The sequence below is a fragment of the Augochlora pura genome, chromosome 2, assembly GCF_028453695.1.
Source record: "Augochlora pura isolate Apur16 chromosome 2, APUR_v2.2.1, whole genome shotgun sequence".
Taxonomy (NCBI): Eukaryota; Metazoa; Arthropoda; class Insecta; order Hymenoptera; family Halictidae; genus Augochlora; species Augochlora pura.
Genome location: NC_135773.1, coordinates 10,296,104 through 10,437,373, shown reverse-complemented (window position 1 = coordinate 10,437,373; position 141,270 = coordinate 10,296,104). Strand labels below are relative to the sequence as shown.

The 141,270-nt window shown below is 36.6% G+C and overlaps 15 protein-coding genes across 31 annotated transcripts in view; 8 read left to right on the top strand and 7 right to left on the bottom strand.

The window, feature by feature from the left end:
* Positions 1-32,763: 32,763 nt before the first annotated feature.
* LOC144478481 (uncharacterized) lies at positions 32,764-33,991 on the bottom strand. Its single transcript, XM_078196401.1, has 2 exons — positions 33,579-33,991; positions 32,764-33,048 (listed from the first exon to the last, which is right to left on the bottom strand). Exons 1-2 carry the CDS (start codon positions 33,942-33,944, stop codon positions 32,764-32,766), a joined length of 651 nt encoding a protein of 216 aa, XP_078052527.1. The 5' UTR covers positions 33,945-33,991.
* Positions 33,992-43,505: 9,514 nt separating this feature from the next.
* LOC144477352 (EF-hand calcium-binding domain-containing protein 11) lies at positions 43,506-44,608 on the top strand. The gene is made up of 4 exons (XM_078195059.1): positions 43,506-43,628; positions 43,696-43,791; positions 44,148-44,283; positions 44,347-44,608. Exons 1-4 carry the CDS (start codon positions 43,593-43,595, stop codon positions 44,505-44,507), a joined length of 429 nt encoding a protein of 142 aa, XP_078051185.1. The 5' UTR covers positions 43,506-43,592; the 3' UTR covers positions 44,508-44,608.
* On the bottom strand, positions 44,473-51,588 carry LOC144477334 (ATP-binding cassette sub-family C member 10). 4 transcript variants are annotated; one of them, XM_078195024.1, is made up of 17 exons: positions 51,414-51,588; positions 50,995-51,146; positions 50,143-50,901; positions 49,672-49,929; positions 49,310-49,583; positions 48,992-49,215; positions 48,617-48,854; positions 48,271-48,539; positions 47,957-48,187; positions 47,688-47,899; positions 46,767-47,622; positions 46,474-46,700; positions 45,902-46,408; positions 45,632-45,823; positions 45,257-45,500; positions 45,021-45,160; positions 44,473-44,962 (listed from the first exon to the last, which is right to left on the bottom strand). In XM_078195024.1, exons 2-17 carry the CDS (start codon positions 51,136-51,138, stop codon positions 44,845-44,847), a joined length of 4,893 nt encoding a protein of 1,630 aa, XP_078051150.1. In that variant the 5' UTR covers positions 51,139-51,146; positions 51,414-51,588; the 3' UTR covers positions 44,473-44,844. The 4 variants fall into 4 exon arrangements, 3 of the variants coding, with proteins under 3 accessions (XP_078051150.1, XP_078051169.1, XP_078051159.1); XM_078195043.1 differs by having other exon boundaries at positions 48,271-48,353; XM_078195033.1 differs by having other exon boundaries at positions 50,995-51,102.
* Positions 51,589-52,088: 500 nt separating this feature from the next.
* LOC144476805 (coiled-coil domain-containing protein 97-like) lies at positions 52,089-53,994 on the top strand. 2 transcript variants are annotated; one of them, XM_078194046.1, is made up of 4 exons: positions 52,089-52,351; positions 52,523-53,417; positions 53,498-53,660; positions 53,738-53,994. In XM_078194046.1, exons 1-4 carry the CDS (start codon positions 52,336-52,338, stop codon positions 53,801-53,803), a joined length of 1,140 nt encoding a protein of 379 aa, XP_078050172.1. In that variant the 5' UTR covers positions 52,089-52,335; the 3' UTR covers positions 53,804-53,994. The 2 variants fall into 2 exon arrangements, with proteins under 2 accessions (XP_078050172.1, XP_078050183.1); XM_078194057.1 differs by having other exon boundaries at positions 52,090-52,401; positions 53,738-53,993.
* A 113-nt stretch (positions 53,995-54,107) lies between these two features.
* LOC144476788 (vacuolar protein sorting-associated protein 35-like) lies at positions 54,108-58,454 on the top strand. 3 transcript variants are annotated; one of them, XM_078194018.1, is made up of 12 exons: positions 54,108-54,190; positions 54,901-55,120; positions 55,205-55,328; positions 55,415-55,610; positions 55,671-55,865; positions 55,936-56,019; positions 56,096-56,332; positions 56,539-56,687; positions 56,767-57,253; positions 57,333-57,752; positions 57,816-57,959; positions 58,032-58,454. In XM_078194018.1, exons 1-12 carry the CDS (start codon positions 54,188-54,190, stop codon positions 58,209-58,211), a joined length of 2,439 nt encoding a protein of 812 aa, XP_078050144.1. In that variant the 5' UTR covers positions 54,108-54,187; the 3' UTR covers positions 58,212-58,454. The 3 variants fall into 3 exon arrangements, with proteins under 3 accessions (XP_078050144.1, XP_078050151.1, XP_078050159.1); XM_078194025.1 differs by having other exon boundaries at positions 54,115-54,190; positions 54,922-55,120; XM_078194033.1 differs by lacking the exon at positions 54,108-54,190 and adding an exon at positions 54,213-54,801.
* Positions 58,455-60,033: 1,579 nt separating this feature from the next.
* On the top strand, positions 60,034-63,498 carry Mcm6 (minichromosome maintenance 6). The gene is made up of 11 exons (XM_078196035.1): positions 60,034-60,186; positions 60,298-60,441; positions 60,576-60,840; positions 60,912-61,114; positions 61,190-61,391; positions 61,469-61,999; positions 62,070-62,375; positions 62,449-62,782; positions 62,946-63,065; positions 63,148-63,287; positions 63,361-63,498. The coding sequence occupies exons 1-11, from the start codon at positions 60,095-60,097 to the stop codon at positions 63,472-63,474; spliced, it is 2,451 nt and encodes an 816-aa protein (XP_078052161.1). The 5' UTR covers positions 60,034-60,094; the 3' UTR covers positions 63,475-63,498.
* A 3,590-nt stretch (positions 63,499-67,088) lies between these two features.
* On the top strand, positions 67,089-71,089 carry LOC144475523 (transmembrane protein 53). Of its 2 annotated transcripts, XM_078191507.1 has the most exons (6): positions 67,089-67,439; positions 67,510-67,912; positions 68,394-68,601; positions 68,689-68,841; positions 69,264-69,389; positions 69,622-71,089. In XM_078191507.1, the coding sequence occupies exons 2-6, from the start codon at positions 67,698-67,700 to the stop codon at positions 69,886-69,888; spliced, it is 969 nt and encodes a 322-aa protein (XP_078047633.1). In that variant the 5' UTR covers positions 67,089-67,439; positions 67,510-67,697; the 3' UTR covers positions 69,889-71,089. The 2 variants fall into 2 exon arrangements, with proteins under 2 accessions (XP_078047633.1, XP_078047623.1); XM_078191497.1 differs by having other exon boundaries at positions 67,089-67,912.
* Positions 71,090-71,210: 121 nt separating this feature from the next.
* Slx1 (structure-specific endonuclease subunit SLX1) lies at positions 71,211-73,396 on the bottom strand. The gene is made up of 3 exons (XM_078191522.1): positions 72,604-73,396; positions 72,483-72,534; positions 71,211-72,404 (listed from the first exon to the last, which is right to left on the bottom strand). Exons 1-3 carry the CDS (start codon positions 72,780-72,782, stop codon positions 71,766-71,768), a joined length of 870 nt encoding a protein of 289 aa, XP_078047648.1. The 5' UTR covers positions 72,783-73,396; the 3' UTR covers positions 71,211-71,765.
* A 181-nt stretch (positions 73,397-73,577) lies between these two features.
* On the top strand, positions 73,578-75,435 carry Nipsnap (protein nipsnap). Its single transcript, XM_078191534.1, has 6 exons — positions 73,578-73,699; positions 73,831-74,000; positions 74,126-74,299; positions 74,480-74,645; positions 74,721-74,988; positions 75,085-75,435. Exons 2-6 carry the CDS (start codon positions 73,918-73,920, stop codon positions 75,231-75,233), a joined length of 840 nt encoding a protein of 279 aa, XP_078047660.1. The 5' UTR covers positions 73,578-73,699; positions 73,831-73,917; the 3' UTR covers positions 75,234-75,435.
* Positions 75,436-80,202: 4,767 nt separating this feature from the next.
* Tao (Serine/threonine-protein kinase Tao) lies at positions 80,203-89,603 on the bottom strand. Of its 5 annotated transcripts, none has more exons than XM_078189318.1 (13): positions 89,287-89,603; positions 88,442-88,483; positions 87,920-88,363; positions 87,488-87,836; positions 87,226-87,401; positions 86,942-87,104; positions 86,485-86,834; positions 86,148-86,393; positions 85,808-86,035; positions 85,489-85,728; positions 85,104-85,361; positions 84,759-85,015; positions 80,203-84,540 (listed from the first exon to the last, which is right to left on the bottom strand). In XM_078189318.1, exons 3-13 carry the CDS (start codon positions 88,223-88,225, stop codon positions 84,420-84,422), a joined length of 2,694 nt encoding a protein of 897 aa, XP_078045444.1. In that variant the 5' UTR covers positions 88,226-88,363; positions 88,442-88,483; positions 89,287-89,603; the 3' UTR covers positions 80,203-84,419. The 5 variants fall into 5 exon arrangements, with proteins under 5 accessions (XP_078045444.1, XP_078045454.1, XP_078045439.1 ...); XM_078189328.1 differs by lacking the exon at positions 89,287-89,603 and adding an exon at positions 88,672-89,271; XM_078189313.1 differs by lacking the exon at positions 88,442-88,483.
* Positions 89,604-89,871: 268 nt separating this feature from the next.
* On the bottom strand, positions 89,872-93,359 carry Car (vacuolar protein sorting-associated protein 33A). Of its 3 annotated transcripts, none has more exons than XM_078196183.1 (9): positions 92,754-93,359; positions 92,498-92,682; positions 92,158-92,354; positions 91,606-92,075; positions 91,405-91,525; positions 91,184-91,344; positions 90,566-91,111; positions 90,371-90,493; positions 89,872-90,285 (listed from the first exon to the last, which is right to left on the bottom strand). In XM_078196183.1, exons 2-9 carry the CDS (start codon positions 92,600-92,602, stop codon positions 90,197-90,199), a joined length of 1,812 nt encoding a protein of 603 aa, XP_078052309.1. In that variant the 5' UTR covers positions 92,603-92,682; positions 92,754-93,359; the 3' UTR covers positions 89,872-90,196. The 3 variants fall into 3 exon arrangements, with proteins under 3 accessions (XP_078052309.1, XP_078052310.1, XP_078052311.1); XM_078196184.1 differs by having other exon boundaries at positions 92,498-92,647; XM_078196185.1 differs by having other exon boundaries at positions 92,498-92,637.
* Positions 93,360-96,554: 3,195 nt separating this feature from the next.
* Par-6 (partitioning defective protein 6) lies at positions 96,555-100,909 on the top strand. The gene is made up of 5 exons (XM_078196019.1): positions 96,555-97,195; positions 97,338-97,566; positions 97,710-97,837; positions 97,922-98,200; positions 98,305-100,909. The coding sequence occupies exons 1-5, from the start codon at positions 97,136-97,138 to the stop codon at positions 98,611-98,613; spliced, it is 1,005 nt and encodes a 334-aa protein (XP_078052145.1). The 5' UTR covers positions 96,555-97,135; the 3' UTR covers positions 98,614-100,909.
* A 216-nt stretch (positions 100,910-101,125) lies between these two features.
* Positions 101,126-107,138, top strand: LOC144478242 (uncharacterized). Its single transcript, XM_078195994.1, has 23 exons — positions 101,126-101,335; positions 101,401-101,553; positions 101,620-101,902; positions 101,991-102,043; positions 102,123-102,200; positions 102,264-102,506; positions 102,570-102,674; positions 102,770-102,838; positions 102,902-103,051; positions 103,130-103,273; positions 103,336-103,738; positions 103,820-103,944; positions 104,034-104,253; positions 104,318-104,584; positions 104,684-105,092; positions 105,166-105,733; positions 105,804-105,876; positions 105,948-106,105; positions 106,197-106,364; positions 106,430-106,610; positions 106,691-106,844; positions 106,910-106,985; positions 107,073-107,138. Exons 1-23 carry the CDS (start codon positions 101,126-101,128, stop codon positions 107,136-107,138), a joined length of 4,356 nt encoding a protein of 1,451 aa, XP_078052120.1.
* Positions 106,742-112,267, bottom strand: Haspin (haspin). Of its 3 annotated transcripts, none has more exons than XM_078194190.1 (10): positions 111,837-112,267; positions 111,541-111,775; positions 109,846-111,418; positions 109,204-109,422; positions 108,940-109,096; positions 108,697-108,870; positions 108,354-108,621; positions 108,096-108,248; positions 107,871-108,013; positions 106,742-107,804 (listed from the first exon to the last, which is right to left on the bottom strand). In XM_078194190.1, exons 1-10 carry the CDS (start codon positions 112,055-112,057, stop codon positions 107,534-107,536), a joined length of 3,414 nt encoding a protein of 1,137 aa, XP_078050316.1. In that variant the 5' UTR covers positions 112,058-112,267; the 3' UTR covers positions 106,742-107,533. The 3 variants fall into 3 exon arrangements, with proteins under 3 accessions (XP_078050316.1, XP_078050306.1, XP_078050322.1); XM_078194180.1 differs by having other exon boundaries at positions 106,743-107,804; positions 109,162-109,422; XM_078194196.1 differs by lacking the exons at positions 106,742-107,804; positions 107,871-108,013 and having other exon boundaries at positions 108,144-108,275; positions 109,162-109,422.
* Positions 112,268-122,461: 10,194 nt separating this feature from the next.
* Eip78c (Ecdysone-induced protein 78C) overlaps positions 122,462-141,270 on the bottom strand; it is a 167,852-nt gene continuing 149,043 nt past the window's right edge. For both annotated transcript variants that reach the window (XM_078194661.1, XM_078194656.1), the window contains 5 exons: positions 133,513-133,654; positions 129,233-129,618; positions 127,394-127,693; positions 126,188-126,584; positions 122,462-124,251 (listed from right to left, as the gene is read on the bottom strand). In XM_078194661.1, coding sequence (XP_078050787.1) covers positions 126,192-126,584; positions 127,394-127,693; positions 129,233-129,618; positions 133,513-133,654 — 1,221 coding nt within the window. In that variant the 3' untranslated portion in view covers positions 122,462-124,251; positions 126,188-126,191. The remainder of the gene's footprint in view (positions 124,252-126,187; positions 126,585-127,393; positions 127,694-129,232; positions 129,619-133,512; positions 133,655-141,270) is intronic.

Genomic DNA, 141,270 nt, shown 5'->3' with positions numbered 1-141,270 from the left:
ACATGTACCGCAAATAATATGTACATAAATGTGTAACTGTAAAAGTATGTATAATTAAAACTAAACTTCGACCGAATGAATGTTCGCATTGTTTATCAATTTTCAAGTGAAACACCGTGGAAATAAATTAATTTCCGTGCAAGACTTCTAAAGACACCCCGTATGTATCGTTCCCCGGTAGGACACGGATCAATATTTAAACGTCAGTAAATTGGAATGGAGATGAATATACAATAAAAGCCGGAGTGAGTGCCCGGAGTGAGGGTAAACGGTGTTCGCGATCATGCACACGTACGCGCGCGCCAACACAGGCAACCTGTTTTTCCTTCGCGATCGCGGAAACGTGCATACGAGAGAGAGAAAATGGAGGAAAAGGTGCGTGCACCAGGATCGGGGAAAAGAAAATATCTGCCCGGCAGTTGCACGACCAAATAATAGAACCGGGGATCCGGGATCGGGATCTGAATCGAGATTCACGGGTCCGATTCTCCCTTAGCGTGAAATAAATTACAGGGGAAGGAAAGTTACGAAAATCCCCGAACGATACCATCGAAAGAGCCGCGGTGTTAAACCGAGCATGATACTTTAGAAAAACGGAGAGGGTTTCCAGAGCGGGCGCGGAGATGGTTGAAGGAAAAACTGCAGTCGTCGTGGACGCGTAAATAACTACGACGAAACCGTAGAATGATAATGACGATGACGGGGATCACCGTCGATGATAAAACTCGCGATTTCGCGCGCGCATTCCATTCAGACGCTGAATGAAACGACTGTCTTATTCATACGTCGCGCTATAGAAAGTAGCAAACTTCGAATCCAATCCTGGAGTCTCCCCTCTGTCCTTCGTTCATCTCTCTCCCTTTCGCTCTCCTTCTCTCTCTCTCTCTCTCTCTCTCTCTCTCTCTCTGCGCGATTTACATTTACCCGATGAATTTATTCCGAGGATCATCGGCTAAACCGAAGTTTGTGAACCTCTCACGTGGTGATCGCGTATAATTAGGTATTGTCTGCACAGGTTGCACCAGGCCAGACCAAATACAAATTCTTGCTGAATGTGGTCGCAAGCGTGCCGTAGAAGCAGCCATAAAGGGCCAGTGTTCGCGATAACGAACGCGAGTCTATTCAGTGTCTCTCCCTACCTGCCCGGGGGATTATCTTTTTCTTCCGTGTCCTTTTAAGGCAGTCCCGAGGACGATATTGTAGGATTAGAAAATGGAAGAGATCCAGTTCATCCTCTCGCGATACCGCGGCTCCGCGAGGGTGCGCGAAATAATGATTTGAACTGCACGGATGGTAACATGATGCATTCGAAGGTACAGCTGCCCCCCTTCTACTGAATCCACCACCGGCTGTGTGTTAGGGAACGCGCACGTGTCGTCGGTGGAGTAAGTTTTAAACAATATCAGTTGTTTAATAAAACTTTCGCCGTAGACAGAGAACATTGTAAACAATTGAAATCATCCGAATCAGTTTTAGAAAAATTATTTTGTGCTGAAACGAATCGAACGACTTTTACGTTTGCTGTATTATACTGCATTATATTTTGGATCTTTATACGTTCATGATGTTTACATATTTTTAAAGTACGAGAAGACTAATATTAAGTGACATCTTCTATTTTACTATTGGCAAAAGAAAATTTTCGAAATTCTAAAAGATGAATTGGATTTATTCTCATCCTGGTTTCATAAAATGCGTTATAATCAGATATTTGTGTAAAGTAAAAATTATGTAAAGTAAAATTATAAATGTTCTCATATTCTTGCTACCATTTTACTGATACTGATACCATAATACTGATTAATGTCACAGGTGCATGAAATCCACAGTCAGGTTAACTTTTACCACCTGCAACGTCGAAAACATTTCCTCGATGCCATAACTTGGCAGTATTGTTTGTCATTGATATTTCATAGGATTCAGCTCGAATCGGTGTCACAACACGATAAATCCATCGAGCAAAATTTCGGAAAGCATTCAATATTGACCCAGTAAATGGTATAGCCCATAGACATTGTCTGGTTTCGGATACACGAGCAGGTATCGTCTTGCCGGGCGCGGGTGCATTAGGGAGAATCTCAAATTGGCATCATTTCTATTCTATTATTAACGGAAATATCGAACGAGAGCGTGCAAATTCGCGATTCGGTTTTCAATCGAGGGGTGGCACAAAAGCATCATTACGGCAACAGGCGTTCATCGGTTTAGCGCATAATTGCTTCTCTCTCTCTCTCTCGCTCTCTCTCTCTCTCTCTCTCTCTCTTTCTCCGTGCCGATCGAGTAACCGAATCCTTCATTTTCCTATCTATACTCCAATTACGTTCAATTCGATACGCCCCATCAGAAAAACACTCTTAACGAATTTCGTCTCTCTTCATTCGACTAATAAATTCCCCATTCGTACCGACATTTAAACCCCACAGATTAAATTACTTTTTATGTTCAAGTACGGCGAGTTCCCGCGAACAAAATATTCGATATACAGTGTGTACGCTCCGTTCGTATAATACATGCTTGCTTTGGCTCGTTCTATGAATTCCTAAATCCAGACGTACAGTCCGATGCAAAACTCCATTCGTACCTGTCATATTCAATGGATCGAGGGAATTAGAGACTTTTTGAACATTGCTGTATGTATTGACTAGAAGTAGAGTCTGAAAAGATAACATTGATTTTTACATTTTTTTAGCTCACAGCATAAATAAATGAGAAACAAAATATTATTAACGCTGCTATAAAATAGATTTATTCGTCCAGAATGTCTAACGACAAGTGACACATATATTTGAAGAAAAAGAAAAATACAATATAGAGAGTTTAGGTCATTTTCATAAATTTTGGTCATTTTGAATTTACATTAATATTAGTTTCTTTATAACATTCAGATTTTTTTTATCGATAATTATTTATTCATTATTTTTAAGGAAAATGCGGTATTTTAAAGAGTGTTAAAAAATGTAGATTTTAGATGAATTTCATTTGTCAATAAAAACATTCGTTATCATCGAAAAATGACTGCGTTCATTTACTGGCAACATGGAAATACTTCTTGTTCAGTAATTGAAAATCCACATTTCTTGCCCAATGATTGAAAAATTGATAATTTATTTGAATTACCCTATACACTATGTTTAATTTTTTATATATTCATAAATCAAATTAGTTTTCCATAAACATACATTATGTTAAATTAATCAGAACCTGCTGTATATGAAAACATAATTATATAGCATAAGTACACTTCACAAACAGATGTTAAGGCCGTTCTTAATTTTCCGGGTCAGTTTCGTTCGACTGAGCAGACGAGGATCCGTGAGACGTCGACATCGGAAACGCTTGAAATTTTGCATGAGATTGTACGCGAGTGCATGCACGTATAGCGAAACAAATGGGAAACGATTAGAGCAGCTTACTCGCTTCGAACATCAACGTTTCAATTCGAAACGAACGACCGCTCGCCACAAGTTTATTAACATTCATTTACCTTGTCCTCGTCGATCGCGTTCGAAATCATTATCGGCGAGGAGAAAAACACTTTCCTCCTTCGAAAAAAGGATTCCTTTGATCTCGGCGAGACCGGGACGCGCACGCGCGTTGGCGATTGTTCCCACTCTCGCTTCCCAGCCAAACTCGACGAGATCGTTTGATCGCATTAGACCGAGATTTAACGAGCGGAACGAATCATCGATCGACCGGTAATCCAAAGTCGCGCGGAATTCGCACGATTCGACGGGGTGTCTCGGCGCGAGCGCGTGTCCGCATCAATCTATCGGTTCCACAGAATGATTTCCTGGTGCACGCGTGCACGATTCTACGGTTATACGGTTCCTAGGGCCCTCTGCCGACCGGCGCGAACCAGTCTAAGGGACACGTCCCTTAGGAGCTGGGGCCACGTGGCCGTCTAAAGCGTGCGAATGAAATTCGAACGGGGAATGCCGGCCACCCCTCGACATGCTCCAAAACACAGTCTACGTCTTCCGGGGGTTCAGCCAATGGATCCTGTAGTCGACAAAGCTCCAGTGACCTTGAAACTGTCCATTGATTCGAGCGAAATCAAGAGTACACGAAGGCAGAGTCCCGCTCTCAATGAATCGTCTCTTCTACCCTTTCTACTGAATGGTCGAACCCGGTCAAAGAAAATGTTTATGTGTTCTTATCGGTATTTGTTATAACAATATGGCATTTTTCGCCAGGCGAATATATCCCTCTTTATGGACCCAGTTCGGAGAAAATGTTGGAGGAAGGAAAACGATTGGTTTAATCTAGACTGTGTTTCCAAGACAATGCTCTTCTTGCAAATATTTTAATATCTGATCTACCGAGTAATAATAATGTCTAGTTGAGAATTCATTTAAACTGTTTAAAGTTTGTATTACAAACGTACCCTGACAACGTAATCCGTTCAAACATTGGGACCGTGATGGTCTAGCGTTAATGGGAGACCCTGATTTTAGTTGCCGGCGCTTGAATTCGCTCGTTATTCTACGCAAAATCGCGTTAGACTATTATGGTTGACAAATGAATAATTTGAACGACATTTGAACTTCAATTTTACTCGATCCGTTAACTTTGATGTACAGCGTCACTATTAGCAAGCAAACCAACAGAGTGAAATAACGTTTCAGCGGTAATAAACTTTGAAATATTCCCTGAAATGTTAACGTTTCTGACAGTACTTTTTTTATTTAGCCCGACACGAAGGATAAAATAATGGAAAAATAGTTGCAGCATTCCGTTTTTCCCAAAAAAAAAAAAAGGGGACACAATTGCATTTTGCAACTGCGCCGATGCGCTTCTGTAAAAAAAACGAACTGCTCGACGATAGGAAGCTTGATGAACAGCGCGAAATTGCCCTCTGCAATTTTTTTCTATCTGCGATAGAAACAGAGTTAAACCCCGCCCAATCGCTAGATTTCACCCTGTACAGTCAGTAGACTGTTGATCTTTTTGGGAAAAGCGCGTACGAATATGAAGCTAAATATTCATAGACGTGGCAAGCTGTTAGCATATGCGTAAAAGATTCATTAAGGTTTCAGGTAGATTAAATTTTAGAAAACTCTGCGCGCAGCTGACCGCCGTTCGCTATTGGTTAATTGGTTTTAATTTTTCAGCGTTCTAGAGCGAAATGTTGTCGTAATAGATGATTGAAGTTTGCGTTTTCAAAATTGCGTTTTCATTGCGGGCTATTTATCGTGCCGACGCGACAGATAAATTACAACGCCAAAGAAATTAATATCATTACTAAATTGGTCTTCCCAAATTGGATAACCTGATAACAACATGAGTTTGTTCAAATCGCGTGGTGAATAATAGAAATTTGATCACGAGGCAATGCGTGCTATTATTTACCTACACTGATATCGCTTTTCGTGAATAATATGGACGTAAATGTAGTTTTTAATGAAAAAATATTCAAATATCTAGCATATGTATACAGTGTGTAGCCCTTAGGATAAGAGTATGTCATAGTAAATATGGGTTTGGAAACTGTTTGTTTTCAAGATAAATGCTTTCTATTTGCGAGATTAGATTTTAAAGAATTGTAACTTAAAGAAATTGTTGAAAATGGCATCCTTGTACAATGATACACGATTCGCATCTACGTTTTATAGACTGTTGAATGTGTCCAAAAATTCTTGGTATTTTTCAAATTTTATTTGTTATATAAATATAATAATAGTATTATTTGTTGACACTATTGACAACCTGACTGTAATTTGCTATTATCTCGAAATCGAAAAGTTTCCGGAACTATTTTCTCATTTTTAGGGGATGCAGAATACGATACTATTTATTTACTCAGATAGAAATCTTTACAGATATCCATGCGTATTGATTTAAGCGAATGTAATGGTTGTAAATGACGAAAGAGGCGTGAAAAGTGTCGTCTCCGAATTATCGTCGACGTTTACGTGTTCCAGCCGAATTGACATCGGATTGCACAGGTGGGCACGTAGCTGCGTAAATAATGAGACCGGTTCACGCGTGAACTATGTTTTATTCATCTCTGGCCGGTGCAGACTACACAGGCGGGATGAAAAATTGTTAATTCTCCATAAAATCCGGCGATCGTCCGGAAGCAATAGCGTTCCGCAAGCTTGACCGACCGCTCGATATTCGGTCCGTCTTTCCGGGAGGCTCGCTCGTTATACAACAGGATGCTATTCGAAGCAAGATGGCAGCTCTCAAACGAGAAACCCCTTTTTCCCCCTTTATGAAACGAAGACGAAAGAGAGAGGTTCGACCTCTCTCCTCGACCGGAGCTTGCAATACCGATTGTAATATCCGTCGTCTAGTTTGCAAGCTGTTGCCTCGCGAATGACCAATAATTTATTACCCGGCTTAACAATCTAAAACCATCGGGATTCTTTTCTCGCTTACTGTCCGCCTCCTCGACCTCAGGATCGTGTAATATCGGAGCGGCTTTGCGACTCTTCGCGAGAACAGGCGATCAGAACCCGGGCGAAATGGCTCGGCGATTGACAATATTTTGCAGTGATTGATATCGCACACGGGGAGTCGCCCCGTACCTCCCTTCGGAAATACCTGGCACCGGCTCGTTTCGAATATTGCTTGCGAGTCGAAATCGAATCCAGTCACTTTATGTTTTAAATACAATTTGATCTCGTTTGGCAGACTTCGATACTAGGTTCACGGAACGTGTCACTTTCGCGCGTCAGAAATCCTTTAAATCTACGATTATTGAAATTTGAAAGATACATTTGATCCTTCAATTTTGTTTTATCCGACATACGTTCTAATGAAAATTGCCAGAAATCAAAATAGAAAAGTACTGATTATTTTTATGAGACAACATAAAATAACTGTGTTTGTCCACGACCACGCTAAATTAACAAATAATAGTTTTCTTTTTTAGAAGAAAGAGCTTCTATCATGTGAGATTCGAATGATGCAAGGTTTCTTTTATCGGGTGGAAATAAGTTTAAAGATTGATTTATAATTCTGAAATGGTGCGCATTGATGAAAATATTCGTGCGTTTAGGGTTCAACTTGCCTTTATTGCAGGTGGAAAATGATGCAGCGTCAGAATTATAGCAGTTCCTTTATACAGTATCGAGAAAATGTCCGCCGAATGATTTTTCGAAAATGGACAATTTGTCCGAGTTAAGAGACTTTGAATGTCTTGGGACCGTGTCCAGCGCAGAAATGAGAAAAACTTTAAATGCGTCTTTCTCGAAACTTAGTTTTCCAACATTGTCTTCTCGGAGACTGCTGGACCCGTTCGAGTTTCCCTCTACATGTACCGCAAAGTATATGTCGCTTAAATATTTCCAAGCTTTGACTTATTATTCGAATACATTTCGATTTAGAGCAATTCGAATAGTAAACGATTTACTCTATTGCATTATGTCTCTGCTCTATTGTTTGACATTAAAACTCTTAACATCGAAACACATTTATAATTTCATGATGGATGACCGACGTTTCATTGAATTTGCCCTAATCGATGAGTTAAGAAGAACGTTTTCATAAGAAAACAGACGTCATAAGCATTTCAACCGTACGCAGATACTGAGAAACGAATGAAACAGCAAACAGAATAGTACATTCCGACTTCTTCCACGAACCGGCTGAAAAATCACGAAATCAAAAGCCGGAATTGTCACGCGTGTCCAACAAAGGCGGTATCGAGAGCGTCGGATGCACGAAACTTGTCGGAGATCTGCGACTGCTATCGAAAGTCTCGAAGGAAGTTGGTGCTCGCTCGCGTTTCCGCTATCTCTGGCTCGTCTCTTTCCGTCGAGGCGAGCAACGATTCGGGTAGCGTGACAAACGCGAGAACAGCATAAAACCGGGCAAGCGTTCGCTTTGCCTAACAAATCGCTTGCTCGATCGAACCGTAGCTGCGCGACCCTCTTTCGCCGAGCGTTCCGCTCGTACACGCGCCTGAAAACATTTCCAGCCACGTGACCAATTTTACAAGCGAATAGAGAGGCTCGTGCCTTCCCTCTGTCCGTAGGAGGTCCTGGAACAACGGCGATGCTTGTTTTGTTACGCGGGCCCCGGCATTCGGCGCAATTAGCGGGCCGAAGGAACAACGGCGGAAAAGAGTTGGCGCAATCGAATCTCGTGCGGAAAGATCACGGCTGTGCGGCCCTATGTACATATATCCGTGCGTGTTCCGCCCTCCGCGGAGGGCAGCGAAAAAATCCGAGTGATATTATTCTTCGGGTAAATCAAACGAGATCAAAGGGATCGCAACGGCGCGGTAATTGAACAGCAATTTAAATTTAAATCAGGGAGCTGACCCCCGAGGAGCCGGGGACCTTTGTCCGGCTGCTGGATCCGTGTTATTGAATTTTTTTCTTCTCTCCTACGGTGCTGAACGGATATCGTGCTCTCTCGAAGGATGTAACTCCGAGAGGCGAAGCGGCACAGCGCGGCGCGGCGCGGCACGGCACGGCGCTGCGCGGCGCGTTAGAGGATAATATATCGAGGGTGAAAGTCGGCTATGTCCTCGGGGCTGTAGAATCCCAACTACAACTCGACGTACGATGCACCGAGTGGTAATGATTCCCTCACGGCTCGTAACGGTTTGCCCAACCCGGGCCCGACTCGACCCGACTCGGCTCCACTCGGCCCGACTCGACTCGACTCGACCAGGCCGGGGCTTGCATTTCCTGCTTGTTCCGCGAAACGATCCAGACGCATAACTTCCGTTCGCCCGTCCGACCGCAAGGTCAGAGGTGAGCGCCGTGTATAACGTCGACGTCGCTCGCCCCGAACTAACTTTCGACATTATTCGCGTTACTAGCCACGACTCTGTACGCCAGACCATTATTATCCCTCCGGCCGTCTGCCTGCGCATTTCTCGGTAATCTAGCGTGCCTATTTTTGCCCGACCGCCGAACAAATCGCCCCGAGTACGACGAAGGGATTCGATATTCCAAACTAACGTTAATCCCGACGTTTCGAACACCGCTGATGGTGGCCTGGTTTCTTCCAGCTACCCGATGGAATTAAACCGGAAGACGGATGCGCGTTCGATGCCGCGCCGCGCCGCGCCCGGTGTTCCAGAGAGATTTTCTTGCCGGCTTGCCAGAGATAAATCGCTTCGGGATCGCCGCCTTCCGTGCGGCTCGCGTTTCCCCGACACATCGATACAAGGGAGCGAGAGGGAGTCGCGGATAGCAACCCTTTTCCGCGGAAAGAATCGCCGGCGAGTTTCATTGGCGGCCGGTGAGCGGAAAGTGGCTCTTAAGGAGCCTACGGAGGAATGGAGAGGTCGCACGCTTCCATTCGTCGTGAGTGGGAACCTCCATCAAGAAGGATCGTCGCCCATTGGTTTCCTGGCGTCGGGGAGCTAGTCTGGGCATCGACTTCATGGATTTCTTGACGGAAGCCGGGGAACGTGAGCCACGGGTAACGTGTACAGCGCGGCCGAGCAAGTTAGGCCGGTGAACCGAAGGAATACGAACTTATGACGGGGAAACCGGGAGAAGGGGGAGAAGAGGACCCAACGCCCGGGAAAAAAGACGGGGGATAGGGACCGGTTGTGAAAGACCGGCCAAGACGCGTAGCACCTTGAACCAACGATGAACGGCTCGTTGACCAACACTTGATCCATCGTCGAGAGGTCCATAATGCACGTAACACCCTCTTCAGAAACGCCAAGCGCCTTATTCACCTGGAGTCCCATGAAAGCTCATAATATCCAGGAGCCCGCAAGAGAACGCTAGCGCGAGCGCTACCACGAGACGTCCAGACTTTTGTCTCTCTTTTTCTCTCACTCTCTCTCTCCCCCTCTCTATCGCTCTCTCTCTCTCTCTCTCTCTCCTACTCTCCTCTTCCGTGGTCATAATTACGAGACGTTAATTACGCGATGAATGCACCCGCGGCATAGGAGAGCCGCGTCACTCGAAAGCGGTGAGCTTTCAAGGGTAATGCAGCAGCCACTCAGGTACACCAGATGGTGTCGATTTGTTCGAGTCCGCTCTTTTATCCTCGGCGCGACTGTTATTGCGCCCCGTGTTCGAGTAACAGTAAAAAAAACCGCATCTGCCTAATCGGTGCGTTACCAAGTTGCGGCAAGCAGTCTACTGCTAGGCTAGCACCGGCGGTGACGCGGCGATGGCGCAGGATGCTGTCTCCGGCAACAGGCGACGGAGAGACTTCAGAAACAAACGCCAGCCAACGAGGACTGCGAAGTGGTGGAGCGGCAACCATTGCCAACGAGTCATCCACCGGGCCCGCACGCTCTCGTAATTAGCAGCGAATCTACTCGCGCCGGCTTTTTTTCCAAACCGCGAATCAATGAATCGCAAAGCAGCCTCGTCGAGGTCGACGGCCTGGCGGCGCAGCGCTCTCTCCCACAGATTCGAAGGAAGAAATTCCTCTCGACGACGCTCGATCGAACACCACCAGCCGATATTACGCGCCGCTGGTGGCCGTGTCTTCGGCTACCTCCAGAATCCCAGGGAGTTCCTCTCTTTCTCTAAACCCGCGTTGCTCGCCCGAAGCTCTAGTTACCATTTTCCATCCGACTAAACGATTGCTTAGAGCGCTTGCGGAACGCTCGTCCATTGCGAAGGAACAGTGCGAGGTGTTCGGGAATGCCAGGATCGTGGGAGGAGCATTCAACCCTTGCAAAGTAATCAAAATATACAACCGAGGCTTATCCGAATAGATCGGACAATCCTCGGAGTTTTCAGGCTTCTCCGAGGATACCAGCGCACGAACTACAGTGGATACGTTTTATTGATTTTCGAAATCTAAGCAGCCAAGGATTTCTTCGCGATACTTTCGGTAACAGCGGCTGATTCAAGCATGAACCAACGAGTCGTTCTCACCCATGCGTAACGAAACCAAATTTGACAACTTTAATTATGCATAGTACAAGATCATTTGAGACAGTCACTCCGCTTTCACATAGAAGAAAGTGTTAGATCTCTTATTATTTTCATTTAAAGCATACTTTTCTATAAACGAATATGTTTACGATTGCTCTAGCACAAATTTATATTATTATCCTCTTACATACGGATTCTCATCTATGTAAATCGACATTCCCAAAGCATAATTAGAGCATAGATTTTTAAAAAATTCTTTTTCTGTTGCTTTTGCCTGCATTCGAATAATGATTATTGCTCCCGAATTCTTGCAACAAAAATGTATCACAATTATGTTTGAAGCACTAGTGTTTAAGATATAAATCGGTGCAACAGTGTCCAAAGAACGTCTATCGGAAGCGTTGGACTGTACTTTCCCAAGATCGCAAAAAATTGTTAAAGAAAACGGAGGAATGTGTTCCCGGTTATCCAACAAGGTATAATCGCTGGAAACCCGATGGATGTAAACGATGATGGGGAAAGCAGATGCAGAAACAGCTTAGAACAGGTATAGGCAATAAGCGGTTTTTGCTCCGGAACGATCTGGATTGGGCCCCGCGAGCGACGCCCCGGGCAAATGGCGCCATAGAAACGGATTGAAGACTATCCGTCTTGCTTGCTATGCACAGCAAGCATTTCGTTGCTCTCGATTTCAACGAGGCAAAGGCAATGCCCTACAGGACCATCTGTGCCGGTGATCATCATAGAAGCAACACGCTCGAAGATCGAAATGAATCCCGACCGCGCGGAACACAAGCAACGGCAATAGCGGTGTGTCTGCGAAGTTATCGACAGGCGGCGGATGAAATTTAATGATGCGGGAGAAGCGTATGCGACTCGATAATTACACTGGGCGTTGAATAACAGCGGGATTCGTGGGAACCAAGGATTTAGAATTGAATGAGAGCTCGCCGCGGCGTCGGGATGACGGGCCGAATCGTCGTGATCCGCTCCGATACCGTTCGCTTTCGAAAATTCCATCGGCCATTTTGCCAACGCCGGATTTATGCGGTGAAAACGCTCGATAGCGTGTCGCCTGGCGGCACCAGTTGTTCACCCTTTCACCGATAAGATTCGATTACTTTCGAGTGTTATCGAGAACTCCGTGGGCGACAGACCTTCCTTGGAAATTTATAGCCGATGCATGATTTATCGGACCGGCTCGGCAATTAAATCGCCGTTTATATTAAGCCAGTCTGCGAAATCCATAAAGGGTTATTACCGTCCGAGATAAACCAACGGGGTTGCGGAGGAGTGGTGCGGGGACGGGAGGGGTAGGAGGGCCAGAAGCAGGGGTGCCGGAGGTCTCTCCGCAAATGCATCGAACGAATCGTCGTTTGCAATTAAATTAAGCCAAATTACGCGCAGGAAAATGAATAATTATCGGGCCTGGAAATATGAGGGACATTGAGCCCGTCTACCCTCCGCGGGCTGCGCCACATATTGCGTGTGATGCCCGGCTGGCTTAAACTGGAAATTGCGCGATCACGCTGAATCCGGTTCTCTCGTTTGCGAAAAACCGCCGACCGGATTTTTGGAAGCGTCTGAACGATCACCGGTCTATTTGTCAATGGCTCCATTGTGACGGCGGAGAAGCGACCTAGACCGGGAATGCCTTTTCACGAGTCATCGCCCAGCCAAGTGTACACGAAGCAGATTTACACTCGACTTATCGTTCCCAGATCTAACAACGAACGCTGAATACAGCTTATTGCCAATAAGGGGATCCATAGATCTATCGCGGTTGACTCGTTCGATATGGGCCCTCTGTGCGAGCCAGTATTCCCCAATTAGTAACGCTCAAAGCTGATCTTCTAGCTGTTCAGTACTCACTCATCCAGCCAATTTAATACGTTTTTCACTGCTTCCGAACTTCCAGTACGGAGGATACGAACGATCTTATCTGAATTATGCCGGGGCTGTGTGTGGAACTATTGTTTCTTCGGGCAGTTATTCCAGACAAAGCTTCTAGTATCATGATTATCAACCCTCGATCAATCACGTGTCGTCCGTATAAGACTATTTCATTTACCGCAGTTGTTTCTATTTTTATAAGAAATTCTGAGAACAGCCAGGGCTCGCTCGTTCAGTCGGCAGTCTAGTTTCAATGAAGGAGTTTCGTCGTTCGTTTACCTATCATTTCGCAATATTTTTGCATCGGCATTGAATGCAAAGGTGGCAAGAAGAAAAAACTCCTTGTGTTTCGCGACCGTAGAACGACCGGTATCGCCCATATTCTCGATCTTGTCTGTGCGTCGTCTAAATAAATAAATAGAGGTGTGCAGCGGTGATTTTATCGAAATCTTTTCTGCGATACGAGCACAGCCATCGCCGGGGGAGCGAGACACGCTCGATGAATACGAAACTCCAGGACAAAAGTCCGTTCGGAAGGAAACTTCCATTTATACCAGATGCCATTCGAAAGAGACAAACTGCTAGGAGCAAGAGCATGAAAACGCATACGCGCACCTACCCACGACGCCAAGTTTTACGAGCGTCCGTGAACCCCAACGGGAAGCTTTGTGGATAGGTCACGAACATCGTTGGAGCTGCGCACGGATCGTGAACCCGAGACAGGTCGACAGCTGTAGCGCGACGATCCTGACGCCAAATCGCGTCTCGGAGGGGGAGAGAGGACGCGGCGAACGCCTGCGGGCGAGAAAAGAGTAGGTGTCGGGCCCTGGTCCGCGTCTGTGCACCCGCCTTTTATTTACCGGGAAATTAGCGGAGTTTGGCCCGGTTGTAACGACCAATCGCTGGCATTCGGTCGAGACGGGATCGAAATCCCCAGTACAGAACGGTCCGGCACCGACGCCATCACTTAGCCCGACCATCGACAAACCCCATGAGCCAAAGTCAATAGCTAATATTGCCCGTTTAGATCGAGCCCGGACGAGCGCAGAGAATACTCCTCGTTCAAAATGAAACTGCCTGCCACCCTCCCGTCATCTAATTCGCCGTCTCTATCGCACATTCCTCCCTCTGTCCATCTACCTGTACCCCTGTCGAATGTTATTCGAGCATCGCCTATCTTCCTCTCTCTCTCTCTCTCTCTCTCTCTCTTCCTCCCTCTCTCTCTCTCCCTCCCTCCCTCTCTCTCTCTCTCTCTCCCTCCCTCTCTCTCTCTCTCTCTCTCTCCCCAGCAGGCCCGCGCCAGTTTTACTCTCTCCGGCACCCTCTCGCGGCGCCGGTAATTATTTATAAACACCGTTGCCATTGACGCGACCGAACTAATATTGTTTTATACGTAATGGAGTTCGGAGACGAGAGACCGAAGGACACCGTTTGATTAAACGGTCACGCAGTCGCTGTGTCTGAACTCGACCATTCATCCGACCAATCGCCAAACATATCGGTATCGATCACTGTGTTTCGAGCGCGATTATTTTGGAACCTGCAGCATCAACTCTCTCTCTACTAGCAGTATCATTTCCCCCGATACTTTGTCAATCTTTGAACGAACAACCGGGTACCCATTTTCGTTGCTTCATTTAACAGGTTTTTATGTTATGTAAACCATCAGTTTTTTACGTGGATGTTTTTTCGAGGAAAAATTGAATGTCACAGCTTCGGGCTTGTTTATGCATTTCCATCGCCTATCTCGGGGCTTAGAGAAAATTGATATCGAATATAATATCGATATCGAATAGGTAGCGAAATATGTTCGTACAGCATGCTGGCGCTCCCCCAAAGAAAGACATTATGATTGTCATATATTTTTTCATCGAAAAAGTAACATTTTTCATGCTTTTCATGCATTTTCAACGTGCCGATACAAATTGAAAATTTAAATTGACATTTTTAAATTGGTAATAAACTGTTGTTCGTTTGTTGCTACGGATAATTCGTAATTTAAGAAACATTTACGTCCACGCAATCGAAACTGTTATTTACACGAAATAACGTTGAACGTCATTTTCATTATTGGATGTTAACTGTATGTGTCGGGACGAATCAAAATCAACAATTACACATTTATTGGAAAACTCCCATTGAAATGACAGAACATGTTGTATTTGCTAGAGAAGTAATTAATGTCCATACATTTGTGAAACAATAGCTTGTATATTCGAAATGAATTTTCTACTTATTGCAAAAACAGCACAACAGCGATAATATTAGTTGTTGTCAGGCGATCCTTAGTTTATCGATATCTATTGACCATCCCTATTATACACGAAATATATACCATCCACGAAACTTTACAATTGTCTTCTGACTATCCCTATTGTCTTACTTGAGGAGCACAGCAGGATTATGCAGGTTCAAAACTTGTAGGAGGATAGTTCAAAATTCGATTTACTGTAGAACGCAAATTTGGTAATACAGTATTAATCTCTTCAGGGACCAATTGCTTAGAATTGGATCAGACGATTTTAATTACTTTGCTACTATGTTTCACGTGATTTAAAAATGTAAGCACCGAAAGCAATTGCGTATGCGTTTAAAAACAACGTCCGAGCGTCTTATAAAACCAATAACTAAAACGAACAGATGAAGATGTTAAATGCAGTGAGACACCTTCGTAACATCTACAAAGATGATTTTCTAAATGAATGTTTCGCGGCAGCCATTCGAAAGCCGTGCGACAACGTTGATTAAAACCTACGTAAAACGAGTTCCACGCTAATCCAACGTAATAATGAATTCACGAGAAAAATGTGACTTCATTTGCTAAAATCTCGCGAATAACCGCCACGTTTCCCGACAAGGAATAATGGTGCCGAACTTTTTTCGGCGCCTAGTAATTTCAAAGCATCTGACTGATGTTCTTTTGAAAATTCACCAAGATGTCGTGAAGAGGATACTAGTTTTTTGCCCCCTCATCTCTCATGCACTTATTTCCCGTCGCGTCTGAGGAAAAGGATACTAGAGGACAAGCGATTCGTCTCTGCTTCGCCTTGGCTCTCTTTCCATTAGAGGCCACACGTACTCGCGCACGTAGCGGGGAGAGGGGCCGGGTCGTTTCTCTCTTTGCGAGACCGTTCCTCTATCCGAGAGACGCTGGCGAGCACCGCGAATACGGGACGAGATAGACGACACAGGAGGCCGCACCTCGCTGAAATTAGAGTAAGATTCTCCCCGAGGGAGGCGTTCGGCGCGGCGCGCGAACCGTCGCCATCGACATCTATCCACGACCGGATTTCCCTTAAGTGTTTTTGTTCGTTTGCGGGTTCCCAGAGAGCCACGGGTGTTCGGCCTATTAATCTCTAACGTCGAATAATTACATGCTCGGATATTAACCGTCGTCGCCCTGCCCGGCATTGTTCCCGGCGCGTGTATCTCTCCGCAAAAATCGCGGTTCGAGATACGGAGGCGTATCTCGCCGCGGCGAGGGGACACTGAACAACCGGCGGACCGACAATAGCGGAAATAGCTACTGCTTCGAAATCCCTTAAGCACTCGACATTAATTCTCGCTACTCGTGGAGTCCCTCCTCAGGAGAAAAAACAACGACCGATCAGGATGAAGGAGAGAGAGAGAGTCCCGACTAACATACGACGCGAGGGCAAACGAACGAATACACCACTCGCAGATTCCGTCCGATCGACTATGCTTCCAAAGATCGTGTTAGCATGTTTGGCAAGACTCGCAAGATCGAGCTTTGTGCCGATACGCCCAACGAGAGAAAACCGGGGAAGTTTGAAAAGATCATGTTTTAGAAGATATTTAATATTTTCAAAACTAATAATAAGATTTTGATAACAAGTATGTAACGAGGCTTTTCTAGGATATTTAGGGAAGATATTTAGAAAAAGAATTTATTATAAAGTCTTTCTAAACTGGTTCCTCAACTGGTAAAAAAATGGACAATTTGAGAATAATCGTATCTCCTCTTCCCAAATAGTTTATTTTTGTTAATAAATTGATGGGCGATTGAAAAGAATTTACTGTAAGAAATTTTTAGAAAGGTATTATGATCTGCCTGCCCCGCATATGTGTTAACCCTTTGCACTCAAGTGGTGACTCTGAGGCTCCTCTAAAATTGCTCTAGCCTGTTACAAATCATTTTTATACTAAAAAAGTTTGCATTTAAAAAATTCTTAAAGCTACCTCACGTTAGTTTAAATCACAAAAATCAATTACATAAGCATAAAATGCTCTTTGTTATATAAAATGAAAATACTGTAAACCAAAGAAATGACTTTAGGTTTATCGTTAAAATTGTTTCGAGTGTAAAGGAATAACACTAGACCTGTCAAGAAGTAGCAATGTGTATTGCTTCATAAAAGTCAGAAGATCGAATCCATTTTGATTTTGAAAGGATTTTGTCATAAACATTTTGCAAGCATCTCCTACAACGCTGTCTCTAAAATTAGTAACATTGTGAAATAAGAAACCTGTTACTTCGACCGTGGGGTGTTTAGTGTTCACGTCTATCAGAGTTCTTTCGCCTATCTCACTCTTTGTCTCGTGTTTAGATCAATGGACCCGATAATGTCCTCCGTCAACTAAGCCTGATCGGACATTATCCCCTGAGATAGACTACATTGTTGCTCGGATGTATTTGGACAGCTGTGATTTTTATGCACGGTATTAATTGACAGTTTACCTGTATACGTTTTACGCTACTCGTGTACGTGACTGTTTCACGCTGATGCTTCTTCAGTGGATAACAATTTTTTAAAAGCTCTGGCCAAATTTATGCAACACCGTCAAATATAACTACTCTCGCACATATAGGTGTTCTCTCAATAACGTTGTTTGAGCGGGGCAATCAAGTTTGATCGTCTATTAGTTTTAAAGATAAAATCGTATGAACTCACTTGAATTCAAAATACTAATGTTTCTTTATTAAATTATTTTACAACTGAGCCTTCCGTTTAATTATGCAAACTCTTGAATGCACCAGAGTGGTCTGCAATTACTAATATTTTAAAATGTGCGGGTAGTTTCTAAGGTTTCTTTGTTTAATGACTGTATCAATGTTAACTGAATATAAAAACGTAATAATTTATAACAATAGATAGAAAATGATTTATAATCTAACTAATGATGTTTTATCATTACTCGTGAAATATTCGATTTAATAAGTATTACAGTGCAACCACTAATAAAGTAAAAGTGTTATGCAGAAAGTAACTTTCATTATCAATTTTATAACGATTTTTAGGTAATCGCAATTAAAAGTGTCTACATTCCCTTGAGCAGCAGTGTATACATATACATACAAGAGCTTGTGGATAGACCAATAGAATTACTGGTGATTATTAATAACCTCAAACTTTTTATGTTGTAATTATTAATACTTCGATCATCGGAAATGCAGTATTTAAAATAGTTTTCTAGAAAATCTGTGAAAATGATCAAAGCGGAAGAAACTTCCAAGAAGGTATTCCTATCGCCACAGTTGAAAAATACATGAAAATTTTATTACGGGTAAAATACCGAAAGGGTAAAAAGAAGATGGCGCCAAACGCGAAGCTGAAGACGCATCGTCGACAAACCCTGTTTCGCTCGAACTTAAGTACCCAGGTGCAGAATAAAGATCGTTTGAAGTAGAATACCTGTCAGACGCAGGCGAACAATCTATTGGTCCTGAAGGAACACCACTCTAGGCCGCGCCATGGTCCCCGTAGTCAAACGCACCTGTTCCTCGGTCACTTGATCGTCACACTTCAATCACAATCTTTCGAATTCCTGTTGCGTCCTGATACCGCGTCATCTCCTCGTCGCGAACCGGCCCGGCGATCCTCGAAAACGTCGAGGGTTAATATTTACTCGTTGATCTCTCCCTTTCCGGGGGCCCGGCGGCCCTCCGCCGCGGCACGGTCCCACGATATAACCGGTTCCGTCAGCGTATCCTGCGATTCGCGATCGTCAATTCTGCGAAACCCTTTTCGGCCGACTTTCTAACCGACGACAGTCCTATTCGACGGGATCGCCACCTAACACTCGCGATTATTCACTCGGCAGGATCTCGTGTGCCCGAAATAACGCGTGAATCCGAGAGCCCGTTGGTGTAACGACACGCACGTGGCCAGCGACGATACTGTCGGCGGCGAACAACAGACCGACCCGTCCTTCGGAAGAATGCGCCGCGCCGTCTTCTGTTTACCTTTCGAGGAGGCAAACGGAATCAATCGACGGGGTGCAAACAACCCTGCACCAATTGGCTCCCAACGGTTAGGGTGCTGGTATCATACGCGACTTCCGGTCCCGCACGAACGTCCTCGAGGCCCCCGAGACCCTTCGATCGCCGACTCACCTCCCGCAAACTTTGTCTATTATTCATCTAAACTGTAATCCGCAAGGTGTCCTACGCGTTTCCCGGAAATTGACTAGGTCCGATCATCGACCACGAACCCACGCAGATTGTTTTACGATCTCTGCCGATTTGTTCCCCACGAAGTCACTGATTTCAACACTAAGCCGCTGATCACTATTCGAGACGACAAAGGGTGTCTTTTCAGTTGACCTTGTAGGACAGTCTCCGGACCATTTTAAACGGTGACACCGGCGAGTCAGGAACGATTTCGCGGCGGTAAATCCCAGAACGGCATATCGGTCGTGATCACGGTCGCGAGGCACGTTGCACAGTGCCGCGTTAATCGAGATTTCGCGGGCTCCTCTTGCGGCGTTGAAGAGCGCGAATGCACACGGGATGCGCGCGTCCCGGCGGCTGCGCGTGCACTGCCCGCGCGGTTCCCGTTCCGATGGCCCCCCACCCTCTCTAAGGTTCTGCAGAAACGAACGTGCACGGGACCCCATGTCCCTTTCTCGGTCTCGCTTCTGCTGTTTGCTTTCTCCCTTCCCCTTAGGGCCTCGTCCTTTTCCTCTCTTTTCGGCCGACTCAAAATTGCCTGAGCTCCAGCCGAGACCATGTTTCCGAAATAAGGAACCGCAGCCACCTTGCGGTTCTAAAAAAGCGGTATCCGTTGCACCTTTCTAAAAGATCCCTAAGCAGATCCCTCTGGTAGCAGACCTTTTACTATAACTAGAATTTGGTACGTCGACAGCAAAAAGACAATTGCCAAGACGTGGAAAGGATTTGATAATGTTCGCCATGTTCCTAGAATGTACCACATTCCATATTACTTGATGAAACTAACAACATTACGTTCGTTAAGATTTTTAGTAATTGATCAGAATATTTACAACCTTGGTAATCGTAAATGAAATAATTTTGAAGCCATCATTTTGACGAGTGACGTAAGTTAGCGATAATTTCTGTTTTTTACAAATGTCTCGCAACAGTTTTATTTTGAAACAACAAACAGCGGTCTACTCGTAACCATGCAGTTGACATAAGTTAGTATCATTTTCAACTTTATTTATCAATTCTTTTAAACATTTCTAAAATACCTCTGAAATACTTCTTACTGTGGTAAATACGTATTCAATTGTCGAGATCGAAATTGTGTATTTTGCGCAAGCGTAGAAACAGTGAACTTAAAATCACAACAGACAAACGTTGCTTCGTTACATTAACTCGTTGATTAATGAAACGTTGATACACAAAGTCATACATGGTCCACCGACTAAATCGTACGCTCGACAGGATCTGCCTGCACGCAAGAATAAATAAAAATGTGGAACGAAAGTGCTCGGTGCTGCAATTTTAAAACGAAATTCTGCCCCGAATACACGGAAACACTTTTATAAAAAGTTCTCGAGAATTTTCGTGCGTAAAATAGTCTATAACCTGTAACCTCTCCTTGTATGCATAACCACCCCCATACTGATTCTGTTATAATTTCGTATATCTACATTCTGTTGTTAATTTTGCTTGAATGTATATTTACATCGTATCTAATTGGCATGCAACCAATAAGAAACAAAATAAACAAAATTATAGACTACAAAGTGCACGAGATTGTCGCTCGTTACTTCTAACCTCAATTTCGAAGATAATTCGTTTATTCACGAATTGAATTAGCACCTATTCCATTCGACGCGAACACCATAACGAGAATTGGTACGTACCTGGGTATTGTCCTTGAAGACGCTGATATTCCTATAAACAGGAGAGAGATTTCGTTCTTTTGCCTCGTTTATTATTAGCTTGATTACCGCGGCGCCCCGGTGGAATTGCACTGCTGTTCGGTGTTTCCCGCCGTGGCTCGTGTTCGCAGAACCATCTTGATTGTAATTTTTCCGCTTATTAAATGGCTACACACGGGACTTTGTGCGGAGGTCGTGCGTGCTGCCGGGTAAAAGTGTTTGACTTTTAATCGTGAAAACGATTACCACGAGCATCTACCGATCGAATGTTTGATAAAAGAACGAACGATGAACGAAAACGATTTGCTCGATTAAATAAATTGAAGGTGAACGAACTTTCTCGTAATAAAAGTATCGTTGCGTTCGCGATTTCTTAATTGCCTTAAATATGTTCTCAAAATAACTTCTACAAAATTTGTATAAGTATTAAAATTCTAGATCCGCACCAGTCAACATTTTCATTTATCTAACTTTTCCCAAATTGGAAAAGATAATTTAACATTTTTTGGGATGATAAAATAGCTATTTTGCTAGACATACACTTTTTGCAAAGATTGCAATAAATAATATAATAGAATAAATCGCGTTTTTCCTTTTTCTTGATCAGAACACGTAATGTTAAAACGTCTAGATATGCAATTTATAAACGACCGTGCATTGCATAGTAATTAGAAAAACTGCCAGAATATCAATTATGGTTAATATGCACTCGAATATGGATCTCGACAGAGATCCAGGAACGCAAATATGAACAAAAGCTTCTCATTTTTGAGAGCATAGTGTTCTTAAATCTGTCCGAATTTTACGGTTCATCAGCATATTCCCGCATTAATATTAATTACCTTATTTCGGGTCCCTGGCAGCCAACCCTCAAAGTCCCTCTCTTAATGTCGTCGACTCTCTGTCTCCTGTGTCGTCCCGACCCAGACAACTCGACACGCGTTCTTACACGCACATTCCCGCATAAAAGGGAATACGTGTGGGATAAGAGGAGGATTCAGCTTTACCGAGTGTATAATGCGTCTTCAAGCTTAACGTCTTTCCGTTGCAACCATCTGCGAATTGAAAATTCATTTTTATATCAACCATCTCCTGTAGACGGCGCTCGAAATCTACTGGAACCGATTATTTCCGAACGCTACCTCCTATTAGACTACTCCCGAAACTGACTACACATCACTGTAGACCGGGTTACCTGTCTCCAGGCGATGGACGCTTCACCCTCGTATGCTTCGCAGAAATAACTACACAAAATATTCTGCAGTTTCCATCAACTCTTGTTTCACGTTTCCGTTTTATCAATTATGTTTCATCCGTGATCTTACGACTGAAACAATTACATCGAAATATTAAAAAAATTACATAGAAATAATCAATTTTATAGCATCTAAAACGGAATATTTTCAGTTGAACTTTTCTATAGAAATTTCATTTCGCATTAAATTTAAAAGAGGTTTGCGTTAATGTAAAATGTAAATACTCGTAAATAAATCCGAAGCAATTAAGGTTGAGGGACGCTTCCCCTTCCATGTGATATAAATATGTTCGTAGCTATATTTCACTTTCGAATTTCTTTACAACAACCAGGCCCTCAGTCACTTAACGAAGTTTACACGCGCGTTCATAACTCTGAGAGCGAGTCGATCGTTAACCGATCGATTCATCGATCATTTATCCGGGGCGCAAGGGTTCGCAAAGGCCTTTAAATCGACGCAGAGGCGCATGCAGAAGACTTCTCGCGTAGGAGGCGAGGAGATAAATCTCTATGATCGAGAATGCGGTGTGAATGAGACTTTAAGGAGTCAACGATTCGCGATACGCGTATATATTATACGGTGCACGACCAGGTAGTACGAGAGTAGCTCGGATGTACTTAAGTATATATCGAGTATCGAACCTGCCCTTGGGGCATACTACACGGCCGGTCGGGGAGAAAGAGAAACCAGCAGAAACGGAAAGAACAGACAGACACGGGAGAACAGAGAAGAAAACGATTGAGATTGAATTATGGCTCGCGGCTTAAACGCCGGATTCAAATCGATCCCATATATCACATTACCTGGCACCTTTATTCTGCTTTCTACAGTCGCCTCTCGCCCCTCCCTTCCCCGCGACTATTGTTTTATCCTCTTCCTTTCTCTGTCCCCGTGTTGGTACCGGTGCGTGCAACATTGCAAGACATGCACACGATCAGTTGCACCACTCTCCGGAACCCGCAATCTTGTTCCACGCCCACGAGATCGATTTTCAGGTGATCTACGATTGCACCCTTCCGGCCGATTCCCGATTGAAGTTCGCAACACATTTTTGGATCCACTGTTTTAACACTGCTATGATCGAATAATTGTTTTTGACGAAGTCACTTGTGCTCTTACGAAAGATATTTTTTTGTTTAACCCCTTGGGTAAATTTCACGTCTGAGACACGTCATTCACTTTTTTCCCCTAGGAGCGGATGACATGTATAAAACGTTTATTTTTGTTTTGCAATTCTAATTATTTGAAGACATCTTAGTACTACATATGTCACCAATATTTTAGAAATAAATAAATTCTTACGTAAAATGTACTGCTTTTACATACTACTCCGAGCAACCGAAAATTATATCCGTTCCACATGCAAATATTTTCTCAAATAAATCCGTACCCAAGGGGTTAAGAAAACCATGCGCAGGTTGCTGAGCGAAGCCTGGTTTGAAATACAAAGAGGACTATGTGTGCAATAGTTACCACCAAGGGTAAGATATGAACGACGAAGAGAATATATTTAGTCTTGAGCGCGGGGTGCTTACGTGCTTCGAGACGGCTGTAGTAAAAAGTGTACTTGAGGAGGGACGTAACACTAGTAGATGATGACTTTTGCACTTTGAGTATCGTTTACCAATTGATATCATCGCGAAAGTATCTTTAATTTCATTCTAGATGAACTCGGATACGAGTGATGATTCCAAATTGTTTATTATAATTTTGTCATTCGCGATGAATCGTCGGGTGCGACGATAGTTTAACTGAACTGGAACTGTCGAGAGTTGACCGCTGAAAAAAATGCAGCGAATAAAAACGCCTGATGATGTAAAAGCTTCGTTAACACGCGAACGAAAACTTGTGTCGTTATCGAACGAAGAAAGTGACTTAAAATTTTCTATGCCACTAACGAACAGACGACGCTACTTTATGTTGCTGTTGTTCCTCCACCCAACCGTTCGTGCCGCGGTACGGGCGGAGGCATAAACAACGAGAAGTCTGGCATTACATTGCCGCCGCCACCTTTTACCCAAGCTTACGATAATTTTCTCGTGTTTACGACCACGCGGTGTATCGCGCAGCTTTTTCCACGCTGCGAGGTGAAAAAAAACGTAGTTGGGATGGCGCTCGGCTAAGATCAGGATTGGAAATTCACGTTGTACATTTGTAATTCTCCTCGTGGCTCGCGACCCTCTGGGATCGCGATCGTGCAAAATCATTTGCGAAACAATTAAAGGGACTTTTCGCTAATTACGTCGAAAGATACGGCAGTATTTAGCATTTTGTTGCTAATTGTACGCGAACACACAATACAAGCATTTGAAACTGACCATATTTTATCCAAGTAAATTTGAACTGCCCCAAGGATAATATCTTGGGGGGTTGTCATTTATTTTAGCCACGTAAATTAAAGTCACATAAATGCTATTAGTGAAACAATTATAATTTTTCATGTTGAGGTTCGTTTATAACTGGACGAATACATTCCTTCTACATTTTGTCAAGGAATAATTCCCATTTTGTTTGATAAATCTTATCGTCTCATAAGATATATTCAGTTCAGTGAAAGATATAACGCAAGAAATTGAATCCTTTCGAGTAGGATATCGACAGCAATTAAAACGGAAGATAAAAAATGGATGAAGTATGTACATGGAGAACGAATGAAGCTGAAGTGACTAATTCAATATGGGATCGTCGCAACTAGTTGAGAAATCTCGATAGGTTCTCGGTCCCTGCGCCTAGTACATTGTTCCTACGAGTGTGCACAATGTATTCGTTGAGCTGGCTGAGCATTGGTCCAGTTACCACACTGTCTGTCTGCATATAGGCCGAGTTCCCGGGAAACTCGGAGAAAAGCAAAGTGGTTTCGCCAACAATAAGCAGGACAAGAAGAGTCGTTGGAAAATCCTGCGGTCCCCTTTCAGTTCCGAACAATAAGGCTCGCATTAACCCAATTAGGAGTCGATCAAAAAACGTCGGCCTATCGAGAGTCCTTAGTCGAACGGGGCCACGCTGCGCTATTGATACGACAATTTAAACTGCGCTGAAAGAGAAGAAGGCAGTGAACGGGAACAGGCTAGATTCCCCCGTTTGTGTCGCTAAAATTACGCCTCAGTTCGTTCCCTCGGGTTTTGCGTATAATAAACACGACGGAAGCAGCCGTGTCACGATTTCTTGGTATTTTCACAGCGCGATCGTCGTGCGAGAGAGGGGTTGCGGATCGCGACTTCCGTCCGTCGTTAACGACAATCATTTCCATTTCGCCCGTTATATAAACTCGGGCGAATTTGCGCGCGGCGCGGATCTCGACGCGGATTCCTCGAACGCGGCGCGGTAATCACGGCGCCTTCTCGCCGTTTTGCCCCGAGAACAACCCCCGTTTAACAGGGGTTCGAAGAAAATCCGCCGGCGAACGTCTTTGTCCTGGCCGGCATAATGACGCGGAAGGAAAAAATGTAGCGCGAGCTGCGAGGGCGGTGACTGCCGTTGTGAGCGCGAGCGCGAGCGCGAGCCCACTCATCGCATTATTTGAGGTGCAAACGATGCGTCGAGGCGTCTGTCCGCGAGATTCCCCGCGAAAGAAGAAAGCGTTCCGCGTTTGTATCCAGCGCAGACGACTGAAAAAGAGCGTCGCCGCCGCGCCGCGAGACGCGAGACAAGGGTTGCGACTTCGACATTATGAACTCCCCGTCGACTTGCTCGCTGACTTGACGGCCCGTTTCGTTCGTGGAATCACGCCGAAGAAACGGTAAACATTGAATATCAAACATTCATCCGGCGAACCTACAATTTCCTTGGAACGCCGCGCCGCGTTTCTAAGGTCCGGGAAAAAGCGCGGAACTTGCGGAGGCTCGCCCAAGCTGGGGACCAGATGTACATACAAGTGTAATCGCCTTTAAAGGGGATTCTTCTGCTGTATGGAAGCAAAGCTCTTTTTTATCTATTTGTAACTCTTATCGTCCCAAAATATCTACCTATATGGAACGGTTCTCATAGATTCTTAGTATTAATTCAGTTGTATCGGAGACGATCCAGAGTTGAACAAAATTTTAATCGGATTATGTATAAAAGATATAGAGTTACGAATAAAATTTTATTCGAACAAGATTTCATTCAAAGAAGATTTTACTCGAATAAGACTTCATTCGAATCACATTTTATATGAATAAGAAATTAATCGTATAGTAATTCATATGGAAAATAACTGATTTCAATAATACTGTTAGATTATAAAGTGTTTTCCTTCGATTATAGATTTATTTCTTCCATACTACTTCTTCGAACTATTCAAGTACAAAATTATTGGAATTAAGAATTAGTTAAGTAAATAGAATAATGTAGGCGACTAATGAATTATTCGAATAAAATATTCAACTAACAGGAATTCACCCAGGTAATCATCTTAGAATAAATATTTATTCAAAGCAATTCGAGTAGAATTAAACTCGGATACACTGCGCAGCATTGAAAAGCAATAAAATTGTACAATCCTTTTGTAAATACAATTTCCTTGCAGTGCCTATTTTTCAACATAATCACTATTAACACAGTCACAACCGCGATTTCATATTTCACGTAAAAAATATAATTATTAGACAGAATATAATTATTTAAAATTATAACACATGGCATAATATGTGGAGAATTTATAGCTTCTCTTTGACGACATTGATCTCATATTGTATTATGATGTATTTAATTCGATAAACACAATAAATAGAACAATGTACGACAATATAACAATTGTCGAAAAGTTTCGCCAATCTATTTCCGATAAAGGAAGTCACAGCTGCTACGACTTCGTTCTTCCACTCGAAACAGACACTCCATAGTGTATTCTACGATCTAAATAATCAGCGAATGGCAAGAAATTTCGTAAGATTTAACTTTCGCCACTGCTGATTCCTCAATCAGGCAATGTTGCCTGAACATAGATGACGTTACATCTGCATCGGTTCTAAATAAACGAGGGCGTGCAAGGCAGGTTCGAAAATAGCGGGTCTCCGAAATAGGAATACTCTAACGGAATTCAGCGACCGCTCTTAATTACGTTTCCGTCGACCGGCTCGCGACGGTCGACATGCGAAGAAAATGGAATATAGTTCGTTTCACTAATTTCCTCGGAGTTCAGCCCGGGGGTTGCGTGTTCGCAGGACCGCGTATGCTTGATCAATCTGGTATAGGTAGACATAAGTCGGTGTATTACGTAAGAGCAGCACAAAGCTGCCAGATGAGGATGGAAAGGGGTAAGGGTGGCACAGGTCGCCTTTGTTTGGTTGGAGTGCACGCGTTTCACTGGTAGCAGCGGCGGTAGCGAAGGTGGCGTTAGCGAGAGCGAGATAAAATAGAGTCAGGGTGACTGGGATCTACACGTGTTGGTACGTCTCTCGGCACAGGGTATACCGTCCACGTACCTCCTAACGCACCCCAGGCGAAAAGCAGGGGGTTCAAGTGTAGGTACATGTACACGCACAGAGGCAGACACGCACCTTTAATAAGAATACGCGCCAGAGCAGACAGTCGGTGCGACGGTGCAGCGCTAACATTTTATTTATCAGCGCTGATGGCTTTTCCGTTCTTCCAAGGGTCGACGCTTTTCTTTTTCTTTTTTTTTTTTTTCGTTCTTTTCTGTCTTTTTCCTTTTTCGCGGGCGTGTTCGCGAGCGCGCGGGCGCGCGTGCGAAGCCTGAAAGAAAGATCCCCTCGCGCCTCGCACAATCGAGGACACCGGTATGACGTTTCCTGCGTCTCCGTCACGTTGATTCATACGCGTGTCTGCGATACAGCTCGTATCCGCGCGATTGCGGCTTCACCCACGTTCACGTGTCTAAAATCCTTTAATCGGAGTCGCGCGTTACCACGGGGGCGATCATTAAAAACCAGCGCCACGTAAATACCAATTCCCGCGTTACATTGTTACCGAGGGCCGACGCACGCCATCCCGTTCCGATCGTTACCGTGAATCGGCCGGCGACGTGTTTATAATGGATCTGTGATTTTGATTCTCTAATGAGACGGGAAACGAGCCAGTGCTCGATGTAATAACAGACGCCGGTGCCGCGATTTTTCCTGCTTCGAAGCCTCTCGCTCTGGGATTGAACGAGAGCTGAACGTGGCCGCGCGGGCGACGCTATCGCGATCTTCCAGCCATCGTGTCAGACCGCCGCATATAAGGCTCCAGTCATCCGCTGATATTTCCAGCTCTGGCGATATAACCCGCCCCGCCGTGTGCCGGGAACGGCAAAAAAAATGTTGTCAAGGCGGCGTTGAAATATTACACCGTGTCAGGCCGCAAGAATTGCTACACCGTCGACGGTAATCTACCGCTGGTCGAGCGCGCAGGCGACAATTCGCATTGCTCGCACGAGGGAAACGCGCGAGCTGGATAACAATAAAGTCCGCGACAGGTGGAATACCTCTCGGTACTAAGGAGAACGATTATCGCCCGCGTTTAGAAACCGACCGATCGGGGGAAAGCGCGGTCGAACAATGCTTTGCTCGCGCAACGTTTGTTGTTCCGAGGACAGGACATTCCTGAACGTTTCTAGTCATCGTTCGCCTCTGTTTAACCCACTTGTACATCTGACGTCACTGCTACCATGTTTGCCTACAAAACTTTATTGGAATATTTCAAGCAAAGCGTAGCCGAGTAATTTAGCGATTTATTGTAGATTTAGCACACACACACACACACACGTCATACTTTAACACTTTAATAAATGATAATATCAGAACAACTTGTAGCAACGTCTCTAAACAATTTGTTACATTACAAATGTGATTCGATGTATAAAGAATTATTAGAAAAATGCAGGTATATAAAGCAATTAAAGTCTAGTTGACATAATTGTAGATTGAAGACAGCCTACTAAAAATGAAACATTGCCCTGAAACTTTCTAATGCATTCGAATCTGTCATTGTTCCAAAAATCGTAAAAACCAAGCTAGTAATATAAAGGGTTGTCCAGGGAATATAATTGTCGAGTAGAACGAAGATACAGCCGTTTTATAGTTCGTTACTGCCACGTAAATCACATGCTAATGACACTTTCGGGTCCGCGAGGATTCAAAATAGACGACAGCGTACGGTTCGAAGAATCCCCTTTAATTGGATGTAAAATCTGTTAGCATGGCCGGCGTCGTTGGCTCGAAAAATTATAGTCCTGCCATTGGGAAAGAACCGTGAAGGTTAATCGTCCGGCTGATGTTTTAATTTGTTCTCGCTGCGAATGTTTCTTGTCCACGGTGATCGGGATCGATTCTTTGATTGGCCGACAGGATTCGTCGGTCCGTGCCAGGCTACACGGATCGCGCGAATACGGTGCGACAAGAAGAACAGCTGCGGAGAACAAAAGTTTCGGTGTTTCGCTGTGGAGTGAAAGAGCAGAGAGAAAACGAGCGAGACCGCTTAATTAACTCGGCCGGCACGGTGTTTAGCGGATAGGGAAATGTTGACCGCGTTAGGGCCACGATACCCGAATGTACAGCTGTAACCGGCTGGCAAAGGTCCAACAGGCGTGTCTGAGACATTATACCCTCATAAACACGAATTTGTCATTCGGTCTCAACTGTCCGGCGCAGGGCACGCGTTCGAAATGACTGTTCGAATAAATTATCCCGTGACGCCACTCTACTCGCGACATAAATCCGTCCAGGCACCGGCAATTTATCCGAAGAGTATAGCCGGCGCTACGGATACGCGTGGATCGCGATACCAAGAAAGAAAGTTAACTAATTATCCGCCGTTTCAACGTCCGATATTATTTATCAGATCGGACGGCTATCTTTTGTCTCGGCCTCAATCAGTCCCGTTCCCCTCGTCTGGCTCTTTTATTTTAATAATCAACTATTAGCAGACTACGCCTCGCTTTGCTTCCCCCTCGAAGCATCGTCGATCGCGGAGTCTTTCTACCCTTGTACTTTCTCCTTCGCTTTGAAGCGGCCGATCATAAAACTTTTACCTCGTCGGAGAGGCCAAGAATCACTGTTACAAGTCCGTTCTATCCCCGTCATGTGATTTCCATCGGAGATTATCATTATTCTCGCGATGTGTTGCCGATAGGATCCGACCGTATCACTTCCGGCTTCAACCTCGCCGGAAAATGTTCAATCGTTAACGAGAAACCGATTCCCGCGTCGCGTTCGAGGAATCGTTTGACGTTTTCCACGGGGGCAAGTTTTTGATCGTCATTAACGCCCGTTTATCACGCTACGCGTTAATAGACACGGACGCGCGCGCGCGCGCGCGCGCATAGGCAGGGGCCGGCTCAACGTGGCCGCCTTTGATGAGCAACTGGAATTCATGGCATTTGATCTGAATTAGAGAGCCTTCCGGCACAGTGCCGTCCAATTTCTGTTGCAATCATTCATCGAGCTTTGAAACGTGTGTGTTGCCCTCTCGCAGGGACAAAGACGCTGGCGATAAACTTCAATTTGCGATATCACCGCGGCGATCGCTGCTAATTTATCGCGACAGACGACACGCTTCTCATTCGTGTTCCGTCCGCCGCATTCGCAAACGAACTTCGCCAGCGACCGCCTGAACAGCCACGGAGAAAAAAAATGGGCAAACGGCAAGGAACGATGTCTCCTATCTCTTGAGAGCTCTCTCTCTCTCTCTCTCTCTTTCTCTCTCTCTCTCTCTCTGTACGTCACGATTGAAAAACTAGCCGAGATATAAGTAACAACCCTTTTAACTCGTAGAACGCGTCCGTCCACGTCCGCGGCTTCATACGGCAGATCTCGAGAAGCGCTTTATCTCAAAGACGACATCGCTCACTAGTCACGGGAAATGGCTCGCGCAATCTTTTCCCTGAATGCCGGTTGTGAGTCTGCTCGACATTCACAGGATATTAAATGAAAACATTGGACAGTCTACCAGTCCGACGGAACCACCTAATATTTGCCAAGAACGATATCGCAAAGGAACCATCAGCAGACACGCGCTTCTTCTTTCTTTCTTGCTTGCTTGCTTGCTTGCCTGCGCCTTACCTTGCCTCGCCTTACCTTGCCTTTCCTTGCCTCGCCTGTTTGCCCGGTCGGTTGCTCGCTGCGCCGGAGTACCTGTTTCCACGAGGGCCTAACTTATATCCCCAGTAAACGTGAAAATCCCCGGGTCGCCGAGAAGGACGCGGGGCTCGGGGGGGGGGGGGGGGGGGGGCAGCAGAAGGCAAGCGAAATCGCCTTAAAATAATCTTGCCATTTCGCTGGTGCGCGCTGCATAATGCCGCGAGCCGGCGCGACGGCGCGGCGTGCTCGCCTTGCCTCGCCTCGCCGAATAAACCGGGAGATGAGTAGATTTTATCGCTATCAATTTACAATACAGCCCTCCGCGGCCAGCCCGGCGCTGGTCAACTAACACAAAACGGGTCTTATCGATCCCAGCCCCGATTGTTTGCTCAAATAGAGAGGCAATTTTATGGTTTATACACTCCGGCAAAAGTCATTGTTCCCCGCCTCCCGAGTACAAATGTTTCCATTTCCCGCGAATTAAACATCAGATACATTTTTTTCCCCCTACTAACTTTCCCGTATCTTTTATTCGGAGATGAACGCGATTAACACGATCACTGCCGTGTCGGATTTATGATTCGTCGACTATCTTTCAGAATATTTCTTCTAAATAATTGCATAAATCAAATTTCACTGGAATACGTAGGATCTCGAAAGATTAAGGAAGCGATGATTTTTGACTATGCAATTTCGTTTGTAGTATGGCAGTCAACGTGTGAACAAATCGATGAAGAAGTTCACGGTTGTTATTCTTTGATTATTAAGCCACTATATCATCACCGATAAACCAAGCGTCAATCGATACAAAATTGTTAACGAAACGGTTGATCTTATAGGTTCGAGTAACCATAGCCTTTCGATAAAAGAAGCATGCAAGCGATAATCCCGACTATTCGTCATCGCGCTCGCCGATTAAATATCAATCTATTGACAAATACGATCCCGTCGCGTCGCACGAGATAAACAATCAGCGATTGCCTGCGTGTCATGAGCCCTGTATAAAGTTTCATTATTGTTCCGTGGTGATATTATTAGCCCGACATAATTGTGCAATGAAAATCCTCTGTTAAAATCAATGAGAGCCCTCTGCATTGTTCGAGTACGCGGACACGAATGACATCGATGCCCGATTAACGAGGAATCACTGCCGGAACCGCTGGCTTCGATTATAAATGGAATGCTTCTTTGCCGCGAAAATCGTGACGTTAATTATTTTCACACCTGCCGGCGCGTTTTCCGCGCTGTGTTTCCGGTAAGTCAAGTGGCTCAGACTCGGTTCAAAGAAGGATTATCAGTGTTAACGATGCCATTTTGATGGAGCGTAGCTCCGTGCACGCGAAAATCCAACGCGAGTAGAGCACGCACGCCAGCTAGAATACCCGCGCCGGTGTTACGTGTAATTAAATCGACGCTGAGAGTCCACCCGTCGCTCTTACCCCCGTTTATTAATTAACGCGTTACGTAGGAAATTATTACTATGCGATAAAGCTGTCTGGAGGCCGAAAACAGTGTTTGCGACTTCGTGTTTTATTTATCGGTTATTTACCAGTTCATTCTGCCCGGAAGAATACGCAGCAATTAATTACAATCAAACATCGAATATATATATATCGTGTTCGGTTGCCGTTAACGCGTACGCGAGTCGGTTTGTTCGCTCTGAAATGAAATTATTTGGGACCCGTTCCGATTCTGGTTTCACTCGAAACACTTCTAATTGGCGCAGGACGACTCGCAGACATAAGATTCCTTCGGGAGTTTACTTCCGCACGGCTGGTTCTCAGATTTCCTTCCGCAGCACGTGACCGAGCCGGACGTCGACACGGAAGACGCATTGCTCTCGCAACTGTCCAAAAGTTTTTCAATCGATTCCGGAACGATCGGTTTAAATCTTCCGCCGAGTGCACGCGCGCCCCGCAGAATCGCCCTTTGCACCGCTTTCTCCGCCGCCTTCCGATCGTGCTTCATCCCTTCGATCTCCCTCCGCAGCTGGTACACCTACGCACACGTATTCTTTAACTCGGTTCAAACTCCACCTCGAATGGTATTGGTGCGCAATCGAGCTGAAACTTGGTAAAACTCGGACTTCGAGAGCGTAAATATTTACAAAACTAGAGCCGCTCCCAATGTTTTAATATTTTGAAAGCCCCATCTCCGTCTCCATACTGTCACTTCAAAGGAATCCAATCTAAACCCGTACCCATTTCTGATCTAGTGCCATTTAGATTTAAATCATTAAAGACGAATAATTGAACTAGCAAATTGAATTGAACACACGGCACTTCGTTCATTCATCTTCGCGACACCAATTAACTACTTGATAGAGTGTATTCATTCGTATTGGAATTCAAAGATACTAAACAAATTATTTCCAATAAAACACTGAACAGTATCCCAGAAAAATATTCCTGCAAAATCCACTGTTTGGCGCGCAAGGATAGACACGCAGTTTCATTATTATTTAGGCACCGACACCATTCGCGAGAGTAACCCGAAATTATTAAAAATTAAATAATTCGACACTCTACTTCGCATTCCAATTTCTCGATCCGATTGTTCTCGCATTTCGGACATCCTTTGAACTTTTTTTCTTTCACCACGCAGGACACCTTCTTCATGCACTTCGCAGACTTCTCGTTTCCGTTTCCGTTTCCGTTTCCATTTCCATTTCCGTTTCCATTTCCCGAACATACCGAGCCCTGGCCCGATTTCGGTTTCTTAGGTTCGCCGTTGCATAACATTATGTCGTCACTGCATTTCGATATCCTCCTGCTCTGCGTCGACGGACATCTTACGTCTTGCTTCTTTCTAGGCCTCCCGCTCGGACAGGGCACGCCCTGGACGAATTTTTTTATTATTTGCTTCGTCGGGCATGGCGTATCTTCCACTGGCATAGCCTCGTCGCTCGGTAACTGGGAATTTGTTCCGGCTAATATTGATACATGGTTGCGAAGATTAATGGCCGAAAGCTTGTCGCCTGAATCTGCCCCCTTTCGAGAGTCGAGCTCGACGCGATCGTCTCGATCGCGTGAACGCGGAGCACAGGTGTTTGCCCACGGGGAACAAGAGACACCGTACGTTCCTCACTTCCTCGTGTCTCGCTTTTTGAATGTCAACGTTTTCATGCGCAGCTTCTTCTTCGGCGGTTGGTCGATTCCACGAGCGTCGTCCGAGCGAATCGCGTTCGCGGAACTCTTGTCCAACTTGGACACGGTCGCAACGTCCGCGGAAGGTGTCAGGATACGATTAAACGTCGGAATTGGTGTAAAACGCGCCGAACCGGCCAACGTGGCCAGTTTGTTCTGAAACTCGATGCTGTCACGTTTCAATTTATTATTCTCTTCTTCGAGCCTCTCGATCTCTTTCTCGAGCTGTGCCATGCGTTTGTCCTTCTCGCTGACACGCTTGATTTTTCTTAACAGCTTCTTATTCCCCGTGGACATCTCTCGAAAGGGTTATGGTCGAAGAGCGAGGTAAATCGTGGTTGAGGAGCCCGGTCACGAAGCGATTACATTTTCTCGGCGCCACCTAGCAACTGCGAAACACGTGAAATAATCGCGCCGCTTTGCGTCTTCTTTGTTTCTTCGGTTTCATGTTTTCTTCCCCGCGAAGACGCAGACGGCGGTCACCGCGAGCAAACGGGGAACGCGAAAAAGGCAAGACGGCCAAACTTTCCACTCCGCGAAATGAATCCGTTATTATATGATATATATTAAACGATCGCGTGCGCGAGCCCACGCACCCCGCCGGCTTTTCCGCGATATTGCTGCCGCGCATTTTCCGACCTCCCTGCAGTGCATATTGCTTTTTATAAATGCAGACGCCGGCATGCAATGGGTCGGGTGAAATTCCGCGATTGAAGATGAACAAAGACAGGCGGAGGGCGACCTTTGCTCGCTAGGGCCGAAACATCCCTCTTTTTCTGAATCGGCGAACTAAACGGAACGTCCTCCGCCGTCGCTGCGAGATAGTCGCAATATTTTAACGCGACGTCGTAATAATATCGTTTACAAGGGGGTCCCCGGGGGGGGAGGGGGGGGGGGGGAGCAGTACTTTCTCGTGATCTTTATTCCATTAAAACGGGGAGTCCTTGGTACCGAGAGGAAACTTCGCCAACCAGAGAGACGAGGTCGCCCGACACGAACGCCTCCGCTATCCACCCCCGCGCTTACCTCTTTTTCAATCCGAATCCTTGCTGCAGTCGATATTAAGGAAATTTTAATGGGAACTCGTCGCATTAACGGATATTGGAACGTTCCGGTGCAGTCGATTTCTGAATTGCCACGGCACTTTTGGGCACTGGCGGACAAAATTGTAAGACGAACCATCGAGATTACGGTTTGATACTTTATCCGATTGTAATCGAGAAACCGAAAGTTTTCATAGCTAAATATCTGTTAAGTGAGCAAATTCGTCGCACAGAATTCCCTCAACCGTTTGCACTACGACAGCGTGCCAGACTCGTGAGATCGCCTGTCGAATGACCGATTTCACATTTATGATTTCATAATTATCGCGGTCGTAGAGCTGTTAACCGTGGAATATATCTCTTTACGCGGGCACGCGTTATTATAGAAATTGCGCGATACTTGTTAGTCGATTTTAGACTTCGATAATTTTAACGTTAGATACGAATGTTATTCGTTACTTCCAAATCGAAACTAAATTAAGTCATTCTATTATTAAATTCTAGGAATTAAAGTAAATGGGGGCATAGAAAACAGAAAAATTGCCTCGTTTTATCAAGGAAATGATTAAGGACGAAAAAATTGTATTGCAAAGGCTTGATTTATGAAAATAGTTCTTTCCATTGATTCAATAAGAGATCGATATTGATGCCTAAAACTTCGAACGCATCTAGGCCCTGGCATATTTGCCAGGAAACGGACAAGAATGCTAAACAAACGTAATCGATTACTGCGGGTCCCCGTTTGCCAAACAGTGTCCAGGTCTGGATTAGGTAAATAAATTCTGTAGTTCGTTTATCGAATTCCTGTACGGCGGGTCCTACGTCCAATTTCAACCCTTTGAAACAACATGTACACGCACCCCACGTCTCGTCTTGCCGTGGCGAACTGCAAACGCTTGTCGTCGGGGTCTTTGTACGTATTCACACGACGACGACGACGACGACGACGACGACGACGGCGGCGAAGTCCCGCTCGCACGGCGCACACATGGTATCCAACCGAATTTATTTAACCCAATTAAGGGACCCCGTCCAGAATCTTCGAGCGAGTGCGCAGCCAATTGAAAGTTACACGTGTTTTTGTCAGCCCTCATTTAACACCAGAGTTTGCTGGGAAACAAAGTGAAACCGGATACCAGAAACGGGCAGGAGAGATTAACAAGAGGAGAGAGATCGGGGAGAGAATATTCTGTAAATGAACAAGTGTTCGTTCCAAAAGGAAGCCCCTTTAGCTAGTAGACACGAAGGCAGGTAGGAGAAGCAGAGGAAACGGATACACTGCAGCTCAAAAGTTTCAAATCAGTACAATATTCCCAAAGTGTTCATAAAGGAGAAAATAATATAGTTCACTCTGATTTATTCAGCCACTGATTCATCCTATTTACCAATTTCATTTCGGCAGGCACTAGATTTTTTAACTAACAATTATTTTAACTTTATCATATTGTAATAATATGTCATCTTGATCTTGGATAAACCTCCTTAGAAGAAGGATAGCGATCTCGACGAAAGGAACGAAAAATTAAAAAAAAATTTTTTGAATCCAAGCTTCCCTCTCTTCGAATAGAAGCGTGCTAAACTTTTAAGTGGTAGTATACGTAAAACCATCTTCCTGCAGGTTTACACAACGATCCTAATGACTAGGTTCGATAACTAGGCACCAATAATGAATTTCCAAACGCTCGAACGATCATCTAACAGTCCGAAAGCCACATAAGTGGCTTCTGCGAATCATGAAAGTTATTCTAGGCAGTACTAAAAAGTTTGGAAACCCTGTAACTGCTGCTGACAGGTTGGGTCAGACCCTAACCCCTTGAAGCATCAACCGAGGTCCCTTCGAGGATATAGGTATTATATGAAAATGACCTGGCAAATCTTTGTGAGACTCCAACGTTCGAAACACAGACGATTTCAGTGGGACTGATAATGATCGGTCTCGCACATCCACCTGTGCCAAATAATTATAATCCTGTTAAATCGTAGCTTGTTCTAGTATTGATTTCATTGTGACAACTTAGCAAAATATTGATTCTCGTAGGAAAGCAATAAGCATGTAGAATAATTTAACAGGCATTTGTCCATTCTTTAGTATTAATTCGATGTTTAAATCAAATTGTCACATTAACAAATGGTGTTTGTTACGCGTTACGATATGCAATTAAACCATATCCGATACAATAACTAGAATTTTCAGACGCTGAGATAAACGTTAAAGCGAATGCACATGGTCCGTTCCATTAGAATTTTTATACAGGAACTTGTTTCCTTTCTGCATTTCATTTACCACGAGATGGACACTTTAATCAAGAAGCCAATTGAATTTCAAAGTGCTTATCATTCCGCTAACCAACTTTCCCAAATCCACTCGCGTTCCCCGCGTATCCGAAACTTCTTTGCATCCACGGACCACGAGAAACCACGTTAAGTTCCTTTCTCTATCGCGGGCAATACGTTTATGTTCTTTTTATAACCGACCATATATGTAACTATCCTTTGGAGAGAGAGAAATCCAATTACCAACCGCGCCGCATTTGGCGCGATACGAACGGACTCCATCCACTCGGACTTGCATCTATTTCGCATCAGGTGGAAGCCAATTGTGCTGCCCGGGTCAGGCCAATCGGGAGTCCCGCTCAATAGAGGTAGGCTAAATTATTATAATGTCGAACGAACAATGCATAGCTACGCGGAAATGCTATGCTAATGAATTGCGAAATTAAATCTGATTCTCGTTCTACATCGCAACGCTAAATACTTTGACATTTTTCACGAAGTCGGCGGACCACAATTTTTAAAGGCTGCTTGTATCACCTACGCGCGTGAACATAAGTGCTCTCATCAATTGATACGCTGATAATAGTTGGCGTTGAGGCAATCGTACTCCAATCACAGCAGATTTCGCCTGACTGTAATACTAAAGACTAACCGTGAAACAGCAATTCTATCGTGTTTTTAGAACTGTTTGAAAAGTGCAGGGATAAATATCACATATGTCTAGGTAGTAATAAACCAAGGACTTTATTGTTCTTCAATAAATCAGCTTGACAACTATGAATTCCTTCTTGCATATAAGATTTAAGTCATAGGTTGGAGCAAGTCGTTGTTATTAACCAATAAACAGCAGATTTTATGGATTCGAGAGAGAAATGAGTAGAAGGAGTATTCGAACAGTAAAAAGATTAAAGGAACGTAAGATCCGCAGTTTACAAATTAGTTACGAAGTCAGATCCGATTCCCGCCGACTCCGACATCGGCACGCTAACTGGTCGGAAATTTTTCGCTCGCTCCGCCCGAACGGATAACTCCGATTTGCAACGATAAACTCGAAAAAGAGAAAAGGAGAAGAAAGAGGAAGATATTGCTGCAGGCGGATAGTATCTCGACGAAAAAGAGAGCGTTGTTGATACAGCCAGGCATCCTCCGGCGTACAACTCGTCAATTACGAGACGCATAATGAATGAGCGCCTTCATAATTCGCGAAAAAAAAAAAACTTATCTCCTCGCCCCTTTAACGCGTCAACGGTTGCCGTCAACAGGCGCCGGTACGCTTCGCTTAGCCCGGGACGTAGTAATGATTCTACGGAACAGAAAGTAAATGTAGAAGACCCACCACCTTCGTATCTCCGCTATTTCTCGTCGCGACAGACCGTATAATGCGGCCGGGCCGTCTCGCGACAGCGAGCCGCGCCCGTATAGAATGTTCACCGAAACCTCGCGTCGACGATCCTCGACGGAAATTCAGAAGTTGCGTTTCCTTTTTCTTTTCCCAGATTTTTTTTTTTTTGCCCCCGGAGGGCATAATAGTGCTTACGCGACAGGCGATAAGGGTTTTACGCGTGAAAAACGGGTTCGAGGAGACGCGGGGGACACGGTCTTGGGCACGTTTTCCACCCCCGCAACAGACCCATTGAAACGCACGAACGTTATTAACAGCATTCGTAACCGAACCTCAACTTAATGGACTCAACGTCGAAGGATTTCATTTATCCGACCCGTGTTTTCTTTTTTCTGTTCCCTTTCTCTCTTTTTCGATGACGGCGACGACGACGACGACGACGACGACGAACGAACGGAAGAAGAAGCGGAGAGCAAGAGGTCCGAAAAAGGAGAAGACATTTGAGCGAGGCGTAAAGGTCTCTCCCTCGGGGGATGTATCCCGAATGCGAACGAACTAGAGTTCGGAACAACCCTGGCCGTGTAGTCGTGTAATATCGCAAACGCATTTATACTATATGCGTGCAATGTGGAAGAAATGTTCGCCATGCAGCCGTTCGCACACCATACGAGCCTTCCCATTGCATCGTGCACTAATCACGGTAAAAGCTGTAGCTCGTTCGCGTTATATCCGCTATCCGCCTGTGTCTTGCCTTACTTAATGGAAATATGAGAGGCGTTACACTCGTCTGGTGACACGTCTATCCCGTTTCTGTTTTATTTCTAGTAATACCGCGGGGACATTGTTCCACAAACACGGCCGCTGTTGTGTCAACACGCTGTGTCGACGTCTCGTCTCCTGGGCGACCGCGCGCGGCTCGCCCTCCCCACCATCCATGTTCGAAAATACGATCACGGAAAGGAACGCGGGGGTGTAATCGACGCCAGGCTAACTGGATGAACCACTTGCCGACACGGCGCTGTCTGTCGATCGTCGGATCTCGCGAAACTAGATCCAGTTTCGCAGAGGCTGCGCGATCCGCGACGCGGCGGTCGATGACGCTCGATGAGGACTCGAGGCGAAATCGATCGTTATCTTGGTCTCGCAATTAGCCGACGACGTCAGAGTCAATTAAATACGACTCGCTCTATCATCTCGATTCCGCGCGACCCCCTGTTTTCAGGACATACCGGCAGAGACGGCTGGTCTTGTCCACCTGCGCGCACTAGGGCAAATTGTGATTTATGCAGCCGACACGTTCGTCCGGCTGACGAAAGAGAATTGTGGACGTAATGAGTTATGGCGACTCCGTGGCCTAATGCAAATATATGGTCCGCGGGCGTGTAATCAGCCCGCTCGGTTGACGGTCCTTGTCGCCCGCGTGCTATCGCGATCACGTATTTCTCCAGAGGACGTGCGATCGCTAGTTAACGTTTTTTCCGTGGTGTTCGCGCTGGCAATCATGTACCGCCGCCTGTCTCCTTTATCCACCCCGGAACCCCTCATTCAAACAACATTGGCATATTTTCTGCGTAACTTCAAGGGTGAACGAAGGCCTAGACACCCTTCACCGACACAGACACAGAGAAAGAGAGAGAGGGAGAGAGAGAGAGAGAGAGAGAGCGCGCATGGGGTGGGGTGCGCGGCGATGCAGGGACAGAGCAGAATCGCTGCGAATGAATCTAACATGATAGCGAGCGCGCACGAGGTCTTGAATTTACAACCTTTCCCGCGTGCTTCTCTAATTTCAATATTTTTTAATTGAACTCGATGAGACGCGTAGACGCGGAACGCTTTAGCGACGCGTTCGAACGAGAGACGACGGAAGTCGCGGCGAATAAATCTCGCATTAATGCCCGAAGCTGTATATTTTCCGGTGGCAGTCGATTTAATTCGCAGCCGGGTCCCAATAAAATCGCGTCCGAGTTCAATAATAAACCGGAGCTAGTTTTGAAAGAGCGGCGCGCAGTCTCCGCGATAGCAAGGGTCTCTAGAGCTGTATGCTCGTTGAACCAACCCTTGATAGGTGCACTTTTGGGGTAGCCGGCAAGCCCCCTACGGTAGTGACTGTGCTTCAAGCCTCGAGTGCCCACCGAGACGCGCAAGAGCGAAGGGCTGCTGCGTACCGCCTATGTCACGAGACGAGCTACATCCAAGATGAAGTTTGAAATATTCCACGGCGCGCGTTTAATACGGCTTTTTTAAGAAAATATTTCTGCGCGAGCCGCGACCCCGACGCTTGAGGAATTCCGCTCGTTGGCACCGCACGATTACGCTCGAGCGTATTTCGAAATAGTTTTATCGAGCAATCATCGTCCAACTCGGCCTGCCTCTTTACACTCTTCAGGTTCGATCCTGGCGACGTTTATTACGCCCTCGCGTTCCCACAACAGTTTATCGCCATCTAAAAACACTGGGCTAATAATAATATGGTTAACAGTAAACCTTTCGTGACCGGTGAGAATGACCAGCTTCACATATTTCTTTCTTTTAAGATTGTTCAAATTATAAAGACATTTGTATAAGAAATTATTGAACGAATTTCTTAACTCTAGTCCACATTATAATAAAAGGCACGAAAAATCTACATAACTTCAGTCTTTGCATTCTTATAAAATAACCAACGATTTTAAAATGTCACATACTATCGCCGACAGAAAATATTCGATCGAAATCGTGAATATTATCGCGGACTAAATTATTTACAACATATAACACTGTAATCATTAGGAGGCTCCTTATTATCTATACTGTATTTTAAAGCACAACTAATAATTTTCTTTGAGCAGTTTTCGAACCTATTGGAATTATTATGCGATATAAATGGACTTTAATACCGCAAGGGAAACTTAATTTCTATCTACAAATATGTTGCGTTTTTCCATTCTGTAAGACCACTAACTAATTGAAAGATCTTTGTCTTTCCATTTAATGTTGAAGATTAACGTTCATGCTGCTCTTCGAGTTCCCTGCAAAATCTGAACAAAAAGCAATCGGGAATGCTGATATTTGAAAAAATCCCAACCTTAGCTGAGTAACGACGCGTATTTTTCATACACGGCAACCTAATAAAACAGGAATGCCGGGCAATAATGCCACGTCCCGTTTCGTACCGAAGAGAGTAAGGATACGTTCAACGCACCGGCCATTACGACGCAAACGGTCATTGGCTCATTTTTCTAGCATTGTGCGGCACGCATCAGGGATCTAGATGTCCGCTGTCGCAAACTACCGGTGCAAACTTATTCTTCGCGGTGGGATTCGAACGCTATCTTAGCAGTAAGTTATATGGGCTATCATAGAGTATCGGCCGATGACATAACGTCACCCGTAAGTCATGCTATTCAACCGAGATTGCCTGTACTTTGCGCCGGAAGCGCACATGTTTCAAAGGCGGCTTCTCGCCGCTTCTACAAAGGAAAAAAAAGCGGGAGCCGCGCCGTGCCGTCGCTAGATTCTCATCTGGTCTGCCGCGCGTCGTCCTGAGAATCGCGACGAGAAGGGTGATTACGAAAATTACTTAATTTATTCATGAAACCGTGATAGAGGAAGATGTTTGAAAGAACCGTCACAGTACCGAGGTAACTAGTGCTGGTGTAAATAAAAGGAAGTGCACACGTATCAGTAAAAGGGCAGCTTCGATTCACGTTATCTTCGGAATAACAATCATTTAAAAAATAGAATTTTTGTTAAAACAATTATATGCCATTCGTATAATGCAGGCGGAGCAACCAGTTGCTTGCAATTCATAGAATTTTATATTTTACTAAGGATTATCTTTTCAAACGGTAAAAGTAATTTTTCAATATTAAGTTTTCACATTATGTATTATTTTAATGGGCGATTCAATAGGAGGCAGCATAAACGCGATAACAACTGAACAACGATGATCTGATGCTGTGCTGTTCGACGGGCGACAATTTAAAATCGCGAGTCTGACGTCTAGTTTTCCTAGGACGCATTAGCACAGTTCTTCGTCGCTGCCTAGGCGGTACTGAACCAATGGGATTCCGAAGCCACAGTGATCGATACGAAACTGTCTGGACAGCCACACAGGTGCGAATTCGATCTCGAACCGATCCTGAACACGCGCACGAAGGTCTCGTTGAATTGTCGGGATAATGGATCGCGCGACGGACGATCACACAAGATGAACATCATTAGCGATATGAAATGTCGTCGGATGCGGTTCTATCGCCGGAAGGATACGCGCGAGAAATAATATCGCTTCTCCTCCGGCGCACGGGAAGGAAAAAAAGGAAGGCTTCAACGGCAGGGGAGAGGGCGGCTTAAATGGCGGGTAATTAAAAAACGGAACGCAAAATCAGCCGGGGTTTCAGCTCATTAGTTTTCAGCGGCAAAGAACGATGACAGAGAGCCGGCGAGAAATGCGACGACTGAATGCCGGATATAGCAGACATTATGTCATCGCGTGCATACAGTCGCGAGAAGGCACGCGTGTGCGTGTCCCGCGGCGGCGTTAATTGGCTCCACGATGAATATTACAAAATACCGGGCTGTTTGAAAGGGGGTTCCCGCTTTAATTACGATATAATGCGTGTCGGTCGAGTTCCCCTGCTGAAAGCCCGATACACACGCGACTCGCGACGAGCAACACCTCGCTTTCATCGGATCGCTTAATATGGAAGTCGCTCAAGGAAGTTTCGTTCCAGCTCAATTCACGCCCTGAAGGAAGATATGACGTCAAACGTCTACAAGGAACGCGCTAGGAAGGTAAAACACGAAGTAGGAAAAGAACGAATCACGAGAGCAGCGACTGTACGGTTCACGAACCCCGCAGGCTTTCGATTATGCTGATGTGGAGTCCGCTGGATCGCTGACTAAACAACAATACAAAATCGCCATGACCGCTGTTTTCGGATATTGCCCGGATAAAGTGATATTTTCAAACCAGTATTCATATGAAATGCCTCCACAAAGTATCCAACCATGTACTGACGAAGAGAGCAGTGCCTTTGAAAAACACAATTTTCTTAATGTGACTCTCCCACTTATAGAAACGCTCCTCAATGTGAACTTCCAGAATAGTCAGTAGCTGCCTCGACGTATTTCATATTATTTTTGAGAATATTGCTCATTGCGAAATGCGACGCTTAGTTATTTAACTTTATAGAACATGAAGCATGTTATTTGTCAGAGACACCACATAATAGTGTTGGATACTTTCCATACACACCTCATATTTGTCCAATGGACATAGTTGTTGTACTTTTCTTACTTCCTTGGTTTTAGATAGAAGTTGGACATATTTTTCGAATCAGGGATAGAATTTCCTATAACGAGTTCGAGCACCGGGTACTTGAGAAGAGTTCTGCAAATCATACACATGTCAATCCGGATATGTTATTCACTCTACTGGATAAGAATTGTATAACTCACTTATCTGGATAATTAACAGAAATACATAATTCGGTGAAAATTGTTTTTCTAGATAAAGGATATTTGGTAGTGGATGATTTCTGTTTGGCAAGCTCGTCTGTCGAACTAAATATTTTACCATCAGTATGGGAAATGGTATTCAAGGAATTGGATCGTCGTAAAAAAGGATACCTCGATGTCGATGAGTTTTCAAATGTATTGCCAGCAATATAAAAACTTACACCGAAGTAATCTAATTTGCAATGCAGTATAAATATAAATAAAATAAAAGATGAAACAATTAGTCTTATCACAAATAAAAAATGATTGCACAACCGTAGCACTAGTCGCTTCTTTATAAACTATTTAATTACAGTCCTTGGAAAATTGTACAAAAATAACAGTACGTTATAGATTATAATACAATCCATTCAATTATGACGTTTAAATCACGTAGTATCCTTGCAGACGATAATCTTAGTATTCTAGCACATTCTCTGAATACATGGCAAAGTTCGCCTCGAAGACAAAAATAAATATGCTTATGCAAACTTACGCTACGGGGAAATGCTCATTCTTCATGGGAAAACTCTTGACTGGCTAAACGATAAAAATGGGAGTCGATGTTTTGAATCAACAGATTTGGTTCGTCAAACTCTAATATTTCCCCTTCCGCCATCACGATAACCCTGAAACGAGCATTTTAAATAAGGACCACTGTGTTAGTTGTTGGTGCAATTATCGTACCTATCACAGTGCATAATTGTTCTTATCCTATGCGCCACAGTAATCACTGTGGCACTCTGGAAGAAAGACTTTATTGTCCCTTGAAGAAACTTATCCGTTTCTTGGTCAACGTTTGCAGTAGCTTCGTCAATACAGACAATCTATAGAAAATGATAGAGAAATTGGTATTATATAAAGTAATTAATAGAAATAAAAAATTTAAATGTTTGTATCTATAAAAATATTAATAAAAATACCTTGGCATTGTGCAAAACTGCTCTGGCCAAACAAAACAATTGCCTCTGCCCTGCGCTTAAATTACTGCCACACTCATTTAAAGTAGCGCCGAGACCTCCTAAACGGTATACTAGCGAATGAATTTTACATTTCTCCAATGCTTTGTATATGTGCAGATCTGGATACTGATTTAAAGGATCTAGATTCTCTCTTATTGTACCCGAGAAAATAAATGGATCCTGAGGTATAATAGCCAAACGTGATCTGAGATAATGACAAATATACTATATTCGAGTTCGTAAACTAGAAATACGGAGAACTGAATACTATTGTCCTCTATTACATGTGATTTGACTATCACTCTAAATCACTATCTAGTTAATATAAAAGAATACCTTAATGCAGTTAATTGCAATGTCTGTATGTTAATACCATCTATCAATATAGTTCCGGACGTGATTTCCGTTAATCTAAATAACGAAGCAAATAATGAACTTTTTCCAGCACCCGTTCGGCCGACGACTCCTATCTTCTCTGCTGGTCGAGTAATGAACGATATACCGTTCAACGATGGCGTCAAATGCTCTCTGTAAGATATACCTACAGTTTACATGTATATACATCAGTTATCTGAATAGCTGTTTTGAATTAATGGCTTATATTACCTATATCTTAATACAACTTCTCTGAATTCAACTACACCCTGACTTGGCCATGCATACGGTGGACTATCGCCGTTGTTAGGTTCAATAGCGATTTTCTCCAAATACTGTTTCACGCGTTCCACTGCGATCATCTCCCTCTCCGTCTCAGTAAATGCATTTACCACACCAGATAACAACCCAGTTATGGACAAAATGTAAGTAATAACAAGACCTATTAAGCCAGGGTCTGCAATGCTATACTGATGCTGTAGAACCGCAATATTGCTCACTCCAGCTAAGAGAACCACTGCCATGAGTTGCAGTCTTAATCCAAGCCATTGGCTGGCTGCAATCGACGCAAAATTTGTTTTTTGACTGACTTCCAATAATAGTTCGTTTTCTTGGCTAAAACGTGGCACAGTACGAAAAGCTCTTATAGTGGAGAGTCCGTTTAAAGTTTCATTGAAGTGAGCATACAAAGGTGAAAGAGCTGCACTTGATAAGCGCTTCAATTCTCTTGATGTTAATCTGAAAATTATTAATCGACCGATATTCTCTTAAGTTCAAAATACGTATAAGCAGAATCAATGTACCTGTAATGATTTTGAATCCAGTGATACACTGGGAAGAGTGGAATTAATATGAGCAGTATCCATGGTAAGCCGTAAGTGGCAACAATCATTGTAGCCAATAAACTAAATAATTGTGCGAGTAAGATATTAGCAATAAAAGGTAGGCTATCGTCAATTGTGTATGTATCAGATGAAAATCGATTGATAATCCTACCAAGTGGTTGAATATCGAAAAATATAGCTTTAGCCTAAAAGTATATTCTATATTAGCATGTAATATGAAATACCGGTTAGCTTTTGCTATAATTCCGTACCCGAATAACAATTTTTAAAAGTTGCTTGTGTATTGCAGTAGCTGCTTGAATCCCTCCATATGCAAACATAAATGCTCTCATCAAGGTAAATAGCGAATTTAATACAACTAATATGCCATAAACTATTAAATAATACTTTGTGCTCATATTATGATCTTCAAGGAAATATTCCGGCTGTAAACGATTTGACGACTCTGTAGTATTAATAGCTGATGTATTAGTATGAGTCACCCAATAAGAAAGCCACAAGTCCGTTATATTTTTAGAACTTTGCATTAAAAATATAGAGATAAATATCGAAACTGCCAAGTAGCCATTCATAGCCTTAACATAGCATGAATATACTCCAAGCCGTACAGTTCCTTTCTCTGTAAAATCTTCATCAGGCAAACATTCTTTACCATTTCTGTCAAACTGATTCGTCTCTCTTGGCAAATCATTTACAGAGGTGACATCTAAATCTGGCTCATAGGAGTCTGAAGATAATAAATAATCATCTATGTCAGGCAAAACCTCGCTAGGTTTACCTTGATTAACTATCCTGCCTTTAGACATATCGACTACCACATCTGCATGAATTAAATACTGAGTCTGATGAGTACACAGTAATCTTGTTTTGTTCTTGAGTAAACCTATAATAACATGTTCAAATATGTAGTTAGCGACTTTCGGATCTAAAGTCGCTAAAACATCATCCAACAAATAAATTTCTTTGTTTGCATAAATTGCACGTGCCAAAGAAATTCGTGTCTTTTGTCCTCCACTCAAAGTATTTCCTGCGTCACCAATAACTGTTAGATCCTTCTTAGGTAGGGAATTCAAGTCAGTGGTAAGAGCACATGCTTTTAAAATGGCCCTATTAAAAGAGATTTTCTAAATATTACAGTACACAAGTATACATTTGTATATTCTACTACTTACTTATATTTATTATAATCATAAGACTTCCCAAAAAGAATGTTATCTCGAATAGTACCATGTTGCAGCCAAGGATTTTGTTTAACGTATGCAAAACCCTGTGCAATATCACTTACTGCTATCATACCACGAACTTTGGTAATTTCGCTCAAAATACCATCTAAGAATAGTGACTTACCACTGCCCACTTTTCCCATTATCCCAATTAAATTCCCCTAGAACAAACCCAATTCAGTACATAGAACTATAAGTAATCAAGTGTATTTTACTACCTTGGGAATTGTAATATTAATCTCGTGTAGATTGAAAGTATTATTATCTTCAAATGTTACTGTTTTCCTAGAATCGGAAGAAGAAGATGGTGTTGCAACATTTCTAGGTAAATTTGAATCACTTTCTTCCTCATTCTGCTTGGTAGTTACACTGAACGTTACATTCTGAAGCATTAAATCTACTCCAGGTGGGCATTCTGAATAGTATGATGAGAGATCAGCATCTGGTAACTGAATTTAATAAAATTGAAATAACCTAAGTGTACATTGTTCTTTGATTTCAATTTCATCAATAGATGTCAATTTCCACTTACATCTAACATTCTCTGTATTCTTTTAAGTGACACCCAAGCTTCAGTAAGACCATTCAACACCCAGGGAAAAGCATTTAATGGACCTATGAGCATGTTCATCAGTGCCATACTAGTAAAAACTGTTTTTGCATCAAGTTTATTTCCAAGAAAAACATATGTTGAGAATGTTAATATAGAAATCAATACAGGTGTAGTGGCCCAAAAATAAACACACAGTGCATCTAAATATTTCCTCTCACTTAAATATTTGATTTCTTTTTCTCGTAATTCTAGCAAAAAATATAGTAAAAAATTATATATGAAGATAAACACCTAAGAATAGTGAAATATATTAAGATATACTAACTATTAATATTCCACATGAAATGATCTTCCCATACATTCAATTTAATCGCAGTTATTCCACGTATTGCTTCACCTACATATTTGACCCTTTGATCTTTGTACTCCATTAGTTTCGCGCTAAGCTTCCCAACTTTATTTGTTATTACTTTGTTTATTGGTATAAGAACTATTGCAAAAGTAACCCCAGCTAAGAACGAAATCCCTATTTGCTCATGCAAAAGATATAATGCCACAACCAACTGGAAAATGTGAATAAAAATATTTTACATAACTGATGACTACAAAAACTAAGATACTAATTATCAAATATTAACAATAAAAAGTTCTACATTTGTAGAAATAAAAACAAAACTATGAAACTATACTAAGAAATTACCTGCAATGGAATGCTCCAAAATGCGTGGAAACTTGGACAACTGTTAACTAATCTATCAGTATCCGTACTCATAAAATTGACAATCTCACCAAAATTAAATTGTTGCTTTAATTGAATGCTAGGCGATTGCAAAGTCTTCCTATATACCAAAGTAATGATCGTTGATCGAATTTTTAAACCAACAATAGACATCCAGAATGTAAAATGAGCATTGCAGAAAGCTCCTAAAATAATAATAGTAATTTAATATTTTTTACTCGTATAATAGACTGTAAATTTTATGATAATGTGCTTAAATGAGCATAAATTAATGCCTACCTATTAAAGCACTAATAACTATTAATGTTGCATATAGATATCCATATGAGACAGATTCATTTTTGTCTTCAACAAAACCAATTAATTTGTTTAATAATATTGGACCCACAAATAAACTACAGTCATTGATAAATTTTAATATTCCAACCGAATAAAATTCCCATCCGAAACACTTGTGTAATAAATGTAACAAAGTTACTTTCTTTGTAACAGTTTGTACATCTGTCTCCATCATTAATTCATGATTTTCCATTCTGTTATTCACATTGCTGGGCTATAATATATTGTTAAAAACATTCATGTCAGTATAAATAATTACGAATGTAAATAAAACATTGCAAATAAAGAAATATTAAATTTACCGTATTTTGCAAATGATAATCCAGTTTCTGACTGATCACGTTAGTGCTGATATATTCTGGTAGATCAAATAAATCATCTGAATGGTTCAACAAGCCATGAACGCCCTTCTTCATTAAGGGGTTTACCCAGTGAAATAAAATTTTAGAAGTAATTGTTACATTCTCCATAGCAGTCCCAAGGTAAGTTGGGTCTTGTTCCTCTGGGAATCTTACGTAAGAAGAATTAGGAGTATTCAACAGTGCAGTCTGTTCTCCTATCTATAAACATATTTTTTACTGATCTATAATATCTGTATTTACTTAATAACTCATAGTTTTAGATATCATAGCCATTTTGGTAACAACACACATATTCTACAACATATGTTTGAAATCTCTTAACTGATAAGCATGTAGAACACTATTTACTGATAATACTATGGACCAGCGTTATGGATCTATTGTAATGAAACAAGTTATATGATGACTTACTTCGTTAAACCTAGATGATCTTGCATCTTGTAAACTATTTTGATCTGGTATCAATGTTATTGCATAGAGTATTAGTAAAGTGACTACACTAATACTAAATCCCAATGACAAATTTGGTAAAACATCATTTTGTGAATTATATTTGACATGACTCCTTAATAATAGTATAGAGACAACAATTAGCAGAAATACCAAGGTTCGAATAGATACAGGCCCACGTGGGTTAAAATTTCTGCCACTTCTCAAACTTAATACAAAACAAAAATGAATAACCCATGCTAATCCTTCAGTACCTGCCACTAGATAATCAATAGGATTGGCAGATGTTACACTATTATTAACAGCATCTAACTCTGGACTGTAATCTTGCGTAATAGAGGTAACAAAAGATTTGGTTGCATTTTGGATATTACTCTTTGGAAAAAGTATTGATTTTGTATAATCAATAGTATAATTTAGTCCATCTTTTATGTGATCTATTATGCTTGGCGCATTTAAGACTGATTCTGAATTATTATTTGATATCATGACTGATTCTTGTGGCATTAAATTATTATCAGGTGGAACATGGTTTGATGAAGAACTTGTAGTACTAGTAAGTATAACGTATGCTCTAATTATAGGAAGAACCACAAGGCACAATACTATAAAAATTCTCAAGTTAATGATAGCATTAGAACCATGATAACCATTAAACTGTGAATGTCTCTTTCCACAATGATATGCGGATACCATTGCAATACAGACTAAAACTGGGATCTGAAAGTTATAAGAAAAATATTGAATAAATATAAAATTACCAAAATCTGTGAAACATATGTATTATATATTAAACTGCTAATGTTAAATCACCTGAAGGAATAGTTGTTGAAAGCATACATCAAGATCATGTGTTTCTGGATTCAATGGCTTAATGCCTCCATTATAACCACATAATTCTGTCCAATTCCAGTGCCATGACTGTTCCATATCATCAGATAACCAATTACTATCCATATCTTAAGCTACAAAAAATGTAAGCTGGAAATAGGACTGTGCACGTTTGTAAATACATAAGGATTTTTAAAGTGAAATTCACTTTATACTTGAACTATATAGAATGTTTTGTATATTTACTTTGATAATAAAAATGATAATTATTACGCTAGAATCTTTGTCATTTCAAGTATCATTCTAATTTAGATAACAATTTAAATAAACGTATGTAACTCTTTCTAAAATATTTTATGTACATTACATAGTTCCAAAAACTATTACAGAAGCTAACTCACCCGTTATATTACATATATCCTACTATGTGTACATAATACAATATATTTAATTTGATACACATTTCGCGGAGTTCATCTACAACAAGCTAAGTGGCATACAGTAACAACCACAACTCTTCAACGTCTGCGTTTGTTTTCCTCCCTAATTGCAAGTTGCTGAGCAGCGCGCGCATCCCACATCCCAATGTAAGAGAAAAAAAGAAAGAGAACGAGAATGTCCAAACGAATAAGAAACCTACTGGTCACATTCTATCGTACTCATAGTGTCACTCTCTTTACGCATTCGTTTTTGGGCGCTATATTTGAGACACGCGACGATAAAATTCAATTTGTAAAAGAACTTCAAATAATAAAATCTTTTACCTCGTAGGATTCTTGATTACATCATTTAATGTATTTACGAATGATGCTTAATGTGTATGCACGTTAAATAATATGGACAAGAATCCTACAAGGCAATAAGTTTCATTATTCGAAGCTCTTTTACAAATTGAATTTCGCTCCGTGTGCTCAGATGCGCGAAAAGAATGGAACCATAAGACAGAAATGTGAGATAAGCTACATCATTCGTCGACGTTATCATTGCTGTATAAGTAATTTTGGTTTGATTGCGAGTGCAGCACTAGTACTGTTCAACAGTAAACTGTTAGCCAATAAAAGCAAGGTAATTTCTACTCCCTATTCTCCGCAACTGTCCGCAACTGAGCAAGCTGCGGCCTAAGAGATATGTAGGAGTTAAAGTATTATTACTTTACTATGTTTTAAATTATTCATAGACCTTTATATAAATACATTGATATTACGATTTATAATTAGTACAACAACCATTATATACTACAATACGAAAGTCTGTGAATTAGTATCATATCGAAATACATAAATTCTGCGTCAAGTTTCTAGTGACAGGTGACAGCCACTGCAGATGATGCATCTGATTAGTATGTAATCGGCATGATACATGTCACGTAAAGAAAACAATAATGATCACGTAATATTTGTAATATAAACTAAACTATCGATATATAATAAGAAAAGATAATTAATACGTCAATAACAACTATTGACTACATTGCTACTGTATATGTAAATTATTTTATTATTTTGGTTAGAAATGACTCAAAAGGAAGACACACAAGATTACGTTCCAGAGATACCATTATATGAAAAAGATAATAAAAAGTTAGAAGAGAATTTCTTAAATGAAGAAAATGAATGTACAGGTTTGGAAAAAGCGTTATTACATCATGTAGCTAACAGTAAAGCTATCTTCAAGAGCCAACAGAAGGATGATCCAGATTTAAATTTTGAAGAAAAGTTAACTATAGCTCGTAATTTATTAAAAAAAAGTTATTGTTTATTTTTATGCAAATTCGGTCATTACATGAAAAAAGAACATTTAAAGTACTTTGAAAAAAGTAAAGATGAAGACTATGAGGTTGCTTATCATATTAATAGATTACAAAGATATTTCAATAATTCAACAAGACATATAGATGTGAGGAACAGAAGGTATCAAGCTTTGAAAAGTTTAATAAACCAGGGAGAATACTTTAGCGAATCCGAGATGATGAAACGAAATCCATTGTTATATGAACATTTAGTTGGTCGATATATGACCGAAAAGCAAAAGAAAAGAAGGGACAATATTGATACTAAAAACATTACTTTTGTAAATCTCTTAATGGAAAATATTGAAAGAGATGCATTAAAAAAGAAACAAAAATTACAAGAGGAAGAAGAGCAAAATGCAATAGAAGAAACTGAATCGGATGAAGAAGAGGATGAAACTCCTGTTTTAAAACAATCTAGTAACGATGAATTGAAAACTCTAGGATGGGGTGCAATACCTACAATAAATTTGATAAAACATCAGACAGAAGCAAAGTCACTAAACACAAACTTGTGTAATATCTCGAAAACAGAGAAAGAGATACTAAAGCAAGAATTTGTGAGTAATATGTATCTCAGCTTTTTGGAAGGAAAAGATTCTGATTTTGATTATAGGTATTTGTAAAATCTTTTTCTCATCTTTTTGTGTGCGTTAACTCCCGAGAACATTTTAATTATATATTCTCTTATTTCAGTGCTGTGGATGAAAATGAGGCATATGATAATATAGATCTAAGGACACAAGATGAGGAAGAGAAGTATTTTGATTCAGAATCACCTGAAACTGTAGGTCCAACAGAAAATACAAATGGAATTGAGTCTGAGGATGAATTGGATGTATATATGAAATCATTGAAGGTTAATTGATATTTTATAGTTTATGATCAGTCCACGTTAAAAGTTCTGATTCATAAAACAACTTATTTATTCAATAGGAGCCGGTCACTACAAGTACACACTCTTTGGATAATCTTATATATGACAATTACTCTAAAATGTAATTTTATACATATACAATAATATAGATATTATGTTTGTAAATAAAAACCCTTAAATCTTCTTTATTGAAAATAAAACATGTTATGAAATAAAAATCTTCTAAAAATGTATGAATTAATACCTCTATTGTAATTCAAGAGCTCTTTTTGCAAATAATATTTGTAAATTGTGTAAGAACGATATTTTATTAAATTAAATAAAAATGTACATACGAATAGGTAGTTTATCTCCTATGTGTGACAGCAATGCAATGACATGCATACATGTTTGATTTCTTTCTATATGTGATTCAGCTACATATATATAGATTGTCAGTGTTGGTTGTGTTACTTTCATAGGTGGGTGTTTCAGCTGCGGGAAACAGGTGTTAAATTTTTAGAAAAAAAATGGTAAGTATACATTTTATTTAAAGAAGCATGTAAAATCTTCGCTTGCTGAGTTAGCTTAATTGCCGACTAGATTTTATTAATAATGTATGGAAATGTTGTTGCGAAAGTTATCTAAATGTCATGAAGGTTAAATGTTGTAAAAATTATACATTGAAGAGTGGTAAATGTTTAAAGTCCGACTGATATTCTTTCTATCCTCTACCAAGAAAACTATAAAGAAGTAACTTTAACTACGCTTATTTAGAAGTATGAGTTTCTAAAAATCTATAACCTCTACTTTAGTAAAAGTTCATGTCAAACATAATCAAAACTTTTTGCTTTAAAATACAACATATTATTTTTAGTGCTGTGTTTATTGTAAATGTCTAGTGACGTGAAATGTGTTGTTTATATTAATATTTTACGGAATTTTTCTATAAATGATCATTTATTGGTAAACATGTAACTACAAAAGGTTCTTCCCAACTTTTTTTACTATATGATTATAAACCACAGAGATAGAATAAAGTATATTACAAGTTGGTTCAACTAGATTCAATAGTTTTAAATACATAGCAAATTATTTAAGAAAAGGAAGGACAATACTTTTTAAATAGACTCAAACTGGATATGTAAGTATACATTGAACTTAATCTGTTCCCTAATTGTAAATAGTGCATGCTTGCGTTATATAGCTTACCTAGCATGGTACTACCTGGAATTCCTGGTAGGTATCTTTGTTTTTCTCGCAGCCAATGACACCTGCCATAACTGGAGTGGAAGAGCAAGAGAAATTACTTGAGGATGCAATCGGAGTGGTTAAAGTGCAAGCCTTCCAGATGAAACATTGCTTGGATAAATCCAGGTTGATGGATGCATTAAAACATGCGTCTACAATGTTGGGGGAACTTAGGACTTCGCTTTTGAGTCCAAAGAGTTATTACGAATTGTGTATCCTTTATAACTCTTCGATATCACAAATACTCCTAAAAATTTTTGAATGAATACATTAATTTTCTTTATGTTTGATCATAGATATGACTATTACAGATGAATTGAGACATTTAGAACTTTACTTACTAGATGAATTCCAAAAAGGAAGAAAAGTTACAAATTTATATGAATTGGTACAATATGTTGGCAACATTGTGCCTAGGCTGTAAGTCTGATATATAAATTATGATAATAAAAAAGAAATAAATCATTTGTGACACATCTTTACTGATAATGTATTTAATATTCTAGGTATTTGCTTATCACAGTTGGATTAGTATATATCAAAACAACACCAGGTTTAAAAAGAGATTTATTAAGAGATTTAGTAGAAATGTGCAGGGGTGTTCAACATCCTTTAAGGGGACTTTTTTTAAGAAATTACCTGTTACAATGTACTCGTAATATTTTACCAGATGTTGCCGAAGGGGATGATGAGGATGGAAGTGTAGGTATTAAAAAGAAGAAAATGTTAAATGTATAATTTAAATTTATTGTTTTTCTTTAGGTTCGTGACAGTATAGATTTTGTCTTAATGAACTTCGCAGAAATGAATAAATTATGGGTGCGCATGCAACACCAAGGTCATAGTAGAGATAGAGAGAGAAGAGAAAGAGAGAGGGAAGAACTTAGAATTTTAGTTGGAACTAATCTTGTACGGCTCAGTCAGTTGGAATCAGTAACTCTAGATAAATATAAAAAAGTAATTTTTTAATTCGTTGTTATTATTTAAATATTTTAAAATGACTGAATAATAATAATACAATTTTTAGCTTGTTTTACCAGGAATACTGGAGCAAGTAGTAAGTTGCAGGGATGCAATTGCTCAAGAATATCTTATGGAATGCATAATTCAAGTAATTAATTTGGGAAACATACAAGATTATTGTATAATTACATTATCATAAATAATTTGGTTGCATTATTTTTTAGGTTTTTCCTGACGAGTTTCACTTACAAACATTAAATGCATTTTTAAAATCTTGTGCGGAATTGCAAAATGGTGTAAATGTAAAAAATATAATAATCTCTTTGATAGACCGTCTTGCAGTATTTAGTCAAAGATCAGATGGCGTGGGAGGACCAGGCAGTCCTAATCAAGCACCAGGTATACCACAAGATGTAAAGCTCTTTGATGTTTTTAGTGATCAAATTGCCACAATCATACAGGTTGGTACAGAAATACATTGAAACTGTTAAATATTTCTATTGTATAATACGTGATGATTTGATACTACACATGGTTGATATAAATGTGATTTAAATTATCAAGATATAAATTATCCTTACTTATCTAGTTTAAGTCTGAAGAATTCATTTTTCAGTCATTATTAACTCCCTTGTTACTTCTTGTTAATAAAATTAATTACTTTTAGACTAGACAAGATATGCCTCCAGAAGATGTGGTTTCTCTACAAGTAGCTCTCATCAATCTGGCACATAAGTGTTATCCTGACAGAGTAGATTATGTGGACAAGGTGTTGTTAACAACTGTTCAAATATTCCAGAAACAAAATGTAGATAAGTATGTATAAGAATGTAACAAGATCTATGCTCTATACTTATTGTTCATGAAACTTTTCATAAACTTGAATTACTTTTAGACTCGAGTATAACAGTGCCGTCTCAAGAGAACTAGTAAGATTAATGAAGATTCCAATAGATAACTATAAGAATATACTAACAGTTCTGAAACTTGAACATTTCGCTCCACTATTGGAGTATTTCGACTATGAGGGTAGAAAATTGTTAGGTATTTATATAATAACAAATATTTTGGAAAATGAAACATTGATACCGACCCAAGAACAAGTAGATGCCGTGCTTTCTATGGTATCTCCATTGGTACAAGATCAGCCGGATCAACCTAATATAGAGGAAGATCCAGAAGATTTTGCAGAAGAACAAGGTTTACTTGGTAGATTGATACATCATTTTAAGTCTGAGACAGCCGATCAACAGTACATGATATTGAGTGCTGCTAGGAAACATTTCAGTGTTGGTGGAAATAAGAGAATAAAGTATACTCTGCCACCAATTGTTTTCCAGACCTATCAGTTAGCTTTTACTTATAAAGCATTAAAGGATCAGGTTTGTATTTCATTAGTCTATACAATATTTGTTTTCAATCTTTCATTCTAATCGTTCAATCTATCGTTCACTTTTCTAGGATGAAATGTGGCAAAAGAAGTGCCAAAAAATATTTCAGTTTTGTCATACAACTATTACTGCATTAATGAAAGCAGAATTAGCTGAATTGCCATTAAGGTTGTTTCTTCAGGGTGCATTAGCAATAGGAGAAATTCGTTTTGATAATTTTGAAATGGTTGCTTATGAATTTATGAGTCAAGCATTTTCTATATATGAAGATGAAATAAGTGATTCTAAAGCTCAGCTGGCCGCAATTACATTAATCATTGCAACTTTTGAGCAGATGAGTTGTTTCAGTGAAGAAAATGCGGAACCAGTACGTAATCAATGCGCTTTATATGCGAGTAAGTTGTTAAGAAAACCAGATCAATGCAGAGGTGTTGCTACATGTTCCCACATATTCTGGTCTGGAAAATCATTGGCAACAGGAGGGAAAGAAGTAAGTGTTAATGAGTTTTTCAATCCTATTTATAATAGACAATTTATTTACAATTATTTCTAGATGCAAGATGGAAATAAAGTGCTGGACTGTTTAAAAAAAGGTATTAGAATAGTGAGTCATTGTATGGATACGTCGGTTCAAGTGCAGCTTTATGTTGAATTACTAAATCATTATATTTACTTCTACGAAAAAGGAAACACAATTGTAAGAGATGTTTCATCTTTAATAGATATAAAAATTGATAAATATAACATATTAAATGGTAACTATTTACAGGTAACCGTCCAAATTTTAAATCAAGTAATTACAAAAATTAGAGAAGAACTCCCTTTTTTAGAAGTTAATGAAGAAACAGAACAAATTCAAAAACATTTGGCCAACACATTAGAACATTTAAAAAACCGTATGGAATCTCCAGAAGCTGATGGTGTATCTTATCAAGGACTCTTCTTTTAACCAGAATTACAAATAACAATTTTGTATATAAAAAAATCATCCGATTATTTTATGGAATAATTAGAAATTTTAAACTTAAACGCTTATTAGGTATAAATTATTACCTTTAAAATCGCGTCCATTTTTCTGTAACAATGAAATTCTGAATAATGTATTGAATATCATTTGTTAAATCATAAAACATATGTATATTTGTTTTAATAAAAATTGTATGTATAGGATTTTGATAATTTATAATACACTATTGTCAAATAGATATCATACAAATATATCTGAATTCAATTAAACCTTTCTTTTAAAACAGTTAACTAATAGCTATTTTACAAAACAAATTCTTCTACTGATATGTACTGACTTGTTTGTAACACCAAATACTTCATGTATGTATTACGACAGAACGAGAAAAAGATGTTTAAATCGATATGTTTACGAATTACAATATTCACATACAACATTCTTTCATCCTGTCGCGTTAACATTCAGGGTAGTGCAATAATTATTAGTAAAATTATCTATAAACACATACATTCAAAATATGTCTTAATATACATTGAGCATTGTTTGCAAATTCGTTAGTAAATGTGTTCGATAATTCTACGAGGCGAGAAGTACAAGTCGAATATTGCGCCACGTGTTTAAGATAAAGACCAGACGTATAAATGCGCGAAAAAAGTGACACCGCAAGCATAGTAAAGGGAGATAAGCTACATTGGTCGTTGTGTAACTGGTTTTGCTTGTGGTTGCTGGTGTCATGCTCTCTTGTTCATTTGTCACTTCCTCTCTTTGTATTGTTGCGTGATCACGCAAACGTAGTTATGAATAGCGCCTCCAGTTATGCAAATCATAAACTTAGTTGATGCCGACAGGAGGGAAATTCGAATATAAATACAGATTTATATCGTATATTTATATAGAGACACAGTTTCGCCCAAGAGGAATAACGGAGAATATGTAAGGAGATAATGAGAGAGATCCCACGAAATTCTTCGTTGAGCCTTTTCTTTATTTAGTGAGATTAATCGAGTCACAGTACCAATCCGGATCTCTCAAGTACAGGACGTCGTAAATCTTTAGATAGGGACTTCTCGGAACTCTCTCTGACCTCTCTCTCTCACTCTGTCCTCGAGCCGAAATCTTCGCTCGCGGCATATCCCCACACCGTTCGTTTCGGCGGGCTTTTTACCCCTGCGCGTTTGACTCCCGCTCTCTCCCATCCGCATGCGCACTGTCGAACTATCAATCTGCAACCGGAAGGCAGGCCACCCGACGAATCAGCATCCTGCTAGAGGACCCCAATTTTCCTATTTTACATGGGAGGAGAAACCAAAGGGAACGCAGGAAGAAAACTCGATTCCTTGGGAAAATACGGACAGACTTTATTTTGAAGGCTTGGAGAAAACATCGTTATCCAGGAAATAAAGTTTTAAAGACGATTTTTGTGTAACAAAGCTACGCAACAGTATAAAACTGTGAAGGCAGCACTGCGTAGCTTTGGAGCGTTAAGCAGTTTGAAGTAGTAAGAAAGACAGTCTGTACCATACCTCAAATTTCTTAGCTCTTTACCCCTGGTATGGCGCAGTATAGTTCTATGCACTTTTCTTACTTCCTAAATAAACCACCATTTTACTCCACGTCCAATCCGCAGTGGATCCTATCTTAGCAATGAATTGTTAGCCAATCAGTGCAAACGAAATTTCTATACTGAATCTCTTTAATGAATCATCTGTGGTCTGGAGGTGTTCAGAGATAGGCCTGTACATATCAACATGAGAATACGACTGAAGCTAATTCCCGCCAAATTCTTCCCATCTGATTATATGAAAGCCGATATTGAATGAAGTGAAATTTTGTACAAACAAATTGAAACTATTAATAATTAAAGAATGGATGCTGGTGATGCAAATGCTGCCCGTAAACGGGTGCCTGATGAAGTTGGAATTAAATGTCAAAAGTTATTTCAAGATTTTCTTGAAGAGTAAGATTTAAATTCGTTAAAACATACTGCTGAATAACAATGATTATATTGTATTTCACAAAAAGTTATTGTACAACTTATTTATAATCTATAATACATTGTTTTAATCAGATTTAAAGAAGATGGAGTTGTAAAATATCTCGAACCAGCAAAAGAGCTTATAAGTCCAGAACATTGTACATTAGAGGTAACTTTTGATGATGTAGATGAATATAATCAAGTACTTTCAACAACTATAGTGGAAGAGTATTATAGGTAAGGAACTATTATAATCTTTCATTTATTAATATTTTATTTACTATATTATTATTGTTAGTAATCTAATTACATTTATATTTCTAATTAATAGACTTATTCATATTACATGCTATGATATATAATTTTTGCAGAGTTTATCCATATTTGTGTCAAGCAGTGTACAATTTTGTCAGAGATGTAACAGAATTAAGAAAAGAGAAAGAATGTTATGTAAGTTTTGTGGAGGTACCGACCAGACAAAAATTGAGGGAGTTAAATGCATCAAAATTAGGAACATTGATACGTATATCTGGTCAAGTAATACGAACACATCCTGTCCATCCAGAATTAGTACTTGGTACATTTGTTTGTATGGATTGCAATGCAGTTATCAAAAATGTAGAACAACAATTCAAGGTATAGGTATCATCAGCTTTATTTAAATATTTCTATTGTCACATTGCTATAATACAAATAACATTTTACAGTTTACAAATCCAACAATTTGCCACAATCCAGTTTGCAGTAACAGGCGACGTTTTATACTAGATGTGGACAATTCTACATTTGTAGATTTTCAGAAGATCAGAGTACAGGAAACTCAAGCAGAGTTACCTAAGGGTTGCATTCCACGCTCACTTGAAATAATTTTAAGATCTGAAACAGTAGAAACAATACAGGCTGGAGATAGGTATTTAATTAAAAACAAATTGTTTATTTAAAATTTTCTCAGAACTGAAATGATTTCTTTTTAATATTTTTCAAGGTATGACTTTACAGGCACTATGATAGTTGTGCCAGATGTGGGAGTTCTTTCCCTCCCAGGTATGAAAGCAGATAATAGTTCAAGACGCCAAAAGCCTGCTGAGCAAGGAGAAGGTGTAACAGGCTTGAAAGCACTTGGGACTAGAGAATTGACATATAAAACTGCGTTTCTGGCCTGCAGTGTTACACCTACAAGCTTCAGGGTATAGAATAAGACTTTTATAAGTGTATAATAACAAATATCTGTAAACACTTCTTCATATATAGTATTATTACATAGTTTGGCGGAACAGAGACAAACATGGAAGAAATATCACAAGAAATGATGAAGAAACGAATGACCGAAGCGGAATGGAATCGTATATATGAAATGAGTCGCGATAAAAATCTTTATCAGAATCTGGTTAATAGTTTATTTTCTTCTATACACGGTAACGATGAAGTGAAAAAGGGGATCACTTTAATGCTTTTTGGCGGAGTTGCCAAAACAACATTAGAAGGCACTGCATTGCGAGGGGATGTAAATTGTTGTATTGTTGGTGACCCTAGTACAGCAAAATCTCAATTCTTGAAAAGTGTTGCAGAAATTACTCCTAGAGCAATTTACACTTCAGGGAAAGCATCTACAGCAGCTGGTTTAACTGCTGCTGTAGTAAGAGACGAAGAATCTCCTGACTTTGTTATAGAAGCAGGTGCTTTGATGCTTGCAGATCAAGGTATTTGTTGTATAGATGAATTTGATAAAATGGATCCTAAAGATCAGGTAGCTATACACGAAGCTATGGAGCAGCAAACAATTTCAATAGCCAAGGTTTGAATCATATACTAAATCTTGCTTCATTTTTGTATTAAATATTATTGTTACAGATTTATACTTTCAGGCTGGTGTGAGAGCAACTCTAAATGCTCGAACATCAATATTAGCAGCAGCTAATCCTGTTGGTGGACGGTATGATCGAAAAAAATCTTTACAACAAAATGTTCAATTAACGGCTCCTATCATGTCTAGATTTGATTTATTCTTTATAATTGTTGATGAATGCAATGAAGTTGTAGACAACGCGATAGCAAAAAGAATAATAGATTTGCATTGTGATAATTGGCAAGATTTCGAGACTGTATACTCGCAATCAGAGATTGTGAGATATATTAATTTTGCTAAACATTTCAAACCCATATTAAACCAGGTATTTTTCTATACTTTTAAATATAAACCGATTATTATTATAAAATTTATGTTAATTAGTTTAAATTTTATAGGAAGCTGCAGACTTCTTAATTGATAGTTACACAACACTTAGACAAAAAACTGGAAGTGGTTCTGGAAAATGGAGAGTTACTGTCCGACAGTTAGAGAGCCTTATTAGATTATCAGAAGCTATGGCCAAATTAGAATGCTCAGATGAAGTTACTGTAAGACACGTTAGAGAAGCAAAACGTTTACTAAGCAAAAGTATTGTTACTGTTGAACAACCAGACATAGATTTAGAAGATGCTGAAGATGAAAATCTGGATGTCAGTATGGATGCTCCACCACTTATGGCTGCTCTAAATGCAATAGATAATACTGATGATAATGCGACTGATACACAACGTAATTTATTTCAAATTATTTATATTTTACTTAAATTTAACATTTTCTTTTTTATCATACGCTGTCGAGTACTTTAATTATTATATGCAATAACAAGGTAGCTTGAATTTACTTTATATATCATCAAGGTTACTTTTTTTAATGTTATATGTATTGCATTTAGAACCACAAGAAGTACACAAGAAAAAATTAACAATGTCTTTCGAAGAGTATAAGAGCTTATCCAACATGTTAATATTGTATATGAGAAACGAAGAAACTCGAGCTGAAACATCCCCTACAGGTATATTATTCTAAACATTAAACAACTATTAGTTGTTGAGTTTTCCTTGATCTTATGAATTAAAAAATATCCTTTCTTGTAGACGAAAACAAAGGTGGATTAAGAAAAACAGAATTGGTAGCTTGGTACCTTGATCAAATACAAGATCAAATAGATTCAGAAGAAGAATTATTAGAAAGGAAAAACTTCATTGAAAAAATTATCGATAGACTAACGTATCATGTATGTATTAAAGATTTTATTAAAAGTAATTTAAATTGTACTGAATTTAAATTGTTTAAATCTTTTGTTGTAGGATCAAATTATAATACCTCTGCATACAACTGGACTTAGACGAAAAGATAAGGATGAAGAAGATGAAGATGATCCTTTGCTTGTTGTACATCCTAATTACATTATTGATGTTTAATTTACAAGTTTTAAAAATGGTTAATGAAGGCAGAATGGAAATTTCTATACTATTTTACTCAGAAGACAATCAATCATTTTTAAGTAGCAATCTGTAATTATATTTATCAAATTACATCATCAGTGAAATTAAAACGGTTTAATTTTAAATAAAATGTTTTTACAATGGAACCTGACAAATTTTTGCTGTGGAAAAGTGGAGAATATGTTATCATTATATTTGTACTTTTTTAAATAAATGTTGTAAACACATATGTAATTATACTGTCATGAGAAGTGAGTTTCAAATTAGAGTCTTACCCTGTATCCCATTTTTTTGCTTTACTAAAAATGAAAATAAAAGCTCTCTTGTGTAGTATTATTTATTACTACAATTTATATAAAAATTTTATACAGTATTTACAATAATAACTGTGCTAATATTTTTTATATATAATACCTATCTCACTGATCTGTAAGTAAAAAATGATGTTCCAAATTTAATGGTCATCTTTTGTGGGTCTTTTGATTCTAGAGACGCACTAAATAATAAACAATAACAGAACTAAATTATTTCGTCACTAATTAGCAACTAAACACATGGTTAATTGTAATAATGTTCATTTAACTTCGTACCAATTTTTCAAGTCTCTTGAAATTCCAATCCATCATATTCAGTTATCGCTCATAGCTTTAATTCCTCCACTTAGAATGTTTCATGCTGTAAACAAATAAATATGAACAATTACTACCAAAAGAATAACAGAACATTATACATACTTAAAAAATATAACTTATCTTTTTTGAAATTGGTGACTAACCCATTTTCTCGTATATCCTTTGATGTTTTATTTCAAGTCTCTTCTCTCAGAAAATAATCTTTCAAACTTTCCACTGTAAGTTTAATAAAACGTGGTGCCTGTTCTGCATATTTTGACAACGTTTCTAATGCATGTTGTATTTCTATTTTGCTGGTGTCTTCTTCATAATATTCAATTTGTGCTTTTTCTTCAAGTACAACTTCTTCCATATCATCTTCTTCTGCTTGTTCTTCTACCATGTCATCACTTTCATGCTTTTCAAATTTATGCAACAATCGTATATTATGACGGTTTTTGAATTTTGCTATCCAGCCTGCACTTGCTTTAAATGTTGAAGGTCCACCGAATTCCTCATTCAATTCTAACGCTTTATTATGTAATAGTAAGTCCGTGACTGGGTCTCCTAATGTTTTTTGTTCCAACCACCACACATATAAACGATTTTCTATATCCTCGAACGCAGGTTTCCGTAACTTCTTTCGTTTCCATACTTGCATTCCTTGTTCTGCGAGATGTTGCATTGACATTATATTACGTCGAATACGGCGTACAGTAGTAGGATGTATTTGATATTCGACAGCTAAATTTCTGACAGAAGCACCACATTCTAATTTTTCTGAAATTTCTATTTTCTGTCCTATTGTGAGTGCGGTTCTATTTCTAATACTAGCACTATTAGCCATTGTATTAGATTCGGACTCGTTATGATTCGTCATTTAGATTCTAGAGGACTTTTTTGTATTTGACAATAATTACGTACTTATGTTTCGTACCAGACACAGATCACCATTTACTAAACAAGTTGTAACATGCCCAATACATAGTGAGGTTATAAGGCACACAGAAACCTCAGAAGGCCTTTTGTATAGGCTCACGGCTCATATAGAGACAAAGTATGCTTGTGTGCAAACTTGTACACTCAAGAAATGTGTTTAAATGCAAAACGTATTTATGTTAGTAGAGCCAGTGTACATATGTACAATTGTACATTCTGTGGCTGGAGAAACATCATCTGAAAAGAATGCGGGCCTGATTGGTTGTTAGGCGTACTTTCGTTAAGCCATGTAATTATGAATAGGTGAAAGGGCATAGCCGATTAAGATGGTCAAAACTGCCCTTAGAAGTTTTTCAATGAGTCATACACCGTTCGATAGCTGACCAATAAAAACTCATCTGTGTAAAATTTTAACCTTGTAACTTGTTCGTGAGGGTAGTTACAGGGTAAATTAGATTTTGCGGTTTTCCGGCATTTTTCCATCTTTAGCGGCTTTCTAAAATTTTGAAAAAAATATGGCTTATTTTGGACATTAAGCCGTATGTTATAGAACTTTTTCAGATTTTTCAGTTGCAAGCTGTGATTATCAAAAATGAAAAACCCCCAAAAAATCGGAAAACTGAAGATTTCTCACTTTTATATTATATTCAAAACTTTTATATTAATTCCCTGATAAGGTACTATCAGATATAAGGTACTATGGTATTTATCTCAGATTTTTTGCCAACCTGCAACATTGTCAAAAAAGATGAAAACCCAATGTGTCGATGTTTTTTGCTGTCGGAATGAAACTACTACTTTTCTAGTTTACCGCGAGTGTGGATTAAGTAATTTTAAACGTTATTGCATCGAAACAAATAATTTTTTAACCCGGAAAATGCAAATTAAGCGAGCAAAAAAATTGTAACGAGCGCAATATATGCCGAAATGTTTCCGCTCATTACAACTCAATCGGTTAGCGCGATGGTTAGAGCGTACGATTTCGGTGCTGCTGGGCTCGGGTTCAAATCCCGTTGGAGGTTAAGTTTTTTTTTCGCAAAACACATTTTATTTTTCCAATACTATATCACATGGTTTATTTAAATGACTTTACAAATATGTTTTTAATGTTTTAAAAGTCTGTAAGTAGGAAAATTTAAATTTTCAATTTGTCAACGGAATTATTTTCAAATTGCAACTCCCACACTAACGGAGAAATATATTCATAGACCCTCTTCATAAATTCCTGTATACCTTGACAAAATTGTGGCATAAAATAATAAGTCAAAGGCATTGATTTAATCAAGAGAATCTGCTGCGTCGATATTATGGAAAGAACAGATAACAGCATCGCAAAGTATAATTAATTAACATAATAATAGAGACAAAATATAATAGTTGAGCAAACTTTAAAGAGCAATTAGCATTATATTATGCGATGCTATCGTTTGTTTTTAAATTTGCCTCAGGTGCACGCGCGCGTTTATATTCAAACGGTCTTTCTTTGAGCTAGAACCTTTAGAAACTTCGAAACATGTATGCAATGAAGATGATACACCAAAATGATTTTTCAAAATTATTTGTACTTCAAAAGTTTTTCTATGCTTTGAATTTTATTAGTTACTTGTTATAACTTACCAACTTTGTACAAAGTTACTTGGTACGGCTTCGCTACCATTGTTCAAAACGTAATTCGCATTCGAAAAAAAATGTTATTTCCACGCTTCCTTATTGCGATATGCGAAATCAACACTAAATATAATTATTTACCACATTGCGATTTAAATATGGCTGTGTTTTACAATATTCCAACAAATTTTATTAACCTCTTAAAATTAATAGCATAAAATTATATTAATTATTGATGTAGGAATTTGTATTGTTACTTTAAACATGTTAATCTTGGATCTTTTATCGTGAAATTCCTAGAAAAAGTATTGTAATTAATTTTTTTATCAGATATGAATTATATATTGTAAATAATTTGAATACATGAATATTCGTAATATTTTTAGTGGTGGTAAAATACGAAATTAAGTTTACAAAAAGAAGTCGCATTGAATCTAATCCATTACGCAAGACTCATTACGCCAGCAGAAAATATAAAATGCACAGAATATAGCGAGTTCGATTATTCTACCTCGCACGCGCGGAGTGTAAAAGTGCAATATGTAAATGATCGTCTATTTTAGTTCCTCACAAAATAAACCTCCGTCGACTCTACCTAGAACTGCTATCCGTATGGTGCTATTATATTTCAAAAGTTCAGTTCTTATTTAAAAATATATCACTTTATACGCGTAATTGTACAATAATCATTTATGTGGTTAAGACGTGATAACACGATAGAACCATTCCTGGGTTGATTGAATCAGGAAGAACGGTGGTTTTTTGGAGGAAGAAATATCTGTGGTAAATGAAAATACTGTCCTTGTCCGTGACATGACCTAACTTTGATACCCGATGTGTTGGTATCGATCAGAGAACCCGGTATTCCAACGACGACGACGCAAGCTCAACTCGAAAACCGAGGATCCGTCGAGGTAGAGGGGCAGTTGTTATCCACCCTCGTGTTACCGTTCGATTCTCTGCTGCCGTTAGCCCTCTCTCTTTCTTCCTCGCCCTCTTTCTCTCGCATCCTCGCGGGAAGGAGGACGAGAAGCGGAAAAGATGAGCGATCAAGAGGATCTCGGTTGTTACATCATGTTCCCATCGTTTCCATCATCCCCAAAAGATCCAACGTTGAGTACGAGTAGTCAGGATCAGCAGGACAAGTACGTATTTGTCTACAAAGAGGACAAGCTTCCGGTAGTTGTGCTGCTAGGATGGGCCGGCTGTCAGGACAGATATCTGGCTAAATACAGCGCGATCTACAAGGAGAAGAGGTACTGAAACCTTTCTAAATAAAATATTTCGACGCAGGAAAATTTTTCTTCCTCGAGTTTCTATATAGAGATCGCATGCCCATTCAATAAATTCATACGGTAAATGCGGTACCACTGAATTTACAATTTCGCGACAATTGCTATTTCGTGCGCAGAAGATGAGGAGGAAGGATAGATACACTGACTGGTCCTTTGCTAAGATCGAAGAAATTAGATGTCCCATGTTTCTTATGACCAAAATGTATCAGCATATTCAACAAGTCGAAATAAATGTAGCGTATACATGAACGAACTGCACATTGAAATTCGTCTTGTAAAGAAATCAAATAAATAATGAATCTTAATAAAGTTGCATAATCCTTTGGTATATATAGTATTGGTGTGAGAAATCAAATCTTGCGTAATCTATTCATTGTTATTTTGCTCTAATTTATTTGTAATTATTCTTCGAAATTGGTCACAAGTATTGTTTTGTCTTTAGCTGCATCACTTTGCGGTATACGGCGCCGGTAGAATGTCTATTTTGGCGAAGAGACAAAATGCCTGATATTGGAAAACGATTGATCCAAGTGATCAAGGATAATAGTCTGGATCAGCATCCGATATTTTTCCACGTCTTTAGTAATGGTGGCGCGTTCCTTTATCAACACGTAAGCCTTGCAATGCAGCAGGACAATACGCCACTGATGGTGAGGAAATGTACTTTCCCCCTAAATTTTTCAAACATTTCCGCTTGCCATTGTTTGTTCAAATCAGTCAATTATTTGACTTTGTAGGTTAAGGGGGTAATATTTGACAGCGCACCAGGTGAAAGAAGATTAACTGCACTATTCAAAGCGATCAGCGCAATCATAGGAGGATCTCAACTTACAAACATACCAATGTCCTTCTTCATTACAATCTTCCTATCCATACTTTGGTTAATTGAGGTATACGCATTAACTCTATCTATCTTAGATAATAGTCTTAGACATCGCCAATTGTACACTTTACGGTATTATAAATACGGTATTCGTAAACTAATGGGTTTGTTGAATAATGTTTCAAAAATGAAATGGCGGACAAATATATCGAAGAAAATATTTCTCTAAGCAATAAAACTCTCAAAAGTTCTTCGAATTGCGGTTCTTCGAATAAAAGCTTTAACGACCGAATGGTTTCTCCAATTTATAAGTAAAAAGATACGAATACTAAAAAATAATAGAGCATAAGATTGTTGATACAACAAAAGTACCGTTGTTTAACTTTGGAGATGTGAAAATTACTATGATCAAGAAATCTAATAATGTTACACGTCTCTAAGTGGTTTTCGATAATAGAAGAATATTAACAATATAAATCACTTGTTTAGATAGTTGCACATATGTTCGGACGTGGTTATCCGGTACAAACCAACCCAATCGCCTTAGCGGAGGAAACTTATTCTTGGCCGCAATTGTTTCTTTATTCGAATACTGACACTTTGATCCCAGCATCGGTAAGAATTCTTTAGAACCTTCTCGATCTACAAGCTAATTATTCGTTGCAATAATAAATAATCATGCTAACACGATGTAGTATATTTGGAGAGATGAATGCAGTATTGTTTCCAATACTTTTGTTTTAACAGAACGTTAATTGCTTTGAAGCAATTAACAGAAGCTTCCGCAAGTTGCCAAGAACGGTAGAAACTAACCAATTTAATCGACTTCTTATGTTTTCATTTCAAGGATGTCGAGAAGTTTGCCAGCCGGCGAGCAGAACGTGGTGTGCGGGTACAACTGGTGCTTTTTATGAATTCCCCGCACGTGAAGCATTACGCCATGTATCCTGACGTTTATGTAAACACGGTTTACAACTTTATGCACGAATGTCTCACATCATCAAACTTCGAAAGTTTAGAGTCGTCACAAGAAGAAAATAGTTTACAGAAATATGACGCTATGCCGGGCTTCACAAAAAGGGTTGTGTTACCTCACCAAGCTACAAACAGCTGAATTAGAAAGATCCATATTAAATTAACCACATGGTCAATAAAAGTGTCGCATTTCGTACGCCCGTAAGAAAACGAACAAATTGAAAGGCTGAAAGGATCGACGGATAAATTATTTAAAGTCCTCTTTCTCAAGCCAGCAAATCTGAAATCTTAAAACGAGTATTCTTTTCAGCGTTGAGTCTTGTTTATATCCGTCCTATTTTATATTTTATTTGCTTCGCGTTGCAACTGCGCCTTAGATGTCTTTAAATATATAAGAAACAGAAAATAAATTTTTATTATGATAATTATACATCTGTACGTTCAATCGACCTATTACTGCAGTTTTGCTTACCAACGGATAATGGTTATAATTTAAATTATAATAATTGCGTATGAAAATCACAGTGATATATTATGTTGAATTTTTCGAACTCAATATCGATCGATTGTAACAAGACTCAATACTGATTCTTTGTGAAATAGAAGAACTTAAATTTTGTATACATCAAGAGTTGCAGTTAACATCTCTCTTTACTTCAATTATCTCGTTCTGCTTGTTCCATTTCTGCTTTTTACTTCATCTCTATCTTCCATTTTCTCTACTCGCAAAATTCTACACGTCGATGTGCCTGAAATCGACGCGATCGCGTTCTTCTTGGATCTAATATGGAGATTAAACGCGCGCGTGATCGATTTTTAAATATTACAATATAAAGATACATATATCTATATATGCATTTGCGAGTCTTATTGTTTGGGAATGAAACGTTCAACGTTATATCGCAATGTCCTGGATCTGACCATTCGGAATTCTCTAATCTTATATAGCGACCTACCAAACACGCTAGTCGCATCTAACAGTGAAGTGTTACAAACATGAAAAATAGGAGGGAGCGAAAGAAAAATTTAGATTTAGAAACCTAGACGCTTGAGAATGTGATCGCAATGCGCGCGAGAAAATCATAATAAGTTTCGAAATCTTGAGACTTTGAGATTTGAGCTAATCGAGTATTGGCGCACAAGCCCGCACAAAAAGAATCAAGCTGGTCTTGACTTAGTTTTCGATTTCATTATATGGTGTAATTACGTATTGGCGAAACTGAAGAATTTTTTTGTATTCCTCTCTACTAAATAATGTTACGTTTACGTATATATCCATACGCAAATATAAATATGTATATATAAATATATTTTGATCTGTCGATTAGATACAAATAAAGACTGATAAATATACGCAGCTTATTGTTTATTTATAAATTATTTGCATTGATAATGGGACATCGATTAGATTATGATTTTACAAAGATTTTCAAAAAAATATTCTGATAAAAATGTAATTAAATATTTCAGCATCATCTTTTTGTTTCTTAATTTAATTCTGGAATAAATCTGATAATGTTTAACATTTGTATAGTATGTATGTATGCATACAATGATATATCAATTACATTATATGATTTACATACATTTACATTATTTGCAAACAATATATTATCTCTATCTAATATATATTTCTCCAAAAATTTAAAATGTTGGAATGTCTCTTTTATAATTTATGTACTTACTTGAATATTTTGTAGAATATTTATTATTGCATTAAAATTTTCTTTAAAACTGACTAAGAAATATGAAATTTTTATGTAAGATATAAAAGTTTTCAGTACAAAATCTGACATACATAATTTGTTCTTCTACATGTAGTGACAAAAAATACTGCATAAACTCAGAATATAATACAAGTATATATACTGAGTAAAAAAAACTTTTCACCCACTGTATATCCAAATTTTATGTAACACGTTATCAGTTCATTACATTAGTAATCACTAATGTTAATATAATCTTCCAGTTTCATAATTACTTTATGTAGTAAAAAAAAAATATAATTTGCGTCTTTTATATCATTGAATTTCTAGATTGATGATGATGATCATCATCATCATCATCATCATCATCAGCAGCAGCAGCAGCAGCAGCAGCATCATCATCATTATCATCATCATCGGATGTCAATTCCTTCAAGTTCCCATAACAACCAATTTTTTTCCTAATTAAATCACCCCATAAAACATTAGTATGGCAAGTTGGACAAATCCCATCTACTGGTAGAAGCATGCCATCCTTGCAAAACAAATTTGCTAAACAAACTAAGTGTGCTACTAATAGACAACTGGGTTTTACACAGTGAACTGATTCTTTTTGTGTTACCAATAAACCACATGCAGAACAAAATGTAGTACAGTCATCGAAATCTAAACTTTCTGAACCATTATTGACTGCATTTTGTATTTTTTGAGAAATCATTTTCCCACAACATATAGGCATATGCATTGGAGCTGTGATAGAATTAGAATAGTTTTCATAAAACTCATAATCCAACCAACGAATTGTCAAAGGCAAGCTACACCAAGGACCAACTTTCAACATTTCTGATAAAATCATTAGACGAAACTCAAATACTTTTTGTTGTGTTCGTTTTCGGGGTACATGTTTGAGTCGGCGGCTACTATGAGGATGCTGCCAAGCCCATTCAAACTAAAAATAAAGATTGATTAATTCTTACTTCTTATAATTGCCTTTTTATTAATTATATGTAAATGTTAATACACATACCCTAAGTGCAGCAGTACTATTTGGAAAACCATGAACAATCAATACCATTTTCCTAAAAGTATAGTATGAAATAATGTTATAAAATTATTTAATATTGAATAATTAATAGAAAAAATATTACCATGGTCCTCTATTATGTGTTTTCCAAGCACCACCAACATCTTTGCCACGATTGTGTTGTTTAAGTCTGCGACTAGGATTAACAGTATATCCTATATATGTCCTTCCTTTATATTTAGGATTCATACTATAGAGTAAATAAACTCCAAAAAAATGCTCTATTACTTCTACATCATCCATTTTAATAAATCAGTGATATATAAAGTATAAAATAATTTTTATAAGATTTATTGCTGTGTAATTAATACAAAATATTGCGCAAATTATTTCTTAAACATAATATTACATTTAATGTTATCTTTGTACTCTACATGCATAGTATATACATTAATAATTATCTATTAAATTTAAATTAAATGCAATTACGGTTGCTTATAACCTAACATTCTTTCTGAAATACAAATAGACCTAACCTTTTCTGAAATGGCAACCTTGACATCGGGTTAATCGTGAATCGTGAATCGTGAACATTGCAAAACAATTTTATTATCATGAATAGTGATGATATGTATAGATATTATGATATGTTATACTTTTAAAGAAATACAAATATTTGAATATAAAATATATTAATTAAATAAGACAAATAAAAGAAATATATTAATGTTTTCATGGTATAATAATTAAGTGATTAAGGAAATTCCAATTATGTATACGTATTTACTAATTTCAAAAGAACATATATACGTCTTGGACTATAAAATATCAGAAAATTTAATTTAGTTAGTCAGTACGATACTCATATACAGATAATTATACAATAATTAGTTTTATAATTATTATTAATCAACAAACAAATGAAAGTAAATAATATTACTATAAACACGTTTCCCATAATGTTAGTGAAAATTAATTTCGCTATATATCAGTGAAGATGGGAATACATACATATATAATGTATTTATACGTTTTTGCATTACAAAAAAAATTGTGTAGATTTGTTTGACTTATATTAAAAAACAAGATCACTTAGAAGGCAGTTCTCTTTTTCTGAACATTTATAAAATGGAACAAGTAAGAATGAGCTTATCAGAATACGCAGGCGTTGTGGCGTTAAACTTTGCATGCGCTATCAGTCTACAGTATTTTCCATGATCGTAAGTCTTACTGTATGTATGTATAGAAAGAAAAAGTCGCGAATAAAGATTATGAATAAGAGTAAATCAAGAACGTTAGTCGACAATTTCATCAAAAGTTTTGATCGAAGGCGCCGCGTATTTAATTACAGCGCTGACAAAATCGGACTCTGATCTCTATTGGACACAGTACAACAAAGATCATTACGGAAGGATCCTCATACTCATTGTCAGTAAGAATGGCTGCCGTTTTCAGAAGATTCAAAGCCGCGCAGATAGCAACAATAGGCAATTTAAAATTACCGTCGTTTATTAACAGCCGGTAGGCGAACACGATTCCAACAGCTTGGGGAACGCTTCTTTTTTCATATGTTTCGCGTATAAACCTACGTGACCCAGTCTAAGCGGCGGCGTTTTAGGGCAATAGCCACATCGTGTGTGTTGTAGATCTTTTGCAAGTTCACCGATTCTACAGAGTGACAGTAAATGGCAAGAATGGCGAAAAAAATCCGATCCAACCAAAGAGCCTCATTCACGGATGCTGTCGGATAAAGGAGTTATTTATGCTTTACATACGCACAACATGAGACCTGATTCCGTTGACAATTACTTGAGCAATTAGTAAGTGAATCTTTGTTTTAAATTGTAGTTAGTATAATTAAATAGAAAATACATCTATATGAAAAATTCTTACTGTTTTTGTTTTTTAAATTTGTTTAGAAACATTAGATTTTGTTTATATTAAAAAATTAAAATATGCAAAGAATTCTTGTATAATAGAAAAATTTTGTGGTATTACAGTGAAGAAACTGTTAAACTCCTAAATTCCAAATCCGATTTGCAACTGGAATTAGTTGGTTCATGGATTGTCACAGCTGGAGATATTGATCAAACTTTACATTTGTGGCGATACAATGGTGGTTACGATAGCGTTGACCATGCACAAACTGAGTTATCTAAGGATAAAGTAAAATATTATTGACAAATTTATTTCTGTCAATATGTACAAAATAAAATAGTAATAATTTGATATATTTTTTAGGCATATCAACAATTATTTAAAGAAGGTGGCAAATATGTTCGATCACGTTATTTGCAATATCTATTGGCATTTAGCTACTGGCCTATTCCGACAAAACGAGACGATTCAAACATATATGAAATACGTAGTTATAGGCTCAATGCTGGCGGGATGATAGAATGGGGAAATAACTGGGCAAAAGCCATTAATTTTAGACGTCATAACAATGAACCTTTTGGTGGATTTTTTTCACAAATTGGTCGATTGTATAATGTTCATCATATTTGGTGTAAGTGTAAATTTATAAGTGTATTTATATGTAAGTGTAAATTAATTTTTCACAATGCCTTAAAATAGTTGTGAAATTTAATTAAAATGATTTTAGGCTACAAAAGTCTTCATGCACGAATGGAAACTCGCGAAAGTGCATGGAGATCTCCAGGATGGGATAGATGTGTTGCTCATACAGTACCAATAATAAGAGAAACACATTCCCGTATTTTAAGTCCCACTAGTTTTTCACCAACCAAATAAAAATGTTATCTCATGAATTTAAATGCTTTTGTATATTTTAACTGATTCTTTATCTTTATATTATAACATTCTACAGGCATTTGTTACAATGTATATTACATTTATTACTGTGTAAATTATGTGCTCAGTATGAGAGATTGTAATATTTTGTTGTATTACAACTATTAAAATATATTTTAATAAAATTTTAATTTCTTTGTTACTGTAGTGCTTTATGTATAATCATTCAGGTTACAAATATACTTGTATGCGAGTAAAAGGAAGAAATATTGAAGAGTTGAATAGCTTTCTAATCGAAATATATAATAATGAAAACAATCAGGCTTAAGTGAAAAAATTATGAAGCATACATCTTTCTCTTTATTATATAATCAATACCTCAAATTTGATTGATCTCAGTTATCAGATTTATACCTTAATTTAGTTTTTGCAATGTATTTTGTATTTTCTTTTATTTAACATACTAGATTAGATTTACTAGGGAAGATAATTTATAATAATTACAGAAATTAATATAAGTTGTTATTTATATTTTGTTTCATTTCAAAATCAATATTTTTACAAAGATAATATCTATCGTTTAAATTTTATAAATATATTTATATAATAAAATAATAATTATTATCATTATAATAAAGAGTTGTAGTATCATAGATTATTGTTTTGTATTATAGAAAAGCGTTTTACGTGAGCACATTATTGTTATTTCAGTTTTGTAATAACTCGTAGAGTCTGTTACTGATATTTAATTAGTATTGCTAAGTTTCGGAATTAAATATACCTATCTTAATGCTAATGAAATACATATTTTTTATCTACACATATAAATTGGAGTTATTAAATTGAAGGACAACTTTTACATGATCTACAATGCTCATTTTATTAGAAATTATTGCATTAATGTACATATATGCAATGCACATAGTACACGCATTTTGATTATCATAGAATTGAAAGCATTATTTTTTTGACATACATATGGAATAGTAACTGTGATTGATGTAGCACTAACTTCATATCAATGAGTTTTTGAAAATTGAATAAGTAAAACAATTAAAACAAAATTTCACTACATCAAAATTTTTTTTAATCACAGGAAAGATAACATATTACTGGAGGAGTTACTACATGCTTGGCAGTATTAAAACTACACATTACCTTCAGTATACATAAACAAATATTAAAAGTATTTTTTTTATAATTTATAAGATGTAAATAGATATACTTTGGCAATCATACCACTTTGAACATCAAAATAAAATTCAGTAGTAATATATAAATGTTGACATTGAATTACTCTATGTCAATTGACTATAATATATATATATATATATATAAATATATAAAACTTACAAATAAATACCAGTATAAAACTAGTACATTTGAAAACATATGTAATATAAATGTAATGCCTTGAAAATAATAAATAGGAAAAACTTGTAATTTTATTACTGTTGTACTATATACTAAGAAACAGTAATCTATTCTACGTTCTTATACAAATTATAAATTTTCTTTGTTGCAATAAGGACATTTTCTTTTTTATATTTATACAATAGTTTATAGCTTTGTAACTATTGTACTTAAATTATAAATATAACAAATTTCAATATTTGAAATTGTTTCTGAATTTATTGAGATTTGCTATATTTATATATGCGTTTTTATAACGTTTAAAATCACACTATAAATTCTAAAACATTTTATATAATATAATCATTTGACACAGAGCAACAAAATTTTTAATTGTTTGATTTTAAGCAAGGGATTAATTGTTACAATTCATAATTCGTTATCTTTGTTGTTTCATTTCATTTTATACCTATGTGGAATATTTTCTACCAAATGAAGTATAAACAAAATACTATTAATTGAAAAAATTTAATTATATCGGTAATGACATCAAATTATCACAAAATATATGCGAGTGTACAATTTGATTTGCAAAACTGTTATAAATTAAAACTATTAAAAATTAGTATTTATATATGATATCAAATGATACTGTAAATACACCATACACATATACATACACATTCATTAAATATAAGATAAAATAACTGGACTTAAGACAATACTAAAAAAAACATAATGCCTTATGAAGTGGATAGTAAACATTCTGTTATATTCTACTAGTACCTAATTTTATAAAAAAATTTTGAAATTACAATATGATCTTTACATACAGATTAATTTTTGTATTCACTTAAATCTTGTGCAGCTACTGCCACAAAATGTTCATAAATCTCCATCAACATATGTATATGCTCTGAAATGTTTTTCTATTTTCTAGCACTTCATAAAAGTTACCTCTTGGATAATGAAACATTTATAAAACATTTTTAAGTTTTTCACTAAAACACACAATATCAATTGTTGTGAACATTTCCAATTTGTATAGATAAAATTAATTATTTATTAACACATTCAATGTAAGATAGTGTATTCACAAGCATATTTGGTACTCAATAAAAATAATGTCTTTATATTATTAACTAAAATGTATAAAACGTGAATAAATACAGTATTTTAATTTACTGAATGTAAATGTATTACTAGAGAAACTATATTGTCAAAATTGTAAAATCACACATATGAAATATGTTGATCAAATTTTCATAAGTTATCAATTAATAATAGATAACTGATATGCCATGCCTATTTTTAATTGGCTAGCTTATATATTATATTTAAAACTCGAAGTGTTAACTCAATAGTCAGAGCTTTGGAAAACTCAGTACATTTAATTGCACTAAATACTAGTTATCGCAATCAATATTCCATATCAAAATATTATGCATATTGAATGAATATTTACAAAATGCCAGCAACAATAAAATATAATATATTAAATTAATACTTAAATAATTTGTTTTGATGATCACACAGATGTATGTAGTGAAATATTGCAACTTATGTTTTTTTACTTTGTTTCTGATACATACATACATATACATACAATCAGCTTATAGAGAAATCGTGCTACATTGACCAAGTATATAAAATTCAACAATTTTGTTGACTTTTATCTAACAATATTAAAGGAAATACTAAACTCATTAGTTATGTTATGCATTTATTTTAACTTCTGCTGTAATTCAGCATAATAATTATGAAAATTAATTTATGATATAATATTTTAATCCATATTAAAAAAAATTTTAGATGCATTACAATGTTATGCGGAGAATAAGTTTCTATACTCGTATAAATCACAAAGTTGTGTATGGACGATAGTCGATGAGGAAAAACAATGATTCTTAGTATAATAATGGTAAGTATTCTTAGTTCGGTTTAAATTAAACAAATTAAACTACTTTTGTTATTACTCAATTTTTAAATGTAACAAGAGACTGATTTCCATATTTTTAATATATATCATTACAGAATGGTATCTATTTTCCAACTATGCATATGAAGCATATAGCATAATCATAATGTCCCATTAAATTTATATAACATACTATCAACTATTAGAATTAATTTTACCGCTAATGTAGTGAGCAATGAATAAGAGAAGTAGACTAGCAACTTCAATATTACTTCTGCTGTTGTGTAGTGTTTAAAATATGATGATATACATTCTGAAGAAATGATAACGTGTTAGATTTCATACTAAAGGTAATCTGAGTGTTTAGATAAAAAGATTGAATACATTAGATATAGTAGATTCATTTAATGAGCAGCTAGATCTATTTCAACTCGTCAGTACTTATGAGTATTTATAAGAAAACTGCAAAAGTTAAGTGAAGCCAAGGTCCTGAAGAACACAGGTCTTTCCATGTGGATCAAATCATGAACTTAAAAGGGAGTTAGGAAAGTCCAGTAACATACAGGACTTATACAATTGCAGAAATGGTAGAGCAATGAAATAAGATATTACCCCAAAATAATTTGCAATGTTACCATTTAGATAGTCATTAATAAGAATTATATTTGATGATTGATTATTTGCTAAAAAGAAGTAAAGTCTAGGATTGCATTGATCAAGATTTAAAATATCATGATCAATAGGAATAAAATAACAAGAGAATCAAAACTTTTTGGTATAAAATAATTGCACTCCATCCAGGAAGACTTAGATACATTGAGAATAGTACGGGGGAAAGCTTGGACACATTTTGATTTACAATAGCAGCATTGCGACAAAGACATAATTGTGCATTTAAAACAATGTTGATTGATGTTAATATATTATGCTAACAGCATATGAAACAGCAATTAAAAAAACACTAATATTAAATGACCTGTTTAATGTTGTCACAATCTAATTAATATATGTAAACTTAAAATTAAAAATTACAAATCAAAAAGACTAATTTTAATCCAAATTGCTAAAAAAGTAGTAGGCTATTTTAAAAGCACTACAATTATGTATTATTCAATATAAACCCAGACATCATTAAATGGACTATAATTTAAGGAATAATGGTTTTGAGCCTCATCCTATAACCATAAATCAGAAAATTCATGCAGTGTATAACATAAACAATTATGGATAGACCACAAGTGTACTTAATAAAACAGGGGAATATTTGTGAACTGTGCACTGCATTGTGTAAAATGTACAAATGAATTCAAATTCTGGTACTTATAGAATTTACATATTCCAGTGTGATAAGATGCTTTTTTATGGATCCTCTTGTTTTATATTTTGGCACAGCGTGTGGAGCTAGATGCATATGTATTTATTTATTGAATATTCGGAAATCCAAAATTAAGGTCCACATACTTGTGTCTATGGAGGTGGGAACGAAATAAAGACAAAGACATAAAATGCAATACTTGAACTACATACAAGGCTATGTAGGACATTGAGCTTATGTTTGAAAATTACAATTGTGATTCCTACAGAGCAAAAATTACATTATATCATTCCATACATTGTGATGATGCAAACATTAAATGGATTCCTGTCTACTCTGAAAGGGCCTTTATCAGGTTCAAAGATAGACTAACACTGTTAATATTTTATATTTAAATCAACTCAGAAAAAATGAGATTTATTTACAATTCTGCAGTCTACTGTGAAAATTTGTATTTCCGATACATTCTTTTCTAAATTATTATATATTAGTCACTTAATGCAATCCATAATTGTTTAGATGTATAGTATTCTGTAGACTAATAAAAATATTGTAATATCTTATACATGACTAAGAAATTTGCAAGTTTACCAAATTGAAATATAGAATTCGTAATCTCTAAAAATTACAAATTTTTCTATTAATAGAATTGTAAAGTTTTAATGTAATATTTTTATCGAAGATCTCTTTTCTTATATATCATTAGAAGTCATGGATACAGTGTAAAATATATAGATTTTACTTTTGATAATGCTTTACACATATTTTTGTCATAACATTTTTCTTCTTAAAAATTGTTTGTCATTTATAGATATACTATCATAAATAAATGATACACATGTACTAATCCTCATGCAATACTAAAATTAGTCAGAGAATCAATTTTATTTAAATCTATACAGTTAAATATGAATACTTTCTGAAGATTAACAGGTATAAATGTGTTAATCAAAATTCATAATTTAGCAACAAAAAGATATTTTCTTGTGAATATTGCCTTTAATATTGAAAAATTTCCTTGTGCATATACAATACGTTTTATCTATGGATATATAAGTAGTTTCTCCAATAATTGAAAATGCAAATAAATTTTTTTATGGAAGATGTTTGATTTGGTGGAGGATATTTTTATTACATACTATAAATTACATTGGCATCGAAATTTTCGTAAATAACAATTGAAAAAATACTTTATAAAGATTTTCTACCTAATCAAACATCTTGTAGTGAAAATTTATTTGTTATTTTCAATAGTAAAAGAAACAATTCCACGAATAAACTTCGATAACAAGTGAATCATAACTTTCAAATCAGGCATATTATACATTGATTGTATCGTATAGTATATGGATTGCAAGTAGACTAGGATTGTGAAATTATGGCTTATAATCGTTAATATGTTATAATTTAGAATGTAGCACGAACATCTTTAATAGTCTGCATTGTTTATAATCAATTTTAATAGTTTGTTAAAAATTTCTACTCAACTCATACAACTCCTTAAGAGAATAATCTAAGGAAGAGTTTAAATGTAATACATGTATGTAATTCTACAGACTTCAATGAATTAAGCACTACATTCTTTACTAGTGTATAACATGTGTAGATATTTACATATTTTAACATTACAAAAAATTCATTTGAATGTGACTGTCTTCAGTTAAAAAGTTTTGAACACAAATATATTTTCAACTTCGATCATTTTTAATTTTGCAATTGAACACATTTTCTACATTTATTGGTAGCTTTTATATTTTTATTCATTCGTCAACGAATAATATTATAATATATAGAAAATCGGAATGTGCGCTATAGTATTAATGCATGATTATACATATTACAACAAGAATGATTGATAACATATATGTTTTTAATTCTGCAAGGTAACTATAACAGTAGATAAATTACGTAAGATCATTTTTTTCCATTTTGAAATTAAAGATTTTTACTTTTAATATATTATAAAATTATTTTACTCTTCCCACATCGAAATAATACTCTAACGTATATGTAACTTAGCTTATAATGTATTGTACAGATTTATGGGCCACTAGACAGTATCAATTGTTACAATTGAAATATTAAATATAACAGAATGGAAATGTAAAACACTTTTTTGATTCAAAATTAACAATCATATATTATTTCTATTAATCATATTGTAAGGAAGATGCTGTTAATATTATTAGAAATGATTAAATATGAGTAAGAAAACAGCCACAGTCAACTGAGTTTGAATTTAATACTTCATAATGAAGATGGAGATATATAAAACAGAAAAAGTACATTGAAATGTTTTAAATGAAACAGCAAAATAAACAAATCAGATATTACAATATAAGAGTACAACATTGGGATGTGTACTGGAGAGAAACTTCAGGCAATCATAACAGAATATAACATAACTAAAATGTTGATAATACAAGCAGAATAATGCCATCATAACCATTTGACAAATATGTATAAGAGAAGTACCTTACTCATACCTGTTAAATCAACACAAAAGTTTTCTCGTATACTGGAGACGACATATGAACTATAAATGTATTTGCAGATTCGTTTTTGTAAGTGAAAGTAATATTATATACACACACATATATATAATATATTATTTATATATAATATAATATGTATTATATGTATATATAATATATATATATTATATATATATATACATTAACTTATTTAAATTACCAAATATATGTACACATTTCTGATCAATTAAAATCACATGAGTCATTGGATGCAACAATGAAGTACTTTAAACTATTTTAATTTACTGCATAATGTATCTATTATTTTTACTTCAGAGAAATATGTATACGAATTGTATTGATTTACTAAGTGTTGGAAGTATTCATATAATGATACTGTTTATATTGTAATTAAGTACTTGAAAGTAAACGAATGTTGCTTTTAAAGTATGAACAAATCGATAATTTTGTTTAATTTTATATTTAGTTTGTATTACGTGTCTTAGAGCGAAATAGTTGAAGTGGATTATGCAATTCAGTTTTTAATATGGAAATGTGAAATGCATTTGAAGGTAATATGAAGTTTTATAAATTAGATTTATGTTTTATATTTACATTGAGTTAAAAATTGTAGAAATGTTTTCAATAAATTATTATGTTCTGACTATTCAAGACAAGTTATGAAGACCTTAGTTGGACTTTATATTAACATTACACAGAGAGAACAAATACTTTTCATCGAACCTTATAAATTAATATTCATACTAAACACTTACCAATGAAGATCTTCAAAAATCACTTTGAATAACAGGAGAATATATATAAAAATATATCGCTCTCTTTAAAAAAGACTGAACAACTTTGAAATACTTTTTACCATTGAGGAATAAATCACACAAAAACATAAACAGTATTTTCCATTCTAAAAATATGAATATTAATTTGGACGAACAGTTTTGTATACTTTTTTCTGTATAAAGTACTTCCTTTTGATTTCATGCATATTATGATTACTTAAAAGTGTATGTCAATGTCTCAATGCAACTGATATTACTCATACCAATGGAAAGATTAATATACATGTAATTCATGAATGGTTGTTTGAGGCTTCATATCCAAAATTATCAAATAAAAATTAAGAATATCAATGTTGAAAGGAATTTGAAGTGGACACTGTCGTATTTTGGTAATTCAACAATAATTTTATTATCAATTTAATTTTTGATATTGACATTTCTTCTTAATAATGTAAAACAAATCGTATAAAATTGTAAAAAAGTGTCTTTCAATTTTTGAAATTAATCTCTCATTGAAATAACGAATATGCCCTAACACGAATGAATTATAGTAACTGCTTTAACTAAATTTGTATTATTAGATTGATTATCATTTAGTAAATTTAATTATTGCATTAAGAATGCAGTTAAATAAATAGGTCAGCTCACTTAGGTTTTTATAAATCAGACTAAATATTCTTGAAAGTTTGAAATAAAGTTTCGAAGATCAACACACATAATTGTCGGTAAGATCATTTAATACTAGACCTTCGATAAACTAAAATCTTACCAAAAATATAGTTCCTTGTTGTTCGTATATCAAATCTTTAATTAGTCAAAATCAAATACGTAATAACTGGAGCATTATGATTATACTATTTCATTAATTATTATAATTGCAAGATATTGATAAATAAATGTCTCTAAACATTTTTTGTAGTCGCATATAAAATTTTTCTGTATAATTAGCTGGCTTACTTCAATCCCAATAAGATTGATACTTAAAACGTTTTTTCATTTTTCTTTCATTACTTCTATTTACTTCACAAGGTATTTGGATATGGTTAATAAATATTACAACGTTGCAAAAAGCATCTAAGTTCTTCAATATGAAGCTCTCTTTCCGAATAGATCACGTTGACATATTTTGACAATTAAAAAATATGCTGTTACATTAATTTCAGTCCAATACACATTCCCAACCCTAACAAACCTTTTAGGTTTGCGTTAATGCACGTAACGAGTCAACTTCTGCTATGTATAAGTCAATGAATCAAACGTCGGTAAACTCGTTATGCACTCACTACAGGCAAACGTACATACATACATATTCTATCAATATGATTAAAATTAAAGACTATTAGGGGGGAAGGATGTAGAACTATTACTGTGAGCCAGACTTAACATTGAGCCACTAAGGCTTTCATCGTCTGGATAAGATTCTTTTGATGCCTCAGCTATCGCCAGAGCACTGCAATAATTTAAAACAAAAAATATATATAGGTACAACTATAAAAAAAACGCTATCGTAAAAACTTCAATTTATATTTTTTAATACGCTAAGGAATTTTACTAAAAATTAGATTTAAACAATTTTAACTTTGAGCGATTTCAACAAAATAAAACGAAAATATTCGAAATATCTTTTCTTCACTTTCTATCGCTTACCATACATAAAAACTTCCATACCTGAATCCTATTCTTGCACTTTCCTCATCAAATTGTTGTAATTCACGTTCTTGTCTTTCATGTAGTAGACGTATTCGTTCGCTACGTTCACTAAGAAATTCTTCAGTTTCAAGTTCCATTTTTTGTTCAAGTAAAGCTCGTCTAACCGATACTCGATCTTCTAATTCGCGACGTTCTCGATTCCTTTGAGCTTCAGCTTGCATCTTATTTTTCGATTGGTATGCCATTAAAATTTCTAATTCATAATTTAATCTTTCCTACAAGCAAACAAGAAGAAAATGCATATTATAAATAATAGAATATATTTATTTTTCATATTCTAAATGTTCTAATACAACATCTTACTTTGAGATTATGGCATTCAACTTCTTGTGACTCGTCTAACCGTATACTTTGTTTTTGAAGCATTTCAGCAATACTCTGTTCATATTGATCACCTAACAAGGCTAATTTTCGTCTCTGTTCTTCTTTCAATTTTTTAATAACCGCTTTCTGTTCTTCTTTAGCCGTTGTTTGTAATATTTGAGCTTTTAATGCTTTATATTGCCGCGTTTGTATTTTACATGTCTCCCTAAACTGTTTGCGAATCTGCATTTCTTTTTGCTGAAATAACAAATGTATAATATGTTAATATGTACGGACATATTCTAATGTTTAGTTTGCTATTACATAGCGACCTTTTCGAAGTTGACTGCTTTAGTTTTATATAAAACTTAAATGTTTAGCTTACTTTGAGACTCTTAGGTTGCTGTTTGAGTTCTAATGCATGTTTTTTACGCAAGTCACGCTCCGCCCTTTGCATATAATCTTGTTGATTAGCAAGTTCAGTTGCATGCTGCCGTTGAACTTGATCTTCCCGAAGCGCGTGAACTGCTCTTTGCTGTCTATACTCTAGTTCTTGTGTTTTTTCATGATGTCGTAATAACATATTATGTGCTTGTTCTAGCTGTTGTTGTCTCTTATTTAATTCCTATTTATCAGAATATATCATTATAATCTTTGCAAAACAGTATCTTATATTTATGAAGTCGTAATATCATCAAACAAACCTCTCGTAGCAATTCTTGCTCTAAACTATGAAAAATGAGCAACTTTTTTCTGCGGAATTTACGAATTTCGAAATCAAGATATTCTCTTTGGCCTCGTGCAAGCCGTTGTTCTTCTTGCGCCTCCATTTGTCGTAAATTATCTTTATGACTCTGAAGCGTTGCATCCCGTTGCCGTTTCGGTGTAACTTCATCTTGTGATAATTCTTTTTTCCATCTCTCCTTAAACGCCTGAAAAGGAAAGACGTCTTTAATGCTACTAAATATCATCATAATATACTAAGGATAAAAACGTTTCTTATATAATTTAGAAAAAAAATTATTATCTTCTAACTTTTCTTACTTTATACTCCCTTTTCTGTTGTGCTTCCAGTGCTTTACGATCAGCCTCTTGCCTACTTGTAATCTCTTTATGAAGCTTCTTTTCTGCGTTTTGGTTTTGTTTCAGTTTACGTTCTAATTCCTGTAGATGCCTCAATTGAAGTTTCTCTAATTCTTTGCTAAATTGTTGTAAAAGTGTTTCGTATTCCTTGTCTAATAATTGTTTATGTGATTCCATTTCCATCTTACAACGTTCTTCCAATTTTACCTATTTACATAACACATATTGTAGTTACATATATATGAGGTGGTTTTTTAATAGCTGATTAAAAAACGAAAAGTAATGAAAAAATACTTACCAAAGCACCTTGATGTTCTCGTCTCATTCTCTTGTATCCACTCATCTGTTCATGCATCTCTTCCTGCATGTGTTCCTTCTGTTGTTTAGTCACAATTGATGTCGTCCTAATTGTTGCAAAATTATTGGCACCATGCTCAAGAAGATTGGCAGTAACACCACCCGCTGATATTTTATGTCGATTTCGCACAGATCCCGTGGAATAATCATTTGAATCAGCATTTGGCAGTGGTAGGCTGTTCGTGGAGGAACTTTGAGAACTCGCAGAAACACCCATTGAATGAATAGAATGCTCTGATGTAATCGAATTACTCTTGCTACTATCACCACCTGTTTGTTCATCGGGAGTACCTGCAAGATATTGAAAGATAAATTAATAAAACAAAACCAAGTGTAAACAAACATTGTTACTAAAAATGAGAAATCTTGGAGTATTACAAATTTTTAATATAACATACCATCAGTATCGCCAACTGTACTCTCAGTTTCACAAGCATCAATCATTAAGATCTTCTTCATCTTCCGATAATTTAAATTATCCAACTCTCTAACAGCAGCTTTCGTCCTCTGAATTAAGTCTATTAAAACTTGAGGAGAACGCGTTCTGGTGATATATTGATGCTGTAAATTTGAAAGTCTGTAAGATGACAGCTAACTAAACAACAGTATGTGTTCCTTGGAAGATTAACCATTAAATTCAGAAAGATCGAATATTTAAAAAAAATGTAAATTAAGGACTCACTGATAACAGATCTGCAGAAGATGGTCTCTCGCTTGGACTTTTGATAAGACATACTTCAACGAAACGTCGGAAAACATCTGACCAATTTGAAGAATTTAAAGTTGGTGCGTCATTCTGAGCAATATGATACAGAGCACTCATGGCATTCATGTTAAAATAAGGTGGTTTTCTCTCCGCTATAATTATATTTATATATTATTCTGGATTAATAGAATTAATCGTTAACATATTGATATATTTAAAATTATTCACTCCGCAGTACCTAGTTCAATACATGTTATACCAAGAGACCATACATCCACTTTCCCATCATATTGTCCTTCGTCCATAGCTAATATCACTTCTGGTGCCATCCAATAAGGAGTACCTACAAAGCTATTTGCTGGCCATTTTATACTTGCAGAACCAAAATCTGCCAATTTTACTGTTCCATTTTCAGTAAGTAAAATATTCCCTGCCTTAACATCCCTATGGATCCTTCCATAACCATGAAGATAATTCAAACCATTCAGTACACCATCACAAATCGCAGCTATTTCATCTTCTTTTAAGGGTCTTTTGTGGACTTCGATAATGTCTGATGCAGATCCAAGGCAATATTCCATCACCAACTGTGATTTATAATTTTGTGTATAATAATAATAATAATAAATGATATATTTAAATAACTAAATTTATCTGAAAACATATATACCCAGGCAGTATGGTCCCTGAGGTAGCAACCTTTATATTTTATTGTGTTAGGATGATCAAGCTGTCTAAGAAACCGTATTTCTTTCAGAATATCTTGCCATTTTTCAACCGTTTGTTTTCCCAAATATGTCATTTTTTTGATGGCAACAATCTCTTTGGTAACCAAACATCGTGCATAATAAACAGCGCCAAAACTACCATGCCCAATTTCGCGTAAGTCCTCAAATATTTTCTCCGGATCATTTTTTTCAAATAATTCAGCAATCTCTGGATCCTTAAGACTACCAGGCCTTGCAACAGCTGGCATAGTAAAGGTGTTAATAACTAAATGGCCGAGGCCTATTTCAGACACCGTTAGACGTCTTCCTGCCTTTCGATCTTCTACCCTAAATTTTATAATCTTATTTAAACCTCTGTCAGTCCATTCCAAAATTCAATATTCTATCTGTGAAAAAAACATAAGTAATAAATTTTAATATTATAATTAATCGCTTATAGTGATATGTATATTAAATGGTATTACTTAAGATTTATCTGTATTTTTCTTTATATTGTATGTCCTATCCTATAATTACAAAATCCAGCATATATCATTAACGGAAAGAATGCACAAATAGTGTACAAATACACAAAAATAATAATGTATGAGATTTTATACAATAAAATATTTACTGCATACATTTAAATAAGTACATACATATTATTGTGCAGCAAATAATTTTATGAAACAATGAAATAATGTGAATCTCATACCTTTGTTTCATATTTTCCTGCTTCAATGTGTTATACAATTAAGTTAATAACAGCAGGCGCTTTTTTAAATAAAAAAAAAACTTATATGAACTTAAATAATGCGAAGTTAAAGCAACACCAAATCTTGTCACTACAAAGTGTTTTCTTGTTTAATTAAAACTAACTTGACACTTATCACGAGGTCCTCAATACAAATCACACCACACCAATCTATCAGTCGATAAATGCATTAGATTCTAAGGAATATCGTATGTTTTTAAAAAGAATATCCACGAAGAATGTCGAAAAGAATTTAATCGGTACTGATGCGAGGATACTAAATGACAAACATTTCTACACGAGAAACAGAAATAATTGTAAAACTAGGGTTGGTAAGTAAAGAAGGCGGTCGAGTGAAATTTGCAGGAGATAGAAATGCGGGCGTAAGGAGGGTTGGGTCTCTGTCTCGAAGCAATCGCGTCAGATTGGTCCCGTAAATACAGCAGAGGGACATTGTCGGTGTGGTTGAAAACGCTTGCCGTGTTTGGGTCGAATGTATGACATCACGATCGGATCCCGGTATATCAACTGAAATTTATCCCAAGCTCCGGCTGCAAGGAAAAAAATGATATTCACCTCCAAAATGGCGAGGGAGCAGGCACGGAAGCATGCGCGCAGCTTCGAGCACTCTCTTCAGGCGGAGTAGCTCTTTTTCCTGAACTTGGCCGATCCTTCGAGCATATTAAGATATCCGAGGATCACAGTTTTCCGTAGTGCAAACGCACCGCACCCCGGAAAAGTACACGTCTCGTACGTGTCACGCACGTACGCACACACGCGCGAGACGCGACAATCCGCGGCAACGCAACAATACGGCACCCACCGTCGGCTCAGACACGAGAATTCGCAAATTTTTTGACGCCTTTTCGCCTGCCCTGGGTGTACTCTATGGTAAGCGATTTTCTGTCAATGATGAGTGGCGCTCTGTATCGGTCAAGTTTTCAACTAATGGAAGTTACCGATAACAATGTTCTACTCCTTTACCAATTGCAAGTCATGAGAATTAGATCAAATTTAGGATGTATCCTTACTTAGCATGTTTAATTAAAATAGATGTTTGATAACAAAAATCTACTTAAAAATGTAAAGACGATTTTCTTTGGTTCACATGATTAAAGGTAGATGAAAACAACTATTTCTTCAAGATAAGCAACATAGGAATCATTAAAAATTTGTCCAATGAGACACTTTATTGTAATATATTTGAAAGACATGTTTCATTGTTTGGATACATTAAAGTAAATTTTCGGTGTTTTACTTCTTTCATGTTGGAAAAATCTTACGATTACATACACGTTTGCCTCTAAATCAAATAAATACTACAAACAAACAATAATAATTTACATATAATACATCATTAGTTATGCATAAATTGTTTGAAAATATTAAATATAGGAAGATAAAAGAGATATAATTAACAATTCTCTTTGTATAACTCTGCATTCATTTGCACTGTATCAATTAAAATAGTATTATGTATAATAAATTATAAATTCTCAAAATCTTCCGTCAACGATGTCAAAAATGTGTTACCATTTATTATCTCTGTTGTGCAGACAACGAATTCCACATTTGCTGCAAACAAAATTCTTTTTAAAATGTATTACATAAATAAATACTCAACCAATGTTTATGTTTCATTCGGCGACGTATTACTTACAATCTTCTTGCTGGGACAAAAATCTAAGCGCAGAAATTTCTGCAAAAGTACAGCCTCCAATAAAAAAAACCATGACCAATTTCGGTAGTTCAGAGTTGGAATCTTCACTTGTCATAGAATTTCCTACAAAATAATGTGAGTAAGATTGATGTAAATTAATTAAAAGATTTGCGCTACTGCAAACAAATTTCGTACTTCGTCCAGAAGAAGGAACATTAACTGGAACACTATTCACAGTAGGGCCTGGTAATAAACCCATTACATCATTTAAGCCCTGCCAACCATTTGGTTGTACAAGATGTTCTGCTAATCGAATACTTAATGGCGCATATATGGAATGTACGTAACTGATATCTTTTGGAGCAATTTCACTTTCATCTTCAACTGTAAGTCTTAATGCTTTCCGTAAAACAGCATACTGACGATTAGATTGTTGTTGCTTTAATAATCCAGCCCTTTCTAAGTTCAAAATAGTTGGCAAATGTTGGTAGCCATATGTTTGTATTATTTCCCTTTTATAATAATCTAGTAGTTTTAGTTTAAGGCCAGAATTTGTTAAGGACTGTATGCAAAGAAGCCGCAAAATCTTAAGGAGCGGTTGTTTTTGGGCTATCAGATCTTCTATATATGCATTTGGTTTATCTGTGTCAATACAATTCAACAATTCTTGTTCAATTTGTAGAGATTCCAAAAAGCTACATGAATCTGTGACTTCCTTTATCATTTCTGCTATTGTTGCATCTAAAAACAAGTAAAAATAAAATACATTTGTTACTATACATATAGTTAATACTAATCAAATAGATATTGTACGTTTTGCTAATGATTGTTTGGTAGCTAACATTTGTGGTAACCGTGCTACAAATTGCTTAATTTCTTGCACGCTTTTATTTACATATTTTCCATCCAACTGTGATGAAATATCTCTAGCTTTTTTACTAAGCACTGGTCCTACACCATTAAAGTTTTTGTCCCTGCAATTATATAGAAGTTATAAAATATTGAATTACATTGAAAAGCATACAAAAACTTACCTAATTTCTGCAAATAGCTCATCACCAGAATTAAGTACGATTTGCTCCTTTTCCTTAAGAGACATTGCTGTTGGCGAATCCTCTGAATCATGAAATTTTTTTGCTGGTAACAGAACAGCATCTGAAATTGTGACAAAAGAAATCTTATTGTAATGGTATATTGAAAATATAGCATATGTTTTAAGTGAACAAATACTTTACTATATTTTATTCCAAAAATTTCATCTATTAATCCTTCATATGTCAACTGTGTAACTAAAGGCGAAAGTAAATCCACGGATCGATCTAATAACAGTAAATGTTCTACAATAGTTGGTTGTGTATTCTCTTCTTCTCGATTAAATTTTTTTAATAGCTCCCACACTTTACTAGCAGCAGGACCTCTGCCTGTGATTTTTGGAATCTTTCCATATATTCTTTCTAAACCACGAATAGCTTGTGCTACTTGATATAAACATGTGGGATCATTTGCTAAGTGAAAGTCTTTAAATGATCCACTGAGTTCCATAGACAAAAGATCACTATCAAGTGGAAACAAATCACATTCAAATTGTTGTATAGAGTTAAAACATCCAAAGACTCCTCGAATAAAAAGTTTCCTTTCGCAAAGGTGACTTGTTCGAGGTACAAAAATGACATGAAACGATTTGCGTGGTTTTAATTTTTTTTCACTAAAAATGGATCACTATGTCAGTTTTAATACGTCATTACAAAGAAAACAATATTAAAAGTTATTTTTTAGTTAGTACATACCAATAAATAGTGTCAGCAATTAAATTCATAAGATCTAATTGAGGCCTAGTAATAAATATTACATTAGTAATATCTGGTGGTATTGACAATAATCCACCTTGCAATGGATACATTTTAACCACGTTGCGTTTCTCCAATAAATTACAATTTGCAATAAGACCAATTGGTCCTTCAAGAGATTGATCCCATATAATTGCCTATTAAAACATTATTCAGTATATTCTTTATAACAATTTTTAATTAACTCAAACAATATAGGAATTCTAAATAACAATTCTTCAAATGGTTGAAATAATATAAATAGGATTAAAAATTAGAAGTGAATGAGTAGTTTTAATACCTTTGTGCCGGCATATTCTGCGAGTAAGCAAAATAATTCTTTTCTTGCTAGTTCTTGAATAATGCTTACATTTAATCGACCAGTTGATAAATGCACCGATGACATATTCGTAATCTACCTTGTAGCTACTTCGTAAATTCCTATTAAATCCTGTTATTAAATTTTCTATTTGACTTCGTTTGCTTCTGTTTTAAATTTACAACATATTGTCCTTAACAAGACGAAATTAGATATTTAATAGTTTAATAATACAGACCTAAAATTTGATAAATATCTCATTCAATATGAGACTAAGTATACATGCATATAAACATACAGTATACATGTACGACAAAATACATTTATGGCCCAACGCCCCACTAAATTTGCTGGAACGGTGGAACTAGACAGAGATGAGTGCTAAATACATACATATCCACTCTCATCTCTGGCACCTTTGGTCATGGGTGTGTGGTACGTGGTACTCAAGTGAAACAATCACTGCGACGATGAAGGTATGTTTTCATAAAACGGTAAGATGTAAACAAATACAGCATCTCAAATTTTGCAAGATTCTTCACCTTTAAAGCGTTCTGTTAGCGAGTATAGGAGCAGAGATTGCTTTGCACTGATTGGTTGTAAAATCAATACTAATGCTGATATGTATTTAAATGATGAGGATGCTTGTAAAAGTTAACAGAGGTAGAAAAATTGTACAAAATCTGAGGTATTTACCGCAGTATATAGTGATAGATAGTAATGTAATGTTTTTTCTCGAACAACGGCTGTACGACCTTATGTTGAATATATGACGGTACTTCGGTTTCGTATCCGAATAAAAAGTAGTCGGTATATAGTTGATTAAACTACAGCACAATAATGTACACAGTTCTGGAGATATAGCGGAAACGGAAGTTACGCTTGGAGCATATATAATACAATGCATGGATGCCTTAAATTCTGAGTACGGTAATGTTTTGATATACTGCACGATGTCGGGGACAAAGTGTTCAGAAATGCGAGGGTACGTATAGAAAATGCCTTTCTCTGATTGGTTGATGCTCCACAGTTAAGCAATGCTGACCTCATAGTATTAAACAAAGAGAGGAAGTGACGAGTGAGCAAGATAACAGGACATCAATACAAGCAAATGAAACAAGTCACATCGGTGACCAATGTAGCTTGTCTCTTTTTACTATGCTTGTGATCTCACTCTATTCGCGCATCTGTTTGCCTGGTGCTCCATCTGAAACACTCAGCGCGATATTCGACTTGTATTTTTCCCTTTGTAGGTAGAAGACTTCTGAAGAGAATAATAAGTATTAAATAAAGGAATCTGTAGAACACAAGAGATTGTTGTTGCTTCTGTCTTCATATAACTATATATCCTCATAAAATAACATAAAAGCAAATCCAATTAACAAATATTCGCTTTATGATTCGAATAATTGTAGAATGTCCGAATCAATAGACGGAAGAGTTTGTTTGGATAAATAGATGAAATAGATTGTTCAAATAAACAGACAGACTACTTTGATCGAAGAAATAGATGGATCACATTAATCACATAAATAGTCAGAACAGTTTGTTGGAATAAAATATCGGGTCTTTCTGCGCACCATTAATTGAGCATTAAAAAATTTAAAATATGATAATGTGTTAATATATTTGCACGATGTGATTCTGTTGGAAACAATAGCGGAGTGACTCGAGCAATTTTCCGTTAAAAACTGCTTAGTGTACCTTGGTTGGGAAGTTGCAGCTGAAAGCGTTAAATGGTTCATAGTTCACAACAAAATCTTTTACATTTTATTTCATGTTTCAGGTCAAATCTAAATCAGTACCTTCCTCGGTGCCCTCTAACTCATAATCCGATTGTCCGTTTTTCGATTTCTAATCGCGTTTATACCTGCGTGTTCGAAGCAATTGCGACAGTTTATGTATCTAGTGAGTTATTTTCGTAAATTCGTTCCATTTGCGGTGCGAATTACAAACAGTGCTATGTACTCGCGACTTATTAAATCTATGTTCTTGACTTTTCGCACTCTAGTTTAATCGTTTAGATACTATATCTCTATCATTGATATCTATATTTTGTTTGTTGACAGGAAACCTGCTTTATCAGTTTATCCACTTCCTCATTGAAACGAATACCAGAATGAACCGAAATCCAAAAGAAAAGAATTTTAATGTTGCGAAGGACGAGATCATGAAGAATTACTTTGATATCGACAAAAATAGGATTAATTTTGATACCAAAAGAAGGTTTATAAATAGGCAAAAGGGCATTTAAATCATCTGAATAGATTATCACAGTATTATACGAGTGGGTAGTTGGAAATTCCAAGGAATTTTTAATTGCTAAGCTCTCTGCAGTAAACGTTGAGATATCTTTATTTAAGCTCAAAAGAGATGAAGCGTTCAATTCAGAAGATAGGAACGCCCGCTCGTTCAAGATCATGATCTCGACTCCCATTGGCGAGGAAAGTAATGGAATTGGATGGTTTAGAATACCAGTGATTCATACAGATAGTATTAGGATCAGAAGGGTTGTTAAAAGAGATCCAAGCTCAGTGTTGTGATACACAACAGGACATGAAATATTATAATTTTTAATATACAAAAAAATCTTGGTTTCGAGCCTAACATGGTGTTTAAGAGGCAGAAAATTACTATCCCGAAGAGACTGTAAATTGTACTCCGCGGGGAGAATATTGGTTGCAGTGTTATTTCTATACTCCGAGAGTATAATCCTAGAGTTAGGATTATCGTAGCTAATTTGTTCAGCCATTCTATACCTTTCTTCGTTTCTGCGGTCAAAAGGTTTGTCACGGTAACCTCTCTACCTGCCCGGATTGTCTATTGTAGCCCGATCGTAATATAATGGTACCACACGTACTTCTCAATAAAATATTTTAGTGGCTTGTACCTGAAATCCGTCCATCTGTCCGAAATTACAACATGCACAGTTCCAAACTAAAGGCGATACATTCTTTAAATTCATGCAATATTTCAGTACCGATCGATGATTTTAATAATGGAACTAAATACTCTCCTTTACTTCTTTCACAAGGATCGACACAATTCATTTTCGGGAAATATTTTTGAATAATTTGTTTGAACGTTTTATCATAACCAACATGGCAGTTTTCACGATAGAGACATAGCAAACTAGTCTAATGCCCTTCGACACAAAACAACGATATATTAACCGTCCTTATCCCTTCGCAATTTTGAATTCAGATGCTTCAAAATATATCCCCGTGCTCCCTTCTTTTTCTTACCCCCTCAATTCTATAATTCTCCTTGTTTTGTTAATTTTGTGATGCGCGCTGTCCGCACCGCGAATTTAGGAACAAATCTGCGAAAATAATTTGAAAGGTTTATAAACTGTCGCAATTGCTTCGCATTTGCAGGTGTAGGCGTATTCGACAGTCGGAAAGCGGACGGTCGGGTTATGAATTGGAAAAGAGTGCCGAGTTATTTATCCCCGATCTAATGCTTTTTGATTTAGCAAATTTCCCGATTCAATATTTCCAAGTTTTAAAGAAAGGGCATTTAATTAGATTTACAAAAAACCCTGCCCTGTCAAGAATCGCTAATATTGTTTTCGAAACTCCTTCTCGTAGAGTAGAGCATTGCTTGGTCTATTGCTGTTAATAACTACTGGAATGGTTGAATTAACAAAGTTGTGTAGATTTGTAAACTAGAAATCATTATGCAAAGTGTAGCTAAAATGTTACAAGACGTTTGCAAATATACTGTATAGAAGTCGTACAAGTTGCACTGGTCGTACAAGTTAAATATCGCGCCGTGTGTGGGATGTAGCGCTAAGGAGTATGGATGCGCGAAAAGAGTGAGACCGCAAGTACGGTAAAGTGAAATAACCTAGGTTAGTCGTCCATGTGGACATTCACACATAAAATTCGCTGGTTTTGTTCTGTCTCTCTTGACCATCTATCGTTCTCTTTTTAAATCAACTGCGTAGAGCTGGATGCGCATTAAAATAGTAGGGATAAAAGCGGTCGGAAAGAAGAAGTAGAAATCGCTCGCGATGAGCAGTCATTACTATAGTTACGTGCCTTCGTGACGGTACTGCTGCATCGAATTAAATCGAAGTGTATGTACGTATGTACACTAGTTGTACCGTCTAGGAAATTGTAGGTGCAACAGTATCTAGGGTACTGTAGGAATTTATAATTCGAATACCATCTGTGTTACAATTTCACCTCCACGACAAAATGAATAAAGGCTGATGAAGGAAGAAGTTGTGAAAACAAACTAAATACATTCTCATTGGGAAGTTTGATACACTAATAAAGTAGTGTGCTACGCTTCCGTATTCCGTCCATTGTGTTCTGATTATGCTGTTGTATGATATTTGATAGTGTTCATGGTGTTCAGTGTGGATGGAAAGTAGTGCTTTTCTCACTTGAAAATCAACGGTGACTAGGCCAAGTGCGTTCTACCAAACAGGTGCTTTTGACGTCACGCCGTCGTATTCACGCTTATTCTATCAAAATGTGGTTACTATAATCCGTATTCGGCAGTGATTAAATCTTGTACTAGTTGATAAATTCGAAAATCAAATTCGGATCAACATTTCGAAGTGCAAATCTGCTTTCTTCAAACATTGCGGGTTGTGTCGAATTAAAAATCATGTCTAAAAGCAAACTTCAGCATCAAGTTGACAGCAGCATTGTCGCGGTGAAAAGCAAAGTAAGCTACTTTCTAATCGCTTTGATATCTGCGCATCATGATTTTATCATGAAATAAAGATGAAATAATAGTTCATTGAAACGATCTATCAAAATAATTGTACTTCTTTGTCTTTAATATTTTCAATTCCGTTTTGTTTTAGTTTGATGCCGATATTATACGATTTTCAATTAACCGCAATGAAGCTATTAGTTATGAAGACTTCAGAAAATTATTGGCTGAAAGACATGATATAGGCCCAGATCTAAGTTTCCTGATTTGGTATACGGATCCGACTGATGGTGATCTATTACCTATTAATAATGACAATAATTTGGCAAGAGCATTACTTGCAGCAAAACCACTTCTTAGAATTTTAATACAGAGAAAAGGTTAGATATTAATTAATATTTTAATTATTTAATAGCAAGTTATTACAAAAATAATTATGATACTGCTTTATAATTTTATGGTATTAAAATATTTGTACTTCAACTATTATGAACACATGTAATTCAATTATTTCATATGATAGGGGATGGACTGGAAGACATAAATGGATATGGAACAATGAAACCAAAAAATTTAATATCGAGTATTCTTGGTGGTACACCTGGTAAACCAAAGTCATTGGCTATATCGAATCCACATGATTTTAGGCAGGTATGTCTTACCTCTTGAGGTTTGAATTAAATAAGTTTAGGTACAAAATGTATTTATATTGTACATTATTTTTAATAATTACAGGTATCAGCAATAATCGATGTAGATATATTACCAGAAACCTGTCGTCGTGTACGTTTGTTAAAACATGGTTCAGATAAGCCATTAGGATTTTACATTAAAGATGGAGAGAGTTTTCGAATATTATCACCTTCCACAGGTGGTCATGTTGAAAAAGTTCCAGGTGTATTTATTAGTAGATTGGTACCAGGTGGCTTAGCTGAAAGCACAGGACTTCTAGCAGTGAATGATGAGGTACTTGAAGTAAATGGTATAGAAGTTGCTGGAAAAACTCTTGATCAGGTAAACCATTGGCACAGATACCATTTTCATTTATGAAAGATTAAAATTAATACACATGGAATAATATACTTATAAAATATTAATTTACATTTTCACCTCAATAGGTCACAGATATGATGATCGCCAATTCTTCTAATCTAATAATCACAGTAAAGCCTGCAAACCAACGGGCAGCGTTAACTGCACCAAGACGTGGATCATTTTCACGTAATAGTCAATTGTCTTCTGGCAGTCATCAGTCCACGCAAAGTGCTGCAACTGGAAGTGACGAAGATGCAGATGAAATTGTAGATTTAACTGGAGTAACTTTGCAAGATGATGCAACAACTTCAACTTCTCAACATCATCATTATCACCACCATCACCATCACCAAAATCATTTTAATCATGATCAGGGTGTGCTACATTTATAAATGGCAAGTAGTGCAGACTCCAGTTTGTACTTTGTCATGCTCAATGTGAACATAATTGGATGTTTGTACGTAAAAATTTTTTAGAAATAAGTAAAAATATGTAACATGACAATAAGGAGTTACATGAAAGGCAGATGAAACATTGCAGAATCATATCAGTTATCATTTTAATAATTTAGTACATTATGATACAGGATCAACGTCTTAAGTTACATCTTTTAACAAAATTTTGTGACTAAAGTCTTTTGATTGCTTTAAAACTATTATCGAACATAACGCGTCAATCTTTCTTTGGTAATATTCATTGAAAAGTAAATGCATTTTGTAACAAATTGGTAAACGTATTGACAATGTTTCATATACTAAATTTTTGTATTACTATGGAACTAAAAAAAGCAAGTATATATTTTTGTAAACATCAAAGTTATTAGCACTTGTAATCTGTATTTGTTCAATGTGTATTCTTTATTTTAATATTTTCATAGACCAATATTAATACTAGATGCAAAAAGTATTAAGATATCGAATTTGTTTACAACATACAAAGATATTTATTATTACAAAAACTTAAAAAAAGAAAATGAATACGGTTAAGAATAAATAGTATCACTAAAATTAAGAAACATTAATACTTTGTTATAGATTGTTCACATAAATACAAAAATAACACTTTAATCGTTTTATGTGAACTATTTGGGCGAAGTATAAATATATTTTAAACCAATAAGAAAATAGTGATATAAATATTGACTGTGCATAAAAGTATTATTCGAAGGCAGCAATGTTTGAAAGTATTAAAATATTTTTTAGTACTTAACGTTCGAAACCTAAAGTGTACTTAAATAATAATGAAATCAGCTAAGGAAGCAGCTAAGATTGCAAGAATTTCCTATCTTTTTTTTTATATCATGTTTTACAGTTATTACTTAAATTGAGACATGATTTGTAATTATGTTTATTAGGAATTTATTAATTATTTCGTAACGCATTCATCTTTTAACAGATTTTGATGAATTTTTTCATGTATATAATGCAGATAACGAAGTTCAATAATTTAATTTATCGTTATAAGTAGAAGTCTTTTTCAATAACGGAAATGTATATAATAATGACAATTTAAAAGGGTGGTAAACTAATATCAACATTTCATTGTTAATGGAATACAAGAATAAAAAAATCTTGAGTGGCCTTATGTACAGATCATTCCAAATATATTTTGCAAAGTTGCAAAATAGAAACTAATCTATTATAATTCATTCAAACACGTCTATTCGTGTATGTATTCTGTTTATTCCACTGCATGTCTACAGTGTTGAAGTTTTTGAATTTTAATTCCATTTTTATAAATGTTATTTGTTGTCTAATTGAGCACTAGATATTGAAGTATAATGTACTTTACAAATTTTAGATATAAGTGAAGTTTTGAAAGATAAGAAACATATTTATGTACATGTAAAATATTTTCTTTACATAGTTGTGCCTTCACCGTTCCGTCTATAACTACAATAATTGGATTGTGACAGATTGTATCGCATTCCATTTACATAGTATTTTTATAGTGCAAGAAAAATACAACTATGTCTCGCTGATATGTATTATTATTTTAAAAAGAGACTTACAGAGCCTTATTAGCTACACGGCGAAACGAGTACACGTTCGCTTAATCATACTTCTTTATAAATTAGTAAAGAGAATATATGTATATATGAAAGAGATATAAATCTTATTATAATACGATTATAAATTTACATATACCTTCAAATATTTTAGTTGCCGAATCAGAAAAATATATTTTTGAGTTGCAAGCATTCTCAAAATTATGAATTCTATACCATATTGAAAGTAAAATGTATGCAGAAAATGGAATGTAATATTTTATATGAGTTGTATTTATCTTGTATAAGTTTATGTACGAAAGATAACATTTTGCAATGTTATGAAATAAATTAGTACATAGTCATAAGTAGAAAATTATGTTCACTTTATTTAAAAAAAAGGTGTATTCCATTATTATAAATCGGTAGCATTTTGTACTTAAATAAAGTATACACGTATGAGTAAATAAATTTGTTATGTTGGTGAGTTCTTAATTGAAATATAGTCACTTTGATATAATTTCTGTATCTCATGTAATCAAACAATATTACGAGATTTATATCGTGTCTACATTGTATTTTGTAATGTCAGTAGAAACTTGGAAATTACAAAACTTACTACTTATTTGTAATGACATAACTCTTTTTAATGGCAGCTTATAAAATAAACTATTTTATTGTACAAATAGATAGTCCTTATTGGTCACCTTTATATTACATATTATATACTAATAATGTAAAACATTGTTTTCTTATGGTTACTATGGAATATAAATAGATACGATTAAAAGAGTAATTACAATATGCTTTGTAAATTGATCTTTAATTAATAAATTTTGTTTTTTCCAGTTATTTTTATAATAATAATAATAAATGTATGAACTGGAATGAATTGATTAAAGATACGAGTAAAGAAGATGTCGTATGTGGAGCATGGTCCTCGAATTTTCTTAACTGGTAGACCTAACAGTAGGATACCATTGACATACGGTGATTATGTTTTGCCACGAAAAAGGTTGGAAGGTCGATTAAAGTTGCATGATTCTTGTTCAGATATTAGAGCCTGGAGTCCAAATTCTTTGGAGAATTCGCGTTATTTTCGTGAACTTAATGAACATGACTCTTCAGTATGTATTTAATTAAATACAAAAGTACTATGGTTAAGTTTAAATGATATAATTTATTCTTTCAGATAGGAAAAATAATACCAGTAAATGTAGTTGTTGATAATATAATTAAACTCAATTCATGTACGCAAACTGAACTCCAAATAGTTAAAAAGGAACTACAGAAATACAAAAGTTTAAAACTTACCACTAAACAAAAAGAACAATTACAAAATTTAGTGAGTTATTTTCTAAACATGTTTCAATATTATAGTAGTTACTAAAACATTTCATGTTTCTTGTAGAATCATAATCAAAAGCTAAAGGAACCAACACAAAGTAATCATACGACGGATTTATTAGTTAATATTACTAAATCAGCACCCATAATTCATTCAAATTCATATTTATCAATCCATTTACCCCTTGAAAGAAATTTAAAAAATGAGAACGATAAGCTAATTTTTGTCAATCAATCTACTTATTTGCGTCCTTATTCCTCAAAAGCATTTGATATAAAGTCGTCAACCAATAACTATGCATTAGTGACACAATTTAAATCTGATGCTAAAACAGTCCTTACTGAAGGTATAATAAAAGATTATTGATAATTTAGGAACTATTGTTCATAATGTTATTAATAATTTAATTTTAAACTTACACTTTAATTTCTTAGATTATATTGAACGGACACCACAATGGGTTGAATACATTGATATAGCTTTACAGGTATAAAAACTATATTGTAATTTTATACTGTGGCTTTTTCATATTAATACTTGTTATTTTTATGAATATTTGATTACAGGTAGAGCAAGAAACACGGGATGTAGGAGTACAGTTCAATCAAGTTGACAAATATGCAAATAAAATTATAACTACATCTGTATGAATATATTTTTAAATTCTCTTACATAAATGGGGTATTTATAAAAATTCTCTTATGCAGGTAATGTCACAAACGTCATTTACATATAAATCCAGTGAGGAGGATGATAATCTACTGGAATCAGATAAAATCAGTTTTCAAACAAATAATGAAGAAGAAAGTGTAGATTATGACACATCCTATAGCGGAAGTTTTCAAGATATTGGAACACCATCAAAATCTAGTAGTGAATTAACGGAATCTGATAAAAGCATTATTATTCAAAAAGACTCTGAGATAATTGCTTTGAAGCATAAGCTCCGTGTATGAATTGTTATAATAATAGATGATTTGTATATTTTATGTATCAATATATATTTTTTAAAGGCATGGGATCTTGAACTGGATGAAATACGAGGCTTTAATAAAAAATTAAAAATTTCTTTGCAAGAAAAGGAAAAGTTTATAAGTTCTCAGGAAGAAAATCTTAAAGCAAGTGTATAGGATAGTATATTAAAAATGAATGTAATGTGACTTTCCTTCACAAAAGTATTACAGATGGTTAATATTTAATGATTCTTAAACAGATGTTGCATGGTAAATTGACAAAGATAGAACATGATTATAATTGCGAAATAGAAAATTTAAAATCTAAGGTAATATTAACTTTTTACACTATACATTATGGTAAATATTGTTTGTATTTTACTTTCTTTTAGCTGCATGGATCTAAATATCTAATTAGCCAACTTAAACAAGAGTTAAGTAAAAAATGTGAAAGCAGTTATTTGCAATCACAGGAAATTGAGAAACTCAAATTATATGCTAAAGAAGCAACAACATTAAAATTGGAACAAGAAATGCTTTTAGTTAGTACTTGCTCGTAATAAATATGTACTTCAAGTTTAAGACTTACTGTACTTGTACTTACTGTATTTACATTATAGAAAAAATTACAAAAAATGGAACTGCTATCTGAAAAACTCGAAAAACAAAATGATGAACAAAATTGCATATTTGCAGATCAAGAGAAAGAAATCAAACGATTACTATCAATGATAAGCAAGAGTAGTATAGCTTACGAGAAACAGGTACATTTATTTAATATGATTTATTAATGTGGCTTATTGTAAAAGTACTCTTTCATATATAGATAGAGAGTTTAAACACCGAAATTTGTGAAAAAACTATTGAAATCTCTCAGTATGAACAACAAGTGCATTCAATGAAACAAGAAACAAGTGAATTTGTCAATAATTTAAAGCATGCTTTAAATAACTTGGAAGAATTTAATGGCTTTTGTGAAGACGTTTGTAATTGTATAAATTACGATTTAGATATTACTGCAGAAGCAAATCATCTATTGAATAATATAAATGTTATGATGACAAGATTTCAAAGTTATAAAATAGAACGTCAGAATTTATTGCAACAAATAGAAAATTTAAAACACTCTGTAGATAATGATAAACAAAAAATTCATGTCAATCAGGATTTAAAGAATATGATCTCTGATATTTTGAAATATGAAGATGATGCAGATTCAAGAAAAACGGGTAATATTATAAAATCAATCTTATTCATAAAAATGATTAGAAGAGTACTAGTAATTGTTAATAAGTATTTATTTTATACAGATAAGAAGGATAGCATAATTGTATTAAATGTAAAACAAAATAAATGTAATCCCAATGAAATAGAATGTGAGGACATATCCAGCTCTGTGAACAGTGAACATTCATCAAATGGAATTACTGATAATGTATTTCTTGTCAAATTTAAAGATTGAATTCTTCCTTAAATTATCTTGCTTTCCTTACGAAATAAATAATCATATAGTTGTCTTTTCAGGAATATAATAACTACATTATCAAATTAAATAGGAAGAATAGTATCAACGAAATTGATGAAGAAATATTTGAATATTTTTCATATTTTATAGTTAAACTACATTCCCTTACTAAAAAATTGCAAGTATACCTTGAAATTGAACGCCCTCTGATGATTGAACAAATATACAATTTTTATCAAATGCTTCAAGAGACAGAATCCGCTATCAATGGTTCACAAGGTGTTATTCATTTTTATTTTTACAAAGTATCTATTAATACGTATTATACTATTCTTTTTGTTAGATTTAGCACTGAAGAAACAGCGAATTTCGGAATTAAGTGTTGTATTTAATAAAAGACAAACGAAATACGAAACTTATATGACACAGTTACCTAATGATTTGTCGCAAATACAAATTAAAATAATAGAATTTATTAAGACAATTTTAAATCAATTGTTTAATGCAATACTATACGTGGAGAGAAATAATTTATCTGATAAGCAAATTAATCAAGCATTTGCAACATGTTTTCGATTCTACATTGGTAAAATGGATGCAGCTATGTTAGGTATAAATTTTCAAAAAAACATTTTTACGGAGAAATATAAAAATAATTTTTGTAATTGTAAAAATGGCTAAGATAATGATTGAAAATGGTATTAAAAAGGTGCTGGCAATCAACGCATGCAAATAATTGAGGAAATAGAAAAACAACAACGCGAACTACAGAAGAAAAGCAAAGAAATTGTCTATTTGAAGGATGAACTTAAACAGTACGCAAAAAGAGGAGAAGGAGATAGTGTACATTCAGGGGAAAGCAATGTACTCCTCAAAGAACAATTAGCAAAAGTAGAAACAGATCTTAGTGCAAAAGATGAACTCTTGCTACAGTTACAAGAACAACATGAAACTCTTTTGAGTGAACTATTTAAATCAAACGAAAATTATAATGTATTAAAATCACAGTGTAAGAATTATGAAAAAGAATTAGAAATAAAAATGGCAGAGTTAAAGGAAATTCAACTTAAACATTTGGATACAACGACAGAACAAAATCTTAAGAAAATAAAAATGGAGTAATATATAAAATTTACACTTATTTATCCGTAATTTTAATTTCAGTTAAATAACCAGAAATTATTATTGCAGGTTCCTGGAACTACAAATTGAAAATAAAGACTTGAAAGATAAGATTAATAAAAGCGAAATTGAAGAAAAGTATCGTGAGATTGAAGGTTTGAAAGATGAAAATGTTATGTTGATACAAAAATTAAAAGAGGCTGAAAATAAACTTTCAGAAATGAATCAAACAATTTTATCGTTAACTGAACAAAACAATAAGATCGATATAATATACTTAATGCAAGAAGATCTTGTAAAATTAGATAAAAATGGGAAGAAATTGAAGTCGGAATTTAATCATTTAAAGACGCAACTTACTAATGAACAAAACAAAACTAAAGAAGTTGATAACAGTTTGAATGCAATTGAACATGAAAATGAAATTTTGAAAACGAATATAGCAGACAAGAAAAATGATAATTTTGAGCTGTCACGTAAACTTTATACTGAAACTATTGAGGAAAAATTAAGAAGCAAATTATATACTCTATCCAATAAACTATGTGAAAGAATATTACATTTTAACAAGGTGTTTGATTTAGAAGAATGCATATTAAATGAACAATCCATTGAGAGTTTGAAAGATAAATACTTGGTTAGTGAAATAATTTACTATGTAATATTTTCTTTATTTTATGTATCTAATATGTTTAACTTGTTTATAGAAATATCAAAATGTAAATGAAAATGTAAAGGAAAATGAAATAGAAGAAATTCAAAACCAGCAACTATGTAATGGTAAGGATATATACTAGGGTGTAAAATATTAAAAAATAATTATATAATGTTTCAAGAATTAAATTTTTCAGATAAAGGTATGTTAAATGTACAATATAAAATGGATCATCAAGGTAAATATAAGAAACTCCATCAGCAGTTAGATATGAAAAATTCTGAAATAAAAGATCTTCAAGATACCATACGTCGTTTAGAACAAGCAAACACCAAACTTTGTATTGATCGTGAAGTAGTTACTATTTAATTAATTTCTGATTAATTGTTTACTTGACTATAATACATAGTGTACCCATTCATTTTTATTTAAATAAATTATGTAGTCGCAAACAGAACAATATCAAGATAAGTTAACAACAATGAAAAAGAACTACGATAGCAGTTTAAATGAGCTTTATGAAAAGCACGGAAAATATGTTGATAGATTACAAAAACGATATGAAGACATTATAAATAATGAAACAACATCCGTTTCAAAAAACTTGTTACAAGTATGTCATATATCCATTGAGCAAACTAAATATATAATTAATTAATACAAATCATTGGCATTTAGTCATTGGATATGAAGGAATTAACAGAACCCTATGAAAGTATAGCTATGATTATGGACAATAACTCAAATTTTATTCAAATGAAAGATGATCATCAACGATTTTACGAGAACAATGTACATAAAGAATTTTACGAACTGAACGAAACACAAAAAAATGTACATAGAAATATGTACGAAAAAGGTAATTAAAATACTGTTTACAAATTATTTTTTATTCGTAGAATTCCTATATATTAATTTATAAAAGTTTTAATTTAAAAGAAATTCCAAATAAATTGGATTCAACAATTTTAAGAGAAGAGAATAATTCATACTTACAAAATCAATGGCAATTAATTATTTCAAGTCAAATCCCAAAATATTCAATACGCACCCAGAATTACAAATTAAGAGAAATTGTAGAAGAAAATTACGGGTAATGTATCGTTAACATTTTATTTGAAAAATACTATTTAATCGTATTCTAATTTTATATTTTAGATACATTGATAGTAGTAAGATTCTAGGATTGGAAAATAAATATGAAAAACAGAAACAAATAATCAAAGATAGTACTGTAAGTTTATTCTACTTAAAAATTCTAACTTAGTTTAGTGTTTTATTTGCAATGTGCATTACTCTTTTCATATACTTTTATTTACAGTTTGATCAGCAAAGATGGAATTTCATTAATCAGTGTAGTGTGTATCACAAAATGGGTAATAATTAAGACTGTCCAAAGTCTATTCACCCAGACTTATGAAACAAAAATTTACTAAACAAAAAGATGACCAGAAACGTTAAATTTTCTATGAAAATTACCATTTAATATTTTTTTTTATTTATATTTATTGCATTACGGCTTGTATATGCTTTAAGTTTTAATCCTTAACAACATGAAAACACGAATTGATAAATTGAAATTTAATATATTTTAGAATTTTTCATTCTTAAAGTATAATTACATTTTAATAAATTATGTAAATGCCATCATAAAAAACATAAAAATAAAATTTTTATTTTAACGTCAAAGAACAATCATATAACTTTAGTTTCGTGTATTGTTATTGGACTTTATTATATCGAATAATGTCAAAAAGTTGTAAAATGTCACGGATGTTTTCATTACGTAATGACCATGTCTTCTTTCAAAGTCAATGCGAGATTGGATTCTGAGACAGTACTCAGCAAACTTTCAATAGTGTGACAATTTGATACAAAATCAAAGGCACTTTTATACGACAAGACCACATTTTTCAATTCTTTCAATTTTATTATACCATTTTTATGAATTCTCAAATTTCTCTTTCTATATCTAACTGCAGTAATCATTTTATCCAAAGTATAATGTAGCCATAAAATATTTGTGTATGGTTCAAATTTTGACCAATTATTTCTGAAATAATTCAAATGTTAGTATAGAGTATAGTAATTTCTATATAGATTATAAACATACACTTACCTAATTTTATCCTTCATTAAACGATATATTTCAAATTGATATTCACCCTGTGCTGTAAAAAGACTAGGATCGGAAGCAAGATCATTAAATACGCTACATCCTTGATACGTCACTCTTGAAAGTGTAAAATCTATAATAGATACCTGCAACAAAAAACTTCATATTTGAATCCATTTTATAAAATTATGTTATCCAAATAAAATATAATTCCAAATATTAATGTACCTTTACACCTTTGCTATCAAATTGAATGTGCTTTTTTCCAAGTTTGTAGCGTATATGAGGTTCAGTTGTTTGAGATATTAATATGTTACCCCAATGCAGATCTCTATGTTCAAATTCAACAGCTTTTTCTGCAACAGCTAATGCTAATGCCGCCTATCAATAGATAAAATAAACATGTACCTTTAATTATAGAATCAATATTAATTGCATATTGAATATCTAAAAGATATATAGACTACTATTAAAAAGCATTTGAACCTGTATGAATAAAGCATAAGCTTCTTCGGCTGTAGGAAATACAAATGCCTCCAAATCTTGACCACCATGGCCAAGTTCTAGAATAATATATAATTGGTTTTCGTTAAACATAGATGGACAGTCATTCTCAGAATGTTTTTCTTCGTCATAAATGGTCCAAAGGTCCACTAATTTTTTTGGATACCTTCCCTTAAGGCATTTAACATTTTTTACTTCTACGAAACCGTCGGTATTATATTTTGTATTAAATCTTAAATTGTGCAACTCCCTGAAATTATATTATAATCAAAAATGAATATTAAAATTTATATTTTTAAATATTAAAATTGTACTTTATAAGTACATTGCAATAACAATTTCTGATAATATCTCATGAAACTTCTTTTGCGGTTCTCCATTGACGTATTCATTGCCTTCAATGGGTATAATTTTTATAACAGTCTTTTCATCACAGAATTCATGAAGAAACACTTCTCCATATACACCTTCACCAATTTTTCGACAATGATCTAAGTACCTAATAAATGACAATTTTTTACTATGTATTAAAGGATTTCGAAAATGTGAGTATATAATGTATAATTACGAATCTGAAAAATATGTTGAAAATAGTATATAATCTTGTTGTAAGCATTTTTCAAGAATCACTTCTTTTATTGTTGAGGCAATATATTCATTAGTAATGTGACCGTCAATATCGTCATTTTCATCATTTTCAATATTGCTTAAAGATTTTTGTGGATCTGTGAAGGAATATTCATAATACGTATTTTTTTCTTTCATTTATTAAAATAAAGGGTTAACTTACTACTTATTAATGTAAATCTCTGGCTTTTTACAGGGACAATACCATAAACTTCAAGAAATGAGGCATCTTCTATTGATGTTACAGTCTTTCTAATTGGAACTACACGAACTGATATTCTTCTGGTAAGACGTCCTAAATTGGTAGAGTCACTGGTCCTCACTTTCTTATTAGCCAATTCATGTTCAGATTTACTGATTGTTTCATTGATGACTTGAAGATTTTTATCACTTTCAGTTTTTCTTATACAACTTTGGAAAACACCTGTATATAAAGGGCTTTAGTAATCATCGTTTTATTTATAAATTTGGGTTATTTGTTCATGTATTAATTATAAAAAATACCCATTTATAAACGCTTTTTGCATATTTATATTAAAAATATATATTATCACAAAATACTTGTTTATGAAAAATATGTATAGAAAATATATATCAAGTAAAGTATAAATACATATAAGTTTTAATATGAAAAATATTGAAATATTAATGTTACAGGTTAATAAACTACAAATAGAATTTTGTTCTGTCAAATAAAAAAAAATGATATTCAAATGTTTTAGTATGTTATATCCCATCTGACTTGGTACTACAAAAACGCTAATACAAACTAATTTTATATGAATTAAAAATTTTGGTATTGTATTAAAGAGTGCTAATAATTAGTCTGTATTCACTTTATAATTACCTTCCTTTTGCATATTTAAGATATCAATGACACTTTGTCTCCACTGTTTTCCTTTTCCAATAGATAATTTTTCTAAATCTGATTTGTCCTGAATAGTGTTCAGAATGGATAATGATCTCGTCCAGGATTTTCCTGGTTTTAAATATATAGGTTTTTCTATTTTTGCTGATATATTAACAATAGACCTATTTGGCACAGTTCCTAATGATTTTAATGTTTTCCTAACTAAATTTCTTTTATTATCTCTCACTTTTTGCACCGATGCTCTGGTTCTTTTCAAACAAGAATTATTGCTATTAACTTCTAAAATATCTGTTAAGTCAAGTTCCTGCTTACAATATTGTTTTCTCCTTCTTGTAATTCTAAAGGAATCTTGTAGCTGTGTTGAAATTGCAACATTATTGTTTGCACTTAATTTATTGCCACTATTATCTAGATCTTTAGTTTCTTTAGATACACTTATATTATTATTTTCAACACCTATTTCTTTACTTTTTATCTTACAGTCCTCAGCATTAACTAGAATATTTATGTTGTGCAATTCAATTGTTGGTAATATATCACATGATTTTTCTTCTACTTTGTTCAATGTATTTTTTACTTCATTATCAAATGTATTTAACGTTAATGTTTTATCTATTTTGACTTTAGCTGAACTATTTTTACTACTAACATTATGCAATGAAATCTCATTATCTTCATTAGTATTACCAAATAAGGACCGTGATCTTTCTGTATCAATAGAAAAATTCAAACATTTTTTTGATACATTATTTGTTATCTCTTCATTTGTTAATAAAGGTGGTTCATTCAGTAGATTTTCAACTTTTGCTTCACCTAGTGAAGTAGCTTTCTTTATATCATAACATTTTTTAGATGTACATTGTTCTGCACAATCTTGTTTGTTATTACCGTTACAAGTAGACCCAACTGAAGACGCGATATTATTTTGTTGTAGTCCTTCCAATTCTTCTAAATTACACTCACTAGAATCAGATGTATTTTTTTTATCACTAAACAATAATTTCTTAGTTTCTTCAGTCACAGATTGCTGCAATGTATCAAAGTGTTTACACACATTTGTATTTGCTTGCATACTTTTTGAAGAAACTAAATTTGTATTGCTCACAGTAACCAAATTATTATCTTTGCAGGCTACAAGTTCATTTACATTTTTAAAGTATGTAGTAGGAATTGGTGATAAAGCTACTATACAAGTTGAAGGTCTTATTGGTTTACCAATAGGTGTGCTACTAAATGCATTTTCAAATTTACTATTGGAATGTGAAAGTGGTTTTATAAATGTTTCAACTTTTTCTATCTTGACAAAACAATCTTTTATATTCATGTTACTATATTTTAAATTATTAATGTCTACATCAATAATTTCAGTGTTTTTTTGTTGTTCATTTGATACATTTTTAATCTTATCTGCTTCTTTCTGTTTTGTATTAGTATCTTCATCTTGTTTACTTTTGTTAATATTTCTGTGAGCATTTGAAACATTAAGGATTGCTTTCTTTCTTATTCTTCCTCTGTATACTTTTTTTTTGTAAATATTATGTTCATCTACCTATTCCATGAATGATTTTCATTAATCAACTTTCCTCATACACTAATATGTAATATTAATATAATAATTATAGTAACCTTTGAGATTAAAGTATATTATTATATACAATCTATAAAACTTACTTTACTTATTGGTATGCTTTTCTTTATAGTTTCCTTTTCATATTTTAAGTTTAATTTTCTGTTTGACTTTTTTCTTAAAGTAGGCTTTGCATTAACATTTGATTCCCTAGTATCATTATATAAAAAACAGGTATCATCATTTATCACAGATGCATTATTATTCAAATGAAAGCTCTCTTCTTGAATACTCCTTGATGTTTTAATAATATTTGCTTTAAGTGGTTGTTTTATATTTCTGTAAAGAGAAAAGTTTAGAAACTGATGCGAATAAAAATAATATGCATGAAATAATTTACCCTGTATCTTTAAGAAGTCTGTCAAACGTTGTTTCAAATGGATCATGAAATAGGGAATTGTTGCTATCATTCTCCTTTTCTATCAGATTCAATTCTTGGTTTGCAGGAGCGTGAGTTTCTTCAGAAATATGTATCACAGGAATATGTATTTTTTTTAAACAAACTGATACTTCTTTACATTTTTCTCTTCCGTAGGTTCGAATTGGTACTTTACAAAACATTCTAACTTCTATGTCGCAGTACTTTATAAGGCTCGGTTTATTGTTCCGTTTTGAAGATAATATGAAATTTTACTTTTATAGAATAACAATAAATTAGTACGCTATAATACTCTAATACTAACAGACTACAAACATGACATTGAAACAGTAAAAACACGTCGATTTGAAGGAAACTAAGATCTGTGATAACTGAGACGAGAACTGCCTCGTTTGAAATAAAAGATGGCGGGCAGCGCAAAGTACAATAAAGGAACCTACTTCTGTATGTTCTTCTTACTCCCTAAGTTGGCGCGTATATCCCCATCATGTTATTGCGCTTCCAATACGCAGTGGACCCCGTCTCAGTAATAAATCGTCAGCCAATCGAAGCAAAGAAAATTTCTACATCTAACCTCGGTAACGAATCAAACTGGTGGCCTCGAGTATTGAATACTAGTCTTGCACATTTCCAGACCGCAGTACGATCCGCTAGAGAGGGTTGGTATAGACACTTTCTTCAGTCTGATTGGTTGGCGATTTATTGGCGAGACAGTGCTGTCTTCACAGTCAAAGAAAAAGAGGGAAAACAATAAGTGAGCAAAAGAGCATGTAAACAGCACAACTACATATGGAACAAGTCACACCGCCCAACAATGTGTAGCTTGTCTTACTCTACCGTGCTTGTAATCTCACTCTTTTCTCTCATCCTTACCCCTGGTGCTCCATTTGAAACACGCGACATCAATATTTGATCTTGTACTTTCGTCTTGTAATTCTCGAAATTACATTTGTCAGCAAAGGGCACAGCCGATTAAGATGGTCAAAACTGCCCTTAGAGGTTTTTCAGTGAGTCATACACCGTTCGATAGCTGACCAATAAAAACTCATCTGTGTAAAATTTTAACCCCGTAACTTGTCCGTGAGGGTAGTTGCAGGGTAAATTAGATTTCGCGGTTCTCCGGCATTTTTCCACCTTTAGCGGCATTCTAAAATTTTGAAAAAAATATGGCTTATTTTGGACATTAATCCGCATGTTATAGAACTTTTTCAGATTTTTCAGTTGCAAGCTGTGATTATCAAAAATGAAAAAACCCCCAAAAAACGGAAAATTGAAGATTTCTCACTTTTATATTATATTCAAAACTTTTATATTAATTCCCTGATAAGGTACTATCACGGCTCGTGTACTCAATTTTTTGCAACTGAAAAATCTGAAAAAGTTCTATAACATGCGGATTAATGTCCAAAATAAGCCATATTTTTTTCAAAATTTTAGAATGCCGCTAAAGGTGGAAAAATGCCGGAGAACCGCGAAATCTAATTTACCCTGCAACTACCCTCACGGACAAGTTACGGGGTTAAAATTTTACACAGATGAGTTTTTATTGGTCAGCTATCGAACGGTGTATGATTCATTGAAAAACCTCTAAGGGCAGTTTTGACCATCTTAATCGGCTATGCCCTTTGTAAACTGTAGCTCAATGCACATTGAGATATGTTTCAAATGTATGCTTTGTAGGTAATATTTCGACAAATTGACCAGGATATGACCCAACAAACTAATTATTGTAGTAGAGTAGATTGAGAATAAATTTAGAATAAATTGAGAATATGACACTTTTAGGATAGTTTTAGGATATTTGGTGATATGACTAAATATGGATTGGAAACACTCACACTCACTAAGAATAGAAGATATTCAACCAGAATATGTTCAGTATGCAAAGCACATGGGATGATGATCAAAACCCGATATATTTGTATATTTTGTGAAGTATCGTTACACAAAGGAAACTGTTTCACTAAGTATCATACAAGAAAACAATTCTAATATCATCCACATATAACTACTGAAAATTTTAATAAAATATACTAATTACAAAAATACTTATCACGTTTTTAGTATAAACATGTTGAAGGAACTCTATATCATCAAATTATTCGTCGTATAGGAAAGTTTTAATAAAAATACCCTGTCGTTAATGTGTTAATTGATCAATCATGCCCACCTGAAATATCTATGTCATCCTAAATGATAGGAAATGATTAAAACTACAAGATTTTTTATATCTCTGAAGAAAATTTGATTTTTTTTATTCAATTTCGCTATAGAAAATAACATTCACATGAAAAAACAAGAGTTGACAGCGTGTAATAGTTTTAATTCATTTCTACTATTCGGAATAGTGGAAATATTTGGTGAAGAATATCACCACCTATCTTGCATACAAGTTGTTTACTCGGCAAGCGAAGTAAGTCAGTTTTCTTGATCTTATGAAGAATTAACTTCGATTTACACGATTTCACATTCATTACTAGACTATAGATTTTTATGTAAGTATAGATTTATCTACGTTATTTCATTAAAATGAGCATCAATCAGAAGCTTATTCTTCCGTTAAGAAAATAAGGTAAACGTCACATCGAATCTCGATTGAAGCATTAATTTTGCTGTATTTTTAAAAATTTGAATTTACCATGCACGCATGAAGTACAAATATCAATGAAAGCATTCTTTAACAAAATATTAAGAAACTTTCTAATTTATTTTTAATTTTATAAAATCCTTAGGAGAGAAAATAAATTTTCATATAATACTTATCATTATAAATTACTTCAGAAAAATATATTTTGCATGAAGGTTTGCAGTTTACTGTAGCTTACTTAATTTTCATATTAAAGACAAATATTTATGCTTTATCTCGCATCAATGAGAGAGCAAAATTCATATTGCTTTAGGAAATGGTAGACCGGGTGAACTACCTAACATGATCACCTCAAATTATTACATTGTTAGTAGATCAATTAAAAGATTTCTTTCAATAACATGATTCAGAGAGATCTTTTACATGATTGTACTAAATTCTTGATAATTACTTTACAAAATTTGTGTAAAATAAATTAAATAATGAATAACTTATTAAAACTAGTTCCAATCTAGCGATTCATTATTACTCTATAAACATTGACAAAATTTATAGTTTTGAAAATCATATTTTATGATTAAACAGTAAATGTCATAGTTTCATTTAGTATAGTGCCTAACGATATGAATGTAATTTACAAACCAAGATGGTGTTTTCAGTAATAATTAAAGAAATTTTAGACGTAGGAAGATCATTAAAAAAAGAAAGACTAAACTGTGATGGTTTTAAAGGCATCTCTAGATCATGTTGATCAAGAATAAAATTCGCCCAATGAACAATAGAATAATTTAAAGCGATTGTGGTAGATGATCTATTTTCTGTGATTGCTAATGCAGTAGCAGACTTCAAGATTTAAGACTCGCAAACTTGTCAGTAAGTACGACAACTGATTCGTGCTCATTTATCGAACCATTTGAGTGCAGAGAGGCGAAAAGTGAAGGAGTTTGAGATGGAGGGTTCGATGAAAGAAAGAAATTGTGCCGTTGTATCTTTAACACTATTTAAAAAGTTTATTAACTGATACCGATCGAATAACAGTGAATCACGAACGATTTAATCTGTCTCGACGAGAAGACAACTGCTGGACGTGCAATATTAGCTGTATATAGCTGCGTACAACAGCCGTTTCACGCAGGTACAAACGCAAGAGAAGTCGTGGTTCCTCCGTTTCCGGTTTCAGGAGGAGCGCGATGGCGGTCTCCTCTGCACCCAAATGGCCGAGTAGTATATTCTATCGCCGACAAATGTTGTTCGTGCGCGCTTCTCAACTTTCTGCGAATTGTGTATATCGCCGAATGAACTATCGCGATTCGTTGCAAATTATAATTTCACGTTCGGACAGCCTCATCGATGGTTCTTGGACCTCACAGACGAAGCCGGCTAACAACGGACTTAGAAAAATAGCGATCGGGGATCGGTTCGTGGTTTTGCGAGGTGCTGAAACGGACGAACCTTCGCCTCGCAGGGAGGGCTATAAATTATTGATCGATTATTGCGACGATGTGCGTGAATCGGGACACGGTTACTCGCAAAGCTGACCGTGCACGTATCAACAAGAGAACACGTCGGAACGGTTAAATGAATTTCCACGTTTGGAGTGTTAGTAAGATAGGTAATAAGGGTACAATGCAGCGTTCTTTCTTCTTTAATATCGGTAGACACACTAAGTTGAGCTTTTATTTCTAGACAATTAGTTTCGTGTTCTTGTACAGAAATATCGATTATTTATTTTCCAGTTTGTCATGTAAAATATCGTTTAGGTCGTTATAAACTACACTTAAGATGTTTAACGTTCGCAAATTAGTATACAGTCTATGGTGGAAAGTCTTATACACGTTTGCGGTAGGTGTTGCTGACGATTTACGACGGAATCTGTTCTCGTTGTTGGTGCACACAGAATTTCTCGAATAACCGTGTGTTCCGTCTTTCTGTACTTTGTTCTCATGGTATATCCGTAAAATGGCGAACAATGTGAGACCATACTCCGTTGCATTAATCATCGGATTGCGACCGATTTGACCGAGATTCTTCCTTTTCGATTAATCATTTTCTCCATTGATTTTGTGTCGTATATACATAAACGGTATTCACGTTTTGTTCGCGAGATGCGCGGAAACGACAAGAAAACAGCAACGCGGTGTGCTACGTTCAATTAACATTTTCGCCGTACTCGACAACGTTCAATTTTATATTTCCGAACCAAAGACGATGCGTATTAATGTGTATATTATATACATATACGGTATTTATAGTAATAAAAATAATTCGCGGCAACAAACGTTTTCGTTCGTGTATGTAGTGACGCGCATTAATTGAACGCGAAAAGCATTTCGTTGGAATTAATGCATGGCGGGAAATAGAGAAAACGCATTGGACCGCAAAGGATTAACTATCGATCGAATCGCTAACGGATATCTCGGATGTGTCGTGACCAGAAACGGGCAGCAATTTTGTCTGCACAAAACACTGCGAATAATCAACGAAACGAATAACATTTTGGTCGTTGTAGATCGTATAAAATGGAAACTCCGATCGTGGATTCAAACAATATTGTACACTGAACGTTCAGGAAGGTTACGCTACTTATACGCTATTTTTCGTTTATTATTTGTCAGCGAAACAAAACTCTGCCCGTTTCTGGCTGGGAAATACTTGGAATCGGCGATCAAATGAAACGATACTGTTTGGTGATTAAGTACGTTCACGTGGATAACGTTTATGCGAAATGGGAAGTAATGTTTTAATGAGCGTCCACGAGTCACATGAGAATGTACACTGCTCAATGTGCGATATTGAACCAAGGAACGACAATAATAACGCGTTTAACAAGGTTGCGGCACACGAAGATTCTTGGTTTCGCCGTTCGATTCGCCTGTCCCTTGTAGCCCGAAAATTGTCTCCTGCGGATACTCGACGGGTTTTACGGAACAGCAGACATTAGAAAAATATTTTATATTCTTTCGTTTAACGATGCTACGATGAGTGCTTTTTTTCGAACGGAAGTGCCATTGAAATCGATGGACTGTGTCGGGCACACGCGAATCAAAACGATGTTGCACCTATGGAAGTAGGCTCTCGAATAATTCTGGTTCTCAAAACCAGTAATTGTAATTTCATCGAGCCGCGAATTTCATTGTTTCGTGGTTGAACACAAAATGCCAATATTATTGTCGTATCTTGTTCAAGTGAACCAACGTTTCCCAATCGTTTTGCTTAGAATGTTATGTGAACGAATTCCTTGTCTGTGGAAATGGATTCTTAGTTTAGCACAATCTTCTCCGGAAGAACAAGCAGTCGTTTAATAAATAGTTATACGTTCGAAGGCAGTTTATAGGTTCACAATCAAGGTTTTTTTTTTCTTCTTTCGCGAACATTCTTACTTTCAAAGTATAACTTAACACATTATCATTAGATTAGTACGTTGCAACCATGTAAAACGAACAGAGCTTGATGGGAAATTATATAACGGTTGATTAACGTTTAAAAAATATATGCTCTTTAATTTATTCGTAAAACTAAAGATTTGTTATTGATGTTGATTGGGAAACGCTGTACAATAGAACCTTTAGCACGAAAACGACGAATTTCATTCCGTGCACCTGTACGCACCTGTATTGCTGGTAACAAGTGTACAAAGTGAACATACAACTTGCTGATCCCATTCTTTTTTTTTATTATTATTAGTGGACGAATGTTCATCTTGCGATTTATCGTCATTTATAACTGTGTAACAACATTGTATTATCATCGAAGTTGTGTCTACTTAATAGATATAAAGTCTTGTCAAATAAGCCATGTTCTGGTTTCAAACAATTAAGAATTTGGTAACAGTCTAATATGAATTATTTTCTCATAAAATAATCGTATTCCTATTAAACAATGAAATTGCTGATCATTACCGTGAACAATAGTTATTTATTATATAAAGCTTTATAGATTACAGTTTTATTTATTTTCCAGAAGAGCATAAATAATATCGATCATTCCAAAATTAAATGATTGAAGATAACGTAAAATCAGTTACCAGATTATACACTTTTAAAAAGATTCATCTTCGTTTTATTTGAATATAGCTCTTTGTATTATAGCTTTTAATGACTGTTCTCGTAAATCTATACAAATGAACAGTTGTATCTCATAAATCCAAAAACAATCAGGGTAAGCAAGTCGCACAATTCACCCTGTATATCGCATGATTTACGTAAGTACTGTAGGAAAGATGCATGTATGTATAGATGTCTGTGTATAGGCGTGTATATTTGTCTGTGAAATAGTGTAATGTGTGCGCCAAATTAGCGAGCGTGAGCGTATCGCAAATTTGTGTACGCGTTGGTGTAAGATAGGGCCTCGCTTATTATGCTGACAGAGAAAGAGAAACAGAAAAAAAGAAAGACGGATCGAGAGATATATAGAGAGAGAGAAAGAGAGAAAGAGAGAGAGAGAGAGAGAGAGAGAGAGAGAGAGAGAGAGAGAAAGAGAGAAAAAGAGATTAACAAATAAATATAATTACACGTACATCGCGCGCGGGCGTGCGCGCATTAAACTTAATCTCTAACAAATCGATATCGTTTCTTTCTTTTCTTCCTTTATAAAACAATTAAAATGAAACATTTGTACTTTAGCAGTATAGAGCAGTCCTTTGTCGTACTTATTTACCTTAATATCATTATCGTCGTTTATATTATTTTTATACATATATATGTAATATTATATTTTTTCTTTTCTTTTCGCATATTTTCCATTTTTTCTAAAAGAACAATTCCCGCCTCGCTTGGCACGCCATTCATTCATCGTCATCGTCATCGTCATTTTTCGGCATCTCGATTACAATCTTGTTACATAAGCTGTCCCGTAAAATTATCAATCAATCAGAAGAAAGACAGAGGATTTACCGCCGGAGACAAGATGATCCTGGCGGACACGGTTAGCAGGTTTGCAATATCTGATTTTCTTCCTTTGAATAATGGATTCGATGGATCAGCGAATGTAAAGTTGAATAAGACCATCGATTTCGGGATCGTCTTATGTCCGGCAGGATGGTCCTCCCGGTTGGCTGCTTTGAGATTTATAAAATGTCCGGTATAGATATAGGTATGCAGTCGATATCTCGTCTATTATAAAAAAGAAGGATACTTGTGTAATATATGTGAATAGAGCGTACGCGACGAGATGCACGCTTGAGCACAACTTATCTATAAATATACAATCATAGAATCAATATCAAACAAAATCGTGATTATTGCAGAATCCTGGCTTACGGGCGGAATACATATGTATATACACATATATATACTTCTCTTGTTTCATATACATGTATATACATACAATGTATATATACGTATATTCGTTATATAATATTTATCCTCTGAAGAAACAAAAAGACTGAAAGGAACCGCCACATTTTCGTTTTGTTAGAACGTTTCCCAGAGAAGGAAAATACTTACTTGCATATAAAAAAAAAAAAAAAAGAAAAGTAGAAGGAGGAGAGAAATATTGAACGCGCAAAGAAAAGGAAAACGCTTAGAGGAATTAAAAGTATAAGCTCGACGCACAATAAAAACGTAACGCCGATCGATAAACCTCGACTATCAGTGACAACAAAATAGTAAAATGATAATGATAAATTGCAATCGTAGTACAGGGCACGATTAACTCGAATAATATTAATAATAATGGTACATTGATATACGCAACGATTCCCACAGTATATGTACAGATATAATAGCACCATGACCGAAATCTCTGGGTTACAAAGTATGTAGCGTTTCGGAATGAGGAGTGGATGATGAGTGGATGGAACGGAGGAGAACGGAAATGAGAATCGGTTCGAGGAGGATGTCGAGGAGATGGGGTGTGATCTTGCGCTTCGGTCGGAACACGAGAGAAGGGAATGAAAGAAGCAGACGTACGATTCAGTTAAAAGGATGCTACGTCGATTATCATTCTTACACTTTTCCCGATTGCCCAGATCGATCGTTGACTTCGCTCTTTCTGCAAATCGGCAACGGTAGAGAACACGCGCGCCCTTTTACTACCGACACGGGGGCTTATTAAATGCAGACATAACTTTCTTAACCTGTTAGCTGCGTACGACGTGTATTCACGTCATAAGGAAATGGCAATTTTACATCTTACAATAAAAATACTTCTCTTACCATCTATGCCAGAATGCTTATGGTAACATATTCATAAATTTCACACGTTTTAGAATAATTCTAAAATAATTATCAAAATAACTACACTGAGTATGATCAATAAAACGCGTAACAAAATTTATCTTGAAAATATAACGCAGCTAAGTGGTTAAGCGATTACACAAAGATATTCTCAAAACATGAAAGCTTTATACCAAAGATTCTCAGTTAATATTCAACTACTTTTAAATTGAACACTTCGATTCTGTTGTATTTCATACGTAATCTAATGATTTAAACAAATCAACGGTAGAGGGGGCGGTAAAGACAGTTTCGAAAATAGTATGTGCACTATATAATTACTCCTATCTGACAATATTCAATAAATTGCTTGTTATTAGGAATAACTTTTTGTTCGAACCTCTTGCAATTATTTCGAAGTCCAACGCCGTCCGGCAGCGATCGATCAGCGCGATCGAGCAGTTATATTACAATTAATATCGTAATTAAGTATTTGGCCGTTTCGATTAACGTGTTCCATTCAACGTTCACAAGAGTATCGTAAAGTAACGCGATTGCTCTAGGTCGGCGAATAAGTCGTAGGGACTAGAAATTTTGAAAAAACGAATCGCAAATTCAAATATCACAGGAGGAAAATGTCACGGCATTTCTTTTCTTTTTTTTTTTTTTCGCTCTCCTCGTATCGCCGTTTCCGTATCGAGCCGGCGATGATTATTAGGACAGCCACTAGACTCGCTCGAATTACAGAATTTATATACACGAGCAGAAAAGCGCTCATACATACATTACACACCGAGTGACTCGATTTACATTTCATTGAAATTTTCCTCGCTGCACGTCTCATGACGAAGAGAGCGAGAGAGATAGGTAGATTCAGATAGCGATAGAGTGAGAGTGAGAGTGAGAGAGAAAGAGAGAGAGAGAGAGAGAGAGAGAGAGAGAGAGAGAGAGAGAGAGAAAGAGAGAGAGAGAGAAAGAGAGAGAGAGAAAGAGAGAGAGAGAGAGAAGAGAAAGAGAGATAGGAAAAGAGGAAGTAATAATAATTTAAACGATGGCGAGAAACAACTCGCTTCGCGTGCTTTTTATTTTCTCTCTCCTTAATCATCTTTTATCACATTCACGTGATTCCCTGGCGCAGATTTGTTTTCGTAGATCATACGAGAGTCGAGAATCCTCAATCGATATGCTTTCTCGCTTCGCCTCGTTTTATTTGTTCACGTTTTTTTTTTGAAAATTCTCTCTCGTAGTGCTTAAAATCGAGGAAAGGGCTGCGCCATTTCGTTCTCGCATACTATAGTAGTTCTGTTTGTTAGCAGAATTGTAGAGATGGCCTACCAGATTAGATCTACGCTCATTCAACACAATGCGTTTAATAACTATTTTTCTTGCATATAGATTTATAATCTTCATATATATATTCATATATATATATATAGACTCATATATATATTTTTTATTTATTTATTTATATATTCATTTATTTACTTTTTATATTAAACGATGATATTCCTTCTTTGTTCAATATATTAATTAGGTATGATATGTTTATTCACAACTTGATGTGAGCGCTTAAAGTTGGAATTCTGTCTTTCTTCCGTCGTCAACAGAGTCATCGTACACTCTCGCCCGTCTTCTACCAACGATTTCCCAAATCATCCAATTCGACAGAAGTTAGCGAATGCACCGACGCGTTACGTTAACGTTAATTTAAGTACGCAGCTAGGATAAAACATTAATTTTTCTAGTGATAAACTTAGATTCTCTCAGAATTGTTCATTTCCCTCCCGAAAGACCCTCCCCCTCCCCAACCCCCGCCCATCCCACCGGACCCACCCAAAGTCGACCAAAATCTCTCACGATGAATGTATATTTATAAGTATATTTTACATATCGATACGCATTACATGCTAGTCATTGTCAGAGAGTTTTTTTTTTTTTATTTAGCGTTCAAGAGTTCGAAGAGTTCGAAACATGCTCACTTCAGGAGTCCATTCAACAACACCGGGAAACGTTCTCCTTCGTCGATGATTGTTTGCCGACGACCGACGTTTGATCAATCCGATAACAAATTGCAACAACTCAACGGTATATGTTACACGTGCACACCGTGCGCGACCATCGACTCGTTTTCTCCTTGCTCTTTTCGACCACACCGTGCCGCGCGCAGCCGGAAAGTCGACGGTCCCGCAGGATGAGCGAAGCAGAATTCGATTTGTCGGTATTATTCGAATCGGTCGGTCAAAGTTGACTTCCAAGGTTCCAGCTGCGCTGGGCTTTAGCGTGGAACGCGAGCTTCCGCGCAAATTTGTCCTTCAGCCGTTATCGTTTTTAGAAAACCGAAAAGTCTCAACGAAAGAAGACGGTATACATATACTCTCTCCGTTCCCGCGGAACACCCTGAAGCGATGCAACAATATCTATAAAGGTAATCCACTATACACTACTTGTCAAGTAATAAAAATAGAGATTGCATAGATTGAGATTCGTAGCGGATGCATCTAAAGAGACACGATCCTATAAAGATTTATCATCCTCTTGAGCTTTATAGCGTGAAACATTCCTGTTTTTCTGTACTTGTATAATATCTGTATAATATGTATAAGTGTGATACGCGCATGTAGACCTTGCCCGCGGCTGCGCCGATGGACTTATGGTTGCGCGCGTCCGCCATTTCCGTCGACGCGTGTCCCTGCCGGATGGGGAACCCGACGATTCTATGGACGAACGGAAAAATATGTTTCATCATCGCTTGCGATATGTCTGCGAGTTTGTGGCCGCCGATCTTTCCCCCATCCGACCGGCCGCGAGCGACCGAGACCGATCTAGAGCGATCGAGAACGCGACGCGAGGCGACGCGGGACACGCGTCACCAAAAAATGTCTTCGAGCCCTCTTTTAAACTACCTCGGTCTTCCGTTTTTATGTTCTCTAAAAGTTCGCCCGAGAACTTCCACCGGGAGCGCCATAATAAACGGCGCTCCGGAAATTGATCACGGTTTTGTGCTATCTTTTCCGCGCGGCGCGTGTTCGATCACGACGCCGCTTTATTGCAACAACGATATGCGCGAGACTAATTTACACGAGACGAAAAGAAAAACGAAAAAATGCTATCCTCCCCCCTCATCGACTGAGTATTTAAATGCTTCCCGAAGCGTTCCGCGGCGAATAGGTACGGATCCTCGTGCTCGACGAAGCTCTTTCGATTTCGGATGTCGAACGGCTCTCGGACCCAAGTGTTGATACCGCAGTGTGATTTATTTCGTTCCATTTATTAATCGACCGAACCGCCGTCCTTTGCGTCCAGGGGAGCTTCGATCAGCAATCTGTACCGCCTCGCCGTGGAACGATCCATCTTCCGTTCGTTTGTCAATGAGACGAACGGTGCCGGATCCGGCGAGATCGATCCGCCGAAATGGCGGCGGATCAACGATCCACAGGCTTCTCCTCATCCTCCTCCTTCTCCTCCTCCTCCTCCTGGCGCGCAGCATCGCCAACGTGTGAAAACAAATCGTCCTCGTGGCACGTTCGAGCCGCGTTTGTGCGATGACCACTGGCAATCGGAGGATTCTCCCGTTCCATTTTCCCGGGGGGCCGTTCGTTTTTCGTCGAATTAACTCGATGTACTCTGAAACATTCTTCAAAGACGATCCACCCGATTAGAATGCTCCGGCGTTGTCGGGCGAGCGCGCGCGCGCGCGCTATTGAATTGCAAATTTCGGACGGATTTCAGGGGCGTGGATGAAAATGCAAACACGGATTTATGGAACGCGCGGTGACGGTTTCACGGGGCCGGGACACCCGGTGCTGTTCCAAGTTGGAAAGTAAGTCGAGGTTGAAGTCGCTCCGGGACTCGTGCCTCCGGCAACCTAGTTTTGCGTTTTGAGGGTTCGGCGGATCCGCGTGACGTAATTTACTCTGTTTGCCGAAGTCGCCTGTGGAGAGAGGAGATTAGCGAATCCGTGATACCGCAAGCTCCTTCAGAGTTTTGCTAACTCCAGGGAGGTTTTTGGGTAGACAGTATCATCTTTCGGTACGTGCAGACTATACATAGAAACGCGGGGGACTCTGATCGTATCCCTCGGACTTGGGTAGACTCGTTAAGGAAAGGTAACCGGTCTAGAGTTTCGAAAAGTCGATCGTTTTTTCCTCATTTCCTGTGTTATTTCAAAAGTATGTAGTTGAATAGACATTTCGGAATTTTCCTCTCGTTTTAATTTTTAAAAACTAACCCAAAAATGTAAAAATTTATTACTATATTGTTCATGAATCACAATTGACATATCGATTTTAATGCATTCATCCATACATAGTTTAATGAAAGAATAGTTTGATAAAATATAACCGTTAAATAAACTGAAAACAAAACGTAAAAAAAGTATGGAACATTGCAACAATATTTACAATTACTGAAACGAATGATATTATCATCCGGATAAGATTATTATTATTTATTTTATTGATTGATGATTATTATTTATTCACACGAATGTGATCGTTTCAACCTTTTCCTTGAAATTTTTATTGTACAATCAGTAATAACATCCAGCGTCTAAACAAAACGTTAATAAACTATTCTTGGATTAATTTAACTTTCCTATAAACTGAAGAAGTTCCTATTGCAAAACATCACGTTGACTTAAATATAATCAAATTACATAAATTCTGAATTGGAATAAGCTGAGTTGGAAAATAAATCCGAAAGAAACGTCCAATATTTATTATATTTCGTTCGTGTTTCTATTCTAAGAGTTAAGCATGTGACCATAGAAGCTTTTAACTTTAACCTCTCCTCTTTTTATTATTCGATATTTAATCAAATATAAATGGGAGTCTCGTATTATTACTTTGCTCTACAAGAGCTTTTCCGAAAGCTTTAATAAATCAGTCGCTTTTCTGTTTTCGGCATGAAATAGTAGCTACCATTTTACGACCATCAAAAATTCAACGCGGCCCACAGATTGAGAGACGCTGATTTACAAAGTCGGATTGTTATTTTTGGGACGAAAATATACAGACATCGCTTGAAAAATTAGGACCACTCACAATTCTCTCGTCTTATGTCATTATTATCACTCATTGTCATCTTCGCTCGTGTGTCATCTAAATATCTTAAATAATAACTAGATTGCAAATTATATACATTTACGACAAATATTTATAAGTCAAACACAAAACTAAAATCACATTAGAGGAATTTAAGAATATTGTTACATTATATTCAACTTATCACGATTGTTAAAAGAAGAAAGATATTGTCATCATAATTTATGTTTCTTACAATCGAGTTAGATCATTTGTATTGTAAACGAAACACATTGTTCAGCATATAAAAAAATATGAAAAGTGGCATGTGGAAAAATTCCCAACGAAGACGTTTCTTCATGTTCGTCCTGCTAGACATTTTTGATTCGCTTGAAACGTGGCGGTCGCGCGAGATAATACGTCGAATGCAGATTGTATATTTTGCTGTTGAATTTCTTGCAAATCGAAAGATTACACTTTGAAAATTGCGAGTGGTTCCAATTGTTTGGGCATAGGCTGTGGGATTGCAGAGTGGTTGCGGAAAGTTACCTGTTCACTGAAGATCCTCCTCGCATTTGGGAATGTCGAATATTTCGGCGAAGAGGGGCGGTAGTTTGAGCTTAGTCCAGTTCCTCCTGAACCAATCAAGGAGATTCGCGTGTCTGGCGCCCAGGGCTCTCAGCTCCGGTATCCTCTGCGAGACGCTGGAGACGTTGGGACAGCCGCCCGCGGATGTGGCCTCGCTAGGAACCGTGTGATTCCGTAACGCCTGCACCTTCAGCGCCTCCAGAAGACGATCCTGAAGCCTCTGCACCGCCTTGACGTCGTTCAATCCCGGCCTCTCGGCCAGAAGAACGGCGCCGGAAAAGAGGCCCAGCTCGGTGTCCGACAATTTGTGACCGTTCAGCGCCGACGTGAATTGCATCAAGGCGGATACAAAATCCGGCTGTTTTGTTTCGGAACGTTTTAGGATCGATTAAGTAATTGTCGGGGATTCGAAAGCAGCTGGTCTGCCAGGGGATTTGGGGAGATCGGCTTTGAGTGATCGACAACTTGATTCGAATGCAATCCCGACGGAGTTTGCACAAAGCTATTGTAGGTAGAGGATTAACGGCCGGTGTCTATGCTTTGGGGGTGATGATGTTAGCTCGTCCTATAAATTCGTGCCGTTTGTGCTTTGATATTCGGATATTCATATACAGATTTTTGCACTCGAAATTAATCCTTCCGTAGACTATAATCATATTTTTTCAATCTCTGCATTAATTCTTTGGCAGATCATATTAACCTGTTTGCAATGCAAATTAAATATTTTGTCAATAATATTAACGCTTTTACGAAGCAAATGAATTCTTTTACAGGTCTTATTCATCCTTTCACAAGTTGAATTTACCTTTTTCAAAATAAAATTAACGCTCTGACAAATCAAAATTGGCTGCGCTGTATACACAATTTTTAAAAATATTAATCTTTGTTAATTATTTATATAATGTCATTGAATTTTAAAATTCAATATGGATTTTATGTCAAATGATTACAAATGCGTCAAGGTTATTAACAAGATGGATAGTAAAATTTCAAGAAGGATTAATTTCATTTGCAAAATAATCCGGCGTAAATTTGGCGATATTTTGTGAAAAAAGCCCGTCATTAAAAATCTAAACGTTATTGGGTAAAGATTTACAGTCTGGTCATATAATTCAGCAGACATTTTTGTTTGTGCCTACAGAATGTGTTATTCACATTGATTCTCACCTCGTACATCAATTCCATTTGCTGCCTAGTGATATAAGTACCATCCTCGAATGTCATCGAACTGTCAGTGGTCATCTTTGAGATATGGCTGAGCCAGACCTCAAAGAAACCGACCTTAATCAGGATCAGCTGATCGTCTTGCGAGAGCTCGCAGAATCCTGGCACCCTTTTGGCGAACTCCACCACCCTCTGCACCGACGGCGTTATCCTGGTGGCGAACTGTTGCCACAGCCAGATCCTTTGCGACTCGACTGTCTCCGCCGTCGAGGACGCAGCCTCTGGATCCTCGGGACTGGCAGGCTGCGAAGAAGCACTCGCCTAATCAGCCCGATTACAAAAGAAACAGGCGTTCCTGCCAGTTCCAGTAAGACATCTCAGTTTAATTTCAATGAAAATCTAACAACGGATGCGACTGAACTTTCTGGTTGATCCTTATCATCGCTGACTCATTAACTCTTTGGCTACTAAAGACGCACGTTAATTTAAACATATTACGAACTATTTTCAATTTATCATTATTATATATTATCTTTAATAATTTTTATATGAAAGGACATAAAAGTAAATTTTAATATTTAAAATTTTATACGTTGTTTTTTAATTGATGAAATTTTTTCTGATAAACAATCATATTTTTCTGATAAACTGATAACATCGGTTACTAATCATTATATTTATTTTGCAAATAAATATGTCAACATAATTTATGTTTTCGTTAACGATCATAATTAGCATGGGTTTTGTTACATATATGCCTGACACAGTTTTGTGGAGAGTGAAAGCACTTTGAGAAAAGTTTCGTGTTCAATTAAAATGCAAATGTAATATAACACTCGATATCTTCTTTCCATCTTTTAAGAATTTTCTCTCTACAATTACTCTGCTCGAGCCTGACTAAAATATAGATTATGGAAAACAATAGGCACGATTCTAACATAGTTCCATTGTCGAGCGGTTCGCTCCTGTATTGTTCTTCCCCACTCTGTTATTTCTATCTTTCTCTAACGTTGTTGGCGAAAGTAATTCGCGATATGGTAGACACAGATGGTAGAGCGATTACAACGAAGTAGTATATTATTAATTCTTTTGTAATTGGGATTAACTCTAAATCTGCTTTCCATCTTTAAAGCTGGCATATCTAGGCACGTTTCAATGATACAAGAGATTGCGTAACAAAACTAATGTTTGCTTTAGAGGAAGAATCATTTAGATAGAGGTGATTTTTTACTGTAGACATTTATATCAGTGTATCGTTATAGCCAATATATAAACAAAACGAAAACCTGTATAATAATTTACATGATTACATTTTTAAAGTAGGGTGTTAGCAGCTATGTTTAAAATGGTAGGGAATACTAAATAGGGAATAATAGATATTTAATATTGTTGCTACTTGGCATTACTGTTTCGAATCTCATTCGATGAGCATCACATTTTAAATAATCAAATTTGTTTCTTTACTCGCTGTAATATTAGATTAGTGAACATACGTGACCTTCTTTAAAAAAAAAAAAAAAACACCAGTGACCTTCACACACGGCTTTGAGGAGAAACTCTTTTTCAGTTCATTAATTGTCCTCTGAAGCAAACATTTAATTTATTAGACATTTTCTCATATCGTATCATTTCTTATAGTATCAACTCTTATCGTATTGAAAACAAACAAAACAAAAATAGAGAAATTAAATTGCACCCCAAGCTGCCGTCCAGCGTTTCTGTGTTGTGACATTTCACTCGTTCAACCGCGTGTTCTTTTGATTACGCGTCGTCGCGTCCGCCGTTAACGCAAGTTCGTCAACGTCGCGCGCGGTTTCGGTAATTAATGTTTGCGGAACTCACCGGTATTGTCATCGGTTTCCGAACGATGCCCCTCGTCGATTCCTCGGTGAAGCCGCAGTGAGCGTGATGCGCCTGGGAAACTTGAAGTATCACGTCGTACACTGCCAACTGTTTCACGTCAGCGTCCGACTGATCCGCTTCAACCACCGCTGCCGGTGGCACGCAAGCTATGGTGTTCTGACTCTGACTGTTGTTGTTATTGTTCTGGCTGGTATTGTTGTTGTTGTTGTTATTGTTATTGTTGTTGTTGTTGTTATTGTTGCCAGCACCGGGAGATGTGAGTTGCTGCACGCCCGTGGTCGTTGTCGTTGTAGCGGTGGTCGTTGGTACTGCGTCTTCGGGGCCGCGTTCTCTTGAACGTTTTGGCACCCTGCCGTATCTTACAGCTGAAACAAAATCATTCGTTAACTGTTACACCGTTAAATATATTTCGGAATTAATGCAAGACCTTCATTTTTGCTATAACATCGTTTTCTTGAGGAAACATTCTTTCGTTCGTCTTCAAGAGGAACATGCTATAATCATTTACTTATTTTGCATATGAGAATGTTATAACATGGTTAACTAAGTTGCATTTAGACTATTTTTGATCTTGAGTAGAATTCGAAACGGTGAAGTCTTCGGAACATGAGACTTTTATTTTCTTTGCAATATGATAAAAGACCTGGTAGGTTAAAATATTTTACTTGCTGCAAAGTATTATCACTTTTTCAAAAAGTGCATTCTCCATGGATTATTTGCAACGTTCATCCGATTTTATCAATTAAACGGCGAATTTTAAGCACCGCGGTGTTCGCAGGCGCATAAACTAAAAAAAAAGAATCCGTTTCTTCTGCACGTGGTGAAATCGTTTATGCAACAGGATTTGGCTGAATATCTGCAGTCATAATAATGATAATTTAGCGGCGAAGTATGCAGGACAAATTAGAAAGCAACCTCTGGGGTTATGGCGCGATTGTTTATTCTCTTTCGGCCATTATTCAGCTTTTAGAAAATCTGTGCCGCGAGACGGATACCATTTTCATATTAAACTTTCACTGATAAATATCCCACCAGTTAAAGCTTACATTAAACAGCGACTACGTGAACTTTATAAAAAGCGAAGATCTACGAAGAAACGGTGCGCGCGTAGAAGAAAAAGAAAAACGTGGGACGATGTTATAATGAAAAGAGAACGATGTTGGGCGATTAAGGCCAGCGCGCCGGATTAAGGGCAACTTCCATTACCGTATACATCAAGAGCTTTCATCCCTTCATTAATCATTTTCAACTGGAAACTTAAGCTCGTCCACAGTAGCATCGAATAAATTACCAATCTTCTTCTTGTTGCTTTCTGGCCTTGGCAGCCCGTCAAGAGTATTTGCGCGTACACAGTTCTCCAATTACAGGCGCTTAAAGATAATTACGCTCATAATTCGATAAGATCAAATTCAGTCTGCTGATCCTTCTATTTCGAAACAGAAAGATAAACATTTCAGAAACAACTATTTTTGCGTTCGAGCATTTGATCAATTCGTCGAAATAGCTGCTACAATGATACCAGTTTGTGAACTATCCATGAAATACCACCCCGAACGTTTCTGAGGTAAATTAATTGAAAGTTAAAAGTAAATGCTCCACGCATTTCTAGCATCAAGGTATGATAAATGGCATTAAAACCAATTTCACACAACCTCGAATATCATTTGAAAAATCATCGATGGCTATTGGAACCTCCAAAAAGCTTTCGCTTATCACAGTATCCAACTGTGCTGGCGCGATAAATCAAGTATTGCGTGAATTATTGCAGTTACCGTGATCGAGTTACACACTTCATTTTGTACAGAAACGCTTGATTGCGATTTTTTTTGCCAAACGTGTATGTACTTATTTTTCCTTGTTAGAACAACAAGGCTGCGTAAATAAAATGAATGTGTCCACAAATGTAATTAACCGGCTAGATTATGAGATCACAAACGCTGAGTCAGAAACAAGTTCTGTCTCCGATCCGAGAAAAGTCCTTCGAGGTGAAATCGAATTCCAACTTTCTATAAATCGACCAGCAAGAACCGCGAATAAAAGTGTAAAAATCCGCGACGTCACAATTGCGCATTGAATACTATTCAGCCCAGCAATATAATCACACAATTGGAAGATTAATGTCCGACATCCTGCATCGGAGAATTATGCCGTCCAATAGGGGATGATGCTTCCGGACAGCTTTACCCTCTATGATGTAATGCACCCCTTTCGAAGCGGATCAGAAGGCTGCTAAAGCTTATTACGATTTCGCCGACAATACGAGCGGGAAGCTTCCCGGGCTGCCTATTACACACAGCCGCATATTGCACCGTGGAACTTTGACGTTTAATTATGCACGCAACTTCGCTTCAGTTTACTTTGCCCTCGCCGTGCTCCACCGAGCCCCGGAAGTTTCGGAAAGTAAAAGACACCGCGATTATTAACGCGAGCGTGTACTTCCCCTGTCGGGAAGTGAAATGAAAAATATTCTATTAACGGCAGCATCTTGCCCGTCAAATTTATTCATTGGTCAGGGGGTGTAACAGAATATGCACCACTACCTGGACTGGATCCAATTTGCAACTCGTAGGGTAAGTGATATCGTTAACAGCAATGTAATTTCTTTGCTCATTCTTCTCGAGCAAGAATTTAACTTCAGGTGTGCTCTTTTCTCGTTTCTCTTGCATTTAATTGATATTTATTCAGATTTGTGGAATTCTTTTTAATCTAAGTGTTTGTTCAAATTCGAGTTGTAGATATTTTATTTGCTATGTAACAATATACTATACTGTATTGAAATAGTGTTTCCAAATACTTTACTATTTTTATCTTGTGGACAACTTATGAAAAGAAATTTTATCTTGTGGTTCATTCAAATAAAGTAGTAGAAATAACTTTGTGTTTTATATACTTTAACGATTTTAATTTAACGATTGAGTCCATAATAACTGTATCACGCAGAAAGGCAGATTAAAACTTTAATGCTTGCATAGTCTGGCGGATGACAGTGTAAGTTAATTTTATTCTGATAATCGATTTTAATTGTCTGTTCATTTTACTGTACCAAAGATAGACTAGAAAGAAAGACTATTATCCAGTAGCCGTGTGTCATTCAACGCGTTGATGAAGCCGTGTTCTTTTAGAAAAATTATCCCAACGTTTGTATAACATTGTACTCGAGCTTCGTCGGGGTTCGAATGGCACGTTGATACTTGAGTAACAGTAATCGGAGCTGACGGTAGTGTTGGCATTGCATGGTGATAATTTTGTTTAAAAGCATACAGCTTATGTACACGAAAGTCTCGATTACGATAACGCCATTGTCGTACACATTTTTATCAAATAAGAGAAGTTTAACATATGTAGTTAGTTGTTTTGTAGATTCTTTAACATTTTGACTGCCATGCTAATAATTTCAAGAATTTTGTCCAATTTTATTTGAATGTTAATCAAGATTGAAAAGTTAAACAATATAGTATTGATTACTTTGTGAATATTCTTACTTTACGCGTGTTCTAATAACCAACTATTGTTACAAATTGTAACTCTAAAAAATAAAAATGAAAAACATTTACGATTTAGCAAGTTTTTTAAAGGGTTGTAATATGGTTCACCCTTTCGTATTAAATAGCTACATTACTTACCGTCAATATAAAAATATAATTGTACTAGGTACGCCAATTTAAACTAAAATTTTGATCGTTTCGAGCTAGATATTTTTCTCTATTTTTAAAGCTTTTAGAAATATTTCTGGGAGGGAGACCTACCCAATCAATGAACACTTCAGTTTTATATCCGTTGAAATGATCATCCAAGAATCGTTATTTAATCCCTTGAATGATATTATTGTAACCATATTTATCTGCCATTAAATTTATACATCCCTGAATACGTTAAACAACTAACGAATGAACATTCAATTAAATCGATCAATTATTAAGAAATGACACTGCAAACCACGTGTAGAATGTCTAGTATAGAACTACTTTACTAGTTTTGCCTATAGAACTATTAGATAAATTTTAACGTTAAAGAAGGTATGATGAACGTTAGCTTTTCTTATGGTACGGAAAATGCACTTAAAACATGTACCCTAAGCCACTAAAATTCGCAGAGACACGACAAATCTTGCTACAAAGACATATTCCACTTTCATTCGCATTTTTTCGGATCCAGTCCACGGTATGCCATCCATGGATTAATTCCGGTGGTTACACGAATTTGCATCGCGCAAGTCACGGCTCAAAGTAATCTTCGTTTCAAGCGACTCGTCTACTTACAGTCCCTGGACATGCCGACAGCTAGGCACTTCTTAAATCTGCAATACTGGCAGCGGTTCCGATTTAATCTGATGACCAGACACTTGCCGTCCCTCAGGCACCTGTATTCTATCTGCTTCTGAATGCTTCTCCTGAAGAAGCCCTGCAAAAAAAGAACAATCGCCGTGATAACAAACATTTCTCCTCTACACGCGGGGATCTTTATTCTTACATTCTACTTGCGGCGCATGGCAAGTAATATTTGTATTGTTCCAAAACTGTCTAACGAACTTATATTAATTATTTCAACATATATTGAATTATTTATAGTATTCTCTCTGGCTTATCACACGATTTAAAATATATGTTACTATTTGTACTAACTTATGCACCAACTTAAAATGTATATCAAGTACAACGTGTTTAAATATTTTATGCATTATCTGGTAAAGCACCGAATATATTGTTTAATTGTATATTTTGAAGTTACCAATATTGTAGTCACTTCCCGTTGCTTTTAACGCTCTGCTCTACGATTTATGTTTCAATTACGTACTCGTAAGATCGGTCACGCGTCGAGCCTTTCACGTTGCGCGAAACGTACGAAGTTGCTCAAAAGAAGGCACCGAGAAAAGTGTAGAACCGATCCTCACCAACCAACCCATGTTAATGACCTCGCGGAAGTAGGGTAAACGCGTTTCCCTTATTGACAGAAACGATCCCTTCCTATTAACCACAATTTCCAAGTAACGAAGGCTCGAGTCTGGCCAATTGTAAACAAACAACGCCTCTTGACTACCGTCATCGTATTGCTATCCTTTGGTCGTCATTTTCGGCTAGGAAGCACGTCAGGCTCTGAGTGTGTTAGTATTACTTCCGCGAACGCAGGCGAGCAAGAAACGCGATGGAACTCAAGAGCTATAGAACAGTCGAGACAAAGTGAAACAGATACCAACAATTACAATGTTTAAGAGCGTTGAATTATTTTCTTAGCTTCGTTATGCAAAGACATAATTGGACTGCAGATTTTATGCATTTGCGATACAATACAAGATATAATATGAAATACCATAACTTTCTTTCTTTAAATGGCATTTACATTTTACGAAGGCTGCATTCAATGAAACATTTTAACAACGAAATCGTTACATTTTGTCAATATAATCGATTCGGAAATATTCATCGATACAGCGTGCAGACGTCGCCTCTGAAGGATTAATTAACGGAGGATCAACCAAAAAAAGTTTTCGTCCAAATAGACTAATATATGTATAATGTTGTTCCGTTCGCCTTCTTCATTGATCGACGCGCGAGATGAACGATCGCTCGTTACCACGCGGCATCGTGAAATCCTACGGACACGTCGCCCGCTTGTTTATCGCTTTCCCTTTCCCAGGCGGTCGCGTAACAGTCGATTAACACGGTAATTTCAACGCTTGGCAGTGAAACGTCCTTCGACGGCGACGACGTTGCGCCGGTCTCAATAGCGGAATAACCGCATCCGATGGAGAAGCGGCCGGGAAACGCTTGAAAAATTGCTGACGATTCACGCGCTCGAGCACGTTCCAAGCTTCAAAGTCACCGGAGCGGCGTTGTTGCCTCAAAGGGGTTGATAAACCTTTGAAAAATTCCCATTCACCGGCCTCTTCGATTCCTTCCTGCCCGTCCGGGAGCGGGAAAGAAAAATCTCTTTTCGCCGAACGATATTACTTCCCATAAATCCGACAAACGTTACGCCGCGCCGGGAAATATCGAACGTTCACCCATCGGAGTCCATCTGTTCCGAACCCGATTGATTATTATTACACTATGAAGAGTTATCGCGGTTACGCGATGACGAATTAATCACGATATTCATTCCTTTTTATTAATCTACTCGCGTCGAAAAATTGGGATCTGTTCCACTAGACGGATAATCACTTCCTCAACGATGTTTATTAATTCTTTCTTTTACTTATTTATTCATTTGCTCACAGGAAAAAAAAAACTCTTTAGAATCCAATAACGGTCACGTTGTTACTGATACCTAAATGAAAACTCTGCAAGATATTATATTCGTATATTTATATTTTCTATTATTTTTAATATGAAGATATATATATATATATATATTAAGGTTACATTGAGTCTATATTATTCGCACTACTGTACCATAGACACACGAATTATTGAAGAATTTGTTTCGCGCTGTCGGGCTATCATTCGCGTCATCGATTACACCGTTCCCTGATAAATTTTCGTAACGATCGCTGCCTTCAATTTGGCCTGTCAGAGTGTTCAAGATAAGGTTGTCAATATTTCAGGCAGGGCAGATGAAATCCCGCTCCCGGACGTCCTGAACGATTTTCCCTTAAACCGGAAAAGTTTCGGAAGCGGCGCACGACTCGCCGTTCTGCTCTCCCTTGTTCCGCCTCGGGAAATGGGATTTCGTCGGCCGGGAAAGAGTGGAAAAAAGGGAAGGGCGATACCTCGGAACACGCTTATTGGGCGTCGATATTCTTTCCTCGGGATGTCGGCCGGGATGAAGAATACAATTGAATTATGCATCGCCTCATTGACCCACAGACGTCGAGCACTGGATAGGAAAAGGGACCCTTCGCGAACGGAAATAATTTAGCACCTGCCGGTGCTGATTTCAAAATTTTTCCGCACGATCAATATTCGACGACGCTTTACTTCGCGAAGCGACGCTTCCGTCCTATGAAAATAGTCTCCCGTTAGTGATTTTTGTAGCTCTATTTTTACCGCGTCTCATAGTAATTCTGAATGATTTACTGTATGTTCGATGTTCGTTGCGATCGATTATTTTAGACACGTGTCTTGTCCCTACAGAACTTGACCCTAATTTCCACATTCTTATAATTAGTATTTTTTCACATCGCTGTTATAGCATCCAACAAAATAAACCTGTTATACATCTTAGCTAATAGATCTTTCGTTCTCGATTTTTTCGCTATTTCATTCGTGACTACGTCATTACCGGTTCCACTCATACTATAGACGTGTAAACGATTCGAATTAGTAAGCGTTTTATAGTTCTCCCGATCACTCATTGTTCCAGACATTTCGCAATATTATTGCTCAATTCGTCGATCACTTCTCGACAAAAACGAATAAACGGAGTCACGAACAAGAGCTGACTCAAATACTAAACTTTTCACGTTTCGTGAACTGGAGTTTCATCTCGATATATACTCATATATTTTAAATTCGTTATTCCTGCAAAATACAAGAACATTGTGAAACGGTGCTCGGTATTATGCGTCTGAACTTTTCAACATTCATCCGGCTAAATATATTTTTTCTGAATTAATAAACTCTCGAAATCGCTGCGGTGGAACAGAAAATGTCAAATAGAAATAGAAAAACGTGATACCGGTGCAGACTTTACGCGAAACGAAAATTTTTAATCGCGAAAGTGCCACAAGTGTTCTCCGGGAGAAAACATTCGAGAGCGAGGAATTAAAAATATTCATAATTATTTGAGCAACAACTTGAAAGAGCAATTGAAAAATTCCGAAACCAAGTAGGTTCGGAATAAATCGTGCCCGTTTCGAGGAAAAAGTAAATAGCGTTGTTGTTTGGCGAGCTTTTCGAAGTAAACACTCCACCGCGCGCGGGATGTTATTGCAGTCGGGTATTCGTCAGCAGGAAACACTCGCGATAATTCCGATGGTGCCGGCGTCGGATTGTAATTGACTCAGAAACGAGAGGACCGTGCCCGGCCCTCGCGACGATGTTCCAGGCTCGGCTTAAAATTAATTACGCGAGATTCGCTTCCTACTTGGCGCAGATAACGCGGCGCGACGGTCCAATCTCACGGCGGTGCCTAACGGCCAGGACATCGGCGGGCGTGACTCACGGCGTTGTCGTATGGCAGCGAGCACGCGACCGGGAAGTCGGCGAGACCGATTTTTTCCCGCCGTCGTCCTGTTAGCTCCTGCGTGCCGCTGATAACGAGCCGCCGCTGCTTTTCCCAACTTCCTCGAATTATCGATCCTCGAAGCGTGGAATGATTCGCGGACTACCCCGAGGCCAGCGATGGAATTAAGTATGCTCGCGGTTACGGTACAGCAAGGTAGACGGCAGTATCGTGATCAGAGCTGGCTAATATTTATAGAGAAAATATTTGATATACTACTTTAAATAATAAATTATTTACGATGGTAATTAAATAGTATTTTGTCAGCTCGACAGTGGTAAGCGACACGGTGAGGTAGAATAATATAACTTGCAATGGACTCGTGCCTTCGCCTAAAATCTACTCAATTCCATTGTGATGCTGTCTGTTTTTATTAAGATTAATTGTTCGGATATAAAATATTGGGCAATGCGGAGGAAGCATAAATTTTTATACCATAAAAAGACAACGAAGGAACATTTTTGATAGAGAGATTTAATGAACGTGTATGACGTGTGACATTTTTCTTCACAGCTACCGATACAATAGCTCGGTTGCGATAAAAGAGAATATCGCCTCGAAAAGAGAATATCATGCCAAGTTATTGTATCGATCGATATTTATGAATTTGCGTCGAAGTTGATGCCATCGCTAGCTAGGATTCAAGCTATTCACGGTTAGATATCTTGTAATTACCGCGGTTATCGGCAAACCCTTATCAACAACCTCCAGTACCAACCTCCATATCAGGGAACAGGCCTAATTAAGCGAAATGTGGTTCGCGCAAAACGGAGGATCTCCTTTAAAACAGATACCCAAGACGATTGATTTTACTGTATTCTAATATTTTTTTGCCACATTATATCTGTCGCTTAACACTTTACCGACCGGTAGCTTATAAATCGACTTTTTACTCCGAACGATAACAAATCGGTTGTCATATTAACCAATAATTTAATATCTATTATTGTAAGTAAGCTTTAATATTATTATATAATTTTTTAAATATCAAATATGTTTTGCGACTAGTAAAATTAATGAAATCAATATAGAATCGAAAATGTAACATTGAGCTAAATTTTTACGGTCGCAAAAGAGTTAATATTATTTAATTATGTCTGAGAAGAACCTAACCGATTAGGATGGCCAAAACTAGAGGATTTTCAATGACTCTTATACCGTTCGATGACTGACCAAGGAAAACTTATCTGTGCAAAATTTCAACTCTGTAACTTGTTCGTGTGGGTGGAGTCGTTGATAACCTCTAAGCGCAATTAATGGCCACCTTAATCGGTTAGGCCCTCTCTGACGTTTCTAATAAGTTATTTAGATTATTCGGCGTTGTCCAGGTAATTCGAACGTTTTATTTACCGTACGTTTACATAAAGATCGTGATAAACCGATCGTTTGGATCACATAAATCAGTAGGGATACGGGATTCCAGAAACGCTGCGCTGTAATGGCTATACAGGACTATCTCGGCGCTTTCGAAAGCTCGTTTTTTTCCTATCGATTCTCCCTGCGCTCCCTCGCAAACGACATTTTTACGAGCCCTAAATCCAGATTGTGACGCGGAGAATTATTCGCCGATTCGGTGAATATTCGGTACCTTTGAGATCGATATCCTTCCAACGTCGTCGTTCTGCCAACATTTTTTGCTACGGCGTATCTGCATACCGTCTCCTGCGCGCAGCAACATCGAAGTTTATTTTACGGACGGTTTGCATTATCCTCAGTAATAATAGCATGTAAATTAATATAAAAATTTCTTGTATGTATAGGTCTTTCTTAAATTGTTCTTAAATACCAATTATCCGTATTATCCGCACCTTGTTTATATGATCGAAACTTTAACTTTCATTATCCGATACTGCTGTCGAGGATAATCTTAGTTACCTTGGTCCTTCCAATATTCCCAACAAAATTTGGACCAAATTTTAGTATTAAAAAGTGGAAGCTCTCAGCGTTTTGCACGATCTCCGAACTCTGAATATTATTAAACTCGTCGAGGTTATTAAACTTACCGAGAAAGACTTTGGGGAAGGTCAAAGGTTTGAAACTTAAAAAATGTCTGAGATATTAGTTAATGTAATTTCGAAAGCTTTTAGGTTTTCAATGCAACAAAATTCAATGCTCGCCGAATCTTAGAACATTTCAAAGTCCCCAAGGTCTTCAGATCTCAAAAAGTTAGCCCTTTTGAAATTCAGTCGACAATTTTCCAAGGTCTTCGATGCATTTAATCATCCTATGGTCGTTGGATGAAAGTTTACGAATGTTTCTTTTCAACACGTTCCCCGCTAGCGTCACGCATGTGACAACCATAATTTTGACGTCACATATACGTAAAGAACATCAAACTAATTTGATGGCCGTCGTTATCTAAATGGCACAGCGTGATATTTAGAGAATTTGTTTATTAATATATTTAAAGTCTCTTATTTTTATGCAACGTCATCATTGTCTGCATCAACTACATGACATCGAAACTACAAAAAAAGTTCGTTAATTCTTTAATTCTTTAATCATTTTAAAAAATTAAGAAATAATGTATTGAGTGTTTCGGCAATAACAAAATCGAATATTGAAAAGCTGAAAAACTGGAGTTAATCGATTTCGCCGGTGAAGGCTCAACTATAACTACGAAAGCTATTAACACGGTTAGCGAACGTGGTAAATAACTCTTTGATTTCTGGCGAATTCAATCGTGCTGCGATGTGTTCGTTTAAAATATCAAACGACGAATAAATCAGAATCGATTCGATCAATGTACGAAATAAAACTCGGAAATCCAAGCGGACTGTTTTGCCGCGATACTTTCCAAGGAATGTAGGGAAATTAAATCGTTGAAAATCGTTCCAGCTAAACAGAGCTTCGTAACGCGTGCACCCGGCGAAAGTACTCGCGAGTACTCGAACAAAACGCATTGGCATCGATCCGAGTCTTGCGAACAATTCCTGAATATTCAGCGAAGCCGTTGGACGTTTGTTCGAGGTCGAGTTAATTGTAACAGGTGAACACGCGGAAGGTAATATGCGGGGAATGTGGGCACGTACCACGCAGCGCGCACGTTACATCGAAATTAACCAGCGGGGCTGCTCGGGGGAGGGTTTCTGTTCCGTGGGTCGGGGTTGACCTCGTTGCCGACGGCCAACGGGACGGCTCGTTTAGTAAGTGACGTATTATGATTAATGTGCTCTGCGTGGAAACGAGTCGAAACTTTCGTCCAGCGTCCCTCCGGTTGCTTCGCTTTGCCGGACACAAAAGGAGTCGGCCGCTCCGACGACTGCTCCGATAATTAACACTAAAACCGACGGACCCGTGGAGACGATGGCACATAAATTCTCAATAGATATTCTTATTTATAGCCGAGACGTTCTTAGACCAAATCGGTTAACTCTATCTCTAGGATTTCTTGAAATTTTATTTTATTATTGTCGAAGCACTCGATTAACTCTCAGCTTTTTATACTTCAAGAATATTTCCTCGACCTTGGTTTTGATACCATGAAATAACATAAACTGTGGAACAAGAGACAATTTATCATTGGCAATTGATTATTATACGTGCATATTAAACGATTGATTGCTATACATTCCATTCATGTTAGGCAATTTATTATCGCATGTGTATATTAAACGATTGATTATAATACGTGTACATTATGATGCTTAATGTACAAACAGATTATTGATATTTATTCTTTATTTATGTCCGGGGTTAGTATCCTCTCTCCTGTCTTCGTCTTTCAGTATCCCTTATCTATGTTTTTAATGAAATCATATTTAGAGCTTTTTTGGAGGTTGCACAGTTCCATCTTGTCGCTGGTGAAATAAGCATACCGACAGTTATACCGACAGGGGTTTAGTAAAATACCCCGG

What these genes read in the sequence shown, in the direction of transcription:
- Tao (XM_078189318.1), bottom strand. Translation starts at nt 88,225, where the DNA reads ATGCCAGCTGTTGCAAGGCCTGGTAGTCTTAAGGATCCAGAGATTGCT. An exon ending in TATAACATGTATTGAACTAG is followed by an intron (nt 87,402 to 87,487) that starts GTACTGCGGAGT and finishes ATATAATTATAG; the next exon opens with CGGAGAGAAAACCACCTTAT. An exon ending in AGCAAGAATTGCTACGAGAG is followed by an intron (nt 85,729 to 85,807) that starts GTTTGTTTGATG and finishes TCTGATAAATAG; the next exon opens with GAATTAAATAAGAGACAACA.
- Slx1 (XM_078191522.1), bottom strand. Translation starts at nt 72,782, where the DNA reads ATGGATGATGTAGAAGTAATAGAGCATTTTTTTGGAGTTTATTTACTC. An exon ending in ACACATAATAGAGGACCATG is followed by an intron (nt 72,535 to 72,603) that starts GTAATATTTTTT and finishes CTATACTTTTAG; the next exon opens with GAAAATGGTATTGATTGTTC. An exon ending in ATAGTACTGCTGCACTTAGG is followed by an intron (nt 72,405 to 72,482) that starts GTATGTGTATTA and finishes CTTTATTTTTAG; the next exon opens with TTTGAATGGGCTTGGCAGCA.
- Par-6 (XM_078196019.1), top strand. Translation starts at nt 97,136, where the DNA reads ATGTCTAAAAGCAAACTTCAGCATCAAGTTGACAGCAGCATTGTCGCG. An exon ending in TTGTCGCGGTGAAAAGCAAA is followed by an intron (nt 97,196 to 97,337) that starts GTAAGCTACTTT and finishes GTTTTGTTTTAG; the next exon opens with TTTGATGCCGATATTATACG. An exon ending in ATCCACATGATTTTAGGCAG is followed by an intron (nt 97,838 to 97,921) that starts GTATGTCTTACC and finishes TAATAATTACAG; the next exon opens with GTATCAGCAATAATCGATGT.
- LOC144478242 (XM_078195994.1), top strand. Translation starts at nt 101,126, where the DNA reads ATGTCGTATGTGGAGCATGGTCCTCGAATTTTCTTAACTGGTAGACCT. An exon ending in ACATTGATATAGCTTTACAG is followed by an intron (nt 102,044 to 102,122) that starts GTATAAAAACTA and finishes ATTTGATTACAG; the next exon opens with GTAGAGCAAGAAACACGGGA. An exon ending in ATAAAATTATAACTACATCT is followed by an intron (nt 102,201 to 102,263) that starts GTATGAATATAT and finishes TCTCTTATGCAG; the next exon opens with GTAATGTCACAAACGTCATT.
- Haspin (XM_078194180.1), bottom strand. Translation starts at nt 112,057, where the DNA reads ATGTTTTGTAAAGTACCAATTCGAACCTACGGAAGAGAAAAATGTAAA. An exon ending in AAAGCATACCAATAAGTAAA is followed by an intron (nt 111,419 to 111,540) that starts GTAAGTTTTATA and finishes TTCATGGAATAG; the next exon opens with GTAGATGAACATAATATTTA. An exon ending in TTAATGAAGGATAAAATTAG is followed by an intron (nt 107,805 to 107,870) that starts GTAAGTGTATGT and finishes GAATTATTTCAG; the next exon opens with AAATAATTGGTCAAAATTTG.
- Car (XM_078196183.1), bottom strand. Translation starts at nt 92,602, where the DNA reads ATGTCATCGGTGCATTTATCAACTGGTCGATTAAATGTAAGCATTATT. An exon ending in CAGAATATGCCGGCACAAAG is followed by an intron (nt 92,355 to 92,497) that starts GTATTAAAACTA and finishes ATGTTTTAATAG; the next exon opens with GCAATTATATGGGATCAATC. An exon ending in ATTGCTGACACTATTTATTG is followed by an intron (nt 92,076 to 92,157) that starts GTATGTACTAAC and finishes ATCCATTTTTAG; the next exon opens with TGAAAAAAAATTAAAACCAC.
- LOC144476788 (XM_078194018.1), top strand. An exon ending in CAGAAACAAAATGTAGATAA is followed by an intron (nt 56,688 to 56,766) that starts GTATGTATAAGA and finishes AATTACTTTTAG; the next exon opens with ACTCGAGTATAACAGTGCCG. An exon ending in ATAAAGCATTAAAGGATCAG is followed by an intron (nt 57,254 to 57,332) that starts GTTTGTATTTCA and finishes TCACTTTTCTAG; the next exon opens with GATGAAATGTGGCAAAAGAA.
- LOC144475523 (XM_078191507.1), top strand. Translation starts at nt 67,698, where the DNA reads ATGAGCGATCAAGAGGATCTCGGTTGTTACATCATGTTCCCATCGTTT. An exon ending in AGGACAATACGCCACTGATG is followed by an intron (nt 68,602 to 68,688) that starts GTGAGGAAATGT and finishes TTGACTTTGTAG; the next exon opens with GTTAAGGGGGTAATATTTGA. An exon ending in CCATACTTTGGTTAATTGAG is followed by an intron (nt 68,842 to 69,263) that starts GTATACGCATTA and finishes TCACTTGTTTAG; the next exon opens with ATAGTTGCACATATGTTCGG.
- Mcm6 (XM_078196035.1), top strand. Translation starts at nt 60,095, where the DNA reads ATGGATGCTGGTGATGCAAATGCTGCCCGTAAACGGGTGCCTGATGAA. An exon ending in TTTCAAGATTTTCTTGAAGA is followed by an intron (nt 60,187 to 60,297) that starts GTAAGATTTAAA and finishes TGTTTTAATCAG; the next exon opens with ATTTAAAGAAGATGGAGTTG. An exon ending in TCGATAGACTAACGTATCAT is followed by an intron (nt 63,288 to 63,360) that starts GTATGTATTAAA and finishes CTTTTGTTGTAG; the next exon opens with GATCAAATTATAATACCTCT.
- LOC144477352 (XM_078195059.1), top strand. Translation starts at nt 43,593, where the DNA reads ATGACGTCAAACGTCTACAAGGAACGCGCTAGGAAG. An exon ending in ACAAGGAACGCGCTAGGAAG is followed by an intron (nt 43,629 to 43,695) that starts GTAAAACACGAA and finishes CGAACCCCGCAG; the next exon opens with GCTTTCGATTATGCTGATGT. An exon ending in TCGGATATTGCCCGGATAAA is followed by an intron (nt 43,792 to 44,147) that starts GTGATATTTTCA and finishes CCTTGGTTTTAG; the next exon opens with ATAGAAGTTGGACATATTTT.
- LOC144476805 (XM_078194046.1), top strand. An exon ending in GATTCTGATTTTGATTATAG is followed by an intron (nt 53,418 to 53,497) that starts GTATTTGTAAAA and finishes CTCTTATTTCAG; the next exon opens with TGCTGTGGATGAAAATGAGG. An exon ending in TATATATGAAATCATTGAAG is followed by an intron (nt 53,661 to 53,737) that starts GTTAATTGATAT and finishes TTTATTCAATAG; the next exon opens with GAGCCGGTCACTACAAGTAC.
- Nipsnap (XM_078191534.1), top strand. Translation starts at nt 73,918, where the DNA reads ATGGCTGCCGTTTTCAGAAGATTCAAAGCCGCGCAGATAGCAACAATA. An exon ending in CCGTCGTTTATTAACAGCCG is followed by an intron (nt 74,001 to 74,125) that starts GTAGGCGAACAC and finishes TGTGTGTTGTAG; the next exon opens with ATCTTTTGCAAGTTCACCGA. An exon ending in GACAATTACTTGAGCAATTA is followed by an intron (nt 74,300 to 74,479) that starts GTAAGTGAATCT and finishes GTGGTATTACAG; the next exon opens with TGAAGAAACTGTTAAACTCC.
- LOC144478481 (XM_078196401.1), bottom strand. Translation starts at nt 33,944, where the DNA reads ATGCCAGTGGAAGATACGCCATGCCCGACGAAGCAAATAATAAAAAAA. An exon ending in TCGAGAAATTGGAATGCGAA is followed by an intron (nt 33,049 to 33,578) that starts GTAGAGTGTCGA and finishes ACGTGTGCGTAG; the next exon opens with GTGTACCAGCTGCGGAGGGA.
- LOC144477334 (XM_078195024.1), bottom strand. Translation starts at nt 51,138, where the DNA reads ATGGATAGTAATTGGTTATCTGATGATATGGAACAGTCATGGCACTGG. An exon ending in ATTATCATTTGCAAAATACG is followed by an intron (nt 49,584 to 49,671) that starts GTAAATTTAATA and finishes AATATATTATAG; the next exon opens with CCCAGCAATGTGAATAACAG. An exon ending in TTTTAAAAATTGTTATTCGG is followed by an intron (nt 46,701 to 46,766) that starts GTACGGAATTAT and finishes ATATACTTTTAG; the next exon opens with GCTAAAGCTATATTTTTCGA.